The 120000-nt window shown below is 44.3% G+C and overlaps 4 protein-coding genes across 7 annotated transcripts in view; 3 read left to right on the top strand and 1 right to left on the bottom strand.

Annotated features, from left to right (window-relative positions):
• The window catches only part of tnfaip8l3 (tumor necrosis factor, alpha-induced protein 8-like 3), a 50961-nt gene extending 41684 nt beyond the window's left edge, over nucleotides 1–9277 (top strand). The window contains exon 2 of the mRNA XM_063188952.1: nucleotides 6918–9277. Within this exon, the coding sequence (XP_063045022.1) occupies nucleotides 6918–7480 (563 nt within the window). The 3' untranslated portion in view covers nucleotides 7481–9277. The remainder of the gene's footprint in view (nucleotides 1–6917) is intronic.
• Nucleotides 9278–22258: 12981 nt separating this feature from the next.
• On the top strand, nucleotides 22259–51498 carry sin3ab (SIN3 transcription regulator family member Ab). 2 transcript variants are annotated; one of them, XM_063188446.1, is made up of 22 exons: nucleotides 22259–22960; nucleotides 25107–25319; nucleotides 25596–25775; nucleotides 26002–26108; nucleotides 26743–27151; nucleotides 27972–28223; nucleotides 29055–29207; nucleotides 29337–29489; nucleotides 29670–29756; nucleotides 30475–30593; nucleotides 30997–31207; nucleotides 31609–31725; nucleotides 32601–32839; nucleotides 34115–34298; nucleotides 35687–35860; nucleotides 36777–37251; nucleotides 40688–40857; nucleotides 41597–41770; nucleotides 43163–43255; nucleotides 45520–45614; nucleotides 48606–48819; nucleotides 49410–51498. In XM_063188446.1, exons 2-22 carry the CDS (start codon nucleotides 25137–25139, stop codon nucleotides 49626–49628), a joined length of 4008 nt encoding a protein of 1335 aa, XP_063044516.1. In that variant the 5' UTR covers nucleotides 22259–22960; nucleotides 25107–25136; the 3' UTR covers nucleotides 49629–51498. The 2 variants fall into 2 exon arrangements, with proteins under 2 accessions (XP_063044516.1, XP_063044517.1); XM_063188447.1 differs by lacking the exon at nucleotides 22259–22960 and adding an exon at nucleotides 23764–24821.
• Nucleotides 51499–56718: 5220 nt separating this feature from the next.
• Nucleotides 56719–87950, bottom strand: LOC134439067 (cellular retinoic acid-binding protein 1). 3 transcript variants are annotated; one of them, XM_063188891.1, is made up of 7 exons: nucleotides 87801–87950; nucleotides 85953–86651; nucleotides 81939–82066; nucleotides 68562–68640; nucleotides 66389–66567; nucleotides 64187–64300; nucleotides 56719–57084 (listed from the first exon to the last, which is right to left on the bottom strand). In XM_063188891.1, the coding sequence occupies exons 2-7, from the start codon at nucleotides 86587–86589 to the stop codon at nucleotides 57034–57036; spliced, it is 1188 nt and encodes a 395-aa protein (XP_063044961.1). In that variant the 5' UTR covers nucleotides 86590–86651; nucleotides 87801–87950; the 3' UTR covers nucleotides 56719–57033. The 3 variants fall into 3 exon arrangements, with proteins under 3 accessions (XP_063044961.1, XP_063044963.1, XP_063044962.1); XM_063188893.1 differs by lacking the exons at nucleotides 81939–82066; nucleotides 85953–86651; nucleotides 87801–87950 and adding an exon at nucleotides 75614–76096 and having other exon boundaries at nucleotides 56720–57084; XM_063188892.1 differs by lacking the exons at nucleotides 56719–57084; nucleotides 64187–64300; nucleotides 66389–66567; nucleotides 68562–68640 and adding an exon at nucleotides 77216–78999.
• A 936-nt stretch (nucleotides 87951–88886) lies between these two features.
• On the top strand, nucleotides 88887–94387 carry psma4 (proteasome 20S subunit alpha 4). The gene is made up of 9 exons (XM_063188957.1): nucleotides 88887–88993; nucleotides 89307–89331; nucleotides 89810–89852; nucleotides 90078–90240; nucleotides 90774–90851; nucleotides 91431–91519; nucleotides 92056–92186; nucleotides 93080–93203; nucleotides 94140–94387. Exons 2-9 carry the CDS (start codon nucleotides 89329–89331, stop codon nucleotides 94292–94294), a joined length of 786 nt encoding a protein of 261 aa, XP_063045027.1. The 5' UTR covers nucleotides 88887–88993; nucleotides 89307–89328; the 3' UTR covers nucleotides 94295–94387.
• The last annotated feature ends 25613 nt before the right edge of the window (nucleotides 94388–120000 follow it).

Genomic DNA, 120000 nt, shown 5'->3' with positions numbered 1-120000 from the left:
GCCATTTCAGATGGCTTTGTCCTGGCCCGGACTCTTTGTACTATCAACGACCCTGTAGCCAAAGCAGTCAACGCTATGGCCTTCATGGTCGAGAGAGAGAGAGAGAGAGAGAGAGAGAGAGAGAGAGAGAGAGAGAGAGAGAGAGAGAAAGGCGGGAAACAGAAGAGGGCTATTCCTCTTGCCTGTCTCTAAAATGGGAATTGAAGGGGGTGTCGTGCCGAAAAGCGAGTCCCTGCCAGAACACGAGTGCTCTCATTGAAACCAATGACATTTTTTGAGAGAAAATTATACTAATTTTTGCACAATGAATTACATCATTTATGAACTAAAAATATGCTTATGAAACATTACTCGTCCTCCACTTAATATGAGCTATTTGAATGAAACCGTAACATTTGTTATGACAGTTCTTCGATTCCTTTATGGAAATAATACTGATATTGTAACCAGCTCTTTGTAATACTTCCAGAAGGAATGTAGATGCTTTATTGATAGGCTTTCCATCTTAAATTGTGTCGGATTTGTCTGCAAAAAAGGGTAAAAAATATCTTGAAAAAATGGTCATTGGTTTCCATTGTTTTCAATGAGGGCACTCGTGTTCTGGCAGGGACTCGCTTTTCGGCACGACAGGGGAAGGAATTTTTTTTGCAAGTCAAGATTTTGCAAACTCACAAATTCTTTCCTCTTTCTTTCTCTCTCTCTTACAACCACACTCACTCACAAATGACCACTCTCTTTGACTTGCTTCCTCTCTCACATGTACTTAATGCATACTCACACAGTCATTCTCCCTCTCTATGTTTCTCAGACACGCACGCTACACTTTCGATTAATGCAAGAGCAATGCTCAATGCTTGGGTGTCACATCCAGGTTCATGCTTTGTAAATGGGCTCTTCAACTGTCTCTGGTGCTGTTGCCGGAGCCGGAGGTCTAGATAGATAGATAGATAGTTTATTTGTCCTTTCGGAAAATTGTTCTGTGCCATTTTCAGTGCATCTGATACAATTACAAAGACATTACAATAAACAAGAACACAATAGACAAACACAACCCCCCCCTCCCCTCAATTTATAGTACAAGAAGACAGGTTGACAAAAACCCCAACTTAAACACAGTAAAGTGCAATTATTCAGTACCAAAGTGCAATGTACTATTCAGTCTAAGTTACAGTTGTCTTATTTAACATGGATATACTAGTAGGTATAAATGATCGGCGGGCTCTGTTTGTCTTAAATGAAGGCATCCTAAACCTCCTACCTGAGGGCAACAACTCATATGCTTGCTGTAAGGGGTGTGAGAGATCCTCACATATGGTATTTGGCATATGGCCTGTCGAAATGACCTACCGGTAGGCCTGACGCAAACCAGAACCATAACCCCCTGACACCAGATTTCAGAGCAGTTTGCAGCACGTCTTTATGGATAGACGATATTAACAGGTCAACTTCAGATCAGGGGTGTGTTTCTTGAAAGCATAGTTGTTAGCCGGTTAGCAACTTCGGAAGTAGTCAATGTGAAATTACACTGCAAACAACAATGTAGATAATTTAGTTAGCAACTATGGTTTTGAGAAATGCACCCCGGGTGTGCGCCCTCCACCTCGCTTTGTATAAAAGCATCTGCCAAATGTAATGCAATGCAATGCACTGTAATATTTTAATGTCAAATACAGACCATGAAGCTTCTCTCTGCACAGTCCAGGCCTCGCCAATAACACACACACACACAAAGGTCCTACCATACAGTATATTGCAAATATCATTTCAAAAGTTATGTAACATTGTCACACACTTTACAACACAGCGCTAGCTTTTCAGATTATATTTGAAGAATATTAAAACGTTGATGAAAATGTAAACAAACCATGCCTCTGGCTAGGATAGGAGCAGACAAGTCAAGTCATGAGCAATACAACTGCATTCTGAAATTGACTAGAATTTGTATTTAATTAGTAACATTAAATATTTCTTCTGAAGGCCACAGTCTAAGCTAAGTCAGGCAGTAAGACTTAGTAAGTAAGACTTAGAGAGACAGATCTAACCATTCCACTTGGACACACATGGATGGATCCTCTCTCTCTTTTCACGTAGATGTTCTTTTGTAATCAGTACCTGCCCTGACAATTATCTAATAAAGATGTGTCTCGTATGCAGAGCAGATTTTACAGATTTATAGCGACGGACAGAGAGAGGCATCCCGTCCCCCTCGGAGACTGATGGGGCATGCTGCCTCCCTCCCTCTCCAGTCAACCACACAGCCTCCTGGGCGCCACAAAGGGGCTGATTCATGGCCAAAACAGCAGGAAGTGCCAATGCTGGAAAGAGAGGAAATAGGCACACGCTGTCTCAATTTCACAACAAATTCAAATAAGATGCAAAAAGTCAGTGAATTTCAATAGGGTCGACATCTGGGAGCTCTGACAGTACGTATTAACAGGTCACCGGGAGGTTTACTTGAGGATAAAGCCGTAAGTTAGATGTCTCTATTAGACGGGTCGGGTTCATATTCCTCTGTAGTAGTAGGATTCTCCGACGGCTGAACCCCCAACAGAGAGATCTGGAGGAAATCCTTCAAGTTTCCCTCTATTGGCTTTGGTTCTAGTGCAGTCATGGGTGAGCGGTTAGGGCGTCAGACTTGCATCCCAGAGGTTGCCGGTTCGACTCCCGACCCGCCAGGTTGGTTGGGAGAGTAATCAACCAGTGCTCTCCCCCATCCTCCTCCATGACTGAGGTACCCTGAGCATGGTACCGTCCCACAGCACTGCTCCCCATGGGGCGCCACTGAGGGCTGCCCCCTTGCACGGGTGAGGCATAAATGCAATTTCGTTGTGTGCAGTGTGCAGTGTTCACTTGTGTGCTGTGGAGTTTTGTGTCACAATGACAATGGGAGTTGGAGTTTCCCAATGGGCTTTCACTTTTTTCAGCTTTCACTTTCTCACTAAAGCTGAAGTGGTTATGACAGTCTTAATAGTATTCGGTAGAGGCCGCCTGGCATACAGCACTTCACTGCTTCTGCATGAGTTAGATCAGTGCCGGCTGCCAAGTCATGCAACTCCACTTGTTAGGTTTATCTCGGAGCTAAAAAAGAGTCCTGACATTGTTGTGACAGTCCAAAGGGAGCCGTGTGCGTAAGATCCACTGCACTGATTCCTACGCAAGGCAAGCCACAGGCAAAGCGAAACATTTGAAGACCTTTATATCTACACATGAAATAAAACAGCTGCGAGCGAGCGGGAGAATACTTGCATGTTAAAAATGATTCCCGCTTCAGATCCCACAGAGTGCGCTTTGAAGGATAAGAGAGAGAGAGAGAGAAGTATTGCTGGCTCTTAGGCCTCAAGGAGGCACAGGGCTGAATGGCAGAACAGAGGGATGAGAAAAGAGGCACCATGCCACGCAACGCCAGCCGCAGATGGAGGTGCAGAGCGGAGGGATGAGAAAAGAGGCACCATGCCACGCAACGCCAGCCGCAGATGGAGGTGCAGAGCAGAGGGATGAGAAAAGAGGCACCATGCCACGCCATGCCACGCAGATGGAGGTGCAGAGCAGGGCTCAGTCGGGGTCAAGGGTGCTCATTCATGTGGAGAGCCCTGGGTGGTGTTCCGTGATTCCGTGATTCTTTTCCGGAGTGTGCCAAGCCAATGATGAAGTGCTCTCGGCACACGCAAGCTCAGCTCAGCTCATCTCACACACACACACACACACACACTGACATTCACACACACACACACACACACACACACACACACACACACACACACACACACACACACACACACACACACACACACACACACACACACACACACACACACACTCATTGTTATACAATACAAAACGCAAAGAGAAAATGAAATGCACGCACAGCACGAAGGCCTTGGTTCAGAATCCCCTGGCACTCTGCAAAAGAGAATAAAAAGGTCAGGTATTGGAGAGATCCCCGATCAGGCACGGCATGGCCTGTTTTCATTGCGAGCATGCAAATGTGAAACACTTGCAAAGAAATATGCGAGTGCCATTGTCAAAGGGTTTGACACAATGAATGTTTGAGTGCGGGTGCCGCAATTCCAATCCATGTGTTTGCTGTGGTTTGGAAAGGCTTCAGAGAGGTTTCTGGTTTGCAGTCTTCACTGATGTGTTTATGTTCCCCATAACCTCCCCATAAAAGCATTACTCGGTGTGGCATTATTACGATGGCACAGAGAAGATTCTGGTGATTTTGGATAGCCGTATAAACAATGAAATAAATGTGGGGAAAATGTCTTCATATTTGCTTGAAAAAACACCCTTTTGGGATCTGTGGTTAACCTCAACCTCCAAACTGTGGGTGTAACGCATGTTTGATTCACACACTTTTGTATTATTGTTGTCATAGGTCTAATCTAAAACCCCTCCCGGAGGCTTTGAAAATTCACACAGCAGAAACAGCTAATGAGCTCGCTAGATACTTTGAGGTTTGCCTTATGCTCGTGATTTATGGACATAAACAGAGGGGCAATCAACTGAAGGATCCACAGCTGCCAGTTCTAATCCTTTCACCAGAACAGAACTGTTGCCAGGAGATACTATGAGATATGATTCTATGATTTGTTCCGGAACATTATCCTCCACTTCACTTCACTAATTTAATTCTACCTGGAAATAGCAGTAGCAGTAGGCCTACTTCTGTGTCTCTATAATATAAGTGGCACAGTGAAATAGCAGTAGCAGTAGGCCTACCTCTGTGTCTCTATAATATAAGTGGCACAGTGAATGGTACCTACTATAAACTGACACGGAGTGGAATGTTCTTGAAAACAGGATTTTTTTGTGCTTTTGTGTACTTTAATGTCATCCTGATTAAGGTTTATTTTGTAAGGTATTAAACAAGCAGTAGGTTGGCACTAGTTATAAGGATGGTATAAACCAGGAACCATAATCCTCTCAATACATTATCCTCACTTTGTTAAACAAATGTTCATTGAAGTGGCAGTGATCTTGGGGGGGCATGATGGCCCTAAGGATTAATCTGTGAGTGAAAGGCTGTGCAGTGTTCAGTATTTCCGGCCTATATTTCGTGCTACTGTATTATTCTTCTGCAGCCTTTTCAGTCCTAGTGGCTAACAGTTTTTGCTGTTCAAGTTCGTCAAAACAGGGCTTGAGCCTAGATCAGCTTCAGAGAAAAGAACACAGTGGCGTTGAGCACATTACATGCAAAAAATAAACCAGCACACCATAGTGTTATGGGATTATGCTGATCTCGCTTTGGTTTGGGTGTTAGCTAGAGACTGGGGTTCACTGATAATAGGCAATGTGTGTGTGTGTGTGCGTGTGTGGTTTTGCTAAGAGTACAGAGTGACTGGTTGAAAACGACAACCGTGGCTTTAAGAAAAAAATCTGCTGACAGGGAGAAATGCCTTGATTTCTTTTTTCTCTCTTTTTGTTTTTTTGAAAAGGGCTGGGGTAGAGCCGGGTACCGCTGCCAACAGCCCAAACAGCCTTAATCATAATTGCCGATATCTGCCGTGTAATTTGCTGCTGCTGGGTGGTATCTAAATAAAAACCAAACGGTTTCCATCCGCCTGCCTGCCTGCCTGCCTGCCTACGCCTCCTACAAGTTCACTTTCACATCGGGACAAAGACGAGGCTGGGCCTTTGCCAGCCACCTCACATTAAAAACTACCTCCCCCTCCTCGCTTAGCATTGTCAGATTTCTCCCACCATTATTTGCTGTCGGGGCCCTCAGTATCAGTCTGTGCAGTGCAGTGCAGTCCAGCTCAACCACAGATACTAGGCTCAGGGCTGGACTGGTAATCTGGCATGCACAGCATTTTCCCAGTGGGCCAACAGCCCCCCCAGGGCCCGACGCTCTTGATTTTTTGTTTGTTCGTTTCTTTTACTTAGAGCAGTGTTTCTCAAACTTTTTTAGACCGAGGGAGGACCACTTTGTCCGCCCCAAAAATGTTCAGGGACCACCTGTCAACGGACAGTTGAGGGGTGCTAATTGACAGTTGAGGGGTGCTAATTTGACGCCACTAATTTCGATTGAAATCACAACCCTGTCTTATTGTGGTGAAAATGAGACTTCAGCTATGTTTAGCTTTGTAAGTATGTTACAAATATACTGCTGCTAGCTCGTCTTGGAAAAGTAAAAATACCCTCGTGGACCACCTGAGTTTTGTTGCGGACCACTAGTGGTCCCCGGACCACACTTTGAGAATCACTGACTTAGAGGTTGGCCCTCAACTTAGATGGGACAGCTCATTGGTCCATCATTAGTATAGACAGTTGACTGAGCCAATTAAAATATCATAGAATCCTATGTGAGGGGCTGGTCTTTGCCAAACATGCCCCGGCTGGTTTTCGATCTCAGTCCAGCCCTGGATAGACTCCCACTGTGAAAACATGGCAGGCAGGCAGGCGGGCGGTGGGGGAGTCAGACACTGAAAGCTCACTAGACTGGATTGATACCACTGGCTGCAGCTTCCAGCCAACATTCCGTTCCATTTGTTTAGGTTCCGTGTGCGATAACCCACCACATTCTGTTTTCATTGTCAGAAAATACAGCTCATGAACGCCTGGGAGGATGCATAAACAAGTACTGAATTATTGTTTTGCTGTCTGACCTCTGTTATCTCTCACATATATAACAGAGGAGGGTGCCAAATGTAGAGGCTAACCCTATTTCCTGTTATTAGGTAGTTAAAGGACCCCCAGCACGCATGCACACACTAGATCCTGGCACTACTTGTGCAATAACGTGTGGAGCACTGTCCAGAACTGCAGGCCCCTCTGACGTCTATGTGACTTCTTTAACAGTTCCGGGGACGCCAAGACCAAGCGGAATCCTCATACAGTGTGGAGGTGTCAGTGAACTGTCTAACCTAAATGCACTTCCTGACACTGTCTGTTTGTCTGTCTGTTTGTTTGTTTTGCAGGGCACGAGAGCTTCAACTCCAAGAGCCTGGCGCTGCAAGCCCAGAAGAAGATCTTGAGCAAGATGGCCACCATGGCCGTGGCCAACCTCCTCACGGACGACACGAGCAGCGAGATCCTGGACGAGCTGTACCGGGCCAGCCGCGAGTACACCAAGAGCAAGAAGGAGGCGCACAAGATCGTCAAGGACGTCATCAAGATCGCGCTGAAGATCGGCATCCTGTACCGCAACCAGCAGTTCAGCGCCGACGAGCTGGAGACGGTGGAGCGCTTCAAGAAGAAGATGAACCAGGCGGCCATGACGGCGGTCAGCTTCTACGAGGTGGACTACACCTTCGACCGGAGCATTCTCTCCGAGCTGCTGCTGGAGTGTCGCGACCTGCTGCACGAGCTGGTGGAGCAGCACCTGACCGTGCGCTCGCACGGACGCATCGACCACGTCTTCAACCACTTCGCCGACGTGGACTTCCTCACCGAACTCTACGGCTCCTCGGAGGAGTACAGACTCTACCTGAGGAAGATCTGCGACGGCATCAACAAACTCTTGGACGAGGGCGTGCTTTAACCACTCGCCGCCGGGTTGCCATCTTTACTTCTCTTGTTTGCTCCTCTTGCCTGTTTTTTTTTTGTTTGTTTGTTTGTTTCATTCCTGATGTCTTCAAATCAAACTTGTTTTTGTTCATACGAACAAGGGATGAGAATGACCTCTCTGACTTTAATTATTATATGATTGTTTCTTGTGCAACTTTTCTTTTTCCTTATACCCCACTTACCGATGAAGCCTTACCCCCCCTTTCATACCAGATCCTGACCAAGGTTCATACAGCATCACAATTTATTTCATATGGTTTGACTCACATGACCTATCCAGCTATTTTCCAAAGTTGTTGGAATACAACAACAAGCATTGTGATGTTAAAATACAAGACTGAAGCCATGGCTCCGTCTAAGAAGACAAAAACCTTGACAGTAATTACACTACAAAAACAGACTATATTATATACCATGTCAAGCTGTAACTTGGGATCTAATTTGCATGAACCTCCAATATGGTACTGCCAGTGCTGACTTGCACAATGAATGAAATAGCATGACATAGTGTACATACACCATGACAGATACCCCTGGTCCTACCCTGATCTTTGATATGAAAAAGGGTATTCTTGTATATTTATATGTATGTAAGCCAGGGCCAAACGTGTATTTGCTATCCCAGGACACAAATATAACCACTAGGCCTACGTTATGCCATACTCTTACCTGGATACGTCAGACTTGTATGGGATCTTTGTCTGCCATGTTGTCCCATACATAATAAATCTTTTGATCAGCTCAAATATTTCGATAATGCACAACAACGAGGGTATACTACAGAACATTGCTGGTTTCAAGCAATGCATTGGGTCTGCATTAGTAAGCTTACATTGTTAAACGGTTTGGCTGGTCCATCATTGATAAACAGTACACAGTTGAAATGAACCTTTGTTGCTAGATTCCTAGACGGCAGACCTCTAAAAAAAAAACACAGCCTTTGCCCAATGCGGTGTTGTACATATATGAATGGCATTGTTGTCTGAGTGTAATTTCACAATCTGTCAAAGTCACTACCAAAATCCTTTACCTGAAACTCCACAGATCCTGCTCCAAAGCGGGGTTGCCAGATTTGCCGGTTTCCCGCCCAAATGGGCTGTTCAGGAAACATGTAGTTCATAGAAATCAATACAATTTAGTTCAGAGTTTTGAACTACTGTATATCCAAAGCACTTTCCTTTGAGTCAAGGTAGTTGAAGTAGCCTATTTAAAAACCCTTTATTTTACATTGGGGTAAACATGTTAAAAACGTTGACCGGTTTCAGTCATCATGGCCTTCATCAGCGTGGTTTTTATTAAAAACTTTTTAACGGAGAGTGCTTTGGATATAGTTCAAAAGTCTGTCAGGCCCTAAAAGGAATAACGAGATGCACCCCTTCAACCTGGAGAAAAGACTATAGAGCGCTCGTTATTCATTCCTTGTACAATTTAGTTCACATTGGGTTGAACTTAGTGCATCGTGCTGGTTTTTTGAGCATTTATTGGGCTAGATGTCATCAGTCATATTTGGCAACCCTGCTCAAAAGCTGTTTGAGGGGTGTGGCCTCCACTTCTACCGTTTTGTGTGTGCCAAAACAAGAATGTGGTCTGTGAAGACTAGCTCCCTGTTTAGCAAGTGTGTTTGTGTATGTGTGACCATTTTAGCAGCTTCTTTACTGTTGGGGTGTAACATCTTACCTACAATTAAAGATTTGTTTCAAATCTGTTTTTTATTCATTCATAAAATGTGAAGCTACAAACTTAATCGGCTGGTTCTTAAGCGACTGGTTCATCTGTGAACAAGAAGTTAACGTGAGAATTAAACATTCTAAGTCCCAATGTCGTTAACATTTTGAGATTTAGAAGCCGTTAATACACACAGTATATGGATATTTTTGAAAACACATTGGTTTCGGCCTCTCTGGTTTAAAAATATCCCATTCAGGAGGCTAAAATCCACCTGTCAATGGAGTTCTTATTTCTATCCTCATGTTGTGTTGACACTTAAATGGATGAAAAAAATATCTGCATACAGTACATGTGGCCAGCACTACGAAATTGGATCCTTAGTTCAAATTTCATACTACTTAAAAATGTGAATTAAACTCTGGCTCTTAAACTCGAAGCTACTGTATATACGTACACCCTCTGCCGTGTTAAAATACTACTATATGGGAGTGAATTCAACAGTGGTATCTGTGCTGTGTGCACCTGTGTGGAGCGTGCCGTCACAGCCATATCTACCTGCCTTCCTGCTGCCGTCACAGCCATATCCACCTGCTTTCCTGCTGCCATGTCGCCTCTGAATTTAACCAAGGGATTATAAAAGCAAAAGATCCGATGAGCAGCTAATGGAAGTTTGAGACTGTATCCAGAGGCCATTATATTCATACAACACTTAATTGGCTCGGCCTAAATCCACCGCACTGCAAACCACCTCACTTTATCAATCATCATCAATATCATCATCATGCTATGATATTGGTTTTGGCCTCACGTTTATACGTAAACTGAGTTTTAGAAAGCACATTTCAAAACTCTGGTTGGTTTTGAAGTTGTCCCATTTAGAGGGCTAAAACGCACCTATCACAATGGAATTTATTTCTGTCCACAATTCGTATTTACACGACAATGGAAATATATACATTTAGAAATATCTGCATAAGTGGGCGTAGGGCCTATAACCCGCATCTTAGAGGGGTTTGCTTGAGGAAAAAAACAGCATCTCTCCTCTACTGAGGACAACGCACAATAGCCAACCACTGTAAAGCAATATATTGCAAAGCAAGAAAACAATGAACTGCCATCAAGCTACTCTTAAGATGGATTTGTGATGGCGATGATGTGATAAGCAAAAGCTAATTAAGTCTAGGAGGCATCTCTCGATATCTCTCTTTACTACGCATCTCTCTCGCTCTCTCTTTGAGCCACCCATCTCTGACATCTCTACTGTACATGGCTGGATTGGCCCTAAGGCACACAAGGCATTTTCCCGGTGCACTGTTGATGTTTTGGGCCTGTTCCTCCCCTTAATGTAGTGGTGTCAGTCCTCATGCTGCCACAGCTGACCTGTGGCTGTTGTGTTCAAAGTAGCTTATAATGGACAGATGTTGAAATAAATGATAGAAGTCCGCAACACTGTTAATGCTCCCAGTGATTTATTTGCACAACGTTTCGGACCTTCGTCCTTTCTGAAAAAGGACGAAGGTCCGAAACGTCGTGCAAATAAATCACTGGGAGCATTAACAGTGTTGCGGACTTCTATCATTTATTTCAGTTACTCTATTTTGTCCAGCACCTGTGCCACTGATGTGCGCGCATTCTCCACCTTCTTAATATACAGATGTTGTCATGGGCTTCATTGTCTTCCTCAATGCTTGGGGGATTGGTCTTGGCGGAAAATGCCCAGCCTGACTTCCTGTCCCAGTCCAGTCGCGTATGCTGTGTATCACGGCCATTTAAAGCCTCCCTCTACTCTCCCTGATGGCCGAGTGACGTGTAATTAATGGCTCAACTCTCCATTGCCGCACGCTGGTCCATTAACATCACACCAGAGACCGATGGAAACAACAGTTTACACGGCCGTAAGCTCATCATTTATGGAGACAGACTGTGCAAAGACTAAGAGAGGGAGGGAGTTGTTTTTAGAACAATGTCCTCCAAACAGAGATCTTGCGATGGGCGCACGCACATACAGTACAATAGGGCACGCCGAGATAGGGCAGGGAGGCTATATATGGTGAAAGGAGGGTGACAACGTCCTCTTGGCCATGACTGATGTTGATGTGATTTTAGATCTCAATTGGGTTTATTCACAAAGCGTTCTAAAGAACTTCTGCATTTCGCTACGCCAGTGTCTACATTTCCGGCAAAGAATGTTGTTACATTGTGGCGGTAAGTTTTAATGCTGGCGTACTGTAACCAGGAAAGGTTCGTGAATAAACCCAATTAGCCTACAGCCAGACTGTATGGATGGAAAAGAGCTTAAGAACAGGGACACCATAACACTACTAAGACTCTCCAGGGTATCCATTACTTATGACATTTCTGAGAAGTAGGCTACATGCCAAGAAAACACAGTTTGGGGGTTATTCATCTTTCAAAGATTAAATGAAATAAAAACCAAATGTGAAATAAATTTAAATCCCACAGTTCAAACAGTGTGAATTCCCACCAAGCAGTTGTGTTGCTCACGCTACCCTTGACTTGCCAGTAGGCTACCCAAGGGCGCATTTTAAAAAAAAAAAATCATCATCCCAAAAGTTATGTTACATCGGCAGACAACTTATAACAGCTTTAACCTTTGGGATGATATTTATTTTGGAGCATGTAAAAATGCTCTTAAAAAATGTGAACAAACCCATAGCCCCAATTTGGACAGGATCTTAGGCTTTGCACCTGAGCAGACTGCAGATTTGTAAAATGTCCTAAAAGTAATCCTTATTAATGCCACCCCATCAATTTTCACACGTCTTGTTATCTTTAGACATGCTTTTAATTGGCTTAATTGTGTTAACAGCAGCATGTCTGCTCGCATTAGTGTGGTCTAAAAGTGTCACGATACACGTCCTGATTAGGAAGGTGCCTAAGGGGTCTGAATGGTCGGTGGCCTTGGTGTAAAAATATCTTTTCATATCAGGAGGGTGATGATTAATATATGGCCCTATCAAATCTGTCCCGTCTTGTCATCTTTTGGGCAAAACGACTATTGCCCAAGTGCAGTGGCAGGATCTAATTCACCCTGTAGGTTGTAATGCCCTCTTGTGGTAGAACACAGTACATAGGCCAACTACTGATTTTAGGATGAGAGTTAGAGCAGTTAGTAACTACTTCTTATTGTCTCACTTTGGATGGAGTAGCTTCTGTATTAAAATGTCTGGATAAGAACCAAAATTCAAGATGTTGATTCTTGTAACATTAATGTTCCCAATGCTATATGACTGTCTAGTGTTTTACTTCACAACATACAGTATCTCTGTCATTTTTGTGAGCTTGTTTGCAAATAGGGTTTTATATAAGTCTAGCTTTTTCCGCGTAACATCTGATATATTTCTATATTTTAGGCTTATGAGGGTGACAATGGGGTATGAATTGTCCTTAACACGGATTTGTGAATCGAGTCGGTTGAAAAAGTGAATACAAGGAATATAGTTGACAAGTAAGTATAGTACACAGTAAAATACACGGTAAGTGGGGGGGTGGGGGGTGTCGTACATGGCAACTTAAGCACATGAGTTCCACAGTGTGATGACTGCAGACACGGTTTGTAATGCATGCACATAATCATTATTTATATTATGAGTATGAAAAACCTTCCACATCTGCCAAAAGGAACGGGCCACTTTTTGAAAAAAAACCAGGCCCATTGCCCAACTCACTTTGAGAGCCATCCATCTCGCCCATCTCCAAATCTCAGTAGAGTACAACTTTATTGAATTACTCCTGCCAAATCTGGAGATCTCATGGCCAGATCCATGTATTAACCAAATGGATTCCAAAACAGTTGAACTCAATTGTGCAACCCTAATGGAGTTGGGAAATAGTTTTCCAAGAAAAAAAATGGAGTGTTCCTTTATGCTTGGCAATCACACACACACACACACACACACACACACACACACACACACACACACACACACACACACACACACACACACACACACACACACACACACACACACACACACACACACACACACACACACACACACACACACACACACGCACACACACACACACACACGACAAATGGAGATGCGATCAGATGTCAAGCTAAATCAGCAATATCACTTCTTTTGGTTTTGGGGTTTTTCTTTGAGTTGCTGGACGCTGCTGAAAAGCTAGCTGCGGCAAATGTTTCCAAAGAGTTCACTGTTAAAACCACTGCTTACAGCCTATTTAAAAGCAGGTCACTGTACCTACATAGATTTAGTGTTATGTCGGCTCATGTTAAATTGCACTTCTTTCAAATGCATTTTCAACATTGGCCACAGCTCCTGGAGCTGCATGACGTAACACTCAGGCTCATGAGATTTGAGACAATTTTATTAAACATTTTGGTACACATATATGTTGGAGCTGAATGAACACATTCTAATTCAAGATGAGGGCCCTAGCGTTTAAATGTAACTTATTGCATGCTTTTATGTGCTTCAGAGATATTTTGTTTTTTTATAGGCTGAGGGCAACTCAAAAAAAAAAATGTCTCGGGCATTCAGCAGCCATTTTTGCTGGTGCTTTAGGCATCAATAGCCTGGTCCTGACCATCCCATAATACTACCATTTCATTTCGTATTTATGATCTGGCATTTGTTTGCTCTGAAGCGATTGTAGGAAGCAGGAAGTTTGCATTCAGTTATGGTTTGAAATTATTGGACACCTCTCACCCAATCACTGGCAGTTACTCAACAACAAGATAGCGCAGACCAATGGCTCTGGCGCAGATGTGTACGTCATTGTCACAAGCGTCCTCCACCTTTCGCTTATTGGCTGTTTTCTGGGGGGGGCGTTGCGATCAAAATCCTACTGCTCCAGGCACTCCACAGACAAAGGTGGAGTCAATCCTTTGGCGGAAGTACATAGGATGGCTCGCGAGGCTAAGGCATCAATGAGTTAAAATTAAAAAGACATGAAATGCAGCTTAAGTAAACCTGCAGGAGACCTTACATTGCTTACCTTGAGCTCTAAGCAGCAGTGGCGTCATATGGGAACTTACTGCATACTATGGTGTAAACATGTGTCCTTGTTAACCAGAGTAACATTGCCAGGGGTTCACTACTTGTACTGTATGCCTGAGGTACTGTTGCCCTTCATCACTCAAAAAACAAAAAATGGAAAAAGGTGAGTGAAGAACCACAACAACCTAAATTGATCATCTTTATTTTGGTCATGCTTTGTAATGCAGCAGTAGGTTGGAGGATGATTTAATTGAGCAAAGCGATATGTTTTACAGTCACATTATTACTAAAACCTTTAGCCGATCTCAGTCTCAAATGAAATGAGAGCAAATGCGGACCACCAATGTGTAACAAGTTTCTAGTGAAAGACTGACTGCATTTTAGATATGAAAACCTGCAGGCTGGCACATGTTCACTACACTGTTTAATTGAATCTAACAAACATGGGACATCAGCACTGAATATAATATTATGATAAGTTATTACTTTCAAGAACTATTTACTTCATGGTGGCTCACATTAAATAGAGGGGAGGGTCACATTTGATGCCCAGGCAAACCCCTGTATTAAAGTTGTGCAGTAGTCAGTGGGCCTTACTCAAAACCTAGTGCAGTGCACTTCCAAGTGTATCAGCCACGCCCAGTGATTGGATACTCTTTGGTGAACTCTACAAAATATCCAATCACTGTAAAGAGTATCCAATCACTGGGAGTGACTAATTAGGCTGATACACTTGGAAGTGCACTGTACAAGGTATTGAGAGAGGCCCAGTGTGACATTCTGCTTCAGCGATAGTGAGAGAGCAACTAACCTCACTAACCCCATCTACTGTCCTGACACCAAAATTGAGTATTTTGTCTTCCTGCAAGTATGGTCAATCAATCAAATTACAATTAAAAGCAGTCACATTAAGATTCTTTCAATAAATGATTTGCTTGTATTTCAACACAACGTTATAATGTAACATTTGAGCATAAAATATTTTAAAATATTTCTTACAAGTATTTCTTAATTTTAATATTTATTTATTTATACAATAGTAATTGTGCACACTGGTCCATCAGTTTGATGTTTAGTAAAGAGAGAATTAAGCAGCTGTATCAAATATACAATACCTCACATCTTCACAGTCTCAGAAAGAATACACAAACAGCAGACTTTCGAGCATGGTTCTGTTATTGACATCACTAAATGGGCAGTGGGCAGTCATGGGTGAGCGGTTAGGGCGTCAGACTTGCATCCCAGAGGTTGCCGGTTCGACTCCCGACCCGCCAGGTTGGTGGGGGGAGTAATCAACCAGTGCTCTCCCCCATCCTCCTCCATGACTGAGGTACCCTGAGCATGGTACCGTCCCACCGCACTGCTCCCCATGGGGCGCCACTGAGGGCTGCCCCCTTGCACGGGTGAGGCATAAATGCAATTTCGTTGTGTGCAGTGTGCACTTGTGTGCTGTGGAGTGCTGTGTCACAATGACAATGGGAGTTGGAGTTTCCCAATGGGCTTTCACTTTCTTAAATGGGTTCAGGAACTTCCAGGAACCACCCTGTAAACACAATAATCAACCACGACATTTGCAGACCAACTGCAACTAACTGTATCAAGCAAAAAGGAAACTGTACAGAAACATGATCCAGAAGTGTGCTGAGCCCAGAACTGGACTGGCCATCTGGCATACCAGGCATTTCCCGGTGGGCCCTGGACCCTCGTGGGCCCCTATTTTCAGAAATGTTTTTTTTGTAGGCCAACATTTCTGAAAATAGGGGCCCACAAGGGTTCGGGGCACACCGGTGAGTCAGTTCTGTGCCTCCAATTATGAGGGGCCCCTTAAAGCCAAATGTCCCGGGCCCTATTTCTCCCCCAGTCCAGCCATGGCCGTTGTGCTCGCTCCTCAGGCCTGACAGCCATTTGAATTGGACTGTGGAAAAAAATGCCCTTTGGTCAGACACGTCAATTTTTGACATTGCTGGATTTCCTGATGGAAATCATCAATGTTCCTCAGGCTTAAGGGGGAAAAAGTAGACTAACCCAAAATGTAATCTGCTTGTGGTTTCAAAAGCCGCATTGCTGATGGAATTTGATGTGCAATATGGCTCAGGAAAGTTGCATAATGTGAGAGATTGAGTGAATGCTGGAATGATAAAATATGCCAAGGCAAGTCCTGTGTATCACAATGAAAACAAATATACCGCTACTGCAAAAAAATCCAGATTTCAGTAAGGTATTGAATATTAGAATGCAGACAGAGCTGCACATCAAATATTGTGAGTATGGTTTCATTTTGTAAGAGCTTGAGTACTACTAGCCTTTCAAAAGGGAAAATCTCCTGGTGCATTATTGTGTGGAATAACAAAGTCTAAGATGACCCCAACATTTCAGCACTACTCAAACACTGCAGAAACTCATCTCAATGCCTGAACATCTGCAGCGGTTGTTTATAAAATGAGGAGATAGGCCTACATGTAAATAGTGATTATCTGGTTATAGTCATTACCTATAAAAGGAATATGTCAAATGGGCCTTTAGTTTGTTTTTTTAACACACACAGGATTCTAAAATACTCTTTTTTAGGAGAGGTTTTAGTGCTGCTGGAAAAAAAAAACTCCAGTTAAAAATAGAGCCATTGACAATCTGTATGAGTTCAGATGCTAGACAGCTGAGAACACTTTTTAAGAAACTAGTGGTCAGTGTCAAGACAGCAATAGATGACTTGAGTTGTGAAGGGTTTTTATGCCAATGGCACTTAATTCAGAAAGCGAAGCTGAATTATGCAATTGTGAAAAGTAAATGTTGATGTGGTATTGCAAAAGAAGGTCGAACTATGATTTCCTTCTAATGTTTTCAATTTTTTGATTGAAAAAAGGCACAAACTCACTACATGTTTCAGTTGACAAAAATACTGCTGGCAGCTGTATGGGAGTTTGTTAATGTGTCTATAGTGGTAATAGGGTGTGGGTGTTATTAATATCTCTAGAGTAGAGTAGAGTGCTTTAGTGTCACTATATAGATTGAGATGATCTGATGTGGTTTGGATGTGGGGTTGATCAACTGGATTTTAGATTTCCTCAGCCAGAGAATTCAACGAGTAAAAGTTGGTTCCAACTTATCTGACATTATTATCACTAACACTGGATCGCCACAAGGCTGTGTTTTATCCCCTTTATTGTTTATTTTATATACCAACAACTGTTTTAGCTCACACCCCAATAGACATTTTATCAAGTATGCTGATGATACTGCACTGGTTAGCCTGCTGACAGAGAACGAACATGATCATGGCCCTGTCCTTCAAGATTTTATTGACTGGTGCGACGAGTCTAAACTGTATCTTAATACTGCAAAGACAAAGGAGATGTCCATTGACTTCAGGAAAAGTAAGCCAAGCAGCTGTACTTCCATTAGGCCTAATGGACAGATTATTCAGGCAGTTACCGAATACAAGTCTGGGGGTGGTTTTAGATGAGAAGCTGCGTTGGGAGCAGCACACAGAAATGATCCAGAAAAAAGGACAACAGAGACTCCACTTTTTAAAGAAACTTGTGTCATTTGAAGTTGATTTTAAAATAGCCAGGATGTTTTACAGTGCTTTTGTGGAGAGTGTTTTAACCTTTGGTGTCCTCTGTTGGTTTGGCAATGCAACAGAGGCCCAAAAGGGGAAACTAAGGAAAATTGTGACAACCTCTTGCAAGCTGATGGGCACTAACATGAAAAGTCTTGAAAACATATATGAAGAACGTTCACTCAGCAAAATTGACACAATTTTAACAGACAGAAGACATCCATTGTTTTATACTTTTGAGCTACTGCCATCTGGCTGCAGATTAGACACCCTGCTGTTTTTAAAAACAGATCCAAGCAATCTTTTATCCCACAAGCAATTAGCCTTTTTAATAAACATGTGAAACAAAGGTAGATCTTAATTTGCACACCCTGTCTCAGCAGGCCTGAGAAGGAATGAATGACACTGAAATCCTTTATCTTTTTTATAATGTTTTGCTTATCTATTTATTTATTTGCTGCTTGCACATCCTCCCATGCTTTGTCCACGCTATGGGGTTAACTGGGACTGACCACTGTTGATGGATGACCTCTGTTTTTGTCCAATGTCTTGTCTGTGTTGTGGGGGAATGTGTTGCTTGGGGCATATGTGCTTGGTAATCTGACTGTATTGTGTTTGTTTTCATGTCTTACGCACCTCTCACTAGAAGAAATTTCCCCAATGGGGGACAATAAAGCTACTACTACTACTACTACTGATCTTTGGAAGCAACCCACAGATGCCCACAAAAGGAAATATAATTTAAACAGTATACATGTACAAAGCGGATTCCAAAAAAGTTGGGACACTTGGTATTTTGTAAATAGTCAAATGCGGGCATTTTCAAAACATTTAATTCAATCCATGCATAAGATGCACAATGTCACAAGGTCAACAGAGCAACTGTTAAATCGAGGCAAAAGTATTGATTTGAGGGGAAATATGTGTTCATTCAAATTTTGACCCATGCAACAAATCTCAAAAAAGTTGGGACAGGTCCAAAACATGTTGTAATAGTTGGATAATTCTAAAAATAACACAAAGAAGAATATTTTAAAAGGAACTATATTGACAGACAATATGAATGCACAAATAAAAGACCATTACAGAGAGGCTGTGGTACTCAGTGGCGAAGATGTTGAGGGACTAATTGATCTATTACACAGAAAAATTGAATTATCAAAATTGCAGGCATATAAGGCCTATTTCCGAACTGTATAGTTCTGTGAAATCATTGCACGAGTTATGAGATCATGACATACCCATCGTCAATAAGCAAACTATGACACTCTAACAATGACAGCTGTTGAAAACTGGCCATAACCACAACACTTGATTGATGCACATGATGCAGACATTTAACAGTGTTGCATGTGGCAAAGGTCATTCTAGATGGACCAAGGAGACAAGTGAAACTGTTCTCTGATTACAGAAGGGAGAATATTTCATCCTTTTTTAAAATCATGGAGACATGCATACTACAAGTTACATAGAAGATGAATACTTCAGTTGGATTTAGTGGTCAGTCTAGACAGCGTATATGATGGTTAAGGGGCGCAGTAGTGCCTTGTTTATGGTCTTTACTCATGAGGAGCTTTAAAAAGAAGGCTGAATGATATGTATAATACAGGCTTTGAACAGCATACATAGCTACCGAGAAATTATATTTTGGTGCACAGCTTTTATATATCGCCACATAATGATGGAAAATTGCATTCTCTGTTCCAACAGTATCGTTCCATCATAAGAGCAAACAAGTGACAAAATGGCTTTCTTGCAGACAGGATATGCCACATATTAAGCTTAACAAGAAGGTAAACAAGTGGAAGAACACCCATCAGTTGAGCTGCTGAAATCATGATCTTTAAGAATGTTAATTGCTCTGTTTGTGCGTGTATGGTGAATCTCATCCAGTGTGGGAAGTTGGTAACCAATAATTCTCTGGGCTGTTTTGATGATGCGCTGTAACATTTTCTTGTTGTCGTGAGTGCAGCTGGTGTACCAAGATGTAATGATGTATCTAATAAGATTCAATGGTGCACCGGTAAACATTGGTGAGTAGATCTCGTGGTAGCTGGGCCTTCTTAAGTGTCCGAAGGAACTATAGCCTTTAGGCCCCCTTTTTGGCTATTGTCGAGGTGTTGATGGTCCATGACAGGTCCTGTTTTGTATGCACTCCCAGGAATCTGAAGCTCTGCACTAGAGCATGACACGGGAGTGGATGTTCACTCCCGTCCCATCCCGATCCCAGGAAAAAAATCCCATCCCATCCCATCCCGGACTGGAGTAAAAGAAAAAAATCCCATCCTGTCCACTCCTGAAAATAATGTTTCCCAATCCTGCCCACTCCCACTCAAAATCAATCCCACTCCCGTTTCGTCAAAAAAACTAGGCTTTTTTTTAATGAAAAAATAAGCGAGCATTCCCGCTCCCTTTCATTTGTATTCCCACTCCCATTTAGCCTATCTTTATTCCCGCTCCTGCCCGCTCCCATTCATCTTTAAAATTTTGACTCCCATCCCGCGGGAATCCCACAGGACCCGCGGGAATTCCCAAAAAATGTCATCCTCTACTCTGCACCACCTCCACTGGCTCCCCTCCGCTGCAGATGGGTTGGTGGGGGTGGTTGGCCTGGCCAGCTGCACCACCTGAAGTCCAGTCACCTCCTTCATTTTCTTGGAGTTCAGGGCCAGGTTGATATCTTGGCTCCAGCTGCTCCACCTCCTCCCTGTAAGCCGTCTCGTTGTTTTTCGCGATCAGGTTTCCTTACACTGTCTCCCATGAGTTATAACACTTGTCCAGGGTGCTTTAGGTTTACTAAATCGTTTTCACTTTGGTAGGAGCTACAGCATCAAAAAATTGACAAAGGTGGTCTTCTACAGACTCAGCGATTGTAGTTGGCATCATGGCCATAGCTTCTATAAAAAGACAACTACTATTCTGATTAATGTATCCTAGATGTCTTTGCTTATTATCTAATTTTTGCTTTTTAACACTTTTTTATGTATTTTTATTATATACATCCTCTTCTACCATGTGTTGGGCAATGCTGTCAGTGTTGCAACTGTACACTGGGCCTAGATGTATTTGTTTATTATCTAAATTTTGCTAATTACTAATATACTGTACTCTGCGCTGACCCCTTACCCTGCTGTTGCCTACATTTCCTCCTTCCTAATGTAATGACCATGTCACTGGTCAGGTAAAGCTACAGAGAGAGAGAGAGAGAGAGAGAGAGAGAGAGAGAGAGAGAGAGAGAGAGAGAGAGAGAGAGAGAGAGAGAGAGAGAGAGAGAAAGAGAGAGAGAGCTAAACAGATCATGTGTAGAACAGCATTGATTGTGTTTAAGCAGAGGACAAAAACATGTTTAGGTTAACAATAGGCCTACATACATTTTTTATTTATTTACAAGTATTTTCATTCTTTAAAAAGTATGACTGACACACAAGCCAAACACGCTTATTGGTTTTGAAAGACCCTTGTCTGCCTCTAGTGCCATGGTAGTATAGCTCGCCGTGTCTTCCTGTTACCTATATGCCAGATGAAAATCCAGGGGATTTATACGAATTTTGGCACATATGCAATGCAGACCAAACTGCCAGTGATTTCACTTCATGTAGTCCTAACGGAGAGCCAATAATTTGCAAATCTGCATACAAGAAACAAAAATGAAGAGGGAGATACAACAAAGTTATCATTAAACTCCAATATTACTGATTCGGTAGTTATTCCGTATTGCTCAACCAGAGAATCGAGGTCATAATACCTCATGGTAAGAAATGCCATTCAGAATCAGGATACTTGCTCCCTTTCCCAAATAAGAATTGCAGACTTTCTCCAGACTTCTTCAAAATCAATTGTTTCCCCAAAACCTCTCATCATAAACAGTTAGTTCTGTGACCTCCAGTCCTCTTGTTCTTTTGGTTGAGATTTTACCTTCTAACTAAAAGAGGAAAAGTATGCATCAATACCGTCTGGTGTGAACCAGGCTAATCAAGCCCACCAATAGGCCTATCTTCACCAACATTGTTGCCCACCAAATTCATGCTTACACAGATCTTCAAAAAGCTTTCACATGAAATGGGTGGGGATTGGGATTAGAAGAAGTAATTGAATGATTACCCCTCCACCCACACACCTAGAGAAAGGTGAGGGCCTGCTGAGCCCCTTAAATGAAAGGTGAATTAATTGCAATTAAGAATGTTTAGCAACTTCGTATGCTTGAACATTTAAAATGGAGACTAGCATTTCCTCTGTGGAAAAGAAACACTGACGATCTGGAACTGCAAAGGGTAGAACCCTGCCCAGCAGATGTTGTTTCACAGAATGTGAATGTTGGTGGAAGGAATATAAATTGATATTGGTTCAAAGTCTCTCTTTGTGAAGTTTTCTTTTGAGAGAAAATGACCTGTAAACACTCAAATTATGATACAAATATTGCTACTAGCAAATACCAAATGAAACTAAAATGACTTGGGCCCTACTCGTGTTTTATTAGCCTTGTGATAATATCCACCTTAGAACTCTGTCTGCTCACAGTGCTCGAAAGGCTATCTTGGAGGTTCTATGGTTCCTTGGCTATCCCACGCCGTGACCAAAACGTGCAGTAGTGCACGTGTAGCTTGGACGTAATGCTGCTCGTCATACAGAGTTTGAAATTATGTGCATATACTGCGGTTTATCCCGTCATATCGTCCACAACATACCTGTCAAAGTGCGATAAACGAATCACAACACACAATTCGGCACCCAGGATGTCTAACGGACCGATTTTGAAACAGCAGTTGATATGCAACATAATGTCAGGCTGGAGAGACAAACACAAATTCAATCATCTGTCGTTTCGTTCCCGTTCCTTTAGTATGCACTCCAACAAACAGCAATCAAGACACAAAAGAATAAGATTCGAAACCCCATGTCCACAACCGAAAACATTACACATTCATCCTCGGACTGGCTTCTTTCAGCGTTTAAAATGTCAATGGGCGGTAACAAAATGCTCTATTCCACAGCCACGCCTCTCGTTGTGGGAACGCGACCATCAGAGGTTGTTTTCCAGTGCTAGCCAATTAGCAACATCGCTAACGGTGAATTTTGTGTCTGGCGCGTTATCTGGTGATAGGTGCAGTTTATGTATTTTTGGATGAGTGGAGGAGTAAGGTTTCACTGGAGATATTGATGAAAGATCTTTACGCATCGTTCTGTTTTGAGACAAAGCGCAGTTTGGATAGGACTTTGGTTCTTCGGATCGCAGTGTTGCGAGGTGAGTTTTCTTAGAATACTTGCTGCTGGCTAACTTTAGCTTGCGTATAAACCAGTGCAATAGAAAACTACGCACGGTGAGTTTGTAGAGACATACATGACATGTCCTTCCTGGCAAATGACTGCATTTCCGAATTCGAAGTCCTGGCATCGAAGTGTATGAATGTACATCGCAAGACTGCACAGAGTATGTTTCCCGTGCGATGTTAGCAGGGGAGCTAACAGCTGGGCTAAGCTGAAAGTGCTTTGCTAACGTTAACTGACACATCTTGCAATAGAAGCTGGAGGGACGCGTAAAAGGGTGCTAGGTAGCTGACGTTAGCAATGACAGAAGCAATGCATGGATCAGTGGGAAAGTGTTCCCGAGTGAAGTTCTTCGAGATGATTCGCAAATATTTCGAGCGATTATTTGTATTTCAAAGGCATGTTGGTGTGTAGCTTCTGAAAGTTTTAACGTATGTGCTGAAAGCGAATATTAAACATTTGGATATTAGCAAGACCGCTAGCTTTGTTGTTTCTTTGCTAATCAGTCAGCTAATGGTAGCCATGCACAAGATAGAATATTCTTGCGGACGCCTGATGCGTCCATTGGTTCAGAAACGAGCGTAATACTGGCGGGTCGACAACAACAAACAATAATCGTACAAAGTTGCCATTTAGCATCACACCCAACGTTGTTTGCAAGCCACGTAGATAACTGGTATGCCAGCTTTTCGCGTTACCCTTGATGGCTATACGCTGTTTACATTCACTTCGAGTTGGGCGCTTGCGAGGTGGTTGCCAGCTTTGCACAGGCCGCAAAGCAGAGGGGGAGGGGTGTGCAGACAACAAATGCATTCGGTGGTTTGACGATTTACTGTAACTGTTCTTGTTACTATGCAAGCCCGTGTAGCGGCTTGTTTTGAGTAGTTAAATATGTTGCACTGTATTTACGACACCCGTTACAACAGTGGTTATTTAGTATGGCAAAAAAAGTACATTTAGCACAATAATCTGCAGTCTGGTTATCTAACTTTTCAAAACCCACAGCTAACATGCTAGCTCGATATTTAGTTAAGTTTGCGGAAGCGTCCACACCAGTTAGCTTCTAGCAGGACCAGCTGCACGAGGATTCGCAATGTTATTAGTTAGCACGAGCGTCAGCAGGCTAGCAGCACCAACTAGTCAGCCGTGGTTGTTTTTCCTTGTGCCGAACGGCAAATGGAAAATCAGAGTTGTGCCTCTGTCGTGCTCCGTTTCATATTTGTGGAAAGCAAAGCCGACGGCTAAAATTTAACTAACCATATAGCGCCGAACCTTTGCTATAAATGATTTTGTTTGCGAGGATGGCTAAGGTTAAGCAAACGTTATTGTTAGCGGACGCTGGCTAACGTGTCCATAACGGCAGGTAACGTTAACAGTAATTATAACATCAGCAGCTAGCGTATGCATGGATAGCTGCCATTTAAAATGACACCGATACATATTATCAAGTCATTAAAAGTTGCATTCCATGTCATAAAATGAAATACAATTGTTGTGTCGCTGTATTGCCAACTTTTGCATGAACAAATGAGCGAGGTTGGCCAGTTTAATTGACGTTTCATATGACTTGAGCTAGCGAAGATTAGCTGGTTAGCCCACATCACCTCACCAATGCACCACTACTATTACTGCCAATGAGGGTTTTATGTGAATAATACGACAGCTGTCAACGTACATGCTACTCACCGCTATGGGGAAGCCGTCCCGACTTTAGCTTTTTGAGATGACATAGTAGCCCCACTACAGCTTAACAGTAGCGTCTTTGCTATTTGTCTGTTTGCGACCAGTAGCTCACCAAGTTGAGAATTCATAGATACCCCATCAAAACACTAAAACTTGTAAGCTCATTTTTAATGCACGGTTTTATTGTCACCATTCATTTTTTTTTCCCATCTGACTTAAACATCTTTCATGAAGTACTACACAATGCTCAATACATGCGACCAATTGTTATTTTGTTGTTGTTGATGTAAAAACGAAAAAGTTGTTTAAATGTCCTGTTGCCCTTGTAACGTTAACATTTTAAAGTTAGTCCACGCTGTTGTGTTATTGTATCAGTGACCCTAGAACAAGCCGACACGTAGGCTGTATCCTGTGGTTAACCCCTAGTGTGCCACTTTTAGATTTCACAGGTTGCAGAGCATGAGCACACCATGAAGCGGCGCTTGGAGGAACAGGACACAACTGTTTTCGCGTCACAACAGCGTCGACTCCCTGGTAGCACTGAAGGATTCCAACATCGGGTCCTAGCCCCGGCAACAGCTCTGTACGAGGCGGTTTCAGACAACATGCAACCGTCCTCTGGCATGCAGTATTCCGTCCCTCACGGGTATCAGGTATGTCTTACCAAAACCCCGGATTCAGATATTGAATTCATGAAGTCGTTTGATGACCTGAAGTTTTCACCAAAATAGTTAGTTACTGATGGAATGACCAAAGATGTAGTGTTTGCTTGTGAACACATCTTTCTTGTGATGCTTGTGTGCGAGGGAGCATTTGTTAATTTTAACTAGTGCTTACCTAGTTATCTATCATATTACAGCATTCTGGGCATTGTATGGTGACTGACGTGTGTGTGTGTGTGTTTTTCTCCTTCTGTGTCATCCTCACAGGTTCCAATGGCCCAGAGCTCAGGCAGTCATGGTCACACCAGCAGTCCAGCGGTGCACAGCGGGCCTCACCACCACACCCCTGCGGTCCATCCTCAGGGGCCGGCCGTGGGCCCGGCACCCCACCATCCCCCGGCCACCTCCACACCTGCCCAGGGCCATCAGCAGTTCCAGAGACTCAAGGTCAGCTTAGGCCACTTAATCTTATGTTCTCCTACATGCCAATCAATCACCAAATCAAGGTTACATGTGAACTGCATTTTCTACAACATGTCTGTGAACTGTGTCATTCATCCAAGTCATGCTAGTCACAAGTTGCACTGAAGTGTATTTTTTTCAACAAATCCCATCACTAAGATGCAAGTTTATGTAGATGTGCTGCTTTTAATTTCTGCTTTTCTTGTCCTAGGTCGAAGATGCTCTGTCTTACCTGGATCAGGTGAAGTTACAGTTTGGTAATCAGCCTCAAGTCTACAACGACTTTCTTGATATCATGAAGGAGTTCAAATCTCAAAGGTTAGTTACTGTGTCAGTTACTTAATTGATACCTCCACCGGATTCCATCCCGTCCTTTTATGATGCCTTTCATATTGTCTTATCATCTACATTCACACTATGTACTATATCTTTGTGCAGCATTGCCACTCCATCCTATATCCATTATGATATGATTCATACATTATTTATGTGCCTTGTTTTGTACTACATCGACACCACAATCGTGGGATGCGTTTGTCGACAGTGTCGTTGCTAACTAAGTTAACAAATTAGTAGGTTGCAATGCAATTTTCCATAGGCAGCCAAGTAAGTTGCTAACTGCGTAGCAACAACGTGTTCGAGAGACATGGGTCCTGTAGGCTATTCCATTATGACTTCCATTCATAGTTTGTTTCGTGTAGCATCGACACTGCAACCAATATTCCATTATGACTTCATTCATACTTTTTGTTTTGTGTAGCATCAACACTGCAACCAATATTCCAGTATGACTTCCATTCATAGTTTGTTTTGTGTAGCATCGACACTGCAACCAATATTCCATTACGACTTCATTCATACTTTGTTTTGTGTAGCATCGACACTGCAACCGATATTCCATTATGACTTCATTCATACTGAGTCCATGTACTTTTGTTTTGCGCTGGCGCAGCATTGACACGCCGGGCGTGATCAGCCGCGTGTCGCAGCTCTTCGAGGGCCACCCGGACCTCATCATGGGCTTCAACACCTTCCTGCCTCCCGGCTACAAGATCGAGGTGCAGACCAACGACCTGGTCAACGTCACCACCCCGGGCCAGATCCACCATATCACCCCGCACGGGATATCGGTGCAGAACATCCTGCCCCCAGGCCAGCACCCGGCTCCGCCGCAGCCGCAGTCTCAGCCCCAGCCACAACAACAACAGCAGCAGCAGCAGCAGCAGCAGCCACAACAGCAACAACAACCGCCACAGCAGCAACCTCCACAGCCGCCGCAGCAGCAGCAGCCTGCGCCCACCACCACTGCTGCCACTGCTGCCACAGTCACTGGGCAGCCAGCTCCAGCCAAAATAAGCAAGGTGCATACATAGCGACATTCAGTGCCCTAAAGTAACTTTTTCCATCATCAGCCAAAATGGCTAATAGATGTTCATCTCACTAATCACACAGTCACTAATGGGTCAAAGTGGCTAGTAAGTTGGTCTTTTCTCCCAGCCAGACTGAAATTACATCAGCTGTTGGCCGGTTGGCTGGTGTTAATCTAGAGCCCTGGAGACATTTATTCTGTGCATATGCGTTTTAAATCGTGTTTTTATTGCGTTTAAGTAGAGTGGAAAGTGTTTGCCAAATTGTTTTTTTGGAAGGACTGTCACACTTGTCCTTACTTTATGTAAACAGGTCTATGAATTACAAAAAGTTTTTTTTTTTTTTTAAAGGCAAGGCATGATTAAACATTAATCTTCTATTTCACAAGTAGAGAAGCACTGCAGCAGGTTTCAATTTTAAAAAGTTATTTTCTGCTCCAAGTCCCTGGACAACTAATTCCGTATGACTGCTGCAGCTATCTTGATATTTTTATGAACCATTTAGAAATGTTGTTATATTTAGTGGGTGTTCTCCTCACACTCACTACTGCTGTCCTTGGAGGGGGGGGGAATGCCAGTTTTGTGTGAAATGATTATCCCTAAAAGGGGGCAATAAAGATGTAGCCTGATTCTCATCAACTTTCAAATCTCTTCGAGACTTAGTCTACCCAAGAGCATAACAATTAACATTTCCCAAACGGGAAGATCAGAAACGATATTTGTATTGCTCTGAAAGCAACGCTGAAGGTGTTGCGTCACTAGGAGGGCATGGCCTGGTTAATGAAGATGTATCTCTCCCTCTCTCCTTGCCCAGCCCATGCAGTCTCCAGCTCTGACTCCAACCAGTCAGCCCAACCCGTCCATCCCCTCCTATGCATCCCCGCGCTCCCCCTCGGTGCAGCCCCATACGCCGGTCAGCAGCACGCCCGCAAGTGCCCCGCCCCTGCAGAACAACCAGCCCGTGGAGTTCAACCACGCCATCAACTACGTCAATAAGATCAAGAACCGCTTCCAGGGGCAGCCCGACATCTACAAGGCCTTCCTCGAGATCCTGCACACCTATCAGGTGAGCGCTGGAGTAGGGATGTTTACCGCTAGCCGTTTAACCGGTTAACCGCCGGTTAATGAGGCTTAGTAGCAGGTTAAGATTTTTTTGTTTTAATTCGCCAGCCCTGCTCTGGAGTTCGGTGAAGAAATAAAATAACCCAGCTCTTAGGCACACACACACCCTGCTTGGCACGTATTGTTATGCCCCGTGTACATCAAGCGCTACCAACGCGACCGGGTAGCTGGGGTGGTTGAAGAAGTTTCGCCATGAATTCGTTTTATTCGCTCTGGACGCTGCACTGACATGTTTGATTCAGCTAATCACATAACGGCTCTGTCTTGACAGCCTGGGACATTCCTCGATATGAACGTTCCGATTGGTTTTCGCCGAACAGCGTCATAGCGAATTCGCTTAAGATTAGCTTGAGTTTAATCGTCAAAAGTCGCCCTGGTCGCTCAAGAAGCTTCGCCCCTGGCGAATTCGCTCCGGTAGCGCTGGTCGCGCACCCTCCATAGAGAATGAATGACTTCCGTCGCTTCATTCGCGTTGGTCGCTCCCGATGTACACGGGGCATTATAGTTTCCCCACACATGCTACTGTTTGTTCTCATTTGTATGTTGCTTTGGACAAAAACGTCTTCCAAATGTAATGTAATATTTGGGAGAGAGAAAGAGAGAAACGCATGCATTCACTTTATTTTAGTTTTACCACCACATTGTGAATGCATTTGCCCTGGGGTGTCTATACGTGTTCCTCAGGGTAAAAGACTTAAATCTTAAGTCCCCTGAAGGCTGCATGCGTTTCTGCTCGTGTTAACTCACTTGACAATGTCACGCTTGTGCTTTTTAGAAGGAGCAGCGCAATGCGAAGGAGGCCGGGGGAAACTACACCCCAGCACTCACAGAGCAGGAAGTGTACGCCCAAGTGGCTCGTCTGTTCAAGAACCAGGAGGATCTGCTCTCGGAGTTTGGCCAGTTCTTACCCGATGCCAACAGCTCTGCAGTGAGTAGTAAAGTCCAATGGAAACAGAGTGGAATTTGTCTACCGTTGAAATGCATGAAATAACTGTTCCGAAAATCAGAAAGATGTATTATTATTTCACTGTCTTAATGACATTTTTTTCCCACTCAGCTGCTGAAGAGTACGGCTGAGAAGGTGGATTCAGTGAGGAATGATCATGGCGGCACAGTTAAGAGACCCCAGCTTAACAACAAGCAAAGGTTTAACCAGAACGGCTGTCCAATTAGGAGGCATGCTGGGCCCCCATCCACTCCACCAGTTAAGGTAATTCATTTTTTATTTTTATTTTTTAGTTATATTAGCATAAACAGCAAATTTAACTTCCTTTTTTGGCCTGGTAAGTAAAATAAATAGTGTTTGTGATTTTGAAAAGGAAAAGGATGGAGCTTTGACTTCTTATTTTGCAGATCAACTTTATAGATTGTTTCCCCCCCTTTTTTGCAGAAGAAACCAAAGTATTTTGGAAAAGACCACCAGTTAGCAGAGGCCAGCAAACTCGGTGGGGGAACTGAGTCCATGTTCTTTGAAAAGGTAAGTCTGATTATGAGATACAGACTAATCTGTAATAAATTTCAATTAGCGGAGTTGACTACACACGTCATTGTCCTAAGTATCTGATGTAGATTCATAATTTGGATTCTGCCTGATGGGTATTGCGTTTGAGTGCCTCAATGGTTATAGCGATGGTCTTTTGATGAGAGGGTTGTAGGCAGGGCTCTAAATTAACTTTTTTCGTCACCATCCAAAATGGCCAGTAGATGCTAATTTATTAGCGAAACACACACTCACTAATGGGCCACAGTGGCTAGTAAGTTGGTCTTTTCTACCAGCCAAACTGAAATTTCAGCAGCGTTTGGCGCCGGCTGATGTTTTTTAGAGCCCTGGTTGCAAGTTCAAATCCCATCCTCACCAGTACCTCCATCCATAGCTGACGTGCCCTTGAGCAAGGCACCCCACAGTGCTCCAGGGATTGTGAACCAATACCCTGTACCTAAATAACTGCAAGTCGCTTTGGATAGAAAGCATCAGCTAAGTGTAATGTGGTGTAATAATGTTGCTATGTACACATTTGGGCTTGCATGCCCACCCACAGGGACCCCGGTTCGAGTCCGGCTGGGGTAATTTCCCAATCCTCCCCTGTCTCTCTGTCCCTTTCCCTTCCTGTCACTATCTTTGACTATCCTGTCACATAAAGGCATGAAAGCCTCTAGAAAATGTATATTAAAATAATAATGTTGCTGTATTATAGGTGCGGAAAGCCCTGCGCAGCAATGAGGCCTATGAGAACTTCCTGCGTTGCCTGGTGCTCTTCAACCAGGAGGTCATCGCTCGAGCAGAGCTCGTGCAGCTGGTGGTGCCCTTCCTGGGGTGAGTTAAAGCTAAGTTGAAGAATTGTGTGTCAAGTCAAGTCGGTTTTATTGTCAATTTCTTTACATGCCCTGGTCATACAAAGAATTGAAATTACGTTTCTTACTTTCCCATGCAGACATAGACATAGACTTTAGGTGTGGACATAGACAATTAGACATAGACCGTACACATACATTACACCTAGAGTACTTATACAATACCCTTACAGACATATAATGTGTGTGTTTGTGTTTGTGTTTGTGTTTGTGTGTGTGTGTGTGTGTGTGTGTGTGTGTGTGTGTGTGTGTGTGTGTGTGTGTGTGAAAATAAAAACACACCTTTTCCTTCTTCGGAAATGCAACTCCTCTCAGCCTCTGAAAGCGAAACTAATGCATATATACACATTATATTTGCCCCATAGGAAATTCCCGGAACTCTTCACCTGGTTCAAAAACTTCCTGGGCTACAAAGAGTCCACACACATGGAGAGCTTTCCCAAGGAGCGTTCCACCGAGGGCATCGCCATGGAGATAGACTATGCTTCCTGCAAGCGCCTGGGCTCCAGTTACAGAGCACTGCCCAAGAGCTACCAGCAGCCCAAGTGCACGGGCAGGAGCCCACTCTGTAAAGAGGTAAACCACCAATAACCAAATACACACGCAGGGAGAGGAGTTATTATTACTTCTGGATGAAGAGTCCCATTCATCCAAGTAATTTTAGTGTTAGCAACTGGGAGGCCTCATGTACACAGCTTGCTTATGTACAAAAAGGATATGTGCTCACACAGTTCTCGCACAGATGTTTGGATGTACTAAGACTGGCTTGACATGAAAAAGAGTTTCCTCTGATGCTGTGCATGAAATACACGAGAAATACTCCAGAAACAAGTCCAGTAACTTGTGGTAGATTTTTGTGACTAGACAGGGGCGGGACTTACTTTATGTATGCATGCCCCTGGCTTTTTTAAGTTGCCGTGTTTTATTGACTGTTTAGCTGTGGAGGCTGTAACAGTTTGTTTTGTGGCTTGTTGCAGGTGCTAAATGACACCTGGGTGTCATTCCCTTCCTGGTCTGAGGATTCCACTTTTGTGAGCTCCAAGAAGACTCAGTATGAAGAACATATATACAGATGCGAAGATGAGCGATTTGAGGTGAGCAATAAATGTTGGCACAGCCATTCACTGCAGCTATTAATATCTCACACAAAAATCGTGCCAAGTCTAGAATTGTGGCCAGAAGCGGTAATGCAGTCACGTTCAACACAGTGAGCAACACTGACACTCTCCCTCTAGAGGCTGGGGATAAATGCACAACAACAAACATCTTAGAGGCTGCAGGCTGCAAATCAAGTTTTAAAGGGACACTGTGTGAGATTTTTAGTTGTTTATTTCCAGAATCCATGCTGCACATTCACTAACGTTACCTTTTTCATGAATACTACCACCAGCATCAAATTCTAAGTATTCATTATGACTGGAAAAAATGCACTTTTCATACATGAAAAGGGGGATCTTCTCCATGGTTCGCCATTTTGAATTTCCAAAAATAGCCATTTTTAGCTGCAAAAATGACTGTACTTGGACCATACTAGAAAATATTTGTTTATTACTTAGTGAACTTTCATGTAAAGATCAAATTTGGCTATAGGCAGCCCAATTTCTATGAGCAGCATAGTTTCAGTACCTTTTTTGACCATTCCCTGCACCGTGTCCCTTTAATGTGGCTGCACTGTGGCACTGAAATCAGTATTTTAGCATGCCGGTATTAATAGCAGCGCAATGCGATTCTGCAAACTTAAGTGCCGCATCAACACCCTTTTAAGATTACTTGCATCTATTTATTTTTTTACGTCATTTATTTATAATAAATTCAAGTCCATTTTTTAAATAAGACTTTGCCATAACTGCTCAAGTCCAGGCCTGTGGTAACTTGTTCGGCTTTAATTTAATTTGTTGTTCATTTTTAAACATGCCTTTGCTGTAAATGCCCATGTCTTGCATTTACGTCTCCTCTCTCCCCCCTGTAGTTGGACGTGGTTCTGGAGACCAACCTGGCCACCATCCGGGTGCTGGAGAGTGTGCAGAAGAAGCTGTCCCGCATGTCGGCGGAGGAGCAGGCCAAGTTCCGTCTGGACAACACCATGGGCGGCACCTCGGAGACCATCCACCGCAAGGCCATCCAGAGGATATATGGGGACAAGGCGGCCGACATCATCGACGGCCTCAAGAGGAACCCCGCCATCTCCGTCCCCATCGTGCTCAAGAGGTACGCCACTGGTATTATTTGTTTGCGGTTAGCACCTGGGGTAGGTGATATGACTTAAGCTTAGGAGATGATAATAATAATAATAATAATAATAATAATAATAATAACTTGGTTTTATATAGCGCCTTTCAAGTAACCCAAGGTCGCTTTACAAAAGGAGAATGGGCAGGGGAATAAAGAGAGAGGAGAGGAGGGGGTAGAGGTGGGGTTGGGGGCAGGGTGGTTAAGGACCATAGGCCTCAGAGAATAAGTATGATTTTGGATATGGAGATACTGTAACACTCATTTTAAAAGATAAGTGCTGTAATATTTGTAAGATGACAAGGAAATGATGCCTTAATGTGCTCAGATAAGGATCTGGAGTTGTCTTAAATTATAGAGGAAATGGCACAACGATGAGATTTTTTGTGACATATTGTAGCCCATTGACTGTATGGGTCCATGTCATTATCCAAACTCCAGTCCACTACTTGTGGCTTGTTGCATTGCAACGTCATCACAAGGCCTCAAGCACAAGGGAGGACTGGAGTTTGAATAATGGAACGGACTAGGGATGCAAATTATCGATTCATTCATTCATTAATCATTAGTTGATGGTCTTATCGATCGACTTACGATTAATTGATAAGCTGCATTTCCCCCCTGAAATCTCAATGTTTCTCAGAAAAAAAACCTGCTAAATCTAAAAATTTTAATTAAATATTGAGATAAAATACCACATTTAAATTAATTCTATTTCAATTCTTAAATCCAAAAGTGATTTAAATATTCCCACTATTCACACCCCTCTTCACACACACCCCTCTTCACACACCCATTTCACCTGGGTCTCTTGTCAGCTGAATTGTCGATTAATTGCGATGAATGTTTTTTAATCGATTAATCGTTTGCATCCCTAGAATGGACTCTATGATGATTTAGGGCAGCTGTGGCCTAGTGGTTAAGGAGATGGGCTTTAGATCAGAGGGTTGTAGGTTCGACTCCTACCTTTCCACTCCCTATCTCACTCCATGGCTGAGGCGCCCTTGAGCAAGGCACCTAACCCCACACTGCTCCAGGAACTGTAACCAATACCCTGTACTTAAAAAAATAAGTCTAAGTCGCTTTGAATAAAAAAAAGCGTTGAATGCGTTTAATGTAATGTAATGGTCCAGATCTCGGTGTTTGGGTGTTGCGGGAAAGCTGGGGGCAAACTTGAGTGAACATAGTGTGTGTGTGTGTGTTGTTTGTGTGTGTGTGTGTGTGTGTGTGTGTGTGTGTGTGTGTGTGTCACAGGCTGAAGATAAAAGAGGAGGAGTGGCGGGAAGCCCAGAGGGGCTTCAACAAGATCTGGAGGGAACAGAATGAGAAGTATTACCTCAAGTCTCTCGACCACCAGGGCATTAACTTCAAACAGAACGACACAAAGGTGTTCCGCTCCAAAACGCTGCTCAATGAAATCGAGACTTTGTACGATGAGGTAAGTTGTTGTGGAGTTTTTGGAACATAATGGTTTATTTGAAATGTTTTTGGCTGAGTTTGGGAACATGTGGTTTGTTTGAAATGTTGTGGCTGAGTTTGGGAACGTGTGGTTTATTTGAAATGTTTTGCCTATCAAGAGAGGTGTACATTCTTCACAATGACACTTAGAAACTGTTGCTGTCGCTATTTGTCATGGATGCATTTCACCGGCAACAAATATTTACGTGTGAATCACTCACGCTTGCGTAGTGTTTATGTATGACTCAAGTGTTTGCTTCATCCAGTCACTGGTTCTGCAACACGTTTCACCCTCTGTTGATGGCTGCGGGGTATTAGCCAGGCCGCGCCCTCCTAGTGACGCAACACCTTCGCCGTTGCTTCTAGTCAGGCCAAGAGCAATGTAAATATTGTTTCTGATCTCCCGAAAAAAAACGGGAACTCCACCCACTTTGTCAGACACCAGTGAACCAATAGCAAACCTTGGGAGGCGGGTCAACCATGTAATTTGGGAAGAGTTCATGGTTATGGTCTTGGTCAGACCAAGTTTCGAAGAGATTTGAAAGTCGATGATAATCAGGCTAGAGAGGTATAGCACCTTTTTGCTTAGCTGAATTGCTCTTGTTGTTGTACCAGCAGACATGCCTCTTGTTGGAAATACTTAAAGCTCTTTAAGTTTAGGTCTCTACTTGACAGCACACGCCCCCCAGTTTGATTTTAGTGTCAGCTGAGAAACTCCACGGCAACCTAAAAGTATTATGGTGTAGTTTATAATGGCACTGTTGTGGCCATCCCAGCTGTTGTATACCAGCATACTTTATATTGACGCGGCTCTCTATCAGAAACTGTTGTTGCTCTCTCTACAGATTAAAAAGTTATGGTGGTGGTTTGTAATGATGTTGATCTCTATGGAAAGTAACAACTGTTCTTGTGTAGTAGTAGTAGTAGTACTTCGTGTGATTTGCACTGGCTTTGTTCTGCCCCCACTTCTGTTCTGTCTCCAGCCTAAAGATTGCCCTTACTCTCTTCTTGAATACTAGTATAGTTTGTAATCATTGTAATCACCATGGAAACTAATGACTGCTGTTGTGTATTTAGTGTAATTTGCGATGAATGTCATATGCCCCCATTTCTCTTGCTCTCGCTCCCTCTCCCTCTCCCACTGTATGTCTCATTCTCCCTAAAGATTATCGTACTAATCTCCATGGGAACTAGTAGGGGTTTTTGTTGTTGTAATTTACATTAGTGTAAGTTACAATGACTTATGTTCTCCAAGTTTGTTAGAGGGCGCGCTCAACTTCTGGGGGAAAAAATGAATGACTTTGGGTGCCCGATAAAAGGTGGTGTCAACTTAAAGAATGTTTTGTTGTTCTTCCCCCCTCTCCCCAGCGGCAGGAGCAGGCGTCGGAGGAGGGCGGTCCCAGCACGGCGCCCCCTAGCGGCCCCCACATGTCGCTGCCGTACGAGGACGGCCACATCCTGGAGGACGCGGCCGGCCTCATCATCCACCACGTCAAGCGGCAGGCCGGCATCCAGAAGGACGACAAGCACAAGATCAAGCAGGTCTCTGATCACCACATTTACAGGGCTGATAGTATTCAGGCTCCATGCCTGATTTCAGGCTTGACAGAGTTTGCAAAAATAAAAACATTGATAATAATTAGCCATTAGGTTATTCTAATCTCAAAGTGTTTACAGGTTCAGGGTTTTTTTCTACTATCGGGCTTGAATAATGGTCATACACAGGCTATTAAATGTTTGAATAATGTGTCAAAATAGGCCTACGTTACGTCACTATGCAGTATCTTGTCGTCGTTAGAGCAGGGGAAAAAGTTCAGGCTCAGGATTTTTTTTCACCATCACCCCTGCATTTACTTTTTCTGAAAATATATATTTTTTAGGGGTCTTTTATGCCTGTATTTGATAGGACGGTCTGAGATGGTGACAGGAAGCGAGTGGGACACAGAGACCGGGAAATGACCCCGGCCGGACTCGAACCGGGGTCCCCCGTGGGCAATGTGAGCCCAAATGTGGGGGGCTTAGCGTGCTGCGCCACAGCGCCCCCCCCTGGTCACGACATGTACAGGGATGCAGCAATTCATGGATTCATTAGTTACAAGCAAGTGCCACATATTCCAGATGATTTGGTTTTACCTGTCCAATTCAGCCAGGTCATTGCTGGTTAGTTGAATTGGACAGGTAAAAAGAGGTAATTTGGAATATGTGGCCCTATATACTAACTAACTATAAATCCATTTTGCCCATCAATGCTTGTCTGACTCTTTTATCCAAAGGAGGAAGGTGGAGGTTTAACCGGCAATTTGAACCCATTTTTTACGATATTAGTATCGGTATCGGTACTCGGTATCGGCAAGTACACACATTAATGTACTCGTATTTGTATCAGTTTTCAAAAAAGTGGATTCGGTGCAACCCTAATCTCCAGAGCACCTAACCATTCCACCACGTCCGTCCCCAGGTCATCTACCACTTCCTGCCCGACATGCTGTTCGCACGCCGCGGCGAGCTCTCGGACGCCGAGGAGGAGGAAGAAGAGGAAGAGGAAGAGGATGGCGAGGGGGGAGAGGAGGGGAGCGGCGGTGCCGGTGCCGGTGGCGCCACCAAGAGGCCGAACGGCACGGCTGCGTCGGGGTCGGGGTCGGGAGGCAGCGGCCAGCGCTCCAAACTGCTGTTCGGCAGCAGCAGCGCGGCGGCGCAGCGCGGCACGGGCAGCAACTGCGACGAGGCCTACAACCTGCTGTACGCCAACAACAACTGGTACGTCTTCCTGCGGCTGCACCAGATCCTGTGCGCGCGCCTGCTGCGCATCTACAGCCAGGCGGAGAGGCAGATCGAGGAGGACACGCGCGAGAGGGCCTGGGAACGCGAGGTGCTGGGCCTGCGCAGGGAGAAGGGGGACAGCCCCGCCATCCAGCTACGCCTCAAAGAGCCCAGTAAGGAAGCGCACACGCACACACACACACACGCACGCACGCACGCACACACACACACACACACACACACACACACACACATACATATATATATTAGGGGTGGTACGGTTCACAAATGTCACGGTTCGGTCCATATCACGGTTTCAAGGTCACGGTTTTCGGTTTTGTACGGTTCTGTTTTTTTTTTGTTTTTTTTTTAAATAAAATGTATTATATTAAAATTTGAATGAAAATGGAAGCTTATCATGGGTATGTTGAATTTGACTTCATTTGACCCAACTGAAAGAGGAAAGATATCCATGATTTTAACATGCTTCCATTTATTTCACAAAAAGGGAGAACTAAGTCCTAACTTTTAAGTTGACAAATATTCAAATATTACATGCTATAACACATTTGACGTGTAAAAATAAAACAGCTACACTCCTGTAGGTAATGGGACCATTAGGTCAGTGTAGTATGACTATTTTGGTTAATGACACACTGAGAACGAATTGGACTTTTATTTTGATACCGCTTTCTGCGAGTTTTGCGCTTATGAATCAGTTGCTTCCTATCATGAAACTGCCGGCCGTGAGAAGCATAGAAGTAAAATCAGAAGTCAAACTCAATTTTAAGTGAACAAGTGATAGGGTTATGTTATGTTAAAATGTGAAAGTTAAGGTAACAAATAATTTTAAAAGATCGTTTTTTTAGAAGTGTATGCCCAAGAATGTTTCACAAAACTCCTGTGAAGCTGAGCCTTTTAAAACAGTCAAATTTTATTTTTTTTAGCCTATAGTGTTAAACATCAATGTTAACTAGGCAACAGCACAAAGTCCCCTTCCGTCCATCAGAGTTTAACTAGCTACATATAATTAGGCCTACAGTTGATTGCAGTTAAGGACAGCACAGTGAATCTGATGGATATGTTCAATTATCTCGCATTTTGCCGTCCGGAATCCCCATTCAATGCCACGTGGATATAGCCTACACTAGGCTACTGTAACGTAAGTCATAGTCTACTTTGTTCTGCTAATCTGTCATTGTTTGTAAATTCATGTTCATTTAATTTAAAATGGTCAGCATAAAGGCTGGGAACAGTCACTTGCGCTAACGTGGAGAGAGAGGGGGGAGAGGGTGACGTTGCTGACCGACCTGCACTTGCTTGTAGGCTACTGTAGCCTAGTCAGCTGGCGCATGCTGTTACATTATGTCTTTCAGTTGGATGATAGAAATCCGTCTTTCCACACTCAATATCCTACGTAGTCTTTGTGTTTTATGCTTGTAAAAGTAGTAGGATTTTAATAGCGTCGTCCGCCGGTGGTCACTCTATTTTTTTTTTTTGAAACCGTGGGCACCGTGCGGTTGCCCACTACCCCGTTCCGTGACATGCAAACCGTACGGTCTCGGTTTGCAACGCAAACCGTACCATGCCTAATATATATATATATATATATATATGCATACACACACACACGAATACGCAGAGAGAAGGGGACATCCCTGCCATCCAGCTACACCTCAAAGACCTCACTAAGAACACACACACACACACACACACACCATCTTGCTACCTTTGCTCTCTAACATGAATGTCAAGCACACACACCTTCCTCCACAGTCACTTGGCTCACTGATGTTGCGGTTATTTGAAAAGTGTGTTTTTGCCAACTAAGTAAGCCTTGCTTTGGATTTGATCCTGCCAGGTGTCTTAAATGAGCACTCAAGATCGCTAGATCCAACCACTTTGTGACCTCACTTATTTTGGGTGACAGGCCAGGGGGTTTTACTTTCCGTACCCAGGATTGGCCCATCTGGCAGGAAACCCCTCTACTCTTCCAAATCTGCTACTCTAGTGCTACAGGAATGCTTGCTTGCAGAGAAGTCTGTGAAGGCAGATATTGTGTTCAGCGTGCTTGTTGCTTGTTGGCTGCTTCACGGCTGGGTGGATTCCTAAGGTTCAGTATACTTTTCCCCCCCGTGACAGCATGCACGGGAAATCGATGTAGGTGTAGTGCGTGTTATTGTCAATTGTTGTTAAAACTGTGTTTACTGTAAGTGAGGTAGCAGAAACATTTTATCAACCAAGTGCCCCGCAAAAGTTTCTGTAACAGAAAAAGCTGGCTAACTAAAGGCAAAAACTTACCGTGCTTAAAGCAATGGTTTGGAGTAGATTCACCCTAATGCCATTTGAACCGTGACATCCATCCATTAATCCACCCGAAGTGTTTTCTGGCTTGGGCTTACATCAGCAGAGTTACAGAGTTATTCAATGTTTATTCCGGATAGCTTGGCACAAGCGCATATGGATCCTGGACACTATCTCCACACTTACCCCACAAAAATCACATGTCACGACACCAAACTTCTACAGTATTACAAATATGGTCTGTACTCACAAAACGAAGCATTTGGAAGTTTGTAAATAGTCCAGGAGTTTATTATTATCAACAGAAGCCGAATAGCTTTTCTGCTGCTAAAGCTCCGCCGACGTTACTTCCGTCATCTGAGACTAGCCCATAAAAGTCCTCTATTTACTTCTTAGTTACTGCTTTGCAAATGGTCCCTGACTAAATTAAACCGAATAAGCTAACTAAGACTAAACCAAGTCGCCCTGTCGCCAGTCGTACTGACCTGGGTGTTGTGGTTGCGATGTCCACTAGTGGATATTGAGGTGGAGAAGTACTGACCTGAGTGTTGTGGTTGTACTGACCTGTATGTGTGTTGTGGTTGCGGCAGAGATTCTTTAAGTATAGAGATATCCCAACATAATAGGTTTCTATGGGCACCTTACGTGACCAGGTTCCGGTCTGCCTAAAGGGGCGTGTCATAATGCTCCTACAATGAATAGAACAGTCCTTAGGTCTGCCTAGGTCTGCCTAAGGGGGGTCATAATAGAACCAGGAAACAATGGGCCAATGGAACCTCTCTCTCTCTACTCTCTCTGGTTGCGGTGTCCAATAGTGGATATTGAGTTGGAGGAGTACCTGTGCCCCCTGACATCAGATCTGCTCCTACAACCACTACTTTTAAATCCAGACTTAAAACACATTTCTACATATTGGCCTTTGCTTCCTAGTTTCATCCTTTTTTCTGCTTTTGTTATATATATATAAGCTTATATATATTTTTTTTGTCTTTTTTTATCTTAATTTTTTATCTTGCCTTTTTATTCACTGTGGAAGGCCTTTTGTATCTTATGTGTTTCATTCTTGCCGTTGACTTTGTCTTGTTTTTAATCAAATTTTTAGTATTGCTTAATTTTACTATTTTAGCTTTTACACTGTACAGCACTTAGGTCAGTTCTTGCTGTTTAAGAGTGTGGGTTTTTGAGCATTCTATAAAAAGAATGCGTTCTATAACAATGCAAGATTCTACAATTCCATATTGTATTGAATGACGCCCAGAATTCTATAGAATACTTACTTACTTGTGCTTGCTTGATGTGCAATAGTGGATATTGAGGTGGATGAGTACTACTCGGCCTTCCTGGAGATGGTGCGTAACCTGCTGGACGGCAACATGGAGGCGTCCCAGTACGAGGACTCGCTGCGGGAGATGTTCACCATCCACGCCTACATCGCCTTCACCATGGACAAGCTCATACAGAGCATCGTCAGGCAGGTAGGTGGCAACAATACCCGCCCTGCCAGCCCCCACCGCTCGCTCGGTCTGTCGGTCTGTCTGTCTGTCTGTCTGTCTCGCTCTCTCTCTCTCTCTCTCTCTGTCTGTCTGTCTGTCTGTCTCGCTCTCTCTGTCTGTCTGTCTGTCTGTCTGTCTGTCTGTCTGTCTCGCTCTCTGTCTGTCTCTCTCTCGCTCTCTCTGTCTGTCTCAATCTCTCTCTCTCTCTCTCTCTCTCATTTGACACACAGATAATATCATATTGAGCTTAAACTTGACTTGGGGGAGACAAAAAGTTTTAAAAGTTTTGTTTGTTAAATCGGTGCATAATGTGACTATATGTGGCATTCGACAACTTTGCTGTTCTTCCAATTAACACCCTTCTCCTCCTCTTCCTCCTCTTCCTCCTCCTCCTCCTCCTCCTCTTCCTCCTCCTTCTCCTTCTCCTCCTCCTCCTCCTCCTCCTCCTCCTCCTCCTCTTCCTCCTCCTTCTCCTTCTCCTCCTCCTCCCTCTCTTCCTCCTTCTTCTCCTCCTCCTCCTCCTCCTCTTCCTCCTCCTCCTCCTCCTCCTCCTCCTCCTCCTCCTTCTCCTCCTCCTCCTCTTCCTCTTCCTCCTCCTGCTCCTCTTCCTCCTCCTCCTTCTTCTCCTCCTTCTCCTCCTCCTCCTTCCTTCTCCTCCTCCTTCCTCCTCTCCCTCCTCCTCCTCTTCCTCCTCCTCCTCCTCCTCCTCTGTATCCTGCAGCTGCAGCACATAGTGAGCGACGAGATCTGCGTGCAGGTGACAGAGCTGTACCTGAGCGAGTGCCCCAGCCGGGCCACCGGGGGGCCCCTGTCCTCCCAGAGCTCCCGCTCCCCCGCAGAGGCCGCCTACCAGCGCAAAGCCGAGCAGCTCATGTCCGACGAGAACTGCTTCAAGGTAGTGGGTCTTGATTTGTAGAGCTGTTCAAATACACGCGCGCACATGCACACACAGAGGCACACACGCACACAGAGGCACACGAGCGCACATCCCTCAGTCAGGGCACTCGTGTCAAACGAAAACTGCTTCAAGTTAGTGTATCTGATTGTAGCACTTTTCTATGCACACACACACACACACACACAATGACAAAAGACCAACAAAGGTCGGCGTCTGCGCCTGCACTTATCACTTGGTTATTGCTTTGAGCGTGCACTCCCAAAAAGTAGTAATCACTCAAGATAATGGAAACATTGAGAATGGACTAGCTCCGAAACGTCTGTTTCTCCAGTTAACCTTAGACTTCTGTTGTTTGATTTCGGCTTCAATACACTTTTTCACACACACACACACACACACACACACACACACACACACACACACACACACGCACACACTGTAGACCAGGACACTCATGTCTGACAAGAACTGCTTCTAGGTAGCACACCTGTTTTTACAGCACTGTTCTACACACACGCACTCACACACATGCCTCAGCCAGGAGGCTTTAAGGTAGCATTCCCGTTTACAGCATTGCTCTCTACACACAAAGTTTTATAGAACTTTCACTTACTCTCTAGTGCACACACACACACACACACACGTACAGACACTTAAGCCAGGCTACTCGTGCTGCCGTCACACTTTTGTCTACTTATTAGCTGCATAAAATCCAAATGACCTTTTTTTGTTACAGTGGAAAGTAACTGACGCAATTATATTCTTCCATTACAAAAAGCATAAGCTTACTCCACAAAAGGTTTGGCAGCTGGCCAGCGGGGAACTTTAGTTGGAAACACTAAGGGCAATTTATCCTTGTTAGCATTTACTGATTGATTTGATAAACATTGGCTTGTAGGAACTGTAGAGGAGTTGCTGCTTAAAGGGAAAAGTAAAATCATACTTGTGCCATAGGCAGAACCTTTTCACATATTTCCATATTCAGAAGTAATATTTAACTGATTGACTTTATTGTGTTGATGTTGAAAAAGCACTCCTTTTACAGCCAAATGGAGGCTAATACTTGATAATTAAGTATACTTGGGCGCAGCGTCTTCCTTTAACTCTACACATCTCTGCTGACTAACAAGTGCATGATTGACACAATGCCATTCATTCATTTCTATTTCTAACGGCACCACCGTTACTACAAATTCCAGACTTGACGAAAGCAACCAGACTTGTTTTTGGGAAAAGAGTAAGCAAATAGACTTATTTTTGTCGGTTAAATGTTTCGTCTGCCTCATTTTCACTGCCTTGTCCACATACAAGACAAAAAAGGTCTTATCATTTTATTTAAATAATAATAATAAATAAACTGATGTGTTGTGTATTTGTTTGTGTTTGCAGTTGACCTTCCAGAAGAGCCGAGGGAGCATTCAGCTGGCTGTGGAGCTCCTAGACACGGAGGAGGACAACTCGGACGAACCGGCAGAAGCAGAGGTAACACACACACATGCACACGCAGACACACATGGACACACACGCACACGCACACGGACATGGACGAGCCGGCAGAGGTAACACTTGCTGTCTAGACAGCACAGCTGGGCCCTCCTACCCACCTCTCTCACACACACACACACACACACACACACACACACACACACACACACACACACACACACACACACACACACACACACACTCACTCCCTCACACACGCTCATGGACACATTCTGGTACAACCTTTGCAAATGGTTGCATCATAAGTGGTGTCGGCCACACCCCCTGACTCCTCAGCTATGCATGTTCAGGTGCAGGTGCACAGCATTAGCTGCCTGTCATGACTCCAGTGTAGTGCTAAACAATAAGGTGGTTACTGATGTCTGTGAATATTCTTTACCATACGTTTTAACTACAAATGGCTTTCTCCTCCTGTAGCGCTGTTATGTACTTTTTTTAACTACTTGTTCACAAATGCCTGTTGGTTTTTTTGTGACAGTCAAAAGTGATGGCAGATCTTTTAGCTGATCCAAAAATCAGACACTCAACCGATTAGTAATACAATGCTTATTAAAGATCATGAATTCAAAGGACATGAATGTGTCCCATTTAGGCTACTGCCACCCACATGGGTTTCCAAAGTTTAGCCCCTGTTGGAGCTTGCTCACAGGCACACAGGATGACAGACTGGTCAAGAGAGCTGTGTCCTGCAGCTATGCTTCTCCTCTGACAATCTCTTGCCAGTCGTTTGACCATTCTGGTGCCTGTGATCACTTGTGGTTGATGCTAATGTTCCAATTTAATTCCAGTGATTATGCTAAGCTATTCTAATAAGTCTGATACCAATACAGCCTAGTACTGAAAACACAGAAGAAAATTATATGCACATTCATGAATAATGCGTTTAAGTACTGCAAATATGTGTAAATCAAAAAGGGAGGACCGTTACTTTTAGACAAGAACTGCTTTAAGGTAGCACTTCCTTTTACAGAACTTTCACCCTCTCTCCAGTACGCGATGGTGCAAATCATAGGACATTTCAGGAAGGCGACTCGGAAGCGTCCAATCACGTTCGAGGAATGAATCCCTGGTCCAACCAGAGGCTTTGTTGTGATTTGTTTAATGGCGGCCATCGCTTCATCGCAGTCGAAAAAAAAAACTACGCCGAAAAAGACAAATATAAGACCTTTCTATGCAATTATTGCGCTATTAAACAGATTAAAGTTGGACACCGTTTAATGTAACCGGTTGGAATTTAAATCTGCGTTGCGTTGTAGTTGGAATAAAGATGACTCCTAGACAGGTGAAGATTGATACAATGTTTTAGTGATGGTTCTGTTGGATTACCACACAGTACAATTATCACCCTGGGGCTTGGGGCTGCACTCCCACTCCTCTTCCCACAGCATACAGAGTCAGGGGTTTACAATAAACACATTTAACAGTAACTAAATATAGTTTTAAAAAAAAACGTATTAGAGAGAAAAGATATTAAATCGCTGGGTTATGGATTACAGGGGCTACTACCATAGCCTGTCTTCCCATTGACCCTAGTGTGCCCTGCTAGCTAGCTTAGCAAAACTCCGCTAGCATAAACAAGAAATTAGCTAAGCTGCAGGGTCACAATACCATTTCAAGACGCAAAAATACCTAAACAATCGAAAATAAACACACACACGTGTTACTTATTTGCTTGTGATAATTGCTTTTAGTTATTAATAATCCCGTTGGAAGTTTGTAGTCGTCGTGCTCGCTGTGGTTGAAACAGGACACCAACAAAGCCTGGGATTGGACCAGGGTTTTCCGCGAACATTCAGCGAACGTGATTGGACAATATTCATGCGCCTTCCTGAAATCTCCTACGATTTGCACCATCGCCTCCAGTACACACTAGCTTGCTCCCTAGCTTGCTCACAGCTCTCTTGACCAGTCTGTCATCCTGTGTGCCTGTGTCCTGCAGCTATGCTTTTCCTCTGACACTCTCTTGCCAGTCTTTTGACCGTTTTCTACTTCTCTATCTCTGTCTCTCTCTGTCTCTCTCTCTCGCTCTCTCGCTCTGTCTGTCTCTCTGTCTCTTTTCTCTCTGTCTCGCTCTGTCTGTCTGTCTGTCTCTCTGTCTCTTTTCTCTCTGTCTCTTTTCTCTCTGTCTCTTTTTTCTCTGTCTCTCTGTCTCTCTCTCTCTCTCTCTCTCTCTCTCTCTCTCTCTCTCTCTCTCTCTCTCTCTCTCTCTCTCTCTCTCTCTCTCTCTGTCTCTCCTGCAGCGCTGGTCGGACTATGTGGACCGCTACCTGATCTCCGACTCCACCTCCCCCGAGCTGCGTGAGCACCTTGCCCAGAAGCCCGTGTTCCTGCCCAGGTGAGGCTCCATCTCCTTGTGCCAATCTTCAGAGGGCGGGCGCAAAGCACCCACCCCCCCCAGACACACACACCCCCTACACCCCAAACCACAACCCACACCACCACCCTCCTCCTCCTCCTCTGCCCTGTCCTCCCCAACCACCGTAGATGAGTAAAGTAGCTTGAATCTCCTACCTACCTACGTTCTCTGTTTGTCCCTCCCACCCAACCACCCCTTCCTAGTCTGTTTTTAGTCGTACACTTCTGTCCTTTTCATACCTTTTACGAGAGGAACACACGAGAGAGGGAGGCTAGAAGAGGGTTTGGCAGATTTTTAACAAGCTGTCTGACCGATTTTTAGTAGCATAATCTTTTCATTTAAAAAAAAAAGAAAGAAAACAATGTCCAGTGGTCACTTTGTGGGTTTGTGTCTCACTTTTCTGTTTTTTAAATTTTTATTTTTATTTTTGAGAGGCACCTGCTTTTTTTTCTCCCTTTTTTTTGGTCCTGTCCCTTTTTTGTTCCGTGTTTCAACAGCCCTGACATCATCAGCTCCTGAGTGGCAGCCCAGGCCCTTGTCATTTTGACTGCACTTTATCAGAGCCCATACGCCACTCTGGAGGAACTTATTTATTAATGCATCTGCTCAGGGGACGGGACAACACCAACAACTACAACTCCTACTCCTACTCCTCTCCATGTTTGTAAATCTTTCACTCTTGTATGTTGTGTGTGTGTAAAAAAAAATGTTTTTTTCCTGTTTGTTGTTTTCCTCCCAAAGATTGTACTTTTAGGACATCACTTATTTATTTGAGTTTTTTTTAAAAAGAGGAAAAAGGTCCAGACAGAAGTGATTTTTAACTCCTTTTATTGTTTTATGGTATCATTCAGTGGTTTGAAAATGGATGGCCAATTATGATGGAAAATATGTAATGCTGATTCTCTTGTGTTTTAAGTTCACGTTTGCATTGTTACGCTCGCACCTGTTGGGGGATAATTGTTAAAACCATGAGAGAAACACAGGGGCGTCCCCCCTTTTATGTTTTTTGGCCACCAGCATAGCGTATTTTTCCAGCTTCTTTTTCTCCTGGTGGGTGGACGGGGGTTGAAGTCTTTTTTAAATGATGAAAGGGCTTGATGGGAACACTCAGCAACCTGACCGCTGCTGCAGTCTGAAACATGGTGATGTTTTTTGCGAGCCCAGGATGTTTTCTTTTGTTCAGTCTTCAGTCCCTCTTCCCCATCAGTGCTCTTTTTTATATACGCATGTCATTCTTTTCATATGAGGCATTCTGTATGTGACTTATTTAATCAGTGTTTAGACCCATTTTGTAAAAGTTATCAATGTTTTGTGATCTTAAAAAAAAAGAAAGCAAGATAAAAGAAAAGAATAATGTGTCAATGAAAAAGTGCACCAAGCATTGTGTATGAAGAGTACGTATGAAAGAACAGATTGCTATCCAGATATAAAAGGTCTCTTTCCTTTTTTGTTTGACTTTGTTTGTGTGTTGGATTGAGAGTGACCAGCCTGCTTGAGTGCTGAATGCCTTGGGTCTGTCGTGCCCTTGCCTGACGTGTATTTGAAGAGAGGGGCTTGTCAATAAATGCTGGTCAAACTGTATTCTCAAAACAAATGTTTGTGTATTTCTTTCCGAAAAAGGGTTTGGTTGAGAGCATTGCATGGAGTTGGATCTGATAATCTTCTATGGCTGTGGTGACCGCCAGAGTGTCAACAGTCAAGCCTGTATTTTACCTGTGCTCTCTGCTTCCCATTGATTTGGTGTTTGTTTTTAGTTAGGTTCTTTTTGTTTTGTTTGCATGCTTCTCACATGCTGGACATTCATACCAATTTGAAAAGCTTGGCTGTCTTTGACATCTGATGCCATCTCAGAGTTCATTTATTGGTTTGTTATATAATTTTTGTTTTAATTTGAATTAATTTTCAACACGGACTCAGACTGACCAGTGGATGATTTTGTTTTTTACTATGACTCTTATTCTTCATTTTGATGCTTCCTGTCAGTTCCTTCTCTCCTCTCCTCTCCATCCATACATCCATCCATCCATCCATCCATCTCCCCCTTTTCATGTGTATGTATGTGTTTTTCCAATGAGCCCATCAGCCAGACTGCAACAGTCCAGTACAGTAGAGATTATCAGCAGCACATGGTTTCTATTTTATATTTTGGTTTTGCTCTGCTCCACTAGCGCGCTATTGGCAATGGGGGAAACCCAAAAGTTGGCTTCATGTAATTTTCTCAAGTTTTCTCCATTGCACGATCATAAAGGGTTTTTGTTTATAACAAAAAAACGACTATTGTCTAGTACTTTTCACAAAATTTAAAAAAAAAAAAATCTGCCAAGTCGTTATCCTGGCTTGTTAATCTGATATTTTTTGCTACGATGTAAAACACAAATATTTGCTACTTTTTTAATAAATAGTTGGCTAGTTTTCAGTGGAGCCCTGAATGCAAAATAAGATTCATGGTTTCAGTCCCCGCTCACCTTTGGTAAGTACACATTTAATTTAGTTTTCATCAAAAGCGGGGATGTCAAAGCTGCGTTTTCTTTTTTCTTTTTTTTTAAATGCTTGAGAAATTTGGAGTTAGCTTTTGCTTTTAGGGATATTTTTTGACATTGTGCAGAAGGATGTGAGTGGGAAAAAAATAAGTTGATTGAACAACTGGCTTTTGGGCAACAACACCAATCCAATAAAAAACAAAACAACCCTACAGATGCACTTCAAAGCTTATTTGTAGAACAACCTTGTCGTTAGCTAATTGCTTTTGCTCCCTCAGTGTGTCATCGTCAGGGCTTTTTTGCATTGCAGAGCTACAGACACTCATAGTGACTGACGTAAAGCAGCAATAGTGGTAGAGAGAAGCTAAGGGGTGGCTTTTATGCGTTTTTGTGCATTTTATTTCTGTGCTGAGCTGAAAAGAACTTATCCTCTGGCTGTGTGTGTGCTTTTTTTGTCCCTTTTAAATGTGTGTAATCCCTGCTCCTGAAGGAACCTGCGTCGGATCCGCAAGTGCCAGCGGGGCCAGGAGATGCAGGAGCGCGAGGCCAAGGAGGCGGCCAAGAAGGCCGGAGGAGCCGCGGGAGACGCCGCCGACCCCATGAACCCCGAGTGCATGTTCAAGCTCAACTCCTACAAGATGGTCTACGTCTTCAAGTCAGAGGACTACATGTACCGCCGCACTGCCTTGCTCCGGGCCCACCAGGTAAGCAAGCAGAAGCTAATCGCTCTCTTGCTCTCTCTTGCTCTCTCTTGCTCTCTCTCGCTCTCGCTCTCGCCCTCTCTCTCTCTCTCTCTCTCTCTCTCGCGCGCGCGCTCTCTCTCGCGCCCTCTCTCTCTCTCTCGCCCGCCCTCTCTCTCTCGCCCTCTCTCTCTCTCCGTCTGTTCTCTGATTTAGCATAATTCCCCTAAAATCAGTACACATTGCTTTTGCAAACTGCGGTCCTCAACAGTTAAGTCAAAAAGCTGTGTGTGCATAAGACTAATTTGTGTGTGTGCATAAGACTAATTTGTGTGTGTGCATAAGACTAATTTGTGTGTGTGCATAAGACTAATTTGTGTGTGTGCATAAGACTAATTTGTGTGTGTGCATAAGACTAATTTGTGTGTGTGCATAAGACTAATTTGTGTGTGTGCATAAGACTAATTTGTGTGTGTGCATAAGACTAATTTGTGTGTGTGCATAAGACTAATTTGTGTGTGTGCATAAGACTAATTTGTGTGTGTGCATAAGACTAATTTGTGTGTGTGCATAAGACTAATTTGTGTGCGTGTCTGTCTGCCCTGGCTGTGCAGTCTCACGAGCGGGTGAGCGTGCGTCTGCACGCGCGCTTCCAGGCGTGGCTGGACAAGTGGCGGAAGGAGCATGTGACGGCGGAGATGTCGGCGGAGAACCGCAAGTGGCTGATGGGAGAGGGGCGCGAGGGCCTGCTGCCCTGCAAGACCAGCCTGTGCCCCGAGGTGCTGCACTTCGTTCCCATCAACAAGTATCGCGTCAAGTACACCACACCGTGAGCCTCTGCCTGCCTGCCTGCCTGCCTGCCTCACACGACACATCTGACACACACACACACACACACACACACACACACACACACCCCTACATGCTGACACAAACCCAACAGAACAGAGGGGCAGTATTTTTTAAAGAAACGAGAGGAAAAACATGAACACAAAAATGCATTACATACAGTACATTCACACATGTGCAGACACAGAAAAACTAAATTTTATGGATGTGAAGTATTAGAAGTTTTATGAATTCAAGTTACACCTTTATTTCTGTATTTTCAGTTTCTCTATTTTTTTTACTTTGGAACTTCAAAAGGCAGACTTTTTTGGGGGGTGGGTTTTGGGGGGGGGTAAGGGCAGTCTTTTACCACCTTTTTTTTTGCTTTGTTTTGGAAATCTCCCTAAAAACTTAAAACAATTCAATGAAATGGGTCCACTGCACAGTGCTGGAGGGTTTGGCTTCTTGTATTATTATATTATATTATTATTATTATTACTTTGATTGTGATTGTGACGCTACACGAATGCCGTGCGACAGTAAGCACCAGCTCCACCACAGGGGGGCGACGTTGACTCTTTGAGTGCACCTCAGCACTTCCTCAAAAAGGACACTTTTCTTCATGAGAAACATGAGTGACTCGCTCAACAACAACAACAAGGCATACATTTTTGTCCATTACTACCGACTCATGGTGTTACTGAGTGGCTTTACTTTTTCCTTTTACTTTTTCTCATTTGTTTTTGTACATAGTTCTTCTTGAAGGGGGGGAGAGAAAAAAGGAAATGTAGATTAGCAATACTATGTCTAAAGAAGAAAAGAAAGAAACATGCGGTTCATCCAAGCTACTATGTTCATGGCAACGAGAGGTCACAGGCCAGGTCTTTCCCTTATTGTGTGTGTTTTTGTCGTCACATCACCAATGCTGATGGGGTGAATGAGCTATATGCACTGTGTTTCATCGTGACAGCATTTTTTTTGTTTTTGTTTCCATGTGTATGCGAGTGTGTGTGTGTGTGCATATGTGAGTATGAGTGTATGTGTGCGTGTTTGTCTGATCATGCAATAGTCTCAGACTTGTGTGGAGCAACACGCAACGGAGGCTGTGATTTGTGAACGAGACTCTTGACCGAATCTCCTGCCACCCATGTGCAGATTGTCTTTAAGTTACTGTCAGTGTCCCACGCCAATCAACCAGCGCAAACATGCCAACTAAGAACAAAGTGGATGGATATAGCTACAGGCTGCGTTACCCCCCCACCCCCCCATGTAAATATCTTTGTACATAGAACCACCTGTTTATATCAGCCTTTCATTTCAAAAGTAGTAAACCCTAACTGACCCGACTGTGGATATCTTCAAGATGTGGCTAAAGCTGGTAAAGTATGTACAATGAAAGATCATTTATTACCATTTTTACCAAAGGGAGATTTGTTATTTGTCTGGTCTTTTTTCCTTTTTTTCCTCTTTTACTGTATCGTCACGTAAATGTTCCTTTGAAAGCGTAGAGGAAAAAAAAGTCCAGCATTTTTTAAATGCAAGTTTTATAGGATGCCTTTTCATTCAATTTCTAAAAAAAAAAAATCCTGTTTTTATTCGAAGCACTGACACCACTAACATTTTAAATTCTTAGCGTCTTATGGTGTAGAGCTAAGAGTGTCCCTCTGTACCCTCCAGATATATATATATATAAATATATGTGTAACATGTTTAAAAAAGAAAATTGAAAAAAGAAAAAAAAAGCAGGCTGACTGGCTCACTGTGGAGAAGGAGTGCTGCGATGGAGATGGAGGCATGTCTCTTTATGTGCAAATGTATTGCCCTTTCATTCATTTCATTGTTGTTTATTAAATAAAGTGAAATTGTAGTAGTTGATATTGGCTCCGTGGTTTGTCGTGCTATGGCACCACCTCACCTTCACCAGGGGCTTAAATATGCCCTCACTGTGTAATGCTCATTTTGTTTGGGGAAAAAAAGGAGTAGGATGGAATAGCTAATTTACTTCTCTAATTCCATCAAAAACTTAAGCTTTTATAGTTAGATGCATTGCCCAAATTCAGCTATTTCAAGTATTTATTTGTACTGGTATTAAGATTCCAGTTTAGGAAATGGGGGTCATCATGGCAGAGATTAGGGCAAAAGAGATTCCTAACCAAGGATTGACATGTTTAGAAAGTACCATATTTATCTGATTTGACATGACCTGAATTAATTAATTTATTTATTTTTTTCCAGCAAAAAATGGTACTTTCAACACTATTCTAATTTTGCTTAATCTTTTTTATTATTATTTATTATACAGCTGGTAGCCCAAAATATGTTAGAATAATAAAATGAATACTTGGAATAGCTTAAAATGTGGGTAATATAAAAATTTTGATGGAATTCTGGAAATAAACTTTTGCATGATATTCTATATAGTTTTATTATTATTTTTTACTTTTTTTAAGAGCTGTACTCATCTTGTTACCATCTTAGCGGCTCAATGAAGCAGTTCACTTGTCACACGTCCTAGTGCCTATTACAACCTCCCAGACTTACACCATTGCCATTGTGGACCAGTAGTGGTCTTGTACTACCTTTTTATGCTTCAATGAAGCAGTTCACTGTTGGCTCAAGTTCAATGTTAGGCAACTGCAGCCTCAACGACATTCTTAACCAACACATTACAGCTCGGCCATTGTTGTTCTAACAATATCAAATGTTATGAAGGCATTTGCTTCTTTTGGGGTCAAAAAAACATCCTAAATGTGGCACTCAATCCTGTAGGAGACGAAAATCTCTTGATTTCACTGGTATATCAGCAGAATGTGTTCTCCATAGTAGTGCTCTTTAAGACAGATCCTAAAGTGTGTCACTCATTTCTGTTCGGAGGGGATCTACTGACCTCCATTCTGTGACTTCATTTTGGAGGATTGTCCAATTGCTACTTAAAGGCCGCCCGCAGTTTTCAGATGAGAAGATGATTGATGATGACTGGCTGACTGACATGCGTTTTCATCCCTGTGTGAGAGATCTTGCCTTTGGCAAACTGCCTGGCAATTTATGTCGTTTCATATTGACTTCCAAAAGCTGTGAGCACACCCAAAGAAAAAAAAAAAATCTTCTGTGTAAAGCTTTCTGCCTCGCTTTTCAGTTGAACCCACTTTTTTTCCTCCCGTTTCTTCACTCAATATCCTAATGGGGATTTTATGGCAAAAAGAGCTTAGATAATTCATTTATATTACTGTGAAATGGATTCAGGCTCTGTGGCTCCGTGCCGGAATGCACTGATGCTCTACCCTGAGCTCACTGTTCAGTTCAGACGAAAGTAGATGTGACTGCTGCTGCTGCTGCTGTGGAGGTGCAATACCGTCTCACAACAGCAGAGGGTGTGTGTGTGTGTGTGTTTGCACAGGGCTGTCTGGGAAGTTGTTGAGGAGAACTCTTACATAATTACTTGCAAATGTTGATATCGAACACTTTATTCAGGAATTCAGTCTGACACGGTTGACTTTATTGCTGTGTGAACAATAAATAATAAAATTGAATCAATGTCACATATATTGAACCGTTGCCATTTTTACAAAGGCCTTTACATTTCCAGTCATGACAAGATTGTGGACATTATATCTGTCAGTTTACCATTTTTATTTTCTCCATTACTCTCTATACACAAAAACTGTGTTGTTAGAGAAAATGTGTTTGCAAAAAGAAATGTCTTCATTCCCTGAGTTGAATGCTACCAGGCCAGATACTACAATTATTGATGAGAATAATAGTCAAGTTTATATCCGGGATGTTGGATGCTGTTTTGACTCATGTCTAGAGGAGACTTTCTTAACGAAACTAGTAAAATATCGCCCGCTGGAACAGAAAATAACTGGCCTTGACCCTGCTGTGGCCAACAGTAGGGCACTAGATTGCTACGCTGGTTCGATTCTGGCCCGGGTCATTTGCCAATCCTTTCCCATCTCTCTCTCCCCACCTCCCCACTCAAGTCATTTCCTGTCTCTCCTCCTCTGTCCTGTCAAAGAACAAAAAAGAAAAGGCAAAAAAGCCCTACAAATATATACTATATAAAAAAGAACATATTATGAATTGCGAACATAAATAAAGTAGCTAAAATGTGTGTGCGTGTGCATGTGTGTGTTTGCGCAGGACTGTCTGGGAAGTTGCTGAGGAGAACTCTTACATGATTACTTGCAAATGTTGATATCGAACACTTTATTCAGGAATTCAGTCTGACACGGTTGACTTTATTGCTGTGTGAACAATAAACACAGGCTTTAGTCGTACAGTTGAAACATGCACAGGCTGGCAGAACTGGACGGAGATGTTTGATTGTCTAGTAGTCTGTGTGCATAATATATGCACACCTTGAGATATTTCATCAGATATTGTTCACAGGAAGGTAAGCATTGGGGTCAGTTTAGCCGTCTCGACCGTGACCAATAAATGAGGACTATGAGGCTTATGCTGTGTGGAAATCAGTTACAAACGGAGCAAGTCAGACAGAGAACTAGCCAGGCTATGCCCTCCTAGTGACGCAACACCTTCAGCATTGCTTCTAGTCAGGCCAAGAGCAACACAAATATCGTTTCTGAGCTCCTTAAAAAACGGGAATTCTTCCCACTTTGTCAGGAAGCAAGCAACCATTAGCAAACTTAAGGGAGGCGGGTCAACCATGCAGTTTGGGAAATGTGAATTGTTGGTCAGACCAAGTCTCGAAGAGATTTGAAAGTCGATGATAATCAGCTCTGTAAGGACTGTTCAAGGGCAAAAGAGCACGGGCTTGTGATGAGCAAACATAGTCCAAGTGCCCTTCCCAATCTTGTAATTTAATTATTTTGTTTATAAAATGTGTAAATGATTGATTGCAAGACGGGGAACTGCTAATTGGGGGGTTTCTGTCCCAATCATGATTATGACAAGGAGGAGAAAAGCCAGCTTGAAATTAAATAAACACTAAATATCAAATTTGGTTGACGTCTTTTTATGGCATCACTTGAGAGAGCATTACTTCCTACTTAATTCCTTCTGAAATCCATCATCCTACACGGTCTCACAGCCACTTAATCCATCAACCTTCTTCCACCCCTCTCCATACCTCAATTCCACCTCTTCAGAAACTGTACACCACCACCCCACACCACACCACCACGCACGCACACACTCACACACACACACACACACGCACGCACGCACGCACGCACGCACGCACGCACGCACGCACGCACACACACACACACACGCACACACTCACACACACACACACACCCTGGAACTCCTCTGCCCTATTCTGTGTTTTACAGAATCACTCAGGGTGAATTCTCACACTCCCAAGTTCAACAGTCAGTATTATTACCATATGGATAGAGTTTGAGAGCGTAAATCAAGGGCTGCGCTGCGCCACTGCCAAGTGCAATTGGGTGTGTTAGATTAGCGCTGGAACAAGAGCCCTCGGAGGACACTCATTCAAGAAAGAAGAAAAAAAAAAACACAAAACAAAAACAGATAAAGAGGGAAGGCCAATGTCCACCAAACACACACACACACACACACACACACACACACACACACACACACACACACACAGTCTCTCTTTTACTGCCTCTCTCTCTCTCACTCTCACACAAACACACACACACACTGAGTCTCTCTCTCTTTCTGCCTCTCTCTCTCTGCCTCTCTCTGTCTCTCTGTCTGTCTCTCACTCTCTGCCTCTCTCTGTCTCTCACTCTCTCTCTCACACACACACACACTAGAGACAGATGGGCCGAGGGGGGTCAGAGCAGAGCAGAGAGCAGAGCTGGTCCCAGTCCAACCTGGTGTCCCCCTGAGTGATACGATGTTTTGAGCTTGTTATCCTTGGAAGTCAACAGAGGACAGCTGTTTTACGCACACCCTGAGACATCATGTGTGCTTCCTGCCCGGCCGGCTGGCTTTAATCTCCTGGATGAGGAGAGAGGAGAGAGAGAGAGGAGAGGAGTGGAGAGGAGAGAGGAGAGGAGAGGAGAGAGAGGAGAGGAGAGGAGAGGAGAAGAGAGGAGAGAGAGGAGGGGAGAGTAGAGGAGAGGAGCGGGGAAGAGAGGACAGGAAAGGAGAGGAGAGGAGAGGAGAGAGAGAGAGAGAGAGAGGAGAGAAGTTGTAACCCCCTCACTCAGCTCAGCCCCTCAGCCCACCCCAGCCCAGCCTGTATACTGCTGTTGGACACTGACTCATTCTGTGTGTGTGTGTGTGTGTGTGTGTGTGTGTGTGTGTGTGTGTGTGTGTGTGTGTGTGTGTGTGTGTGTGTGTGTGTGTGTGTGTGTGTGTGCGTGTTCGTGTTCGTGTACAGACGCCTTGGAACGCCTGGGGAATGCAGCAGCCACTGTGATGGTCGGGGTATCTAGTAAAAAAAAAAGAGTGGGGTTGAAAACAAGCTTAGATGATTACCTCCATTTCAGTGATGGAGATCCAGGACGGGACTATTGATCTGGGGTGCATTTCTGGAAAGCGTAGTTGCTAACTATGTTAGCTACTTTGTTGGTTGCAATGCAATTTCCCATTGGCTACTACCAAAGTTGCTAACTGCTGACAACGACGCTTTCCAGAAATGCACCCCTGGCCGATAGCCTACTGTTGTTTGTTTATTTGTTTGTTTTTGTCAGGGACTGGCCCACAGTATAGAGGGAGAAGCCCATTGGTTCATCTGCAATATAGACAGTGGACTGAGTCCAGCATGAAATACAGTACAAAAATGGCTTGTACAGTGAGGCATCAGTGTAAGCCTAAAGTGCTCTGGTGATTTTTTTGGGCGGGGGGGGGACTGGATCTCAGTCCAGCCCTGTGGAAATCTATAAGATGGGACTGCCTCTGTCTGCTACACCAGAGTTAGATATAGACGTGAGACACATTAACGATGATCATGATTGATGAAACACTTTTCACTGACTGCTCTGGAGCGCATAACAAATGTGCTACATAAATAATTACCTACCTAAATATTTACTTTCCGTGATGAATACTGCATGGCCGCCCTAAATCACTTTGTTAGCCTGAATGAATTCAGTTTCATGGGACCAAAAACGTCTCTTAGAAGCCTTAAATCAGACCGCCGAACTTCTTTATTTGTTACCACTGCATTCCTCATTTGCACTTTCGTGGGGAAGAAACGCCACATAAAAAGGAACTATTCAAATCGATTTTTTTCTTTATTGTTCTTGTTTACAACAGGGAAGCTTTCATCATTACATTTCACACATTCGCAAAACACTCATCTTTCGTCCATCGTTCTCATTGGTTTGCTTTATGGGTGCAGCGGCTGAAGTGGAGCTGCAAGTGTTTTAAGTGATTGGGGCTGTCTGGTCTGGCACCGTAGACTTTTATTGTGGAGATTTATTTCCGATGACTGCACAGGCGGGGGGGTCAGGGGTCGTCCGTCCGTCGTCACTCCCGCACGTAGATCCGCGTGCAGACCACGTCATTGGCACCAAAGGTCTGGAAGATACACACACACACACACACACACGCACACACGCACACGCACACACGCACAGGCACACACACATACACACAGACCGATGGACAGACTGAGAGACAGACAGAGAGACACACGCACAAACACACACACACACATACAAACACAGACAGACAGACAGACACACGCACATACGCACACACACATACGCACACACACACACACACACACACACACACACACACACACACACACACACAGACAGACACACGCACACACACACAGACACACACACACACACACACACACACACACAATCACTGTGATGACCAATGTTATTTATGGGGACACTTGTGCCATTAGCAGAGCAGCACATCATTGGAGCCAAAGGTCTGGAACATGCAAGAAAATAAGAAAGGGAAAAAAATGCATCAAAATGCATCATGATGAATGACCCCATTTAACAGGTGCTTTTATCCAGCGACTCATCATGCTGTGGTGCCATCAAAACCACAACAATTATTTCACTTATCAATAAACAAATGGCAGCATAGACAATAATAGGGAATAAAAATATGCAAGAGCAAGAGAAGTAGTTGTGGGGGGAAAACGCTCTATGGTCATTGTTTGTAAGGACACTGGTGTTATCAAAAGCACAAAACGCCATTTCACTTTCACCCTTTTCAGTCAGCAGAGAGCGTTGGAAACACAAATACAAGCGCAAAAGAAGCAGTTGGGGGGGGGGACGACGACGACGACACATTCTGATTATCATTGCATACAGGGACACTGAAATGCTATCAATACCACAAAAAAAAACGTTTGACTTTCCCCATTCTCAAGCAGTCACTATTGTAGAGAATAGGAAAAAGGAATACAACTACAGGGTTCCCACTGGTGCTTGAATGCTTGAATTTCAATCAAGTGTTTCAAGCTTGTGAAAACGCTTGAATTTTTTGTAAAGTGCTTGAAAATGCTTGAAATTTGTGTCAAATCAAACTCAATAAACCAAATAATAGAAATACATTGTTAAGGTACATAACAAATCAGAAGGAGTGATATGTGATGTGATATATGATATGTCAGATGGGATTTGCCATTTGACCCCCTAAACTTGATTAGAATGCAGGAAATTGCACCTTAAAAACACAAAATTTGTTCATGAATAAGGTGTGGAAACCCTGACAATAGCAAAACTAGTTTTGGGGGGAAAAAATCACTGTGATCACCGTTCAGAGGGGCACCGTAAGAATGGTTTTATTTTACCATTCTCGACTCAAGCAACATCTAGCCAGCATAGAGAGTAATAGCAAAATAGGGATATGATGGTGAGAGAAGTAGCTGCTGATTGAGCTACAGTGTGTGTGTTGAGTCAGTGGATTTATTGGCGTCTGAGGAGGAGAGCGTGGTGGCGTTGGGTCGGGCACGGCAGGCTGGGAGGGAGAAATGGAAGAGCTGTCAGCACCGCAGAGCATGTGGGTCCCAGACTGGGAAATAGGGAGGTGTGTGTGTGTGTGTGTGTGTGTGTGTGTGTGTGTGTGTGTGTGTGTGTGTGTGTGTGTGTGTGTGTGTGTGTGTCTGCGTGTTTGTGTGTCCGGGTGGGTGTTGGGGGGTGTCGCAACGTGGAGAGGGAGAGGGTGTGTGTGTGTGTCCGTGTGTGTGTGTGCGTGTTTGTGTGTCCGGGTGGGTATAGGGGGGTCGCGACGTGTAGAGGGAGAGGGAGAGGGAGAGGGAGAGGGTCTTTTCCGTGGCCTTTAAAAGAATGGTGTTAAGATGGGGCCATCTGCCGCCTGCTCCAGTGCCCAGGGAGACATTAACCAAGGAGGATGAGGAGGAGAGGAGAGGAGGAGGAGGGGGAGGAGGAGAGGAGAGGAGAGGAGGAGGAGGAAGAGAGGAGAGGAGGGGAGGGGGAGGAGGATGAGGAGGAGGAGGATGAGGAGGAGGAGAGGAGAGGAGGGGGAGGAGGAGGAGGAGGAGGAGAGGAGAGGAGGGGGAGGAGGAGGAGGAAGAGAGGAGAGGAGGGGAGGGGGAGGAGGATGAGAGGAGAGGAGGAGGAGGAGGAGGAGGAGGAGGGAGAGGAGAGGAGGAGGAAGAGAGGAGGAGGAGGGGGAGGAGGGAGAGAAGAGGAGAGGAGGAGGAGGAGAGTAGAGGGGAAGAGGAGGAGAGGAGAGGAGGAGAGGAGATGGGAAGAGGAGGAGGAGGAGGAGAGGAGAGGGGAAGAGGAGGAGAGGAGAGGGGAAGAGGAGGAGAGGAGAGGAGGAGGAGGAGGAGGAGAGGAGGATGTTCTTGCCTGGGCCCCGGCTGGGCTTGTCTCGGCTCATGGCTGGCATTTCTCTCCCAGACTGGATCAGCGTGATCAATGAAGCGCATTAGCGCTGTCTCGCATGGGTCACAGCCACAGGCCTGCCCTTCCTCGCTCTTCCTCCACCTCTTCCTCTTCCTCCACCTCTTCCTCTTCCTCCACCTCTTCCTCTTCCTCCACCTCTTCCTCTTCCTCTTCCTTGCTCTTCCTCCACCTCTTCCTCCACCTCTTCCTCCTCCTCTTCCTCCACCTCCACTTCTTCCTCTTCCTCCTCCTCTTCCTCTACCTCTTCCTCCACCTCTTCCTCTCCTCTTCCTCTTCCTCCACCTCTTCCTCTTCCTCCACCTCTTCCTCTTCCTCCACCTCTTCCTCTTCCTCCACCTCTTCCTCCACCTCTTCCTCTTCCTCCACCTCTTCCTCTCCTCTTCCTCTTCCTCCACCTCTTCCTCTTCCTCCACCTCTTCCTCCACCTCTTCCTCTTCCTCCACCTCTTCCTCTTCCTCTTCCTCCACCTCCTCCTCCACCTCTTCCTCTTCCTCTTCCTCCACCTCCACCTCCTCCTCTTCCTCTTCCTCTTCCTCCACCTCTTCCTCCACCTCTTCCTCCACCTCTTCCTCTTCCTCTTCCTCTTCCTCCACCACTAGTTTATAGACACTGCTCTGCTCTGCATCAGGGGCGGAACATGTGCACATAGGGCCCAATGGCAAGACACTGATAGGGCCCTCGTACGGCCTGCCCTGGTCACAATAGGGCAAATGTCCCGCTTGCCCTCCCTGTATCTCGGCCCCTGCTCTGCCCGTACACTATGGGTGCGTTCCAATATGCAACCTTGCGTCCTCCACTTGTGCATGTTGCCTCTTATCAGGAAGTAATACGTCATGATGACATCACTGACAACAGCATTATATTTCAATATCTTGCAAAAGCTCAATTGTAAAGTCGTTTTCTCATTTGCAAACTGGATGGTGAATGAAGAATATTCCCCCAAAAAATCTTGTGGCTAGGCTGACAGCAGGGAAACTTAATTGTTTTCTGCACGGAGGCGGGGCATCAGCAAAACGTGAGGCCACAAGCACAAGTGGAGGACGCAAGGTTGCATATTGGAATGCACCCTATATGTACAAAGTACATGCCACATACTTAACTAATGGACCTGCTGCATCCCACATGCTCACAGTCTTCTCTATCACAGTTTCTTTCTGTTAGCTAAAGCCCTTTTTTTGTAACTTTCACTGTTTTGCTAAACACTTCACACTCACTCAAATCAACTCAACGAAAAGCATTTTCAATTGAATAATTGTGCTTGCCATTTTAAAACACTCACTTGTATACCAAAACAATTCATTTGTGCAACACTCATTTTGCATAACTTGTAAAGTGTGTTTTTTCTTTCTTACTGTCTCTCTAGTTGCTGCAATTTGTGCAAGTAATATGATGGCTGTGTTAACCATTTGGTACAAAAATATTTATTTTTACAACTGTGTTGGGCTTTGCAATGTATCTACATAGTTTTGCTGATTTGGTGTGGGGTTGTTGTATTCGTGTGAAGAGTTCAGCAAAATTAGCTTTATCAAATGAGAAAAACTGTAACATGACAAGCTTTACGTAGATGTGGAGTGCAGATCCTTAATTAAGACATGATATGTAGTTTTGCACCGGTAGGCTATGAGATTTTCGTGTCATTTTCCTTTAAAAAAAAAAAAAAAAAGATTATCTTGGTAGTAGTGCTTGGTGTAAAGATGTATATGGCATTGGTAATATGGTAGTATTAATACGCAGTAGTGGTTGGTTTATAGACATCGTATTATAGTAATAAAGTACCAGTGAGCGCTTGGTTTATATCGTCTGTGACTGCAGCAATTGTACTACAATGCTCCACCACCAAAACATTCCATTCCAAAAGGTGAGCTCTGTCGTTGGTCTCTAGCCTGTGCTAGATACTTTCCATCTTAGTCACCTTCTGGGGTTATAAACGAGGGGGTTTCTGACGATGTGAATAAGGGAGCAATGGATTATTCATGATTCTCTCCCCCTCCTGGTAACTCAATTTTCTCATCAGCAGCCTCCAGGTTGCTTTGATGTCAGCCATGGGCATTGTAACTTTATAAAGGGAAGCAGGCCCACTGCGCTGTGCTGCTGTGACTGTACGCCGCTGCTCTACTCTGCACTGCACTGCACTCGATGAACTGTTTTGCATGGTGTGGTGAGTGTCTGCTTCACTTTTTGTCTGACGAGAGACGACGCCGAGACGTTAGACAAAGCTGCCGCTGCTTTGGTCTTTCTTTCTTTCACTTGCCCCGAAAGTGTTATTTATGCAACTGACCATTTCAGTTGGCAGAGCAGACAGTTACCGACTAAAAAAAAAAAGGAGAAAAGAAACAAAAAAACCCCAAGATCCAATCCCGTCATGTTATTACGGCCCCACTCAGTATGAGGTTTTTGAATGACTTTTATTTCAATTCATTGCATGCAATCATGCAGAAGACCTTAGCAGCCCCAGCAGGGAGGATGTCCGAGCCCATTTATCCTAATTACAGGAAATTTCACAACAATGGAAATACTTTTTTTTTTCCCCAGACGTGCCCTCTGAAGGACTTGTGCTGTTGACTGGACCAGTCCTCCGTTCTTCAATTTCATTTATCCCTGATGTTACAAGATTGCATCGTGTCATGAAGTGCACGAGGTACGTAACTGGCCCCTTTTGTTTCCTGAATCGCTCTGTCCCTGGGAAGAAGAACAAGACCGATATCCCCCTGAGGGATTACAACAGAGGAAGGGAAGAGGGTATTCCAAACACTAATAAAACAGACTTTAACTGTTTGTGGTGCCCTTTTTTTTATTATTGTCCATCTGGTCTATAAAAAGAAAACAGGCCACGTGTGGGCCACCTGTAAATTCTTGGCGTTATTTGCCTGGGTGGGTGGAGGGCCAGGGTGAGGCGGTATCCTCTATATGGCACGACACCCAAATGAAGGAGGTGTTTCTGATGCATACAGTACATTGCATGCACGCAGGTACGGGGAGACAGGCCAACAGGCCCACAGGCCCACCATCCATCCATCCAGCGCTTTCTCTTACGATAACCAGGACCGCATGCTAGACCACAGCTGCCTGTCAGCAAATCACTATCAAGAGCCTGCGTCTGAGCTATGAGTACCGCAGCTCCAGTGGGCTGCAAGAGATCAGCCTCATGGGGGAACTAAAGACACGCCGAGGAGGAGGAACTAAGAGGAGGGGGAACTAAAGCACCTCGAGGAGGGGGAACTAAGAAACGTAGAGGAGGGGGAACTAAGACACGTAGAGGAGGGGGAACTAAGAGGAGGGGGAACTAAGAGGAGGGGGAACTAAGAGGAGGGGGAACTAAGACACGTAGAGGAGGGGGAACTAAGACACGTCGAGGAGGAGGAACTAAGAGGAGGAGGAACTAAGAGGAGGAGGAACTAAGACACGTAGAGGAGGAGGAACTAAAGAGGAACTAAAGAGGAACTAAGAGGAACTAAGAGGAACTAAGAGGAGGAGGAACTAAGAGGAGGAGGAACTAAGACACGTAGAGGAGGGGGAACTAAGAGGAGGGGGAACTAAGGCACGTAGAGGAGGGGGAACTAAGAAACGTCATGTCGAGGAGGGGGAACTAAGAGGAGGGGGAACTAAGAGGAGGGGGAACTAAGAAACGTCATGTCGAGGAGGGGGAACTAAGAGGAGGGGGAACTAAGAGGAGGAGGAACTAAGAGGAGGAGGAACTAAGACACGTAGAGGAGGGGGAACTAAGAGGAGGGGGAACTAAGGCAGGTCGAGGAGGGGGAACTAAGGCAGGTCGAGGAGGGGGAACTAAGAGGAGGGGGAACTAAGAGGAGGGGGAACTAAGAGGAGGGGGAACTAAGACACGTAGAGGAGGGGGAACTAAGACACGTAGAGGAGGGGGAACTAAGAGGAGGGGGAACTAAGACACGTAGAGGAGGGGGAACTAAGACACGTAGAGGAGGGGGAACTGAACCGTATTCAAATCCTTTCATTAAGCGGCATGCGCTCCAGGCATCATGCGCCACCCTCACTTCAAAAGGCAAATGGATTTGCCGAGATTTTGATATGTGGTAATTACAGCTAAATCAAACACATAACATTACCAGCACTAATTGCTGGCGGTGCTGCAGATGATTTTTTTTGTTAATAAATACTTTTTCTTTTAAATAAAGAGAATTTCACAATATATTACTTTTGCACAACTCAATACTCCTAAAGGGGGTTTGTTGGATATAACTATCATTCAAAATGTAAATAAAGTTCCACACACCATTTCTTCCATGCACTGCACATCTAATTTATTAACTACAACTCTTCGGTCACGTACCTCTTGTTCAGGTCAAGAGGGTTGACAAATCTGAAACTTTGAAAGTATAATAAATTAGATGCATGTGGAATGGACGGTGTGTGGGATTTTATTTTCATTTTAAAGGGACACAGTGTGAGATTTTTAGTTGTTTATTTCCAGAATTCATGCTGCCCATTCACTAATGTTACCTTTTTCATGAATACGTACCACCACCATCAAATTCTAAGTATTCATTATGACTGAAAAAAATTGCACTTTTCATACATGAAAAGAGGGATCTTCTCCATGGTCCGCCATTTTGGATTTCCAAAAATAGCCATTTTTAGCTGCAAAAATGACTCTACTTGGACCATACTAGAAAATATTTGTTAAATAATTTGGCAATAAGCAGCCCAGCTTCAATGTCCAGCATAGTTTTTTGACCATTTCCTGCACAGTGTCCCTTTAAAGACAAAAAAATGGAAATATAAGGATGCAAATAAAGACCAACCAGGATCAGCTCGTCCCCGCTGAGCTCTCTTGTCCAGAATGTTTTGGGGCCGTCGGGGTCCAGAAGAGTCTGCTTGCAATAGATCTTATTTTCTGTCTCCCATATCGGCAGACTCTGTTTAAAAAAAAATGCTCATATATAAATCAGATGACTCAAATCACTTTGCCTGACAACCTCAAGGCATTGAAATACAGACAGACATTCGTTACACAATGGGAGAGGGAGGCTGAGAATTTCTTTTGTTTTCCTTCTTTCTGTTGGGTTTTCTGTTTTTTTGTTTTTAAATTGTATATTCTGGAGCTGTTCTCCACCTCAGCGCCTGACCCAAAAACAACAGCCGTGGGCCACTGCACGCTGTACTGAGAGAGACATTCTTTTAAACGCAAGATATTAACTCCCCTCTCGGAATCATACGTCTTCTTGGCATCCTACCCATATTGTTCTCTTCTTCTCACAGTAATAACTGCGTATTTAAACATGTTCCTCATATGTCAACACGGGGTTTTGTGCGGCTCTGGGCTCGGCCCTGCTGCATGTCCAAATGAAATCGATACGGCCATGCAGGGTATTCTCTCTAAAGCAGCCTGCTCGAGCTGTCCAAAATGAGTGGATTTCAGGGATGGGCCCTGTCAGATATGTCTCTGTCGGCCAAGCCAGCGTTATGCCTGGAATGGGGCGGTGGGTGGGGGGTGTTAGCTTTTTGGGGCAGGGGCGCCGCCAGAAATTTTGGGCCCAATGAAAGATTAGAATTTTGGGGCCCCTCAAGGGCCCCTGTCAGTGCTGTCAGTGCTTGGGCCCTTAAAATCTGTAACACCACGCTAAGCCCCCCACATTTGGGTTTACATTGCCCACAGGGACCCTGGTTCAAATCCGGCATGGGTCATTTCCCGGCCCTGCCCCGTCTCTCTCTCCCAATCATTTCCTGTCTACTCTCACACTGTCCTGTGATAATAAAGGCCAAAAAGCCCCAACAATACCTAAAAAAAAAGAATCTGCAACACCTTTCCCTCCCTATCGGCACCCATGTAAAATGTGGGGGTTCGGGTTGCATAAGCCGGGGGTGACTGACTGACCAGGACCTGGCCCAGTCCTCCTGCTCTCCATCACAGCACTGTGGCCATCAGGCGCTGAGCTGTTTGAGTGAGATAATGACAGACTAATGCTGATCACCGCAGCAGGGGAGAGATCATGTGGAGTTCAATAATATGGTCTTTACTTTAGAAGACGATCAATACGCCCATTTCCTACGCCAGTTACTTTAATGCAAGACAAGACAGTTAAGAGCACCATGAATAAAAAGGAGGCTCCGTCCGCGTATGAAGAGAATGCACTTGCTGTACACTCGCCTCCAAAAGAGTTGTCGCCTACCCATCTGTTTGGAATAACAGCTAATAACCTGACTTTCAATTAATCACTTGGCTTCAGAAGTCACTCATATGAAAGCTACAACCCTCTCGAATGAAAATGTATGTACAAAAATAAATTTCATGCACCAAAGAAAGATTGACCCTTTAATGAACACAGACAGGGCCGATTTTGACAAGACAAAAGTTTTGTCGCCTATCGAACATAATGTGAAAATGAGCAGATAAGTCACTTCAAAACACTTCAAATACGCAGATAGGGTGCCATACTTAATCACTGATTCACTCACACCTCTCCAGAAAATCAACTTTGGCCTTAGGTGTATGTTTAGGGTCATTGTAATCATGGAAAGCAACACAATGAAAATCAATGGAGTTCAATGAGAGATGGTGACATATTTGCTATTCGTAGAGCAATACATTTTTAACTTCATGATGTAATCAATGATAAAAGCCCTCACACACCAGCAGCAACTCTTTTGGAGGCGAGTGTACTTGGTGTTCCTTCCTTGCCCATCCTCTTAACTGGTCTTCGTCTTCATTTGGACGTGGGCATTAAGTGTATTAATTAAGCGGGTCCATGGAGACTCACGTCCTCTTAGGAAGGCCAGGCCGGCTGGCCAATCTAGACCCACTGCTATTATCTCTACTCCAGGCAGCGCAAAGCTTTAGCCTGGCCCAGGACAAAATAATTTTAAAGCCCCCCAGCCAGTACATATAATGTCACGAGGACCCAATTCTGAGCTCCTTCCTCTCCCTGGACTCGGTACAACTGACCCCTTTGTCCCCGCCACCCCCCCGCTTGTCGTCGGGCCTGATCTCTTCTTCGGCGCTGTACCTTGCATTTCCGCCCGTCCACCGTCTCCTCGTTGAACTCCTGGCCGACTTGGAAGTTGATCTCGGTGGTGCGGACGGTCGTGGAGGTCTTGATGTAGAACTGCTCCCCGTTCTGCCGGATCTCCACGTGGGGTTTGGAGGCTGCCGCGTTGGCCACCTTCCTCAACATGGCGTTCACGCCTGCGGCGGGCACATGCACAACATGACAGTCAGTGACAAACAAAAGAGCCACCCAGCCACCCACCCAGACAGGGCTGGTCCGGCGGAGAAATAGGGCCCGGGCACTATTGGCTTAAAGGGGCCCCTTATAATTAGCAGCGTATTCCTGAAATTGGGGGCCACAAGGGTGCAGGGTCCACCGGGAAATGCCTGCTATGCAAGATGGCCAGTCCAGCCCTGCACCCAGACCAGACTGCATCCACATCATGCATTCTTTATACCAAATACTGTACATGTGTGTGCTACCCAGTAAATTTCGCTGTGCTAAATACAACATCTTGTAGAGTGTGTTCGGTCCGAGAGTACTCTCCAAGTGTTGAATTAACACTGCATTCGACTGTGTAAACTAATCAAATGCAATTCTGACCAAGAAATGAATTTCTATGACCATATTTTTTTAAATACAGCTTTTTATGGCATATCCGATGGTCTATGCTGATATAATGGTTTGGGTGGTCATTCTATAGTCATTTTTTTCTTTGCATCAAGTTGTTCTGAGCACAAAACACTTTCAGTTGATTTACGTATTTAAAACTGAACAAAATGAATGTGTCTAGGTCACATCTAACAAATTGGGATCCTCCACATCGTTCAGTGCAGACACCGCGGAGAGGGTCCAAATCACATGCAAACGACAGTATGATGTGATGAGAACAAAACATCCACAAAAATGTACACTTTTGCGGCGCAGTTGAGAGACTGTCTTCGGCAATTAGAGCCGGGACCACACACACACAGCAGTGGTATGCAGTTTCCTCTTTGCTGAGGTATCACGCCAGCCCCAAATTAGATAGTTATCAGCAGATGTTGCATTGCAAACACGGACGGCTGTGCAGTGACAAGGTGCTGAATAAAAGGAATGTCTAGCCTGGGTCTCCCAGTCTGATCTTTGTTCAGCACAGATCTCTCTCTCTCTTTCTCTCTCCCACCACAACACAACACAACACAACACAACACAACACAACACAACACAACACAACACAACACAACACAACACAACACAACACAACACAACACAACACAACACAACACAACACATGGTGGTTTAGCCTACACGCTGAGCTATCTATCCACCTCAAGCTTCTGCTTAGTGATAAACAACCAGGCTCCTAAACTGTTTGCTTGCAAGCAAATATACCCTCTGGCCAGAGACTGTTTCCCAGAACATCAAAAAGGTACTTTTCCCTCTCCCTCTCTCTCTACACAGCTCTCTGTGGCCTTTCCAATACAAATTAGAGCGTCTGGGCTGAACCAGTGATTCGATTTCAGCCCAATATGTGTTTGTTATACTGTCAAAGGAAACAGAGCAACAACACAGTACTCAGACAACTCCCAGTCTGGTCAGCCAAGAACAATATCTCAACTCATTGTCATTTTGGATAACAGCGACAGGGGCTGAAATGTGTGCAAGTGCATTACAATCACCACCAGACGAGCCAATGCATTAGCAGCATCATTCAAAGTAATGTCTTCTCTCTTTGCCCCAGCAGTCCAACGCAGTTCATATCAGTTCAAGGTAATTAAAGTGATCATTCATAAGCCATAATAAATAAGGAGTGCATTTAAAAACTGAGCGGGTGGGGGATAGAGGATAGAGGATGGAGGAGGGGTGGGGTGGGGTGGGGTGGTGTGGTGTGGGGTGGGGTTGGGGGGCACAGAGGAGAGCCTCTTCCAATAAAACGTGAGACGCCTTAATCTAGAACAACAGCCAGCATTGAGAAAACAAAGGAGCAAACAAAAGCAACCCGACCACTGGCACAGGAGCCAGGCGAGAGATGAGATGAGAGATCCGCACGCACCACATAGTCCCACACACCATGATGGATGAAATGACACATAGGAGACGTGCACAGTGCATCTCGCCGGGATGACTGAGAGAGATAGAGACACAGACAGACAGACAGACAGACAGACAGACAGACGGAGACAGAGGGGAATGACAGTGAATGGCTTACCAAGGGCTTTCAGAAGCTCGTCAAAATTCTCACTGCTCTTCATCTTCCAGGTGCCTGCGAAATTGGGCATTTTCATGGGCTTGAGGTTTACCACAGAGAGAGAGAGGGGAAAAAAAGAGCAAATCGGTTAAGCAGTTTTTGCGGCTCTTTCTGTGCTTCCGTCTGTTGCTCCTCCACACGCCTGCCTATTGTATCCTTTCTCTCTCTCTCTCTCTCTGCCTCTCTTCCTCTCTCTCTGTCTCCCTGTCTCTCTCTGTCTCTCCCTCTCTCCCTGGACCACTAGTCATAGCATGTGTACTGAACATGAGTCAAAGTTCCCTCCCCCTAGAAAGCCCTCTCATTACTCAAAGGTGGCAGTGGTTCACAGCAGCGGCGGCAGCAGCAGCAGCAGCAGCAGGCTCTATCTGCAGCACTGCCTGCACTCCTCTCCTCTCCTCTCCTCCTCTCCTCTCCTCTCCTCTCCTCTCCTCTCCTCTCCTCTCCTCTCATTTCCTCTCCTCTCCTCTATTCTCCTCTCCTCTCCTCTCCTCTCCTCTCCTCTCCTCTCCTCTTCTCCTCCTCTCCTCTCCTCTATTCTCCTCTCCTCTCCTCTCCTCTCCTCTCCTCTCCTCTCCCTTCCTCTCCTCTCCTCTCCTCCTCCTCTCCTCTCCTCTATTCTCCTCTCCCTTCCTCTCCTTTTCTATTCTCCTCTCCTCTCCTCTATTCTCCTCTCCTCTCTTCTCTTCTCCTCTCCTCTCCTCTATTCTCCTCTCCTCTATTCTCTTCTGTTCTCCTCTCCTCTCCTCTATTCTCTTCTCCTCTCCTCTTCTCTCCTCTCCTCTCCTCTATTATCTTCTCTTCTCCTCTCCCCTCCTCTCTTCTCTTCTCCTCTCCTCTATGTCCATCTCTTCTCTTCTCTCCTCTCCTCTATTATCTTCTCTTCTCTTCTCCTCTCCTCTCTCATCTCCTCTATTCTCCTCTCCTCTTTTCTCTTTTCTTTTCTTTTCTCCTCTCCTCTCCTCTATTCTCCTCCCCTCTCCTCTATTCTCTTCTCCTCTCTCTCCTCTCTTCTCATCTCCTCTCTCCTCTCCTTTCCCCTCTCTTCTTTTCTCCACTCCTCTCATCTATTATCTTCTCCTCTCTTTTCTCCTCCCCTCTATTTTCTTCTCTTCTCCTCTCCTCTCCTCTATTATCCTCTCCTCTCCTCTCATCTCCCCTGCCCTCTCCTCTTCTCTATTCACCTCTTCTCTCCTCTCCTCTCCTCTCCTCTATTCACCTCTCCTCTCCTCTACTTTTCTCGTCTCCTCTCCTCTCCTCTTCAGACCCTGACTGTCATTGTCTGATCATGATTTCATGCTAATATTATAGGTGTCAGCTCTGTGCGTTTCATTCCTAAGTGCAACTAGATTGAAAAAAAAAAGCGAAAGAGCAACGAGAGTAAAAGCCCAGGCTTACTTTTTTTTTAAAAACAAATGGATGGATGAAAATCCATCTCATCTTTCCTCGTGCACTTTATTGTCATGCACCGCTGGGGTAATGAGAGTTTGCATGGTGCATGCCTTCTCAATTGCCGAACGCTATATAAGACAAAACAAAATGAAGCCTACTGGCTACATGGTCGTAAAATATTCATGAAATATTTACATGAAGTACTGTGGAATGGGTATCTGGAAGGGGAATGGGTTTGTGTCGTGCCCTGGAACAGTGAATATTTTGGGACAACTGGCATAATTGCATTTGCATGTGGAATTAAAACATTCCACGGCCAATCCCGAAAAAAGAAGTGGCACACAACACCACACCACGGCTGCACATTAGTGGCAGAGGGGGCAACAATGCAAGTCCATAAACTTTTCACGCACTGATGATCTCAAATTGGGAGCAGAGATGGAGCCCATAACCGCCTTTGAAAATGGCAGGGAACCGCTTGGAGCAGCTTTTTTTTTCAGCGCTGCCTTTCTCATGGAGGCTGATTCATTCGCCCGGCTCGTCCCAGCCCACCTCCTCCGACTCTCAAAGCCACGGGGGCCCCCAGGAGAGTTGGCGGGGGGGGTACAGATCTGCTCTCTCTATCCCTCTCTCTCCTTCTCTCTCTCACTCTCTCTAACCGTCTCCCTTTTTTCTGTCCATCCCTCTCTTTCTGCCTCTGCCTTTACCTCTCTCTCTCTCTCTCTCTCTCTCTCTCTCTCTGCGTTTCACTCTCTCCTTTTCTTTCTTTCTCCCCGTTTCTTTCTGCCTCTCTCCCCTCAAGCCTGATTTGTTCCTTTTCTGATGGTTCTTCATCAATCTCTTTGACAAAGTGCCTCCCAGACAGCAGCTGATAATTAATGTACAGAAGGGGCAGGGAGCACTTTGTCATTCCTCCCAGGAAGTGTCTGATAAAAAGGCTCAGGGCTGTCTATCCCCCTTCTCACACACACACACACACACACACACACACACACACACACACACACACACACACACACACACACACACACACACACACACACACACACACACACACCCTCCAGCGATACCCTCACTCACACCCCCAGCCCCCTCTCACTCTCTCTCTCTCTCTCTCTCTCTCTCTCTCTCTCTCTCTCTCTGCTGTTTGTTCCATCAGTCAATGGATTTGGGTTTTGGGTCCTCAGATGGTTTTTTTTAAGAGGAGCCGGGCAGAGCAGGAGGGGAGAGGAGAGAAGAGGAGAAAGTGACGTTTGAGAAAGCCATCCTGAAGATGAATAGCTTGAATTCTTGCCTTTATACGAGTCGGAGCGGACCGCCATTACCGAATGTGACCAAACAACAACGATGATGTCACCGGCAAAGTTTTGTTTTGCGAAGTTGAGTTCCAGTCCGAACTCCGGTCCACGTGTAAACATGTGATGGTTAGGAGGAATCAGGTCATCGTGTCGCTGTGATAAAGACTGAGGCACCAGCTTGTTTCACTTTGGCAGTGCATGCCAGAATAAATACCAGAGATGTGGAGTAAGTCTTTCTTTGTTTCAAAGAGGAAATGATAAGTTGTCCGACATGATGGATGCTTTTCAGCTCACGACAAATCCAGGTGTTGCTGGCAGTGTTAAAAAAATAATAATAATAAGGGGAAAAAAGTTGAAGAACAGACAGTTCCTATGGCAAAAAAAGGGCAAAAATACAAACTATTTCATGAAACACCTCTTTAGTTTTTACAAACATAATGTCGGGCCACAAGCACTTTAATCATCATGGGCCCTCTGTGTAACCTCCTTGCAACAATGATTAGCTAGGTCAGTTCCCAATACTCACTAATCCCACAGACCCTGATAGGGCGACACCTAATTACGTTACAGCCAATCAAGCGACATTGTTTTAATGACGGCCATCTGTCTTTCCAGGAAAATCCGCAGCAACACACACACACACAGGGAAGCCGACCGGTGGGGGGGGCAAAGGGGTCATTTGTCCCAGGCCCATGGTCGGTATTGGGTCCCTATTACATTGACAGGAGAGGCCTCTCAGATGACTGCACCCAGGCCCCGCCAAAGCTTTCAGCGCCCCTGCACACACACACAGACAGACCCAAAGACCCCTTCTGCCGGCGCGTCATTTGAAAATTAAAGTATTTGGGGCCCGGTACTGTGCAGAGGGTGCAGTGGGGCGGCAGATCGCTTCAGTGGCCCATTTGGCGCGCTAACATCGCTAACGTCACTAACGCTATTGTTCTCCCACCATCCAGCCCAGCCCGGCCCGGCCAGGACAGACACTGTGATTAGCCAATAGTTAGTGGCCACTGCTGCTGCTGCTGCCCCTGCTACCGCCTCACTCGTCTCTCCCCCCCGAGGGAGGCCTCCTTCCACCCCGTCCCCTCTAACCCTCCTGCCTGCACAGCCAGAGGCGTACTTTACATTAGGCAAACCGAGGCAATTGGCTAGGGGCCCAAACAAATCTACCCTCCATCAGGACAATCAACTATCACATCACTCGCGATGAACACACAAAATAGTAGACTTAATCCTAATTTGTCACACATGTGAAGTTATCAAAGATATACTGTATGAATCAAACACTAAAATAGCACCCTCGTGACCCTTATTTTGTGTACGTGTTTACAGTTTTTCTGGATTGCCTCCACACGAGTTCTGGTACTTCACACACAGTTCTCGGAACATCTCACCCATTTCCCAACTCACCTAACCGATGTCAATTCCTTCCTTACACTCACATTTCAGTTTTAAAACACACTCTTTTCAAACCACAACACACAATTATCTGGATTACACATAATTTTCATGAAGAAAATCCCTGGTTGTCACATTGAACACACAGCCATTCAAAATATTAAAATCAACTGCCCATGTTCACTTCCTCATCACATGGGCAAACTTTCTTCATACCGGTTTACAATCTGAAATCATCACCCCATAAGGACACGCATTGCATGTGATATTGATGAAAACATGAGTGGATACAGTGAGAAAACTTTGTTTAGTTTTTGAACTCCAAAATATGTTATACAAGAGATCACTTTCATGTGGTTACCCAATATTTTACAATAAATTAGTGCATTTTTTTAAATGTCAGAAAAATATGTAAAATATATGTTTTGCCACACATCTGTGTACTCCGAGTCTAAAAACAATATTTCAGTATTTTACTACAGATAAATACCCTCTTTAGTAAGTAGAACAGTGAAGAAAATAAGTTTCTACTGTGTGTCAAGTTGAGTACAGAGTTTTACCTTGTGCATATTAGTGTTCAATGGTTCACATAAGAGTGTATTAAAATGACTGCTTGTGTGTGTGATTTGAGAACAAAATGACCTTTTTAGAAGAAAGTACATTGTTTTGAGACAAGACGTGCATTTTTCAGAGGTAGTGAGGAGTTTTGCCCGCTGTGTGTGAGGTATGGAGATTTGTGTGTAGAGTTTTGAGAATTCGAGAACTGATTCCGAAAATTGTGTGTAAGCAATCTTAAAAACTGTAAAGAATGACTTTTGAGGGCCCCATGTTTATATTTTGCCTAGGGCCCCAAAATGGCTACATCTGCCCCTATGCACAGCCCTGCCCTGCCCTCGGCTCGGGATTCATTTTGTGAGGAGCAGTTTCTTAAAAGCTGCTCCATCTCCACCCCATTCGGCCTCCAAACACACACACACGCACGCGTTCGCACACACACACACACACACACACACACACACGCACACACACACACACACACACACACACACACACACACACGCACGCGTTCGCACACACACACACACACACACACACACACACACACGCACGCGTTCGCACACACACACACACACACACACACACACACGCACGCGTTCGCACACACACACACACACACACACACACGCACGCGTTCGCACACACTAACACACACACACACACACACACACGGCAGCACACATACACACACACCCATTGGCTGGTCATTTGTCTACGTTGACCCCATGGTAGGGGAAGTCGGTGGAGGTGCCAGGGTGCTCACCGTGTCCTGTGTGGGCCTGCCTGTCTCCCGCCTCCCCGCCTGCCGGCCTCACCATCCCCCTGGCAGGGTTGCCAGATGAGACTGATGATTTCCAGCCAAACAAATGCTCAAACCCGCCTGGAAGCACCAAATCCCCCCCAATTCTATTGATTTCTATGGCCAAAAATTAGCCATAAAACTTGCACGAGTGCCATTTTTACCCGCAGACGGCCATCCTAAGCAGGCCAATTGGGCGGGAAACCTTCCAATCTGGCAACACTGCCCCCTTGTCAAGGAGGAGGAGGAGGAGGAGGAGGAAGAGGATGAGGAGGAGGGTGGGGGCTGCTGCCTGGCTGCCACACCTCAAATGAGTGCCCTCCCTCCCTCCGCTCCAGTCAAGTGAAAGGGCTGTCATGTCCAACAAAGCTGTTGGTCAGTAATTAGCCCAACTGATGGCTATCAAAGAAGATGTATTTTTGCATACATCACTGCCACGCTCTTTTGTTTTTAAAGGTGCAAGATTTTGTAGTAACACCTTAGAACAGAGGTCATATGTTGGACACTAATAATGTATACATGCCTAACTGTCTAAGTGACTTACAGTATATGTGTCACGCAAAATCAATCATTCGTTAGGTGTGAATTCATAAATATCTTGTTTGTTGTTATTCCTATATTGTTGATATAGTCTTAATAAGGACCTTGCAGGCCCTTGGTTTCGCTTAAAACACATGTCACAAACACCATATTACCACAAATATTTGCTAACCTGCCTTAACACATATATGAACTATATCTGCCATCCCATTCCTACCCTATAAGGTTCAATATGATATCGGTCCACTTTTTGGCGACAAAGGGGTATGTTGTCCGGGTCCAGGGAGATAGGGGGCCCCAAATCTGGTCCCCATTACATTGTATGTATTGGGTAGGGGGCCCATTCAGAAGACTTTGTCCCGGGCCCAGCAAAAGCTGTCAGCGGCCCTGTATATCAGGGCATGATTATTATTATATCAAAAGCGCATTTTTGTCCAGTAGGGCAAAGGGGCAGGTGCTTTAGCACCACCTTGTCCCTGTCTGTGCACGCCTATGCATGACCGTATACGTAGCCCATAGCCAGTCGTGTCAGTTCTCCTCCGAGGGCTAGTTGGTCATCCCCCGCACTAGACTCAAGGCCACCAGTGACAGAGCCTTTCATGTGGCTGCCCCACTCCTCTGGAACAACCTACCCAGCTCAAATAATAACTGTAAGTCGCTTTGAATGAATGAAAGCGTCGGCTAAGAGCAATGTAATGTAATATAATATAACACATTTGTAATAAGCCATCCCAGTATGACATCATATGCCACCGCAGAAGAAAGAAAATACATTTAACTCAGTTTGTTAAGACTGAGCAGGACAGTCAGGACAGGAGGATAATTACACTTTCAAAACCTCATTAATAGATTACAAATTGTGTTGTTCATGAAATCATTCATTGCTAATTATGTAATTTGGAGTTTTGTTGACTATGGTGGAGGTCGGAAGAACGTCAGTTTGAATATGACTGCACTACCAGATTTGGCCACAATCCTACAAACATAACACCAAAAAAATAATGCACATAATAATAAATCAAAGGACTCACATGATCACAGTCTTGTTTTTCACACCACAGACTAGAGGGTCCTGCTCTAAGTAGTCTGCTGTAGAGTAGACTGTAGGTAGGCAGGCGGGCCGCGTGCGCCGCAGAGCGTGGGTGCATCCCAATATGTGACCTTGCCTCCTCCACTTGCCTCCTCCACTTGCTTCTCGTCATGATGACATCACTGACAACAGCATTATATTTCAATATCTTGCAAAAGCTCAATTGTTAAGTCTTTTTCTCATTTGCAATTGGGATGGTGAATGAAAAACAGTCCCTCAAAAGTTGTTGTGGCTAGGCTGACAGCTGGGAAACTTTATCGTTTTCTCCACGGAGGAGGGGCCAGGAGGCGGGATGAGGAGACAAGCACAAGTGGAGGAGGCAAGGACACATATTGGGATGCACCCCGTGCGTTTCAAATCCTCCTCGTCGGGGCATGAAAGGTAAAGGGATGATGAAACGTGGGGGAAACAAACCTGATGATAGTAGCTAGCTGCCATCTGCTCACTCCTAGGGGTGGGCGGTATGGCCAAAAATGTATACCTCGGTATAATTTTAGCCACGGTATATATCACGGTATTGTACATTTGTGTATAAAATGTTAAAATTAAGCGTTTTGTGGCAAAATGACCAAAACACAATTTTTTTGCATTTTATTTTATGGAAATGACTGGTCAGACATTGTTTTATCTTCTATGTGGGAATTCTTGTCATTCAAATAATTTGAAAACATATTTTTAAACTTTTAATCTATAACTATAACTCTACATCTACAGGACGCAATGCGCTATTGCGGTAGACGGTATGAGACAAAATCTCTATCATTGATGAAAAAATACCGCACACGATATTATACCGCGGTTACCGCCCACCCCTACTCACTCCACTGTCTTGCTTTTCACCCAGACTCTCTTCTGTGTCTTTCTGTCTTCTCTTCCCTTCTCCCTTCCTCTGTCTGTCTCTCTCTCTTCCTTCTCTTTCTTTCTGTCTGTCTCTCATTGAGACAAAGACAGCAGGAGGGTGGCTGATGGCCCTGGACTGACCCGTGTGTGTGTGTGTGTGTGTGTGTGTCCGGCGGCGTAATGCCATTGGCCTGGCTTTGCTGAGACGAGACGTGCATCACCTTCACCACCTCTGTCCTTGCCTCCCTCCCTCTCCCATCGCCTGGGGCCCTGCCCGGCCATTGCACTGGGGGCTGGCTGGCGCAATACCATAACCCATCAAACAAGATTGAATCATATTTCACTGAAGTTTCACCTAAATGTGCAAAAACATAAAAGAGGGGGTGATGAGTCAAGGGGATGACCAGATATTTGATACGTGATCACTAATGCTTATGGCTGTAGGCAAAGAATAATATTCAATCATTTTATACATTTCATTTGATGCTATAGTGAGAAATAAAAGCCTCTTACATCTTGTGCAATTTAATTTTTTTCTCCATTTGTATTTTTTTCCAACATTTTCCATTTTTGTAACACATGACCACAAATTTAATCGGAGAGCATCAACATGTTCTTCCCGCTTTACAGATATTGCTTCTTAGACAAAATATCCATCACAATATATTATGAATGTTCACAAGCTGCACACAACCAGAAGTCATAATCTGATCAGTGGGTAAGGTTTATTGGTTCAGTCCTCAGTGCACAGCCCTGATCTGTGGCTCTCAGGCCTTTTCTCACGCTGCCCTCTGCAGGACACAAACGGAATTACAGCACAACGATCTACTCGGCTCATTCCAATCCCGTGTTCTTTTCCAGGCCATAACGTTCCACTGTGAAGGTCCAATCGGAACACCTGGGGCTATACAAATGGTCCATGAGCTGAAACGGTTCACTGACAGTTGAGGCCACTTTGTACTACCGTCACTACATCGTATACCAGAGGAGGGAGAGTTGGTGTCACAGTGGAAAACAAAATCTGTTGTGAGAAGAAGCAGTATACTATATTCTTTCGTATTGGGCAAAAATAACCAGACATACAGGCAGATTCAAACACACATATTGTCTGCAACCAGCTGACATACAGGAATCTTTGCAAATGATCAGTATGGGTCAAATTCATTTCAAAGATAATTCGGGACAGCAGCAGTACTTAAAAAATTCTTCCATATTTACAGTGATTGCAGAAAAAAAAACACACCCATACAATTGACATATCTGCACACACACAAAACAAACACACAACACATCGTACTACTGTATGGACTACTGCCGCTAGAGAAAGGACATGATTTCTCCCCTGGGGACCAATCTTTGGTCTGATCCATGTTTCAATCCCTTCCCGACATCACCCTCCAAATTTCCTTCTTCAACAAATAGCAAAATCATATGTTTGGTCATTTCAGTTAACAGTAGATATCTTTTTTTGTGTGCAACAACAGTTTACAACAAATCAGAAATTGTGGCGCGGACACATTCAACACCCACTTCAACAACTATTATACACACACCGATGGAATGGGGATGCTGGTCACGTTACAACTGTACAATTTATAAAACTATAACTCTTGAATCGGTATCCAATTTTAAAACGGGATGTCACGGCATAACATTTCATTCATCACTGGCAGTCAATTTAGAGTAACTTGCGTGTGTACCTAATCCCTGTTGTCTTGTTTAAAAATATTTACAGCTGTTTCATGGTTGAAAATGGATGAGCAAGACTGAGAAACACCCACATTTTACACACATCACACCCTCAGGAGTCAAGTTTGTCAGGTGCAACTTTGAAGAAGCTAGCCGTTGCTCACAAAAAAGAAAAGTTGTTAAATCTGCTTGCAACACAAAAGCTTTCCTATCTCTTCTTTCCTTCAAGCAAAAAAAAAAAAAAAGTAAAAATGGTCTCAATCACTCAGAGAGTTATCAATCACAAGGCAACATAGTTAAAAGGCTGACTGACAAGATGAGGATGATGGACATTGGGTGCGGACTGGAGTAGTCATTACGGGGGATACAGAGGTGGGTGGTTGGTAGTACAGGCTCTTCTGGGTGGGTGGCGAGACAGACAAGACACCAGACAGGTCTGTGTGCCTTGTAGTCTCTACCAGTGAGACAGACAAAGACACCAGACAGGTCTGCGTGCCAGCCTCAGTCTCTACCAGTGAGACACAGAACACGAGACAGGTCTGCGTAGTCTCTACCAGTCAGACAGACAGACAAAGACACACCAGACAGGTCTGTGCGCTGGCGTGTCTACCAGTGTCTGGAATCCACCAGCTCGGGGCGTAGGCTGACTTTTTTCAGCGTTTCGTAGCCGACCACCATGACGATGGCGGTAGGGGTGGAGGAGATGATGCGGGCCGACAGTCCCTTGGTCATGCCACAGAAGCCCTCCTCCTTTATCAGCTGCTTAAACGTCCGCGTGATGGAGGACCGGCCTTCAACCTGGTGGGAAAACAACACAAATAGGAAAACAACAACAACACAAGGTCAACAGACTTGCTTCCAGTGCAAACCTTCATAAAAAGCAAACTGGTTTCTAACTGAAAGACAGACAGACCGACCGACCGACCAACATGATGGCATGTAGAGTTGCTACATGTGACTAATGGAAAAAGACACTGTCAAAATGATTTGTACAGTTGAGTCAGAGAGAGTAGAGAGAGAGAGGTTCCATTGGCCCATTGTTTCCGGGTTCTATTATTGGGGGGGAAATCCCCCTAAAAGGCAGACCTAGGCAGACCTGAGGACTGTTCTATTCAATGCTAGGAGCATTATGACACGCCCCTTTAGGCAGACAGGAACCTGGTCATGTTAGGTGCCCATAGCAACCTATTATGTTGGCATATCTCTATATACTTAAAGAATCTCTGGTTGAGGAGAGATACTTTATTGATCCAGAAGGAAATAAAGATGTCTAGCAGCCTACACACAGGATGGCACAAACATATTTTTCGCAAATGCTTACATGTATATGAGACAGATTAAGCATATTGCACACATGTAAGTTACTGAATATACAAGAATTAAGCTGCTGGAGGGGTGAAAGGCTACTTAAAACGCTACTATTTTTAAACGTTTTAGACAGAAAAACTACATTTTCATTAAAGGATGTTTGTGTTTAACCGGATCACACTGCACTCTCGATTAAAAGGTGCCAAACATAAACACAAACTGTGTAAACTTAAACACTTAAATAGGCCTATTATTAAAAAGAACACAAATTGGATTTACACATTAAAGGATTTTTAAAATAAAATTTGTGTTAAATTACTGGAACATTTCCCATCTACCTGGATAAATCTATTCCGCTGCAGCTTCCTCCTTTGAAGATCCTCAACCGTCTATTCTTCTGCCTTTAATCTCTTCACTCTCTATACTTCCTCTGGAGCTGGTTCTTTAGGAAATACTACATCCTCTGTTTTCATTGTTACACTGACAACACAAACCATCCCTCCCAACTTCCCTTAACACTTGCTTCACTGATTCTAGGACATGACAGTCTGCATGAGTTCCCTATGAACTCCTTAAATTTTAATGAAAACAAGGTGGAAGTCCTAGTTTTTCATCCCACTGGTACCCGTTATGCATGCAATGCATCTTAAAACCTTATAAACAAAACACACGTACAGTCGCTTGACCCCGACTTTAAAATAAATTAACAAATGAACTCTGGGCACTGTCAGCATCTTAGACAGGTAGAATGTAAGCAGAAAGTAAAAACCCTGACACATTTTTTTCATCCATCGAATTCAATTTACCACCTGATCCTGATCACCACACCCCTTAAGGCAGTGCAGTTAGCCAATTAGATGCATCACCTGTGTTGAGAGCACAGGCAAAAAGAAAACCTAAACAGGACTATTAGGGCCTCCGAACATCGGCTTCGCAAAAGTTCGATTCCATTGTTTTCAATAGAACCCCGCACACTGGCGGCGGCGGCACACTTGTCCCGTCTTAAGCTTGTCTAAAATGCTGCTATCTGCCTTTTAACCCATTGTGTCCTGAAAACACATATACGCTGCATTTAAGATTATGAGATTTGAGCTGTTTTATTAAAAATGTGGGTAACTTAGAGCTGAATGAACACATTCTAGGGCAAAACGGACGTCCTAGCTCTTAAATGTGACTCATTTCATGTTTGTATGTGCTTCTGAGGCTGAGATATTTAGGATTTAACAGGTAGAGGGCACCCTTTCCCAAAAAGGGCTTAGGACAAAATGGGTTAACGGAAGAGCAGAAGCAGGAGCCCTGGAGCTGTGTTGACTGTCAAATAACCGCATTAAAGGCCCTACCATGGCCTAACAGTAGGGCACTCGTCTGCTACGCGGCCAACCCGGGCTCGATTCCGACCCGGATCCTTGGTCGATCTTTCCCTATCTCTCTTTCTCCCGAATGTCTCTCTCTGAAACTGTCCTGTTGCTAATAAAGACTAAGACCAAAACATATCTTTAAAAAAAGTATCAAAACTCCTTTATTATTTGCTCCTCCTTGTTATCCATCTTAGTTACTCAGGAGTGGGAAACCAGGCCTTTGCAGTGGTTTAACCAGACTTATTATATGGTTGTGACGTCATCTGTCGAATGCTCCATTCATTTCAACGGGGCTCCCCAACGTTCGGACGTCTGTTATTTTTCGATAACGGACGGGTTGGTCTATAACAGACCGCTGTCAATGGCAACAAGACTTTTCACTGCTAAAGCGACTTTTCAACAAGACTCTAATCAGCTGCTGTGATAGACAGCACCCGTTGTCCTGGCTACCGCTGTCAATGGCAAGACGTTCACTGCTAAAGCCACTGGCTTGTATACAAGTCAGTGGCTAAAGCGAATGTTTCATATCACTCCGCAGGGGGTCCGGTCTTTTGTCACTCTAATCAGCTGCTGTGATAGACAACACCTGTTGTCCTGGCTAGCCTACCTAGCTGTTGCCTAGCGGTGTTCCACAACGGCACTGTTTTGTTTTGCGCAGCAACAATCTTAACATTAAATAGGTCTAAAGAAATGTCCCCGCATGTGTGAATCATTTAAGTATATCCATATAATAAGCGGGTTAACTTTCGGCGAGTCGGTCGCTTTGTGGAATAGCAGCACTTCAGAGAGAACAAGACCCCTCCGCTCCGCGTCGGGGTCTAAAGATTCTCTCTGTCGTGCTGCTATTCCACGGTAGCGACCTTCTCGCCGAACGTTAACCCTTACTTGATTCTGAATGTGAATTACGCAACATACACACCAGAACAACAAGGTATCTTACCTCGACTGGTTCTTACAACATCCATTACATTAGCGTTGGTATTTACCGATAGGTAGCCCTTTGGTATTCTTGACCCCCAACTCTGCAATGTGTAAGACAAAAATCACAGCACGGTAGGTACTGTATCATACCTGGACTCTGGCTCTGACGACATCCATGGGATTGGTGACAGTGGAGGCAGTGGCTGCAGCCAGAGGCCCGGCCATGGCCTGCAGGAGCAGGTGAGGGCAATTACTGGGGGCCAGTTTCGATAGCTGCTCTGTAGGACACAACGGATCACTTATGAATACAACATATTCAAAATAGTATAGGCATTCATATACAACAGACATAAATTAACAAAGACATTCATGTTGCATCCATTCTGGCGGGTGAATATCTGCCAGGGCTGGATTAAGTGGCCCGGGGCCCCTAGGCTACAGGCTGCTGTAGGCCCCCCGGAAGGTACTTTCCTGACAAATTTACACTGACAGTGTCATATTATGAGCTAGGAATTAAGGATAATTTGTCTACAAACTCTAGTCAATAGTCAATAGGATACATTTTTCAATTGCGTCCTGCCATGATTCCCCTATTTTTCATTGTTGGCCAATTAGGGGTCTCCTAGGCCGCAGCCAAATCTAGGCTGTGCATTAATCCAGCCCTACCTTTGAGTGATCCAAGCTTAAAGAGTGCGTCTTAATATGCAACCTTTCCTCCTCCACTTGCGCTTGTCTCCTCGTCCCGCCTCCTGGCCCCTCCTCCGTGGAGAATACGATAAAGTTTCCCAGCTGTCAGCCTCGCCACAACAACTTTTGAGGGACTGTTTTTCATTCACCATCCCAATTGCAAATGAGAAGAAGACTCTACAATTGAGCTTTTGCAGGATATTGAAATATAATGCTGTTGTCAGTGATGTCATCATGACGAGAAGCAAGTGGAGGAGGCAAGTGGAGGAGGCAAGGTCACATATTAATCCAGCCCTACCTTTGAGTGATCCAAGCTTAAAGAGTCACCTCGTAACAACAGCACACATCTACTGAAGACCATGGTTACCTGCACACATCTACTGAAGACAATAGCAGGGGTGATGGTGAAAAAAAACCTGAGCCTGAACTTTTTCCCCTGCGCTAACGACGACGACAAGATACTGCAGAGTGACGTAACGTATGCCTATTTTGACACATTATTCAAACATTTAATAGCCTGTGTATGACCATTATTCAAGCCTGAAATTAGAAGAAAACCCTGAACCTGAAACACTTTCTGAGATAAGAATAACCTAATGGCTAATTATTATCAATGTTTTTGTTTTTGCAAACTCTGTCAAGCCTGAAATCAGGTATGGAGCCTGAATACAGTGTTTCCCATACATTGAGGAAACTATGGCGGCCCGCCATAGTTTAAATTTGGCCGCCATAGTTTACGAAAATGTAAAAAAAAAAAAAAAAAAAAAAAAATTTTTTTTTTTTTTTTTTTTTTTTTTTTTTTTTTTTTTTTTTAAACGATTTCCGTTTTTGTTAAAAACGATTTGAATTACGATTTCCTTCGCATTTTCCTCCTGGAGTAAATACATCCTATAGAGAAAACCACAAGTGCTTGAAAGACAGAGGGATCAAAAGTCAAGTTGTTATAGTTAACTTGGGTTTGGGCAGGGACGCAGGAAGTGGGGTGCTCCGGGTGCTGGACAACAGACGCAGCTGCATCATAGCCTTTCTACCTACTGCATCACTTGTAGGCTATTAGGCCTACCCTAAATTCAGACATAGTTTTTTTCTTCATTATTATTCTAAAATAGAAACACAAAATATGGATATTTTCTACTTTTTTAATACTTATAAGTAGTTTGAAATGTGAATGCAATTTTGGTTTGAAATGAGTGATAAACTTTTAGACCCCAACCAGACCGGAACAGTGGTGTAGAACGGTGCAGCCAGTGACGCGGGAGAGATGTTTGTTTTGTTTAGCTTGTGGTGTCAAGGTAGTAATAAATGTGGTAGGCCTATGCGATATGTTGGCTTGGGCATGCATCAACATACACGGTCTTAAACCCATTGGAGGAGCTAACTTGTTGTGAAGAGAAGTCTCATCACGTTGGTGATCAAACACGGACCAACTAAGCAAGGAATTAGGTGCATTTAAAGTGCGACGGGAGAAGGGAATGTCACCATAATTGTGCATCGTGTCAGGTAAGAAGTGACTTTTGTTCCTTGCGGTGGATATTGGATTCGTAGTAGCACATTGGTAGGCTAGGTCTTGCCTATTGCTGGTGAAGTCTATCTTAGCCTCGGAGTTTGCTATGGGATGAATCTGTAGCACAGCCGATGTTGTGCGTGGCTTGTCTATCAACTGTTGCCAAAGTTGAATTGCCGCGGTGTGAAATGGCTGTGCTACTGTGCGATTGTTAGACTTTTGTAGTGGTGGCGATTTGTTCCTTTTGCCTCTTGCTGCTGATTTGACCACCGTTTAGCCTATGGCCTACGTCAAATGCAAACTAAAGGTGGCTTACTCTCCCTGTATCAATAGCCAGCAATGGCATGAGCTGCTTTGGCGCTTAGCCTACTTCTCTCGCCGATCACAGCACAAACTCTTTGGCCGTCAGTGTAATCACATACGGGAAGCAGTATGCCTGTCTGTGTGTCGTGCATGCTTTTGTGCGCGGGCGGGGAGACAGGGCAGTTGTCCTGATCGTATGCATCTTGAGATACACAGTCGCAATTGCAAGACAATCTAAATGGTTTGAAAGCCCGGTCACCTCTCACAAGTGCATCGCATAGCCTAGTCATGTAGCCTATTTCTACTAATTTCACACATTGTAGACTGCCCATGGAGAAGAGAGAAACTGTCACGGCAGCGCGATTTGCTCTTGATCACGCCCTCACCTCCACATTAGGTGCGCGTTTCCCTTCCGCAAGAAGAACTTAATAATTTTGAAGTGAAATGTTAAACAAACAAAAAAGGCCAAATCTAGACTAGTCATCCTTGGTTAGGCTACATCAAACATGAAGAAGTTAGTCAGATGGGATTCGCCATTCTTCATCCTAAAATTGATTAGAATGCAGGGAATTGCATCTAAAAAACACTTTTTTTTCTGGGAGAGGACTCTCAGAGCCTCCGCGGAACACAGCACCCAGTGGTGTAGTCTACGTAGGACGCGGGTATACGGAGTATACCCACTTCTAAATTTCAGGGATTTCAGTATACCCACTTAAAATTGATTGATCCATTATTTTGAATGGCACAAATATATACAGTATACCCACTTAAAAAAATGCTCAAATATACAGTATACCCACCATAAAAAAGTAGACTACACCACTGACAGCACCCCCTGGTCAAAATGAGTTCCTGCGTTCCTGGGTTTGGGAGCAATATAAAAAAAAACTTCAGAGAAGGGACAGTTGGGATGAGTTCACTAACACTCCCCAGGCTTTGTTTTACAGTTGTAATGAGTTAGGTGACAGGCCTTCATTGACACAGCAGAGGAGACATCGGGCTGCAAATAGAAATGAATGTGTAATGAATGTGAATATAGACATAAATGTGTAATATGTTGTTCAGCCCTTTTAATGGAAGACATTTTGAAAAACTGGCCCTGTGACCAGCACCCCTCATGTAGAATGTGTACGCCTATGTGTGTGGGGGAAAAGGCATAGCCTACCCTCTTAGACCCTTTTTGTCTATGCGTTACACACAGTGATCTTAAATTCTTATCTCTGCTCCTATTTTGTTTTATTATTTTCATTATATAGACCCCTGCATGAGGGACAAATGAAACTGTGTTGTAAACAGAAATGATTCACTGTACTGCATTTTTTGACAATGACATGTACTACTATTATACATGTCATGGGTAAAATGGGTAGCCTTATTTCTCAAAATATAAATGGCTGAAATGTTGGCCCAGGCCTATAGTTTCTCCATTCACCAATGTCATACTGTACTCATTGTTTTGCCATTTTGCATTCACGCTGTGTGAATACAACCCCCCCCCCCCCCCACCCCCCCACCCCAAAGGCCCGCGTGAGAAGGACCCCCCCCCCCCCCCCCGGAAAAAAAAAATCCCTGCTGCCCCCATAGTTTCCAAAATTTCTGTGGGAAACACTGCTGAATACTATCAGCCCTGCCATAGTTACCAGCACACATCTACTGAAGACCATAGTTACCTGCGTAAAAGTGATAGAAAGGCCACCAGACGGCGCTGTTGGGGATGTAGGTGAGCAGCGAGGCCAAGTAGCCCCTGTAGAACCCGCGCAGCCCGTCCGTGGCGAAGATCTGGGCGATAATGTCTCTGGTCTGGCCGAAAGTGACCTTGTGCTTGCCGCCGGCCGCCGCCGCCATGCGGGGCTTGATCTTGAAGCGCGTCAGGTGCTCGCCTTGGCCCTGCATCATCAGCTGCTGCGAGATGACGTCGATGGGCACCGTGATGCTCTGGGCCACCAGCGACGCCGAGCCGCCCGCCACCAGCGACTTGACGCTGTTGTTGGCGGAGTAGGCGGACACGTACTTGCGCACCAGCTCGTAGGTGGTGATGTAGGCCTGGCCGGAGATGAGCGTGAAGGTGTTGACCATGAAGCCGCGGTACAGGCCGCGCACGCCCTCGGCGCGCAGGATCTTCACGAAGGCGTCAAGCGTGCCGTTGTAGAGCGAGCGGCCCCGCTGCACCTGCAGGCGCGTGCGGATGAGCGTGGCCGGGTAGACGGTGGCGCGGATGGACATGGTCATGAAGACCCCGAAGGAGTAGAACTTCCTCTTGTCCAGGTCCTCCCATTCTATGATCTGGATGTTCCTCTTCTGCTGCATCCTGCCCGTGCTGGATCCTCCGGGCGGCGACACCCAACATCAGATTTCGACGGCAACTGTGTCTGCAAGAGAAGACGAAGCGATGAAACAGGATAGCGGTTTAAACAAAGTAAATCTATGAAATGACAAAGACTTTCCCCACATCAGATTTAGGCAACTGTGTCTGCAAGTAATGCAGCAATGAAACAGTTTAAACTCACGTGTTGCCAGTACATACACCATTCTGTGGTGCTGCACCACACATTATTCAGCCGCCTCACACATGACTTGTCAATGGGGTATAAGCATAGCATTTGCAGTTGCTCAATGTTTTTTTTGCTTGTAGCACACGACACAGTGCTATATGCTTTATGGGAAACACTGTGCCGTTTAAAAGAAAATAAACTTGTGAAAAGGCAAGACTTTGTCTAGCCTGCCCTCAGTTTTGAGCTTAGCCTCAATGGATCTGGGCAAAGGCAGATTTCCATAATTGTAGGAAGCACCGCTGGTATGTAAAGCTAGCATCTACTTCCTTGCTTAATAAACTGTAAAGGGAATTGCAAGTGGTATACCCGGCCATGTATGATACAGTATTTGACGTGGCCACAGAGTACAAAGACCTTAGAACTATGTCAACAATTCCATCCGTGCTGAATCCTCAGGCACGTTACACAAAAGAGTTGTCATTGAATGCTTTCAAACCATGGCCCAGCTAGGGCAATGGGGTGTCTTTTGTATCAGGGCAATTAATACGTTGTGACCACTTCAATAAAACATGCCGTTCTATTGGCATTGTGCAAGCGGTCAAATAGCATGTGACATTGAGTTTGTCTGTTTTCACTTTTCATTGAAAGGGCAAGTTGTTGCCCAACAGTGGTTAGCAAGTTGAGCTAACGTTACATAGCAAGCATGCTACTAAGCAAAGCTAAGTTAGCTCGCCCAGAGGTTTCAGGACACCGTGTTCCCCACCGCCATGTCTGACTTCTGTCGGTCTCCACAAGGACTCAGTTGCTCTAAACTGTTTTAACACCAACAGACACCAATCGTAAATTACAAATGTCCAACATTTAACCTACTGTAGAGCAGCAAACGCAACACGCCTCGTGAGGCAAGCGCAGCTTACTTAACGTGATAACATTGCCCACTAGCCCCCTGGCTAATGACTGTGCGTGTTAGACCGACGTGAAGTGGAGAACGGCTGTGCGAAAATCCGTCCTTCAAAAAGTCCTTACCACGCTCGTTAGTCTTTAATCAGCTCCCATCTCGAAGTTGCGAGTGTGTTAAAGCAGCATTGTGTACGTGACTAGTTGTCCATTCCTGCAAGAAACTCTTCCTCCCTGAATGTCATGCCGATGGGATGGGACGACGACCAATGATGGTGCTCTGACAGGACACACCAGTAAAGGTGAAAGGTCATGACTGTATGCATAAGCAGAGAGAGAGAGAGGTTAAACCACAGCCCTTTTAGTCTTCCTAGGACAAAAACGTGGTTCTAACGTTATAATAACCAGCTGTGACATATGTCCTGCCCAGTTATAACAAACACTAATGATATTTTATACAGCTGACAATAGTGCTGTCATCATATCATTGATTACAATCATTCTGGCCCAGTTGCAGCTTTACAACCAAAGGTACACATTCAGAGCGGACTGTGCTGTAATTCCAGAAGAATCCACTTTGGCTTTATATGTGCTTCCATAGAGTAGTAGAGTAGAGTATTGTACTTCTATCAACCCGAAGGAAATTAAGGTGTCTGTCATCTCTTAAACAAATATGCAAAAACAAAACATTCACAAAGGCCTAATACACAGTATAGAACATAATAGTAAAAATATAGCACGCACTTGAACAGCAGTCAGCGTTACAGCAGTTCACATACACACGCTCTCACACTCACACTCACACGCTATGTTGCTGATAGAAACACAGTTGACTGCTGCTTTAACTTTAACTATGAATGCGTACAGACAGTTTAGTGTTTGACAGCAGGCCCAACAGCTGTTAATTGACTTATAGGTATCACCTGTATTTGAATGTTGCTGATAATAGGCCTATCTTCTGCAGTAGCCTATGTAGGCCACAGCCGACTGACTGAATCTGTGCCCTGTGTAAAATTTGCAATAAAACACCTTAATATCTTAAAACACCATAATATCAATAATAACTTACAACTTATTTTTATTTACATAATTTTGTTTGTAAATGTGTTTTTTTCACCACTGCACGTTATAACAGAGGACTTTCACTGGGGATTATGCTGCACCTTCTACCACTCCAATCCAGTAGATGGCGGGAAAGGTACATGACAACAGAGGCTGACGTTCACTTTGGTTATAGAGGAAGAACTATTTTGTTGAGTCAAGAGAGGCTAATTCATTGTGGTGTCAAGGAAGTGTCTACTTGAGCAACGTTTATTAACAGGGTAAGAAAGTAAAATGTCATTTTAATTTAGTGCATAATTTCTGTATAGTAAGCTACATGTGTGACGACTTTGATTAACTCACTTCTAAATGCTCAAATAAGTTCGCAGATTCCACTGTTTCACCGGCTAAACTGGGCTAGCTCATCCAGCAGTGATGCATGTTGGCTAATGCTATCCGTGTTTGATTCAGATTACGCTGGCTAATGTTAACTCGTGATGAATGTACAGAATTGTAAACTGTGGATTATAATATCAAGCAGACCGCAAAAGTATTTCCAAGTGTTTGCAATTTACGTGAATTATCTCATTACAGGTCAACAGAGTCATAGGCAACCATGGTGAGTCATTGTCCCTTAGCATTTCAAAGTGATGGTATTATGTCAACTCACTGGAAACACCTTAAAATCATTGCAGTTGTCTGTGTGCAATGCTATTTACGAAATGAATGCTGGGCAGTCGGTTTTACTAAATGACTTTTTAAACAAGTCACTCAGCTTCCAAGTATACTGTATAACACTTTATCATGGAGAATAAAACGAAAGCGAAACTGTTTACTTACTAATTTATTGCTCAAAGAAAACTTAAATTCAGGTAGGCAGGTAGGTTATTTTGGCATAATACTTACTGTGCAACTGTAGTAATAACTTGCAGTAACGTGTGCAAGGTGCTACTGGATAGCTGTCATTTGTCAACTTGTGTCCAAATGTCACCGATCTAACGTTTGCGTCATCTCAGATGTCATTGTCGAATCTGACAAACTGTGAACAAAAGCTATTGGTCTGTATTGCATGTTAATAATCTTTATGTGTATTTCAGTCTCGCAGATATGATTCAAGAACTACCATATTCTCACCTGAAGGCAAGTTCCATTGGCCGTTACAGCATGAAATCACAGACACAGACACAAACACACACACACACACACACACACACACACACACACACACACACACACACACACACACACACACACACACACACAGAGGGAGAAGCAATAATCAAATCATCAAGAACTGACATTAGGATGGTATATTCATTTAAGTAATCTAGTGCTATTTATATTAATAATGGTTTGCCTTCTTAGGTCGTCTGTACCAAGTGGAGTATGCCATGGAGGCCATTGGCCACGCAGGCACCTGTTTGGGAATCCTAGCCAATGATGGGGTTCTGCTAGCGGCAGAGAGGAGAAACATCCACAAGCTCCTGGATGAGGTGTTCTTCTCAGAGAAGATCTACAAGCTGAACGAGTAAGTGCACCACAGACATTGCCAAATGGTCTTATGGCTTGTTTCTCTTTTTTGCTGAGCCATTTAGTTTTACTGTACAGCCTTGGTCTCCAAACAAAGGCCTGCGGGCCAAGTCTGGCCCGGGCATGGCAAACATTTGGCCCGCCATAAGGCTAGAACAAATGAAAACATAAATTTGTGTGATTTTCGATCACTAAAACCTCAATGGGTCATATCTCTCCAAAGCATTCACAGAGAGTTAGATCTTATGCTAACAGTCTCATAACAGACATTGACAAGAAGGGAAAACGGAAAAGCAAACATCTGTTCTCTGTCCAGGCATCTAACTGGTTTCTCATTGGGTTGAGGCGTTGGTTTGGCCCGCAGCCTCAATTACTCTACATAATTTGGTCCTTAGAGAAATAATTGGAGACCACTGCTGTACAGGAACCTCTTCTCATCTGTTGCTGTTTCATTCTTGAATTTCCACGAGCATCATGTCTAGTTACATTCACACCTGAGCTGACGTTGATTGTGCATGTTTATTCTTCCAGGGACATGGCCTGCAGTGTTGCTGGAATCACCTCAGATGCCAATGTGTTGACCAACGAGTTAAGGCTTATTGCACAGAGGTGAGAACATTTTACATTATACTGCATTACACTTATCCAAAGCACCTAAAAGCTAGCTGCTAACGTATGGAGGAAAACGGAGTTAAAAACGCATGACATAAGGGCGGTTAGGGAGCAGGTTGGTTTTGATGTCTGGAGTAAACACAATAACATAAGTTTATTAGGGATGGGCCTGATGTATTGTTAATTTGCCAGGTGTATTGTTAATTTGAAATCATTACAGTTGCATATTTGTTTTCAGGATGGGTTTGTTATATTTTACCTTTACATGGTTTCCTTTTCTTTTGACTTCATTTTCTGACCATATAACCTACTTGGGCCTACCTGAAGTTGGCACACATGCTTACATGTTGTTTTGGTATCTGATCAGAGTAGTATCGGTGGGCAGATATCCAAATGTAGGTGTAGGGATCGGATCTGAGTTGAATAAATGTGTATCTGTGCATCCCTAAATGTTAACTATAACATCCAAAGTCTTTGAAATCAAATTTAAAAATTGTGTTGGTCCCTGACATAACACACTTTTGTTAATGTTCCACATGCAGCTGAAATAAGTGAATCTTTTTCCCCGTGTGTCAGGTATTTGCTGCAGTATCAGGAGCCAATCCCCTGTGAGCAGCTTGTGACAGCATTGTGTGACATCAAACAGGCCTACACACAGTTTGGTGGTAAGTAGGTTACCATGGATGTTAGGTAGTCTGCTTTTGTGTATGCGTGGTCCACATGCGAGTCAATGTTTATATATTTCCGGATGCGCTGCCTTAACCATTTCTGTAAGAGTTGTTTCTTAGCTTCAGTTTGAAATTTCAATTATAATCACAAGTAGGTTTTGTATTATTAGCAACCTCGACTCCCCTGGAGAGCCATTTGTGTTATTAATGAAATCCCCGCTATGTGGGCCCTTCCCACTGGTATTCCCCAATACACACAGCAGCATGATATGTTGTATAAAGGCCACAGTGTTACAGTGAATATTTTTATGTGCTATTATACAAGACTAATCACATTGTATTCAAATGCCTTCCCTGGCTTAGATGGGTGTTAAGATGGCCATATAGCTTTATATACCCTTTTTCTTGGAATCTTAAAATGTCATCGACTATCGAAGTGTTCCTATGTTGTTCACCTAATTGAAGTAGAATTGCATCTGTGCTGCTCCAGCTGTCTTCTTCTCTTCAGTTGAAGCCTTTTGTCCCCTCCCCAGGTAAACGTCCCTTTGGCGTGTCTCTGCTGTACATGGGCTGGGATAAGCACTACGGCTTCCAGCTGTACCAGAGCGACCCCAGTGGCAACTATGGAGGCTGGAAGGCCACATGCATCGGCAACAACAGCGCAGTAAGTAATAACTATTAACAAAATTCAATAGACACTGCACACTGCTTACTTTTCTTTACTTAAGTTTTCGTTCGCTCTGAAAAGTAAAGCAAAGAAAAATAAGCAGTGTGCGGTGTCTTGAATTTTGTTCATTGATTCACCTTCTCCTGCCTCACACCTGCACCTGCATTACTGAGGGCTTGTGCACAAGGACTCTCTTGAACTTTTAAGTAATAACTGTATTTGTATAGCACAATATCATACAAGGCATGCAGCTCAAAGTGCTTAACAAATGGATAAACAACAATGTTAAAAATAAAAATTAATGCAGTGAGGTAGAAAAGAGACAGAAACGAGAAATAATGGCAAAAAGACAAGAGGGGAAACAAGACCGAATAGAATAAATAAGTAGATAGAGAAATGAGTAGATGTAAAGAAAATGTAATAAGGAGTTGAAAGAAAGAGATAAGTGAGATTAAAGAGGCATAAGGTCCACAATACAGGTCCAGGATAAGTGATAAATATTCAGAGTGAATGGGGCACTCAGATGTGGCAACAGCGCAGTAGGTGTCCTCCTTGTATCACAGCACTTCTCTGGTCTGACTACCAGTACCTGTAGCAATGCGGCTATTTCCCTTCTCTTAAATTGAAAAGAAATGGTTAAGTGTTATAGATAATTGTATGATTGTGAATGTATTGAACTTCAATTAATATTTGGATGTTAAAACCAGTTAGCCCGCCGGCAGGTTTGAGATTCCATAGAATTCCTTTGTTGTAGAATTCTACTGAGCACTGAGACAGACACATCATTGAGTTGGCAGCATCTGATTTTCCTTTCAGTTGACATTGGAATTACAGTGCATAATCGTAACAAGAAGCAGTTGTTGAGATTGTTGCCAACTCTTGTCTTGTAGGCTGCAGTATCTATGCTGAAGCAGGACTTCAAAGAGGGTGAGATGACCCTGTCCTCAGCACTGGCATTGGCCGTTAAAGTCCTCAACAAGACCATGGATGTGAGCAAGCTCTCTGCAGAAAAAGGTATGTCTGCTTGGTTTTTCACCAGTATCCAAATTAAAATCTCACTCACATCCAAAGACTTGTTTCGGGTGCAGGTTCAATAAAGTTAAGTCCATAGGTAATGAGAGAAACCGCACACCGGGGAGCTCCCATTTAATCCACTTTATTTCTGTGTGACGTTTCGGGCCACCCTGCCTGGTCCTTCCTTGTAGTCTGATGAAGGGCCAGGGTGGCCAGAAACGTCACACAGAAATAAAGTGGATTAAATGGGAGCTTACCGGTGTGCATTTTTTCCTCATTACCTGCTTGGTTTTTCACACCTCCATTTGTCCATACTGAGGGAGTCTCGCAACTTGAACCCCTAATGGTGATTTGTTGGGAGATGTTTTAAAAGCAACCTACCCTACATTTCACACATTTTTTGTAGTGGTAAAACATGGAGGTCAAAGTCAAGGTCAGCCTAATTGTCAATAGCCATTATGTGCAGATCATACACAGTTGGAAAACAGCTGAGATACAATGTCCTTGGGAACCAAAAGTGCAATGACTTGAATTGACACTAGTCTCCTTGCCCGTTTTTATTTTAAAATGGTAAAAATGGTGACTTGATGTAGGACTCTGAGCTTACTGTTTGCATGAGGCACTCCCCAAGTGAAGAGTTTGTAAGGACACTTTGCACATGATGCAAACCCAAGACAATAACCCTCCTACTGCTGACATAGTCTTCAGCAAACAAAGCGATCTAAATACTGTTAAAAAATTACTGTACTAAAAAATTGTTATCACCACGTAAGCTTTTGTTATATATCAATAAATGCCAGATGACTTGTAAGAGTACAATAGGAATTGGTAGGAATTGTATTGCTGAATGTTGTGGGAGATGATGAACCGGGTATGGCTATTTTGCACAGCAGCAGTCTTAACTTGTGTTGCCTGGTCGTTGTTTTTTTTTTGCAGTGGAGATTGCTACCCTCACACGAGAGAACGGCAAGACGAAAATAAAAGTGCTGAAGCAGAAAGAAGTGGAGGAGCTCATCAAGAAACACGAGGCCGAGGAGGCCAAAGCCGAGAAAGACAAGAAAGAGAAAGAGCAGCGGGAAAAAGACAAGTAGAGAGCCCCTGAAAAGATCGATGTTTAATGGGAAATGTGTGTTTAATGAATATGTTTGGATTGAGTTTTCTATAATAAAATGTCTCGGAGCACAGTCTTGTCTGCTTCCTGCTCCTTTCTCTTCTTTTTTTTCCCCTTCTGTCCGCATCAGTGCAGTAGTTTCTCTCTTCAAGGCCATTCAATAGTAGTTCCAATAGAAGGCAGAAGTATACAAGGCTAGGTGAGTACTGTGCTGCTGTGCTTCTTTCACCACAGGCCTGTGTTGACCGATGAGAGCTGTTATGGCAGCATACAGCTGTGGTACTGTGAGGCCAACTACAATGCCCATCTCTTGCTGCAGTGCCGCTGACCGCTTTTGTGGCTCCTCTCCTGAGACATTCATCTGCCATACCAGGGGGGCATTTCTCGAAATCATAGTTGCTAACTACAAGCTACTTCGTTGTTTGCAATGAAATTTCCCATTGGCAACTACCCAAACAGCTAACTGGCTAACAACTTTGCTTTCAAGAAATGCACCCCAGAACAGCCAAAACATAGGAACATGGCATTCATGTAGTAAAGGGGACCCAATTCTGGGCCCAATACAACGTACCCCTTTGCCCCCCCCCTGTCAGATTCCCTGCCTTGTTGGCTCTGTAGGCTGCAGTCCTTTTTTTGTATGGCTTTTTTTTTTTTTTCAAGTGGTTACCAGCAGGTGGAGGCAGAGTGCTGACCCCACTCGTTATGCTTAATTTTCAACCAGGCCTGGGCTGCTGCTGGACACTACAGGCAGAGGAGGGACAAAGGGGCCTGTTGGTCTGGGCCCAGGATGGGGGGGTCCTTTCAATATCTAACCTCATGTCCTCTCCTTGTGCTTGTGGCTTTGTGAAGAAAGACGAGACCTAATTGATGATAGAAGTTTTATTCAATATCTTGCAAAAGCACAATTCAAAGGTGGGTGGGTGGGCGGAGGTACAGCAGGTCTTACCATTGAAGATCAAGCAAAGTTTTATTTAAAGAAATAAATAATAAGTGTATCGCAGTACATTGTTGCTCAACTATCTGTGGCTTTCCATGCATGGGAAAAAGAAAACATGGCATTCATGTAGTAAGGGGCATAGACACAGGCCTTGGTCTTTGTGCATAGATAAGAATAAGTTTGTAACAATAGTTCTGTTGAATGAAATGGAATCTCTGAAGAGAGTGACCTTGGAATGAAACCTTTTAGGAGTGACCTTGCAAAGGTATCTTGCACAATGCTGACTTCTGATCCATTTTGGATTTTAAGCAATGTTTCTTGGTGAAACCAATTTCTTTCCTTGTCTCTGTTTTTACCCATGAACAACCTTGCAGACATGGAAAATAAACCTGTGTTGGTAGGCCTACAATTTTGTGGTTGTATGGAACAGGACTGCCCAAAAATGATCAGCACATTGAAAATAAGTTCAGGGCTGTACACTCTTTGCAGAGAACTGGTTGTCCTAATTTGACCAGAAGTTGTTGATCACACTCACACACCTCCATTGCATGGTCTCTTTGAAAGAAGATGTGAAGTTGAGGTTGAACTGTGTTTGGCCTAATCAAACTAGCCTGGTCCTGACCATCCCATAATACTACCATTTCATTTCGTATTTATGGTCTGGCATTTGTTTTCTCTGAAGCGATTGTAGGAAGCAGGAAGTTTGCACTCAGTTATGGTTTGAAATTATTGGACACCTCTCACCCAATCGCTGGCAGTTACTCAACAACATAGCGCAGACCAATGGCTCTGGCGCAGATGTGTATGTCATTGTCACGAGCGTCCTCCCCCTTTCGCCCCCACGTGGGGGGCGTATTCGATTATTGGCTGTTTTCTGGGGGGGCGTTGCGATCAAAATTCGACTGTTCCAGGCACTCCACAGAGAAGCACGGCCAGACTACAGTAGTGGAGCCAATCCTTTGGCAGAAGTACGTAGGATGGCTCGCGAGGCTATAATAGAACAGCACTGGTCAGCAGAGTCTTCTTCAGTGGGCATCTCTCATATGGGCTTTTCAACCCATTTTAGCCAAAGGCACCTTAAAAAAACCCTGCTAAATGCCTAAGCCCTTTTTGGGCAAAGGTGCCCTCAGCCTATAGAAACCTAAATGTGTCCGCCTCTGAAGCACATACAAACATGACATGAGTTGCATTTAAAAGCTAAGACCCTCCTCTTGCATTAGAATGTGTTCATTCAGCTCTATCACCCGCATTTTAAAAACAAAATCTCATGAACCTGAATGCTGCATCTATGTCGCTCACTCACGGCACCCATGTCAATACGTATATACGCAGCATCCAGCATCAATGGGTTAAAGGAATAGACTGGGGCCAAAACAGGGTCGGCCATTTATTTCTGGGCCAGTCTGTAAGACAATACAAAAAAAACCCCAGCGTTGACCCCTGAGAGAACTGACGGGAAATGCCCTGAATTCAGTTTACCGGTCCAGGCCTGAAGGGAATATAACGTATTAAGAATTTCTGCTAACTTTACCTCTCACCAGCTGCTAGTTAGGACTAGTGCCTGAGAGAAAACTGGGATGTGAGAAACTTGTATGTAGAAAATGGCAATAAATCAGGGGCCTTATGTACAAAAGCTTGCTAATGCACAAAAAAAGCTACGTAAGGAACTTTTCACTTAAATGTTCAGAACGTACTAAGACTGACAGAACATAAAAATGTGAAAATGAAGTGAAAGCCCATCTGGGAAACGCCAACTCCCGATGTCATTGTGACACAGCACTCCACACATGGCCGTAGCTACATTAGAGGTCAGGGAGGTCTGGACCTCGCTCATTTCATCTGAGGGTTTTTGTTTTGGAACGCCAATATCTATCATGTTTCAACTTTAATTCCCCCCACTTCGCTGTGAGTATTTTGCAGCTGGGGAAATAATACCTGCATGGGGTGCTAAGCCTTTGCTAGCTGCTTTTTAGATCTTGCTTTTCATAGCAATAAGCTGGTATGGTGGGGACCTGAATTAGATGTTTTTTGTTTGCACATTGAGACAGTGCACTGAGCATGCAGACAATTTCAGTCTTAATGAGTGACAACAAAGCATAGGGAGGGATGCATGCCCCAAAATTCATAATTATGCAAGAAGATATGGCACCGGAATTCCCTAAACCACTCAACCACAAAAATCTTAAGGGTGACTGAAAGTTGGTTGTCTTTCTAATAATTGGACACCATTGCCCTTGCGAAATAGTTTATTTTCTTTCCACAAGAGCTCTGTAAATACGAACACGAATTGAGAATCCACTCTTTCCCATCCACACACTGCTACTATGGCACTTAAGGCACTATTTGCACCATAGAGTGCAAATAGTTTCCTCCACACATTTGGAGGAAAATAGCTGAAGTAAAATTCTAAGTGGGAGAAAAATGTGAATGGCTGGGCTACTTGCCATCTGAGGATGCAACTTAATGTACAACTTGCCTCGGATTTATTCACGTTAAAGGGTCAAACTTTAGCTTCCTCTCAAAGGGACTGACTGAAAGAATGCTGTTTGTGATAAAAGCGGTATTCATTTCATTTCATTTATTTAAACTCGAAGAATCATTGAGGGCCCAGCCCTCATTTACAATGATGTCGAGTAAAACAAACAATTGCACATATAAAATCATATATAAACAACGAACATACACAATACACCATAAATCATATAAGAGATAAGAATTAAGACAAACTATGAATTAAAACTTATGAGTTAAAACAAGTGCAAGTATGTGATAAAAAACTTCCCAGTGTAACTTTAAAATGTTCTAATGGCACAAAGGCTTGAAGACCCATCCTTAGTTGTAAGTTATTCCAAACTGAAGGTCCACAGACACTAAAAGCTGTTTTACCCAGTTCTGTGCGGGCATAAGGGACCTCCAGTAAAAAATTGCTGCTGCGGGTTTGGTATGGGTTGGAGTGCCAAACTAAAAGAGATGAAATATAAAATGGGAGTTTGCCAGTGAGGGCCTTATAAATAAAAATAAAATAATGCATGTCCCTTCTGTGAGAAAGTGGAGCCCACCCAACTTTATCATATAACAGGCAATGATGTGTACTATATGGATCCCCAGTAATAAAACGAAGAGCTGAATGATAGACAGTGTCAAGTGCCTTCAGATTAGAGAATGGTGCATGTCTGTAAATAATATCACCATAGTCAAGGGAAGACAGAAAAGTAGCTTCAATTAACTTTTTTCTGCAGAAAACAGGAAAGTGATATTTATTTCTGTGCAGGAAAGATAGCTTTTGTCTGAGCGTAGTGACAAGACAGTCAGTATGTTTCTTGAATGTGAACTTGTCATCTAGCCAGATTCCCAGGTACTTATAATGTGATACTCTCTCAATAACAGACCCATCTAAAGTAGATATATTAAAATCATTTTTCATGCCATGCTTAGATCGAGTAAAGACCATACATTTAGTCTTGCTTACATTAAGTAGAAGCTTAAGACTAATGAAGGCATTTTGTAGGATATTAAAAGACTGCTGCAATTTCTCCAAGGCTAGCTGTACAGAATCCGCAACACAATACAAAATTGTATCATCTGCATATAGATGAATAGAGCAGTTGGAAAGGAGAGAAAGTATGCTATTTATGTACATGGTGAAGAGTACCGGACCTAATACTGAACCTTGTGGGACCCCCTTGGTTATTAGCAGGGGGTCAGATTGAGTATTACCCAATTTTACAGTATGGTGTCTGTTTGAAAGGTAGCTCTGGAACCATTTACAGGCACTTGCATTAAAACCAATACCAGGCAGAATTTGTAGAAGCAGAGAATGGTCCACGGTGTCAAATGCTTTGGATAAGTCCACAAAGATGGCAGCACAATGTTTTTTCTTGTCAAGAGAAGTGATAATATCATCCATTACTTTAGTAGCAGCAGTAACTGTACTATGTTTAGGCCTAAAGCCTGATTGGAGAGGGCTCAAAATATTATTGGTATTTAGAAATTCTTTGAGCTGATCATTTACCAACTTCTCTAGTATTTTTGAGAGACACGGTAGCTTGGATATTGGTCGATAGTTGTTAGGGTCAGTCTTATCACCCCCCTTGTGCAACGGGGTAATGTGTGCAAATTTCCATAGTGTAGGGACAACTCCAGTGGAAATAGAAAAATTGAAAATGTGCAATAATGGCTCTGCTATTATATATGCCGCAGTGCGAAGAAAAAGGGGATCTAGCTGGTCTTCTCCAGTGGATTTGCGACTATCAATTGCTAATAAAGCAGATAGCACTGTATGCTTAGACACAGGATGAAGCCTGAATTCCAGATCATCGTCTCTGACATTGTCTCTGATACGCATATCATGTCCAGCCCTAGGCATAAAGGAATGATTATTGCTATTGTCAAAACTTTGACTGGCTAAAGAAAAATGTTTATTAAGAGCACTGCAAATGTCTGATTTGTCTTGTAGTAGACAATCATCAAACTTAATTGAAGAAGGCATAGGTGTAACAGATTTATTGTTTTTGTAATTTACAGCCTTCCAGAATTTTGCAGGATCTGAGTACGAACTAGAGACAAGGTTAAAGTAATAGTCAGATTTAGCCTTTCTTACAGATAATGTACATCTGTTCCTGATTTTCCTGAAACTTGTCCAGTCGGAGGCATCCTTGCTCCTCCTTGCTAATGACCAAGCCTTATTTCTTGACTGAAAAAGAGAGGAGAGTTCAGGGGTGAACCATGGGTTTGTTCTACTTTTTACTCTTATCTTTTTAAAAGGTGCATGTTTGTCAACAATGCAAATAAATGAGTTTGAGAAAAACTGTAGAGCCAAGTCAGCATCAGGAATTTCAGTTGTTAGATGAATGTCACTTTCATAGAGATCATTTAAAAAAGCTTGCTCATTAAAATGTTTCATAGTTCTTTTAACCAAAATGTGAGGCAGTGCTTTGGTTAGAGTGCTGTGCCTAATACAGGCAATGGGACAGTGGTCGCTGACCCCTAAATCAAAAACACCACTTGCGCTAATTTTGTTCATCTTATTTGTAAAAAGTAGATCAATAAGAGATGATTTGCTAAGGTTCTTAGAGTTTGGTCTTGTTGGATCATTAATAAGTTGATCCAAAAATAGACTCGAGAAAACATCTCTAAGATGTTTGGAGGCATCAGTTAGCCAGTCAATATTAAAATCCCCAAGAACTAGAACTTCTGAGTCAGTGAATCTAGATATCAATTCTGCCAGCTGATCTATGGATTTAGAATCAGCTGACGGGGGTCTATAGATCCCAACTATTATGAAGGAGTTGTTATTGGTGCCATAATGAACCTTGAGTGCAATAAATTCAAAGGATTTAGGTTCACTTAAGGAATACAGAAATGTGACAGAAAAATGTGACTTCACGTAAATAGCCACACCCCCACCCCTCCCAACCCTGTCAATTCTAAATAAATTGTAGCCTGAAAGGTTGACTTCAGAGTCATCAATTTCACTCTTCAGCCAAGTTTCTGATAAAACCAAGATATCAGTGTTAGTTTGAGCAATTAAAATATTTAGGTGGTCCATTTTATCTCGTTGCAATATACTTCTGATATTGAGGTGGATTAACCCAATGCCTTTTCTGTCCTTAAAAACACATGGATTGTCCAAGCGAACAACGTCAGGGGTAGACTCCAATGGACATGTAGCATTCATGACTTCAGGGCTTAGTCCATTATTGAGAGGGATATCAGGAGAAGAAATAGGAAGGACAGTCTCTGGCAGGGAGATATCATTGCAGATGGGCAGGCTTTGACATTTCCGAGGAGCCATCTGCTGGCCAGAGGAGGTATTTGAATGGGAGGGTGAGCAAGCAGCAGCAGAACGAAGTGATCTGACATTAAGAAGGGCCATCTGTAGGTGATGAGAGGGGCTACTTATTGCCTGTGTAGTTTGATCCCCAAGTGATACAGCAGGAGAGGGAGAGCTGCAATTATCAGCAGGACCCATAGTAGAGCTGGGTGTGTTTGTGAACTGGATTGGGTCATGCTGTGTTGAATGTCAAGGTGTGCTGAAAGCAATGAACTGAATAAAGTTGGTGGTTAGCTCTAGTAGGCCCAGTTTGTTTGGATGCACCCCATCAGATCTATATAAAAATGATTTGGTCCAGAATATATCAAAATTAGCAATAAAATCATGACCAGCTAGATTGCAGAATTGTTTCAGCCAGGTATGGAGACTATGCAATCTGCTGAAACGCTCTGAATTACTGGAGCTAAGTGGGATAGGGCCTGACATTATGCAGCGTTTCCCGAGGCTTTCAACAGTGAGACATAACGTCTCCAGCTCATTCTGTAGCTTCACAGAGTTCCGGGCCATGACGTCATTTGTCCCCACGTGAGCAATGACAGTGTTTACGGAAGAATGTCTGTTCAATAGGGACGGAATGAGATGAGAGATGTCAACAACCCTTCCTCCCGGGATACAGTACGTGATAGCACTAGGAATAATCAGATCTCTGACAATCGAATCACCAACAATGAGAATTTCAGGAGGGCATTGAACATCGCGGTTAAAGTGTATAGAGGTGCGAGGAGGAAGTTGTAGACCATCTGGACGCTGAGGGACGCTGTCAGCCGTGGACAACGCCGGTGGTGTTTGACACGGGCTACACAAGCTAACGACACCAGCATCATTAGCCAACAGAGGCATCGCAGTAGCCCGATGGCTTGACAAGCTATCCGCTGTTGGAGATGTAGAGGCCATGCAATCTGCTGCGGCCATCGTTGGAGAAGAGATTCTGAGCCGCTTATCAGAAACGCGCTCTGGACTCGAGCCGTCGCTGTCTGCAGACCTGTTGCGCTTGGAGGTAACTTTGCGAGCTACATGTTGACGCGGTGATGGATGGCCTGGCCTGAGCCGCTTATCAGAAACGCGCTCTGGACTCGAGCCGTCGCTGTCTGCGGACCTGTTGCGCTTGGAGGTAGCTTTGCGAGCTACATGTTGGCGCGGTGATGGATGGCCTGGCTGGATAGCAGGCGAGGGGCAAGATTCGCTGCCCTGTTCATCCGGACATCCAGATCCACTCCGACGTGGGGCAGGCGACGTAGGGAGATCAGCAAGAGGAGCAAAGGCGTTGTGGAGCACTAGATCCGAAACAGCCCCAGTCCGACACGCCGCGACAGGAGGAGGGCGGCGGCGAGACTTGCCAGCAGCTACCGTAGACCAGGCAGAGCTACCCGGGGCGGGGGTCATGGAGACATCCGTGGAAGGCCCAGGTAGTGGCGGATAATCAAGCGAGGTAAGCCGTGCACCAAGATCTGCTTGTTGTTGTAGAACGACTGAGATAAGTTTCTCAATCGAAGCCAAGTCCATTTTTATTTCAGTCCAGACAAGGCCTGTAGACATTGGGCTAGCGTTTTGCCGAACCTCAACAGCCTCAGTGGCCGCCATCGCTACTTTGTCTTGCGTCCTCCTAAGCGTGCTCACCTGGGAGACCTGTGTCTTGTCCCCGTCGGTGACGGCCTCGCCCTGGTACTCCAGCACGCAGGAGTCGATGAAGCGCTCCAGTTCCTCGATCTCCTGCGAGCGCGTGCTGCCCGCAGCGCACATGCTCACTCGAATGTTGTTCAGTTTTAGCAGATGGGGAGGATTGAGATTGAGAATGTCACTGTTAGAGTGTAGGAGGCTTTTTCGGTCATAAAACATCAACACTTTCACCTAGAAGTTTAGTTGACGCGTTGTTAGCGAGCTCTATGGGATGTCTCCAAATTGTCAAAGTTTCATCTCCCAAATCCCAATACTTTTTAAATGGCAGGTTTATAAAAAAAACAGGCCTGGCTCTATGGAGAATCCCAGTCTTTCGAAAAGGGCATTTTTCAAGAGATCAGCGCATGTCCCACACGGAGGTCCATTTGTGCCTGAAAAATTTAACCTATAAACTTCATTCAAAGACTGTTAGAGAGATCACAAGCATGACTCCGATCTGTGAAAAGGACACGTGCCAACTCCTTTTAGTTTTTTTACAACGATGTTGTAAAGACAAAAAACTCATTCTCATTTTCTCCCCTGTTAAAGGCTCAATACTAACTGTCTTTCAGTCAATCACAGTATGATATCAAAGAACCACAGAATTGGCTGAAATGTATACATTACATATATATGTAATGTACATATTTATACATATACTGTAAGGCCTATACTTTACATATATATATATATATATAATATGAAGAGCTCTTTTCCAAAACGCTATATACACCATTTTTGACTTTTTGCATTTTAATATTGGAATTGACTGTTAAGAAGTCCTATGTGTGAATTCTTGCCATTGAAATGTTTTGAGAACATACTTTAAAACCTCTATAAAAATGCATTTTGCAATGCATTTCAATGGAATGCCCAATACAAAAATGTCAATTTCCCAACATTCTATAAAATGGATATATCTCATTTTGGAAAAGAGCTCTTCATATATAGTCTATTTATCTATTTTTTAAAAAGATTTGGCTACAAGTCTGTGTGAGTGTATGTGTACTAAATTAATGTGGAAACGGAATTACCACATGAATCAGCATGAAAACAATGCATGGACAGATACATTTGAAATTTAAGGTGCATATGTACCTTTTCAGATTTTCACATACACACCGATTCAGTCGGAAATCTATGGATCTCTTATTAATATGTGAAGCCACAGGATAAAAAAAGTCCCACAGGACGCATTAAAGTCTGCATAACACAGATTAAAAAATAAACAGACTTAGGCTACTTAAGCTTCCAGGGAAATAAATGGATGTGCATCACTTGAACAATATTGATCAGACTGCCTCAGACTGACTCATACACACATGCGGCACATGTTTTTATTTCCTGTTCAGGGGATTGTAGAAAGCAGCACACAGGCCTACGCTTCAAATAAAGGGAGCCATCAGTGCTCACATGTGAATATGTTTACAAGGAGGGCTGACAGTCTATCTATTGGCTCTAATAGCACACTAAATTGCCAAGAAGATGGCGACGTAACGTTATGGATACAAATTGATGCACGCTGTTTGCCGTTCATTCAAAACAAACAAAACCAAATGAAATGACACTGAGATTACGCCACAGACATGAATGCGAGGGCAATTTTCCAAGCACTTAGCTCTCTACCAAGCTCTTTGACATGTCTGCCGACGTGACATTTCTTCGACCCCAAGGGATTGGAGGTCTCTCACGGGATAGGAAATGACAGTTTGCTACGCAATTGGCCTATGGCCTATAACAGACCTAAGCATGTGTCTTCAATATGCTTAGGCCAAAAGACCAATCTCATTTTAAAGTCAAATCTATATTATGAACAACAAATATGAATACTTAAAGAGGGCGCCCAGTAGCTTTAATATACGTACATATCAGGTAAGAACACAGTGTTTCATTTCAATTCTCTGATCACCTAATATGCATGCTTTAAAGTCACCTGCATTTATCATGTTCATGGAAAATCCATAGTGGTGACAGGACCCTGTTGGTGTGTGTGCAATGGCCACTATAGATTATCAATAGCTTATACCCTGCCACCCACCCACCAGCACCTGGAAAGACAAACATTTTGTTTGTGCAGACAGAGAGAGAGAGGAAACGCTGTAATTGTTGGAAGTATTGTATTTAAGACTTAATCTAATGAGTCTGAAATCACGTTAGAGTTTGTGTTCATTTGTTGAGCTGGATTCATCAATGTACGGATGGCACGAGACGACGTTACGCAGGCTCTCTGGCTGGCGTACAGCTTGGGGACACAGGACACCTGCAAGACCCCCGCCCCTTCCATCATCATCACTTGTAATCAGATCCTCGGGATCATCTGTAGAGCCGAGCGCTGACAAATGATTTGGCGCATCATATCTGACCCCCTATTTCCTCTTGCGTAGGGCCCCGGATAAGGCAGCCGACAAGGGGGGGACGACAAATGGATATGTTGTCCCAGGCCCAGGGAGAGAGGGGGCCCAGAATTGGGTTGTCATTACATTGTATGTATTGCGTGGGGGGGCCCTTTCATATGGCTTTGTCCCAGGCCTGGTCACTGCTGCTAGCGGCCCTGGCCCCGGCTATAGGCCTACATGCACTCGGCTGAACTGAGTGTGATATATAGCCTCCGCCAGCCTGGCAGGACAGCTCCAAATGAGATTGTTGTTTTCTTGTTTCCCCCCTTATGCCCGAGTTGAATAAAGAAAAAAACAGGAAGAAAAGAAGCATGGAAGGGCATACCAATTTAAAAAATTCTATGGGAGAGACCCTGATACGAAATATTCCATGTTCGACCATCTTGTCTGGAATCTGAGTGAGCCTATACGTACTACCAGGGGTGTGTTTGTACTGCGTGATCCATACATCTTGAGCTAAAGGATATAGGTTCATAACGACAGCACCTCATACACACACGCATGTAAGGAACACACACGCATGCACACACACACACACACACACACACACACACACACACACACACATGCGCACACACTAGGCCTATTTACTTGGCTTTCCACTTTTCCACTTATCACGTTTTTCGAGCGACTTGATTCTGCGGGTCGATAGTATGAAAGTGGTGCCGTCACACAAGGGGGAGCAGTATACAGCAGCGTGTGAGCGCCGCGGCATAACAATTCATTAGAGTGAAGGCTGGAAATATGAAAAATGTGATAGAGATGAGCTACTTTGGGGCAAGCCAAACGAGAAGCAGGCCAGGAAGAATGAGAATGCCTCGCTTTGCCTGCAGCAGCTACCGTCTAGACGAGTGTTCAGATTTGTCAAAGCTGATTCTTTCTTTCTTACACAGAAGGGCCGTGAAAAGGAAAATGGGTTTCTTTGAGATTTCCAAAACATTATGGGTAGAAGAATGGTTTTGTGGGAAGCAACTAAGAGGCTCTCTCTCTCTCTTTCTGTATCGGTGCTTAGAGAAAGCCAAATTTCCAGACAACTATTATTTTAATGTTTTGAATGAACAGGAAAATGCATATTTGGTTGTGGTTCTTGTTCCAGACTTTGGCTTTGTGCTAAATGTGCAGACATTGTTAATTTGTTTAAAGATTTTAAGGCATCTTCTTACACTGTTTTATAATTTCCTCTCACAACATGAAGAAAGCAGCACCATTGCTTTTCTCATTCTTCTCTCTCAACACCTTTTTAGACAGAATAACACATGTATGAGTTGGCGTGGGGATTTCACACGTTCTCTGTGTTTTTTGATGATGTTCCTGTTAGGTTAGATACCGTGCATATGCTACAATCAGGGAAGCTGACAGGGGCGGACAAAGGGGTCACTTGTCCCGGGCCCAAGGAGAGAAGAGGCCCAGAATTGGATCCTCATTACATTGTAGGTATTGGGTTTGTGGCCCTCTCAGATGTTTTTGTCCCTGGCCCAGCCAAAGCTGTCGGCGGGGCTGGCTACAATTGCTCACGCTCAAACATTTACCCTGTTTTACTGCCCTACTTTGCGCACCTTACTCTTCTTTCTGCTTACTGTACTGCATATGATGTGCAGCTGCTCTTCAAGCCTTTGGCTGCTGTATATCGTAGTGAGTGGTGGCAGGTGTGTTTATGTGTTGTGTAACGTGTCTGTGTTTTGTGGTCACTACCATGAAGCTCAATAAAAAAAGCAAATCACCCAAAAAAGAGGGGAAAAATATTGGTCAAGCGGAAATACAGCTTTTTGAATCCTGCCCATATGGATATCCTTTGCAACATGCCCATTGGATAAGACATGGGCTATTTTTTTTTTTAAAACCTTGCAATCTTATATTAACCCTCCTCTCACCATCATCTGGCGAGTGCCAGATTAATCTTATATGTGGACAGGGGAAAACACAGTAAGAAGCCACTTTTGTAGTATGTGCCATACAAGTAAGCAATCGTACAGATTATATGTACTACAGTGTTGCAGTATGTGTGTGTACCCTATACACCATGAGGAGAAATTAGGATTTATATAATAAATAATAATTTATATAATAATTTATATATAATACATTTATAATTTATAAATATAGGCTATGGTATAATTTGTTGGGGAGAAAAATAGTATAAATGTATACCATACATATATGCCTATATACAGGGTATATGGTAATTTTATACCATATATATATATATATACATGGTATAAAAATTGTAAAAATATATATATTTTTATGAGTATAAATAACTATATATGTGTCTTTCTGGTATACTGTAGCTGACAAGCGGTATTTAACCACAGCAGCAGTAGGCTACCTCTTAGAAAGCTCACTGCTCACTGCTGAGTTTGTCTTTCGTCCGCTTTGTAGTTGGCCTCAAACACCTTCCAACTAGGTCTCTGGTTCAAACTGCTGGCAGTGCCGCATGACTGAAGCTCATCACTAATGTATGGGGGACAAAAACAAAGAGAGAGAGAGAGAGAGAGAGGGAGAGAGAGAGAGAGAGAGAGAGAGAGAGAGAGAGGGAGAGAGAGAGAGAGAGAGAGAGCATGCAGGGGTGAGACAGGAGAGAGAGAAGAGTTTTCTGAATCATAATGGATTTGGACTGCAACCATCATCAGTGGAGTTTATGTTGGGTTGTTTCTACTAAAACATGATCCAATGGCTGTGTGTACGTGTGTGTGTGCGTGTGCGTGTGCGTGTGCGTGTGCGTGTGTGTGTGTGTGTGCGTGTGTGTGTGTGTGTGTGTGTGTGCGTGTGCGTGTGCGTGTGCGTGTGTGTTAGTGTGTGTGTGTGCGCGCGCGCGTGCGTGCGTGCGCATGTGTGTGTGTGTGTGTGTGTGTGTGTGTGTGTGTGTGCGCGCATGTGCGTATGTGTGCATGCATATGTGTGACTGGGGAGGGATAGATGACTCGTCACTATGGCTTGCATTGCAGATACGCCACATGAGTGATGTGGCACTTCAGGCCCTGCCGATGAGGACGAGGACGAGAGAGAGAGAGAGAGAGAGAGAGAGAGAGAGAGAGAGAGAGAGAGAGAGAGAGAGAGAGAGAGAGAGAGAGAGAGAGAGAGAGAGAGAGAGAGAGAGAGAGAGAGAGAGAGAGAGAGAGAGAGAGAGAGAGAGAGAGAGAAGGAGGACCATGTGTGCTTGTGCTGCACGCTTCAAATCTAATATGTTTGTCAGAGGCTTTGTTCTCAGAGCATCCTATTTACTACATAACAGAAATTACCCCTACCAGATGAAAGGCACCTTGACAACAAAATAAATGGCATTGCATTATTTTTGGAGAAGGGAGGATGGTAATGTGGGTGATGAGTAATTTCATGTTATAAAAAAACATGATTATACTGCTTCTATTTAAATTGCATTAGAAAATTATGCATCTGGTTTTTTTTTTTTTTTTTGGTGAAATACTAACAGTCCTCAACCAAACATGAGGACTCTCGGACCAAAATGGTGTGTTGCTTGTTTCCTTTCAAATAAACATCTCTTCATTAGTGTGTTTTTGTATTCATATACCTTCGAGTACATTTATCAGCCTCCATCAGGGCTGAACTGGAGGAGAAATAGGGCCCGGGCACTTTTAACTTAAAGGGCTCCCTCATAATTAGCGGTGCAGAACTGACTCAGTGGGCCCTGCACCCTCGTGGGCCCCCTTACATTTCTGAAAATAGGGTCCCACGAGGGTGCAGGGCCCTCCGGGAAATGCCTGCTATGTCACATGGCCAGTCCAGCCCTGGCCCCCATCATCAGTGCGGTGGTCACACTACATAGCTGGACAGCCAATGGATATTAGCCGTGGTGGAGAATAAAGCGTGATTAATGTTGTCAGGCAGAAGGTAAGGTGCACTAGTTTTGTTGCCAGGCAACCCCACTAACCTATACAAAGTAAATGGGCTGTGGAATAAAACTGGAACACCTGCCTGTAATATCTGCCATTTTTTCCTGATTTTCTGAAGCCATGTGCTCTCAGGCAGTCACTCACAGCAAAACATTGTAATGATTTGAATGATCAAAGCAGGTCCCTTTCAGCTGCCCCACTCTCCTGAATGGGAATGATCCTAGCCACTTCTCAGGATGGTTTTCAGGAGACTCCATCTAACTTAGGATCCAGGTTATGAAAAATATCCAAGGCACTATTCTTCTTGGTTAAAAAGCTTTTCATAAACGTAGCTAGTTCATAATGGAACTGTTTAAAATAGCCAACATGCCAACATGTTTTGACCAACAATGGCCTTCATCAGGGCTTGAGTGCCTTGGATTTTTTTCTTAACCTGGGGCCGAAACCCTCTGACCTTTCTTCATTGTCTGGTTCACTCCATAACTTGTCAGGTTGTACTGACTGGAGCACTGTATAGCCCCAAGCCTGTCACAACCAGCCAAGCAAACTAGGCAATTGTTTGGGGGGCCCAACTGAAAAAGCCCCCCGGTAATGACTGGCTACTTACAGTATATTGAAATAACAGCAATTGCACTGTGACTGTAGTGGCAGCACCTCCCTAAATTCAATAACTCAAAAGTCCAATGATACTATGAAATCTGTCTCCAGGGCGCCCTCCCCTATAGTATGAGGAGAAGAAAAGGGCCCCAAGTACCTCTTTTTGCCCATAGGGCCCCCCAACTAACTTGAAACGTCCTCGTACTAAGCCCAGCCGATTGCCCTACAACACCACATCCATTGGGCGCCGCTATCGAGCATCATGGGAGATGTTAGAGTGCCCCTGGGAAGAGCCATTTCACTTGCACTCAATTACGCCACACTTCATTACCATGCACTTCCTCACGGTTCCCATTCTACTCGCTAGTTACCATCACGTTACGCCGTACGGTAGAAATGTTCCATTCAGCTGTGGAAGTGTGGACGAATATTGCCGAATAAGGAACACACCATCATACAAGAAGGAGGCCAGGGGGGTCTGGAACAAGTCAATAGCAGCATGATTGCTTTGTTACGACCAGCATAACAACTCTCTCTCTCTCACTTGTGATATTTCCTCACTCACACACAACCCTGGCCGGCCCGAGGCATAAGCGAACTATGCGATGGCTTAGGGCCCCCAGGCCACCAGGGGCCCCCATGAGCAGCAAAGTTCCAGGAAGAAATTAACTCTCCACCATTTCCCCTAGTCATATATTTCTATCTCATGTACCATCCATACTGCCACAATGGAAACAGGAGCCATATCGGGGACACCTCAATGACAGTAGGTTCAACTTCATTTTTCATGTAGGACATTTAATTGTAAAAAAACCCCACAATAAACGCAGAATATAATAAATAGCAATAGTTTTGAAGCAGAAATAAGATAGTCCTTTGTGTTAAATGGAGGGTAAATGGAGGATAAGTGCGCTACATGATCTACAGACAGTCTACCCGTCCTTAGCTCCTACTCCTCACTCCTCACAATTAAGCTTATGAAGCATCTGATGCTGAGATGGTGATGGTATGGGGGGCCCTTGATGAAATTTTGCTCCATAGGGCCCCATAAAGGCTCGGGCCGGCCCTGCACACAGCCCTGGGAAGCCTTCTCTCACAGCCATATCTCTACCTACATCTTTCTCCCTCCTGGAAGCATTAGCGCTAATGAAAATCATATATTTCAACACTCATTACCGAACCGTATTGAATCCAGGCAGTTTCTGTGCAGCTATGCTCTTTAGAAATATTAATTTTATGGTGCATTACCGTTCATCTCACCCAGGATATAAAGTGGACAGTGGGCACTCACACACGGACGGAGAGCTTTTTAATGACGGTAGAAAAACATTGTGTTGCTTTTTGTGGGTAAATAAATTTACATGCCGTGCTCATGCCTGGCCGATATTATGATTGATGGCCATTGTCTTCAAAGGTCTCCTGACCGACATCCAATTTAACATTGACATTTACAACAAAGCAAACCAAAGAAATTGACAGTCGCTGAACATAAATAAATAAATAATAAAACGGGACTTTAAATTAAGAGGCATTTAGTGGCTAAATGTCAATGACCATTCCACAACCATTAATAGATAAGATTTCATGTCACTTGCATGGGAATTGCATTTCCCGACTTTGTTTGACGCGAAAATCCTGCGCTCAGACGAATGACACAAAGAGAACAGGAATTAGCTGCTATTTGGGTGGATTTGCAGCAGAGGTGTTTGGGCTGTCAGGATGTTTAATTGAATTCCGCTCCGAATTAGCACAGGCCTATTCCCATTCTCCCTTCCCCTCTCGCTCCACAATAATAATCTGCCAATACAGCCTTGTGTGTGTGTGTGTGTGTGTGTGTGTGTGTGTGTGTGTGTGTGTGTGTGTGTGTGTGTGTGTGTGTGTGTGTGTGTGTGTGTGTGTGTGTGTGTGTGTGTGTGTATGTGTGTGTGCTTGTGTGTGTGCGTGTGTGTGTGTGTGTGTGTGAGACAGACAGACAGACAGACAGACAGACAGACAGACAGACAGACAGACAGACAGACAGACAGGCAGGCAGACAGACAGACAGAGACAGAGAGCATGTTGTGCGTCATGCATGCATCCTGTTTGTATATCTGTGCAAATAACTACATCATGGTGAAAACGCAAACACACACACACACACACACACACACACTACACACACGCGCACGCGCACACACACACACACACACACACACACACACACACACACACACACACACACACACACACACACACACACACACACACACACACACACACACAGTGCTTGTCTTTGGAAGGCAGCCATTAGATATCCTTGGGTGCCATCAGGAGGGCCAGCCTGGGGGACAATTAGGTGAGGTGGCCGCAGCTAGCAGACCAGACCATCACCAGGGTCATGATGTGATGGGAGCGGATCTGCAGGCCATGCCATCACCAGGGTCATGATGGGAGCAGCTCTATAGGCCATCACCAGGGTCATGATGGGAGCAGCTCTGCAGGCCATCACCAGGGTCATGATGTGATGGAAGCAGTTCTGCAGACCAGGCCATCACCAGGGTCATGATGTGATGGAAGCAGTTCTGCAGACCAGGCCATCACCAGGGTCATGATGGGGGCAGCTCTGCAGACCATCACCAGGGTCATGATGTGATGGAAGCAGCTCTGCTCAACAAGTAGGCCAGCTAAAGGCCAGCTGTCACCACACTCATGTCTAAACCTGTACTTCACCTGTACCTGTAATTTCTCTCTTTCTGTTACTCTGACTCTTTATCTCTTTCTTTCTCTCTCTCTCTCTGTACCTTTCTTTACAGCTCTGTCTTTCTCTGTATCTGTCACTCTCTCTCTCTCTGTATTTTTCTGTCTAGCTCTCTCTTTCTCTGTCTCTGTCCATCTCACTTTTCTGTCCATCCTCGCTTTCTCTCTCCATCTCCATCGCTGTCGCTATCCATCTATCAATCTATCCATCTATCCATCTACCCATCTCTCTCTCTGTCTGCTTCTCGGTCTCTCTCTCTTTCTCTCTCTCTCTCTCTCTCTCTCTCTCTCTCTCTCTCTCTCTCTCTTTCTCTCTCTCTCTCCCTCTCCCTGTGCCTACTGCAGAGAGCCCTCAAGACCAAGGCCATGTGCAGAGTTTTCGGTGTCCAAATACATCTGCCCGTATCTCATTAATGGCTGCTGTAAGGGCCTGAGAGTCGCTCGGCCGACTAATTTGCGGGTCACAGGAAGTGGACCCTGGAGCTGTCACGGATTGGAGTGCAGGGGCTGCATCATTAATTGCTTTCTTGCCCCCGCACATGTATGCAATAACAACACTTTGCGTTGTCACTGACGATTTGCGGTCAGTCATTCAGATCATGTTAGTGAAATGAGTTTGTGAAAGTGAAAGTGAAGTGAAAGCCCCATTGGGAAACTCCAACTCCCATTGTCATTGTGACACAGCACTCCACAGCACACAAGTGAGCACTACACACTGTTCACAACAAAATTGCATTTATGCCTCACCCGTGCAAGGGGGCAGCCCTCAATGGCGCTCCAAGGGAGCAGTGTGGCTGGACGGTGTACCATGCTCAGGGTACCTCAGTGATGGAGGAGGATGTGGGAGAGCATTGGTTAATTACCCTCCCCACCAACCTGGCAGGTCAGGAGTCAAACCTGCAACCTTTGGGCTACAAGTCTGACACCCTAACTGATTACCCTTTACTGATTACATCCACATCAGAGTACTGAGTGAGCCTTGATGACTGAAGCAGACACCCGCTGCATTACCTGCGGTGGCTAAAGGCGTCTTTTTACCAGGGCTTTGACCCGGTTCAAGGAACGAAAACGAAAACCGGGAACTTTTTGTATTTTACAGGGAACAGAAACGAAACCGGAAACGTTATTATTTTTTATGTTCTGGAACAGGAACACTTATTTAAAAATAATGGTAACCGGTTAATACCGGTTAATACCGTTCCTCAAACAAACAAAAAAAGTAATTATTTTCCTGCGCATGTTACCATGACGACTGAGGTTCACGTCCTGTGTGACATCAGACATTCTCTGACTGAATGGAGAGAGAAAGCTGTGGACTACAAAGTCTCCACTCCACATCTTAAATAAGAGAAACCACTGTCATACAAAAGGTCAAAGTTTCAATTGCATCATTGTAAGACATTGCAGAGAAGCGCGTGTAAAGCGCACCAACATATGTTCGACGTTATTGGGCATCCATGGCCGCTTTAAATATGCACAAACTCACAATGTCCATCATAGCGCTCCCCGTGACCCAAGTCAGCGTGGAGCGTGCATTTTCATCATTGAGGTTTATTCTCCGCTTCTCCTCTTAGGTCGTCCCTAAATGACAAAAGTCTGGAGGATATTCTTTTCATCTGCTTGAATAAACAGTTTGGAATGTAGGCTGACTCATTTGCACTTCCGTCTTTCTTGGTTAATTAACGTCAGTTAGGCCTATGGGAGTAATCAGCTGACAGGAACGAAATTAACCGTTCCGGGAACAGTATTTTTCTGTTCTAACCGGTTCGGGAACGTCAATTTATTGGTGGAACGCATGACCGGAAACGTTATAATTCCGTTTCTGTTCGGAACGGAACGTTTGGAAAAAAAATAACGGTTCAAAGCCTTGCTTTTTACACATACAACACCCACTTTACCTGCGGTGGCTAAAGGCGTCTTTTTAGATACAACACCCACTTTTCAGGAAGCAGGAGACGTTCTGTCAGCGGGGGGTGGGTCCTCAGAGTTCAAAGCGGTCAACTCTGCATACGCAGGGCAAAAGTGGGCATGGCGTTTTTTTTCCCGCCGAGAATTCAAGGGCGGCAGACCGATCTGGGTCTTGCACTGTCCGCTAGCGTACCGGCAGACTACAGACATTTCAGCCTGGGAGAAGCATACGTGCAGCGCTGCAAGGGGTTGTTTCAGCTCAACAGAGGGGGTCGTGGTGGCTGGTTTGAGTACGCAGGCTGCAGTTGCAGGACGAGTATAAAGTAGGCTTAAGGCTGGAGAGAAGGTGCTGATCCGCCTCTGAATTCTGGACCCTGGACCTCCACAGCTGAAGCAGACACCCACCGCATCACCCTCTAACACAGGGCCAGTTCTAGACCATTTGGTGCCCTTGGCAAGCACCTCCTTTCCTTTTTGGGCATTTAGAAATTGACATTTGTACACATATAATGTTGTGCATTGTGTCATGCACATCTGATCTAGAACCACTATGGTAGTTAAAGGACCAGTTCAGTCAATTTCAATATGCTGTTTTATTGCTCACGCTACCCTTGACTTGTCAGTACCCGGTGATGCCACATTTTTCGGCTAAGCCCTTTCCGAGATATGAGCTATTTTAATGGGGGCAGTGTTTGTTTACATTTTTTTTAAAATTAACACAGGCCTACTCCAAATATTTTCCCATAAGGTACCGCTGTTTGCTAGTTGTCTGCTGATGTTGTATAACCTTTCGGATGTTTTTGGGAATAAATAAAAATGTTTTTATGAAATGTAAACAAAGAGCTGCCCCCATTACAATGACCAAGATCTCGGAAAGGTTGTGTTCTCAGCCCCCTGCTGTTCACGCTGCTGACACACGACTGCACAACGACCCACAGCACTAACCATCTAGTGAAGTTTGCGGATGATACAACACTGGTGGGCCTCATCACCAAGGGCGATGAGACTCACTACAGAGAAGAAGTAGACCTGCTGGCTAGATGGTGCAAAGACAACAACCTCCTGCTGAATGTCAACAAGACCAAGGAGATTGTTGTCAACTTCCAAAGGGTCCAAAAACAACTGCCACCACTGACCATCGACGGCGATGCTGTGGAGAGAGTGAGCAGCACCAAGTTCCTTGGAGTGCACATCAGCGACGACCTCTCTTGGACCACCAACACTACATCACTGGCGAAGAAGGCCCATCAGCGTCTCTACTTCCTGCGCAAACTAAAGAAGGCAAGTGCTACACCCTCCATCATGACAACATTCTACAGAGGAACCATAGAGAGCGTCGTGTCCAACTTCATCACAGTGTGGGGAGGAAGCTGCACGGAGAAAAACAGGAAGACACTCCAGCGTGTTGTGAACACAGCGAAGAAGATCATTGGAGTACCACTCCCCTCCCTGCAGGACATTTACACCACACGCCTCACCCGGAAAGCACTGATGATCATCAAAGACACAAGCCACCCTGCACACAAACTGTTCAGCCTCCTGCCCTCTGGAAAGAGGTACAGGCGCCTCCGTTCCCGTACCACCAGGCTGGCGAGCAGCACAATGCACCAAGCGATCAAGATGCTGAACACTCAACCCACTCTCCCTCCACTGTCAGCCTCTAGCCAGCAAGGCCACTGACAACCCCCCCCCCCCATCCCCCACCACCATATCTGCGACTGAACATTCCACCTGCACTACTATACTTGTGACTGAACTTTCAACCTGCACTAACTCAAAACAAGCACACACACACACACACACACACACACACACACACACACACACACACACACACACACACACACACACACACACACACACACACACACACACACACACACACACACACAAGCACACTGCACTTTCTGCACTAAACCCAAACATACACACACTGACACACACACACACACACAGACACACGAACACACACACACAGACGCACACCGCACCTTCTACCTGCACTAAACACATACACACACACACACACACACACACACACACACTGCTGCTAGTGTACTTGACAGACCTTTTTAATATTTATTTTTCTTCAAAATGCTACTATTACCATGTCAGAACGCTATAAAGGACTTTTTTAGGAAAAGCACAAAAGCACAACAATACCTCTTAATGTATGTCCTCTACAAGTCTTCTGTTGTCCAGTCTTGCACTTTAAATGTCTGTATGAGCACTGTCTATGTCCATACTGTCTTAAGTCCATGTATAAGTACTGTCTATGTCCATACTGTCTATGTCCTTACCTAGATTAGTCTATGTCTGTATGGGAAAGCAAGAAATGTAATTTCAAATTCTTTGTATGACCAGTGCATGTAAAGAAATTGACAATAAAACCTACTTGACTTGACTTGACTTGGAAAAGGCTGAAGAAGAAGAAAAAAAACCTCAGGTACTGACAAGTCCAGGGTAGTGTGAACATTACAACTGCATGTTGAAATTAACCGAACTGGTCCTTTAACTTTTCAATGACTATTTCAGCGTTCCTCTGGTGGAGTGGCATGCATTATGGGGCTCCTTGAGCTAAATACCGCCTCGTCTTTCTTGAAAAACTGAACCCCTTAGCTTTCAATTCTCGCCTAGCACTTGACGCTTTGAGTTGTTTTGTATTCAGATGTGTCGTTCAAAGAAGCGTTCAAACATGTTTTTTTGGGGGGTGGCATTTATGTTCACGCTGATGAGAACGGTTTGTTTTGGGGGCATTTACAGCGGCCTCCTACTGGTGGACATATGTTTCAAGGGTGGGTGAGGACTTATTTAAAAAAAAAAAAAAAAGACATAATTTTTGATTGGCCAATGGTATACAGCAAATCTCTGGAGAATTAGGATAGCCTACACGCGACTTTATTACTGAGGGAAATGCTAAGGAGGTAATTGAAACCAGATTGCCTTGAATCTCGGCTCTGGTGGCAGTGCAGTGGTGGACGCGAGATTAAGACTGTCTGCAGGTGCTACTGCATTATTCATGATTCTGTGTGTGTGTGTGTGTGTGTGTTTATGTGTGTGTGTGTGTGTGTTTGTGTGTGTGTCGTGTCCGACTCGCTTGAAGTGTTCTTCTCTTTCCACGGTCTGCAGCCGAATCCTTCTGTTTGCATTTGTTGGCCATTACAAATAGACATGTTCCAGCCTTAATATATATGAGCAATGTGTCTGTGTAACCACACCCAACAGCACAACATGCAGGTGGTCAAATAGATTTTTTTGTTGAAGTATTTTTGGGGTTTTTTTGGCCTTTATTATGACAGGTCAGTATGAGAGGAGACAGGAAACAGTTGTGAGAGAGAGATGGGGTAGGGTTAGGAAATGACCCCGGCCTGACTCGAACCGGGGTCCCCGTGGGCATGTAGGCTACAGTAAGTCCAAATGTGGGGGGCTTAGCGCGCTGCGCCACAGCGCCCCGGGGCAAATAGATTTAAGGCCAATAAAGTACATTCTATGTTTTGTTTTAGTGGGAAAAGGTGCAAGCGAAGAGAAGTGAAAATAAATAGATAAAAAAATATATATATCCAGCGAGATATAACACTTTCTCCCAACACGTTCACGCTTGCCAGCACACTGTGTGTGTGTGTGTGTGTGTGTGTGTGTGTGTGTGTGTGTGTGTGTGTGTGTGTGTGTGTGTGTGTGTGTGTGTGTGTGTGTGTGTGTGTGTGTGTGTGTGTCTTTGTGCATATGTGTGTGAGTGCATTGTGTGTTGTGGTTGTGTGGGTGTGTATGCATGGGTGCGTGGGTGTGTGTGTGTGTGTGTGTGTGTGTGTGTGTGTGTGTGTGTGTGAAAAAAAAATGCCTGGACCTCCTCGACATTACATTGCAGCAATATTTGAAAACCTCACAAATTAAATTCACTAGAAATGCAGCCATGCCTAACAGATATAGCGGGCGGGCGGGCGGCCGGGGCCTTTGATGTGGGGGTCTTGGTCCATCCAGTCATTCCCCACCTGCTGCTTCCCTCTCTGCTCGCCCCCCGCCGCCCGCCGCCCGCCCCCCGCCCCCCCGCCGCCCGCCTCGCCCCCCGCCGCCCGCCGCCCGTGGCCACATCTAAAGCGTGAGGGGAAGCAAAATGCCAGTGTCTCTGTGCAGAGCCACCCTGTGTTCTCAGCCTCTCCACATAATGAGGCCAGTCATGCCAATATACATCCATATCCTGGCCCTGTTAAAACTTCACAAGGCTCGCCTCACCATAATGGCGCCGCACACAGTGAGTGGGGGTGGTTGCAGGGACGCCGACACGGGTGGGACAAAGGGGTCAGTTGTTCCGAGCCCTGGGCCGATAGGGGGCCCATAATTGAGTCCTCATTATTACATTGAATGTAGGGGGGGGGACCCTTTCAGATGACTTTGTCCTGGGCCCAGCCAAATGCTGTCAGTGGCCCTGGGTGGTTGAATAAAGTAAACAAACCAGCGTAGCTGAATGAAATGAGAATGGCGTGAAGTGTGATCCACAGGGGCTGCTGTTCGTTTTTCCTCAGAGCTGTTGTTTGATGTTTGATAGCCATCTGTCTTTTCATCTGCTGCAACGTCCTCTTGTTCTTTTGGTTTTTTTTTCTTCTTTTTCTGGTTCTTCTTCTTCTTCTTTTTCTTTTTGTTCTCCTTCTTCTTCACGCCATCTCTTGCCACCGTGCAGGGACGGTCCTAGGGGCGGTCCTAGGGGCGGTGCGACCGGGCAGTAAGCCCGGAGCAGCACCCAAGAGGGGGCGGCACAACCAATAAAAAACCCCGCCCACATTATGTAACCCTGCCCCCGACCAACATTGTGAAAATCGTTATAATATCTCTGTATGTTAAAATACTTGTAAACATATTAAAATCATATTATAGTGTTATTTCTACACTATTACTACATTCTGTAATGATAACATTATTGCTAGTGGGTTTTTGTTGGTTATTTTAAGTGTTTTTTACGATTTTTTGCCAGACATTGTAGGACTGCCACCATGGTATAGCATCTCCTCCGTTCTCCTCCACCTGGCCATTTGTTTTCTCCTCACATACTACAATCTCCATGATCTGTCTTCTCTTGTCATTTCTCATGGAGCCGTGTCTGTGTGTATATGTGCACAAGTGCAGCATGACAGCCGGCTGCTTGTTATTTAAAATTGCTGTAAAGTTTGGATGTGGAGGATTAGGGGGGGGAGGATGACAGCGCGACAGCACAAACCAACCCCCATCGAGTGACCTTGCCAGTGAATTGACTTGCTCCTGTACTGGTGTCATCTTGCAAGCCGAGCGCTGGCCACCTTGTCATAGCAGCTCCCACCGGCCAGCCAGTCAGCCACATCTCTGCTGCTCCACCCTGGTATCTCTATCGTGCTAAATCTCTCCATCTCTCTCTTTCTCTTGCTCTCTCTCTCTCTCTCTCTCTCCATCTCTCTCTCTCTCTCTCTCTCTCTCTATCTCTATCTCTATCTCTATCGTGCTAAATCTCTCCATCTCTCTCTTTCTCTCTCTCTTTCTCTCTATCTCTATCATGCTAAGTCTGTCCATCTCTCTCTTTCTCTTACTCTCCATCTCTCTCTCTCTCTCTCTCTCTCTCTCTCTCTCTCTCTATCTCTATCGTGCTACATCTGTCCATCTCTTTCTTTCTCTTGCTCTCTCCATCTCTCTCTTTCTCTCTCTCTCTATCTCTATCTCTATCGTGCTAAATCTGTCCATCTCTCTCTTTCTCTTGCTCTCTCCATCCCTCTATGTCTCTCTCCATCTCTCCCTTTCTCCATCTCTCCC

Source organism: Engraulis encrasicolus, chromosome 22, assembly GCF_034702125.1.
Source record: "Engraulis encrasicolus isolate BLACKSEA-1 chromosome 22, IST_EnEncr_1.0, whole genome shotgun sequence".
NCBI classification, from domain to species: domain Eukaryota; kingdom Metazoa; phylum Chordata; class Actinopteri; order Clupeiformes; family Engraulidae; genus Engraulis; species Engraulis encrasicolus.
The sequence above is the reverse complement of the archived record's forward strand: the minus strand, read 5'-3'. Positions and strand labels throughout refer to the sequence as shown.

Bases quoted from the DNA above. Each gene is read 5' to 3' on its own strand.
- sin3ab (XM_063188446.1), top strand. From the start codon at position 25,137: ATGAAGCGGCGCTTGGAGGAACAGGACACAACTGTTTTCGCGTCACAA. The intron at 34,299-35,686 runs GTAAGTTGTTGT...CCCTCTCCCCAG, and splicing joins TCGAGACTTTGTACGATGAG to CGGCAGGAGCAGGCGTCGGA. The intron at 35,861-36,776 runs GTCTCTGATCAC...GTCCGTCCCCAG, and splicing joins ACAAGCACAAGATCAAGCAG to GTCATCTACCACTTCCTGCC.
- LOC134439067 (XM_063188891.1), bottom strand. From the start codon at position 86,589: ATGCAGCAGAAGAGGAACATCCAGATCATAGAATGGGAGGACCTGGAC. The intron at 68,641-81,938 runs GTATGATACAGT...GTAAACCTCAAG, and splicing joins TCGTCAGAGCCAGAGTCCAG to CCCATGAAAATGCCCAATTT. The intron at 57,085-64,186 runs GTTGGTCTTTAT...TGTATCTTCCAG, and splicing joins GCGGGGACGAGCTGATCCTG to ACCTTTGGTGCCAATGACGT.
- psma4 (XM_063188957.1), top strand. The intron at 89,853-90,077 runs GCAAGTTCCATT...TTGCCTTCTTAG, and splicing joins TACCATATTCTCACCTGAAG to GTCGTCTGTACCAAGTGGAG. The intron at 90,852-91,430 runs GTGAGAACATTT...CCCGTGTGTCAG, and splicing joins TTAAGGCTTATTGCACAGAG to GTATTTGCTGCAGTATCAGG.